This window comes from Protopterus annectens, chromosome 5.part0, assembly GCF_019279795.1.
Source record: "Protopterus annectens isolate FY-2018-M chromosome 5.part0, PAN1.0, whole genome shotgun sequence".
NCBI lineage: Eukaryota > Metazoa > Chordata > Ceratodontiformes > Protopteridae > Protopterus > Protopterus annectens.
Window position 1 is genome coordinate 246,022,746 of NC_056735.1, and position 144,179 is coordinate 246,166,924.

Below are 144,179 nucleotides of genomic sequence, written 5' to 3' on the forward strand. Positions count from 1 at the left end.
TCATTAGGCCAGTCATTGAGTACAATGCCTCATTTGGCATGTACCTCACTAGTCACCTGCAACAACTGGAGAGGTCACATAAGTACCTCACAAAGAGGATCCTAGGCCTTAAACACTTGTCCTATATGGGCAGACTCAATAAACTCCAACTATTCTCTGTCTCATATCACCTACTTAGAGGTGATCTCTACTTGACATACAGAGTGATGTCTGACCCAGCTCTGTTAGAAATGCTACATCTAAATAAATCCCAATCCCTCTGCACCACACGCTCTAGGGACCTCAACCTTATTACCACAATTAACTGAACATGCTGTTGGGACAGGTTCATAACCCGGAGACTGCCCATGCTCTGGAATACATTTCCCATACATGTCAAGCAAAGCACCTCACTGGCCCTCTTCAAGACAAAACTTGATGAGTGGATGGGAAATAGAAAATTCACCCCAGTGATAACTGCAGTGGCTCTACTTGACAGAAGCACTAGGAACTAAGGTATGCTTGCACGATGCCAGGGTAATCCTATGGGTTAGGCTTGTAAAGGCTGTAGGGCCATTAGCCTAGTGCACACCTATGAACCTATGAACTGCAGACTGCTATAACTTTCCATATTAAAGTGAATTCCTTTAGAATTGCAAACATATTTACTCACAGTCTGGTCATCAACAGGCTATGAAACAGGACTAGAAAGTTAACACCTGATTAGGTCTGTACAGATCACCAGATTAAACTGGACAGTGTATGTGTTTTATATGCTTTCTAAGCATACCTCTCAATTTCTTTCCTCTAGAATTATTGGTAAATATAATGGGGGTGGGGGACAAAAATCAGAGAAGTTGTATGTATTTTTTAATTCTCTTCAAAGTTAACAGGGCAACAATTTTTGCATGTTCTAAGCAATAAAAACATGAAACAGTAATGCCTGAAAGTATTGACTGACTAGTCCTCAGCAATTTAAAAGAAAATCAAAAATATTATGAGAGGCCAAAAAATGAGGCAAAGTCAGGGATGCTCTGCAAAATCAGACACAGTTACGAGCTATGTTTTCAAGTGACTAGAACATCACTTGGGAATCTGCTACTGTTAGCTACTGTCATAAACCTACATTTTACCAAAATGGTGGTGAGATATGGAGTTATGATGGAAATGATTGGTAAATTGGAGAAGACACCATGAGGTAACATGATACATTAGATATCAATGTTCATCAGAATTAGGGATTTGTGCTTACATTAAATATTTTGTTTCTGATGAGGTCTGTAAATTGGACAGCTAGACAATAAACAGTATCAGCAAATTTTATAATATCTAGTCATAACTTTGTTTTGGGGCAACCAGTCCTAGTAACATATTTTTAGTAACAATTGTTTGCATGTGAACAATGCTGGTGTGATATAATAAAGTTAAAGTTAGAGTGATAACACCTTGGCTTTGCCTCTGATAATGAGAGCTCATCTTGTATCTTGGACTCTATAGGATTTTGTAGGAGTAGTCACAGGACAGATGCAATGGAGTTGCAAAATGACAACTTGCCTGCCCGGGAGAAAGGGTCCCATGACTGAGCCAGGTTAAGTACTTTAATCTGCAATTGCAGTAGCAGCAAATAACACCGCAGGTAGAAACTGTAAGCATGGGAACATGAATGCATCCCCTGAATTAAGCATGATTTTATACATACTTGTCTTGCATACATACATTCATGCATACATGCATACAAATATTTCAGGCATGGGCAATAATGCCCTTCTAGTCTGTCAAAACAGTCATTCCTATAATAAGTGTCTAAGTTGCTCTTAACTAAACTAGTGCTTACTTTAATATAATTTGAGAGTCTATTCCATGCATCTAGCTACTCTCTCAGAGAACGAATTAGTACGTCTTTCCTTCTTATATAATCTCCAATATAGGTTTCTAATGATTCTCTACTACTTACTGATAAATACCTGAATAAGGTCCTCTCTTAAATATTTATATGAGACACTGTACAAGTTCAGATATTTTAGTCTTTTATAATAACTTAAACGTTCACATCCATGGATGTTCTGGATATATTTCTGCTGTAGTCTTTCCAATTTACTCACAAGTGTTTTCTTATGTTCATTTATTATTATTCATACTCTATTTTGTATCAACTGTAACTTACAATGATTTCATCATTTCTGATTTCCTGAACTTTCTAAAGCTTTTATATAGTTCTTACAGCTTTCATTAACTAATTGGTTGATTTGATTAGAAAAATTCAGAGTTGGATCTGCCTATATACCCAGGTCCTTAAATGGAGCTACACTTTCAATCATTATGCGCTGTATTAGATAGTCACCCTTCAGTCTACGTCTCCCACATGTATATGCTTAGTTTTTGACATATCTATCAACATATCATTATCCAGTATCCAAATGGTTAAATTAGACAAGAGTTTTTGCAGCCATGCCCTGTCTGTAACAGATGTAATCAGGTTACCCATTTTCAAGTCATCTGCAACCAAACTATAGAACATTGCAGTTCAAAAGATTGAGCTGAAATACACAGCCTAAGCAAATATACAGACCTAGGACACAGCCTGATTACAATTTATTTTCAACAGGTTCACTGATAACATCCCTGAAGCATACACACAGTAGATTCATCCAAAAGGCAGTCTGCATCCACTTGATCTACCCACCATTTATTTTGGACAAACGTTGTACCACGTCTGCCCTTGTGCTTTAAGTAAGTGATAGGCAGACAGTCTTTTCTGTGTATATTTTAGCCTACACAGTAACTAGTCTGAAGACAAGTGCTTCATTGCCTTAGTTTGTCAGAATTAGCTTTACAGTGTAAAAATGCTCATCCGCAGAGATCCTGCTGGTCTGCTTTAACTGTCTACTTCTAACAGACACTGACATTTATTCTTACTGCTCTTACTCAAACTATGTTTCTCTTATATTTTCTTCACTTCTTCCTGACTTGCTTCTCTCATTATTTATATCCTCCTGTCTTTCTTCAGTAGAACTGCATGCCTTCAAGGAAGTCACCCTTGATCTCCCTTTCTTTCTTGTTTCCCCTTGCCTGAGAAAGTTATAAACTACTTTAAGGTCAGAAACAGTATTTGCATGCAGTCACCATTGACTCAGTGCACTCAACTGACTCTTTAAGCTAGAAAAGTGAATTTTTATTTTTCTATAAGTGTCCCTGGATCAAATAGATGTGTATTTAACAGTGAATTCTACAGTTTGAACACCAGTCTGTGGGATATGTTTTTATGTAAATGTAAAATGTAAATAATTTGGTAGCCTAGAACAAAGAACTTTGTCAACTATAATAGATCCATTTTCTTAGACCACAGCAATCCCATTTGTACTTTCTCCTTTAACTGTCCTCCATTGATTGCCTTTAGCAGTCCAATGACTCCCTTTTTTGAGTTTATTTCTCCTTTGCCCCAGATACTTGTGTAACCAGTTTTAGTTATGAATTGGTATTTTCCTAAGCTGCAGTCCTGCATTTTGGCTTACTTTTTCTCATTGTTTTATTGATGTTTGGGTTGGAGTAGAAATCAAAGTCCATAGAAACCTTCTCACCATTATGTAGTTGTACAAACGGTCAAGTGCAATGTTTCCTGTTATATATTACCATTAGTTAGGTTAATCTGATATTGGACTGACTCTCCTACTAAAACTGTGCCCTAGAGCAATAAAATTAAGAGTTTCTTCTACTGGCACAGAGGCCTTTTAAACTGCATTGTTCCCTTCACTTATCTCTCTCAGAAGATCTGTGGCTGTTTAAGTTCAATCACTGATTGTTTTTCTTTGTCTCTGCCAAGTTTTCAACTGGCTTCATTCACTGTCAGGCTTACTCTGCTCCCCTACCCTACCCCCAATTCCCACCCACCTGCTCTTACTCTACATTTATACTTCCAAAGCACCACCCACATTTCCCACAAACCAATATCATTGGTTCCCTCTAAAAAAACAATCAATAGAATTTTCGCAGTACTAATACCCACTCTAGTTTAACACCCAAGACTCTCTCTCTCTCTCTCTCTCTCTCTCTCTCACTCAAACTGTCCTACTCCTTGCCCCTATAACTGTTACATTACATTTCTACAACTAACACAGAACACACCTAATGTTTTCTAATCCTAATTTGCAGCAAAGATAAAACAAAAGTTAATAATGCCTTTAATTCAGATTATTCTACTATTCTTTCTAACTTTACTAGCCTTCATCAACAATCATCAAATCTACCTCCTTCAATACATAGGACTTCAATTAATCATCACAAAGAATATCAATGTTAATCAGAATTAGAGATTTGTGCTTACATTAAATATTTAGTTTCTGATGAGGTCTTTCTCTATAGCACCCCATCTCTGCAAACAAACCATATCTGATTTATTCATCTATAAATATCTTAAAACTAAGTATCCAAATTTATGACCAAATACCAAACAAAGAAAAATATAACTGACCACATTCTTCTCCATGTAAAATATTAGTTCAAAAAATTAGTGGAGATATTCACCCCAACCCAGGTCCCTCTGTTCATAAAAACATCACTTCCAACCCCGAAATAAACCAATCACCTAATACCTCTCAACAAAAAACAGAACCCAAACTTACCTTACTAAATATGAACCTAAGAAGTATGTGCAGTAAAATCTATGACATACATGCATAACTACCTTGCCACATACACTTCTGATGTAGTCATTGTTACCAAAACCTGGCTAAAAAAAGAAATAAATGATAATGATATTATCCCACAGGATATAATATACTCAGGCATGATGGACAAAACAAGCATGTAGGTAGTGTAGCAATCATCTATAAAAACTTCCTATCACTTTACTCCCACAGGAAATAACCACATTTAGCAATGCTGAATTTTGAATAACACTCCCAAAAATCAACAATAGTGCAACTACATGCTTAATAGCAATTTATATACCACCAGGGAATAAAGTTGATACTGCTGAAAACATTCTGTATTGGATATTCCAAAAAAATAACCATAGAACTATAAAACTTGGCAACTTATATATAGACTCGCAGCTCATAAATTCCATTAACCCCACTAAATCCATAAACCTGTACAACTTGAAACAATTAATAACCACACCCACTGGAATCAATAAAACTTCAGAGAGACACTCAGCATTAAACCAGATCCTTACAAGCAAATCAAACTGACAAAAGTAGGCTGCCTCTCAGATAGCATAACTGACCACATACCAGCATATTCCATTAGAACTCACCATAACCTAAATAAACATATTGCCTGTAACCAAATACAAAACACAACCAAATTCAGCAAAGATATTTTCAGTGAAACACTAAACCAATATTATTGGAATGTACTTAAACCAATGCAACTAATGCTGCTATAGAACACTTTGATTACAGTACATAATAAAATAATAAAATCTAACCACGCACCACAGCTAACAAAATAAACAAAGAAACTCATGATAAACATGGATAATACCTGGAAAAATTGGTATAAAAAGAGAACTCAAAATGTCTTCCAGAAATTTAGACAACTTAGAAACCTTGCAAACCTCCATGTCAATCAGGACAAGAAAACATACTATACCAACCTACAAGACAAACATCAAAACAATACAAAATATTTTTGGTCATCACTAAATAAATATCTCCACCCTGGCAAGACCACCACTCCCTCTTCAAAAATAGACAATGCAACAGACTCTATCCCTACACAGTTTAATTCCTTCTTTATACAACCAATATTATCTCTTTTAGATACTAATACATCTGCCCCCTCTTTCTAGCCTTGTCCAATCAAAACCACCCACAACTCTTCAGTTTTATTCAGTACCTACCTCATTCATAATGAAGTTGCTCCTTAAATTAGAAACTACTTCTATAGCAGTAGACCAGTTACCATCAGACTACCTAAAAATTGCTGCAGAAGTCATAGCCTTCCTGTGTCCATGCCTATAGGTCTATAGCAGAAAGGTACATCCCATCACTGTGGACAAATCCTACATCATACCAATGCACAAAGGTGGGACATCTTCAGAGTTTAATAACTACATACTAATAGTGATTCTTTCCCCCTCTCCAAAATATTAGAGAAGTGCATCCATATACAGCTGATGCAATACTTAACCTCAAGTAACCTGTTCTCAGAAATACGGCATCGCTTCAGGCCCCAGCACAGCATGACTACTGCTCTACAACATTTTACCAGTGTAATAAACCACATAGAAACAATGGACTGCATTGTCCAGCATGTTCTTAGACTTGTCAAAGGCATTTAATACTGTCTCTTACCAGCAACTACTCATTCAACTCTTCTCAATGGAACTTTCACAAAATCCCTTGTCATGGTTACTTAGTTACCTATCTGGAAGGGAACAAGCCATTAAATTACAACAAACCTACTCACCCTTTCAATCAGTTACTATAGGTGTCCCTCAGGGCTCTATTCTGTGTCGTCTGCTATTTATTATATTTACTAATAACCTTCACACCTGCACTTACCATGCTAATTTAGTTTGGTACACAGACAATGCCACATTAAGTATGCGCAGCCTCAACAATAAATAAACTGCAAGACATTAGGGGTTGGGAGGGTGGCCTAATGGTTAAGGTGTTTGCCTTACAAACACAAGGTGCGGGGTTCGAGTCTCACAAGGGATAATTGGCTAGGCTTAAAATGGCTCGCAAGAGCAGTTAGCTTAGTACAAATCTATGAACCTATGAACCTATGAACCTAAAAATCTTTCTCCTCTGTAGAAACCTGACTCAGAAAATCAAACCTCCTACTCAACTCCAAGAAAACTAATTTAATGACTTTTAATTTAATAAAACAGCTCTACCACCATGGCAAAAACCAGCCACAGCCCAAAAAGTAGGAAGTCCACAGTCCAGTATGTAGTAAAAACACAGTTTTATTCCACAAACGTGTTGCACAAATCAGCAACAAAAGTTAATACGAATGCTAACAAATAGCAGCAATAAATGTTGTTGTATCTTTCAGCTTTTCTCGGTTAGGGGTTGCCACTGCGGAACTCCGGTCCGCTAATGATTGGCAGTAGATTTTTACGTGCTGAGTTGCCAGCTCTGACACACAACCTTCAACAAATGTACGCCCATTCACGCATGTCTCCACACAGAAGACGCTTTAGCTGACAATCAAACAGGACAACATCTTACTGTGAGGCGACAACACTACCGCAGCACCACCACCAATAAATGGCAAATCCAAAATAGCAGCAATTACTTTTAATCTAAAACACTGCCAAAATCAAAAACACTCTTTTATCATAAAGTCAGCAAATAATACTGTCATTTAAACTGTAACTCACATAAACGTCTAGGCATTATTATAGATGACAATCTCAAATATGATCAGTATGTACTGCACATCATTAAATCTACACACCAGAAGCTAGGGTCCCTTTATACAGTCAATGGATTCTTTACAGATACTTGAAGAAAAACTCTAGCCATCATCTTTTTACTGCCAACTCTCTTATATGCTGCTCCTATCCTAACAAACTTACATAATATTCAATGAAAGAAACTCAGCTCCTACTACAATAAAACAGCTAAATTTGCCACTAGACTCCCTCATAGGACCCTCCATTGTCACAGTTTAAAGAAATTAAATTGGCTTGAACTGCACAGCTACCTAATATATTCACAACTAGCTACATCACACAAACTCGTTCATCATCCAGAAAAATGCCCTGCACTAAAGAACATATTACTGCTCTACTGTTCAGCAAGGTACCTCCATTCTATTAACAAATTCTTACTACTCACAAATAAGTCATATAATTTTGCAGGAGACTCATTCTACCCCCAATACATTGCTAAAGTCTGGAATAGTATCCCCACACAATTAAAATTCTCAGACAAACCCAATAGCTTTAAACAACTGCTTAAACGACATCTTAACCAGTTCTGGTCCTGCACATGCTCATCACTAATTTAAGACTTTGTCCTCACTGTACAATACTCTCCTTAAACAGAATACGCTCAACCACTGAAATGACAAAACAATTTTTATATATAACTGCTGCCAGTATAGTCCAATAAGTTGCACATGGGCTTTCTCTTTAGTAACTTCTACCTCTGTAAAATCTTAGAATATATAAATGCAACTGCTGTATGTGTATAGGCATAAATAGAAATATAACTACTCTGTGTTTAACTGGAACTACAAGTAAGTATAATGCAATGTAAACAAATGCAGCTTTTCTTCCCAGCCATCCACAGAAAATAGGTATTACCCAGTCAGACTTTCCTGGTAAACAAAGATAAAAAAAATAAAATAAAATATTAAAAAAATAACCCTACAATTACACCTTTTCAATTTTTGTATGATACTTGCCATGTCCAATTGGTATGCCATGCAGCTATTTATCTTATCAAGAGTACATCAATACCTAGTTGTTCTAATTTATTGATCAGTGTTTTTTGAATGGCCCAATCAAAGAATGAATTTAAGCTTGTATAAATTGCAACACAGCACAAATGTTCATTTATAGCTATTATTGTACTAATATAGAACATAATGCTACATGTAGCTATAGATCAGTTTTCAACACATGCATGGTGATGTATGGTTTCAAGTACCTCCATTCCCATTTCTGACAATAATTTATTCAAAGCAACTTTTCATTATTTTTCCACAACAAGAAAGTAAACTTATGGTCTGTATGACTCTAGATTTGTCCTAGTCCCCTTTCCCTTAAAGTTGGTCTTAATGAGTGCATGTCTCCAGTCTTGAGGAATTGCCCTATACTTAAATGACCTAGGGAATGACTGACAATTATCTCAATAATTCCAGCTCTCAAACTGAGATCAATTAAAGTTTGAAACTCATTAAGTAGTTTCATGAACAGTAGAGGGCACTGTTGTCTGTGCTTCTGTTTTTTATGTACCTATTACAATCACTGTGCACATAAATACAATTATCAGTTTTTAACCAAACAGCTTCATTCTATTGTGGGTTTAGAAACCTAATTAACTACAATATTTTTTAATCAACACCTCTGCTTTTAAATATTGTATTTATTTTAAAGGAAAAATTTTTTACATATTTATTGGATAATTTTAAATCACTTACAATTTTATTATAATGAGTTCCTCAGACTGTCATTATTTTCATTGGTTTTAACTTAGATGCTTGAATTTTATTGGTCTTTTCAATTGTATTTCCTTATATAATGCTCAATTAATTAATTTATTTTGTCTGATGAAGTCTAAGCTACAGGCTGACGAAAACGCATCGCATGTACTGGATGTTTAATAGCGTTTACGGACTCTGTGATTTAGTTTTGGACTTTTTATTCTTTGAATAAAGTGCGGATTGTGTGCGCTGCCTCCGGATTCTTTTTGTTATCAGTTTTGTGTTTTGCTGGCTCCTTTTGGCTGTTTTCTTGGTTGGGAGCACAGCTATGGCAGACAGCTCACACTCATCTTGCCGTGAGGAAGTGGGGCAGACTCGCAAGCTTATCGGACAGCTCACTGAGCTGATAGAGTTACTCACGCCGATGTGCTTTGCTCTGACTGGCAGGAAGTCAACGGACGTATCTAACAAACAGGAAGGGACCGAAAGGTTGAGAGGAACCAAACAGAAGAGGAAAAGGCTGTATCATGATTCCGGCTCTACGTCCGAAGATGGGGCAGAACCGAACGGTGGCACATTTGACCCTGCCAATACACCAGCGATTTTGGGTTCTTTAACCACAGCAGAAATTTCTTCTGGAGCACAAGCCATCAATGGGCGTGTTGGGACTACTCCTAATGCTACGGGCAGCAATGCTCCAGGTACTGTTCCGATTCCATCATCTAATGAGTATCTTAACAATGACAATTTAACTGACTGGCTACATAACCAGCGTGGATTTAATATTTCCACCAATAATGATGATTCACCACAGGATGGTGACTCCTATAGTGTTAAATTAGATAAATTGCACAAATGTATGTATAAATACAAAATGCTATGCATTGAAAATTCGTATCTTACAACTTGCATTAAGCATAATATTGTACCTAAGGGGCTCAGGGTTTGGAAATACCCTAATAATGTTGAAATAGGGACTGCATACCATAAAGACCTTATAGATATTTTTAACAGATGTGGTCTAGAGATTTTGCGACGCATTATCAAAGAAAACACTAAACAGTTAGCTGACCTTGAGGATGAAATTGTTGCTTTAGATAATTTTATCAAACATGATTTGTTCTTCGAAATAAAACAGGAAAAGGACAAATATTTTAATTTAAGGTTAGAAATAGATGCAAAATGTAAAACGCTAGAGCAGAGGAAAATTAATAAACTTAAGAGGGACTTGGATGAATATAAAAACAATGCGAATTACCCATCACCACCATTCAGGGGAAACGCACATAATATCAAAAACCAGACTGATTACATGAGAGGTAATAATTACAAAGGTCAATATAAAAATAAAAACACAGAATGGGTTTTTGAGGACTATGACAATGAATTTCCCCCATTAGAGGACCTAGAGTTACCATATAATGTTCACAGAAAAGGGCAAGGCCCTCAGAATTTTCAGAGGGGGGGAGGAAGAAGGGGAGAGGGAGGTATTAAGGAATACCCTCTATACCCCCACTACTACTGTTCCCCCACTCACTAGTCCTTTAACCCTCTCTGCATCTTTTACTGAGAGCGACACTAATGGGGATACTGAGATCTTACATACAGGTACTACACATTCCCTTAACAACTTTTCCATTTACAATTTTAGCAATATCAACTTAAATAAGGGACACTTTGATCTCCTCAGTAAGGGATTTAAATTCATTCCAAGTACCCGAGGAGACCTAGTTAAAACTATAATTGATATGAAGCTGTTTCTTAGGAAAATTAACTTGAAAGCTACTTTACCTCCTGTATCATCAAACACTGAACAACCACAAGGTGGCCTTACAAGACGTAGCATTTACAACCCCCCGCTTCTCCCACAACTGAAAAATCTTGAGATGGTCTTGGAAAATGGGATTCGAAAAGAATTTAAACAACAACATTTAAAGTATAATTTAACAAAGGAGGAATATGCAACACTAGAAGAATTAAAGAAGAACACATCAATTAGAATTATGAAACCAGATAAGGGAGGTGGAGTAGTTATAATGGAGAACATTATATACGAAGGAAAAATGAACAATATTCTTCGTGAAGAAACTAAGTATAGAAATGTTTCCATGGATGAGGTTGAAGTGGCTTATCAAAAGATAGATATGGCACTTGATCATATGATTATTGAAGGAACAATTAATAACAACATGCATAAGTTTTTATCAGTGCCTAAACCAAAGGTTCCAATTATATTTGGTATTCCGAAGGTCCACAAGAATGTAAGCGACCCACCACTCAGACCGATCGTGTCGGCTGACTGCTCAAAGACGCTGCCTATGGCCAAATTTGTGGATAACAAGATCAAACATATTTGTAACAACTTTGGTCATATACTGAAAGACTCATGGGACCTACTTAGGAACATTACATCTACCCTCTATTCGGAGAATTTAATTTTTGTTACCATTGATGTGGTGGACCTTTTTACTTGTATCCCACACAATGAAGGAATGAGGATCTTTGAGGACATTATCTTTATGGACAATACCTTAACACACATAGAAAAGGTTGCCGTAGTGGGACTTATGGACAACATTTTGAAATATAATTTTCTAACATTTAATGGAGAATTTTTCCAGCAAACAAAAGGGGAAGCAATGGGGGCGGCGTGTGCACCCACTTATGCCAACATTGTTCTTGCAGGTTGGGAATTGAACTACATTTTGAATTCAGAATTTCGACAATATTGGTCCTTATATCGACGTTTTCTTGACGATATTGTTATCTTTTGGACTGGGGGTAGTGACCAACTATCTCTCTTTTTGGAGTATATCAACCACACCACCTCATTTTTGAGCTTTACACACACAAGCTCGGTGGACAGACTTCAATACTTGGATGTGGAGGTCCAAAAGAACAAAATTTCTAAAGATTTTGAGACCAAAATATTCCGGAAAAACACGTTCTGCAATTCCTACCTGCACTTTCTTAGTGCACACCCCCCCCACTGCAAGAGAAATATTGTCAAAGGACAATTTGTTAGAGGTTGTCGAATGACAAGCAAGGACGAAGATTTTTATGTGGAATGCAACACGCTAGAAGCCATGTTCCTTGCCAGAGGATACCCACTCGAGTTCATAAAAAATATTAGAACGGAAGTTGAACAACACAGACAGACCAAATTTAAACCTATAAAAGGCTGTCTAAATGACAAAGCCTTAAGTGAGCACACCACTAAGAGTCAGACAAACATAAACATAAATCATACCCCAGTTGATTCTGACTACCAATCAGCACTTATCTTGGAATTTAATGGCTTCAATTCCAAGATAAAAAGCATGATTCTTACTGAGTGGGAAAAATTCATCTCATTCTCAGATATACCGAACATAAAAGGAAAAACACCAAAAATGGTATATAAAAACGCACGTAGTATAAAAAAAGTTTTAGAGAACAATCTCACAAAAGATCCTCATCACCACTTGGAGAGGGCATGCCTTAATAACACCTCATATGGAACATTTCATTGTAGGCACTGTAAACAATGTCCCTACATTTCCAACAAAAGAGAAATCTACATTGAAGTAAGGGACATTAATATATATAGCACTGGTTCATTCAACTGTGAGTCCCAGGGAGTGGTTTACCTTGCAATGTGTACAAAATGCAGTTCGTACTATGTTGGGAAAACGGAAAGAGTATTGAAGAGGCGGATTTATGAACATTTATATGAGATACAAAAAGCAAAGGACACCAATGCATTGTACAAACACACAAAGAACTGTAAAGAAGCCACATTCTCCTTTTTTGTTTTAGAACAAGTTAAAAAAGAAATAAGAGGAGGTCCCTGGGAAGAATGGCTTGAATACTGGGAACTGTATTGGCAAATTTTATTAGAGGCCAACAAATTACCGGGCTTAAATGAATGTATCTCAATAATTCCAGCTCTCAAACTGAGATCAATTAAAGTTTGAAACTCATTAAGTAGTTTCATGAACAGTAGAGGGCACTGTTGTCTGTGCTTCTGTTTTTTATGTACCTATTACAATCACTGTGCACATAAATACAATTATCAGTTTTTAACCAAACAGCTTCATTCTATTGTGGGTTTAGAAACCTAATTAACTACAATATTTTTTAATCAACACCTCTGCTTTTAAATATTGTATTTATTTTAAAGGAAAATTTTTTTACATATTTATTGGATAATTTTAAATCACTTACAATTTTATTATAATGAGTTCCTCAGACTGTCATTATTTTCATTGGTTTTAACTTAGATGCTTGAATTTTATTGGTCTTTTCAGTTGTATTTCCTTATATAATGCTCAATTAATTAATTTATTTTGTCTGATGAAGTCTAAGCTACAGGCTGACGAAAACGCATGTACTGGATGTTTAATAGCGTTTACGGACTCTGTGATTTAGTTTTGGACTTTTTATTCTTTGAATAAAGTGCGGATTGTGTGCGCTGCCTCCGGATTCTTTTTGTTATTAAAAAAATAACCCTACAATTACACCTTTTCAATTTTTGTATGATACTTGCCATGTCCAATTGGTATGCCATGCAGCTATTTATCTTATCAAGAGTACATCAATACCTAGTTGTTCTAATTTATTGATCAGTGTTTTTTGAATGGCCCAATCAAAGAATGAATTTAAGCTTGTATAAATTGCAACACAGCACAAATGTTCATTTATAGCTATTATTGTACTAATATAGAACATAATGCTACATGTAGCTATAGATCAGTTTTCAACACATGCATGGTGATGTATGGTTTCAAGTACCTCCATTCCCATTTCTGACAATAATTTATTCAAAGCAACTTTTCATTATTTTTCCACAACAAGAAAGTAAACTTATGGTCTGTATGACTCTAGATTTGTCCTAGTCCCCTTTCCCTTAAAGTTGGTCTTAATGAGTGCATGTCTCCAGTCTTGAGGAATTGCCCTATACTTAAATGACCTAGGGAATGACTGAGGGAATGAACTCTAATTCTGTCTCCTCCCTGTTATTTGCTTGAGTCTAGTTTGCATAGTTCTTTTTCAATGTAATCTAATTTAATTTCAGCATCTGCAATTACTTGGATATTAGCAGAATTTGTCTATCCTCTTTGTGGAGCCAAAGTGTTTTGTATAAGGTTTTGTAAATATTTCTATAATCTGTTGTGTTGAAAATAGATTTTAAAATCTACACACAGTTTAACAATTTGATTGTCTTTACTCCTAAAAAATATTATGTATGTATACAATTGTTTCCTGTTATGCTCAATATCTTTATTTAAATTTTCTTCAGAAATTTTCTGATCTTATCTCACACTGTTAAATTTGTCTGTCTAGTTTATTTCAGTTCTCAGTTATAGTTCAACCTTTTTTCCATTTCTTTTATTTTTATCTCTTATGCTAGTTATCTGTTTCTTATTAAAATATATCCTCCTGATCTTATATACTTAGATCCTGTGTTAAACTGTTTTTTTTTTATTTATTTCTCTTGCATTTACATAATTCCCTTTTTAAACTTTGCTGCAATCCTTCTGTGTTTTTTCCACTGAATGTAACACTCCAATTATTTTACATAGTGCCTGCTTTACTTCCATGAAGTCTATTATGTGCATTGGTTTTGATTACAGTTTGGCGGAATTATCTAATAATTGTTTAACCTTGATAACCCAGTGATCACTGAACATCAAAGATGATAAAAACATGACATGAAGTAACAATTATCTTCTTAAGAACACAAACAATGCCCAGTATTGCAGCAAGGCCACAAAAGTAAGAAAAAACAATATTGCTGTCAGTGGCAGCTGGTGACTTTGTATGTGTGTGGGTGGGGGGCTGACTGAAGAAAGCAATGGAGTAGGTGGGAATGACTGGAGTAAGGAAGTGCTATGTCAGGTCAATGACAATTAAACTGTGATAAAAAAAAGAACAGATGAGATCAACTTTCATCCACAGAGTGACTCTGTGCACACTTATTCCAGCTATTCTATTGGCCATAAACACCTCAGATGTTTGGTGGTGATCAACAGGGTCAGCCTTAGGTGAAAGGTAGACCTAGAGAAATGATTCCATGATGCCCTCACCTACTAAATAGTTCCCAATGCAGCATATAGTATCCTTCATTACCCTCCATCCTGGCCTTCCCACACCATACAGACAAATTACTTTTTACTTGTTTTTTCACATTTTGTCCTAGTGGTCATTGTTTCCTCTATTCTTTCAACACAGCTTAAATGGCCAAGACTGCAATGTAGTAACTGTAGAGGAAGTAAATAAAGTAAGCCAGGAGTCTATGTGCTTCTATGACTTCAGAAGCCATGGAGTTATAGATGCTCTAATGTGCATTTAAAGCCCTTTCCATCCTTTTTATCAAATGATGGGCAGAATACCAATAAAAAATAAGGAAAAATATTCAAATTTATATTTAACATTCAAGGAAAAAATAAGTTACATCTAAAGCTTAATGTTCACAGCTAAATAAGCAGCAGTTTCTTATAGGCAGCATGCATTCTCACCATTACTCTGAAAGACAGTCACCTTCTGCTTATCCCACTGATATTAGACTGAGATGAAAGTGGAACAGCAAATGACAAACAGCAATATATTTCAACTAATTCCTGTCAAAAATACATACACAGCATGCCTCTTTAGCCCACCCATAAATTTAACCAACTGCATACATATCTAATGTTCATGAGCAAAATGAAAAATGTTCCCATTAATGTATGCCATCTTGTTGCTCAGAGACAATACAATATCTCTAGACAAGCTATACTGACAGGTTTGATTGAGAAAAGTTCAAGAAATAATGGCCATACTTTCCCCAGTCCCACAGAATGTATAGTGACATTCTATGTATAACTCTTAGCAAGGACACTTTTAGACTAGGTTCAGCCTTGCATAGACATTGTAGATGGTGGCTTCCTACTATGTTTGCATCCAATTATCTTATACAGTCAAAGGTATGGTGACCCCCAAAGTAAGTAAGGTCTAGATGTTCTATTATTCATTTATGCTTTATTTCGGAGCTATAATTACTTGGAAACTGTTTTAATGGCAGCCAAAAGAGTTATGCATGCACCCTCAGTATTGTGAACATGCACAAAACATTGATATTATTTTTTCACACATGCACAAACATACTGACACACTGCCCCTGACAAGTGAGGCCTATCACAACATTCATAGTCACACACATACACACACACACACACGCACACACACTCATACTACATTTATCTACAGATAAATTTAAGAAACATGCCTTTAAGATGTTGGAGTAAGCTACAACAACTGGCTAAAACTCACACTGAGACAGGGACGATATTTGGGTACCACACAAAAGGAATCACAGCCAAGAACTCAGGAAGAGAACCAAGAGCTGTGAGATAATCAAGAATACTTTCAACACCATTCTGGTGATGAACATTTGATAGCAGATACATTCTGTTCAGACCACCAAAGATATTAATTTATTGTATACAGTGCTGATATTTGTTGCAATATAAAGTGAAAGAAATTATAGCCAATTTGCTAATTTTAGAAGCACTGCAACAACCATCCCCACTCACAGAAAGTTTTATCCAAATAAACTCCCGTACACATGAATTAAAACAACTTTATTCACTGAGCACACCTCAAATGTTTGTTTGTGTTTCAAAAATAGCCACAGAAAATCTTACAGCTGTTTCACATAAATGCACATTAGTTATGCAAAGTCAGACCAATTGTTTGAAGTGATGACTGCAGCAGTTCAGTCATTTTCATCTACAGACACCTGCTGTAACCAGCAATCATAACTACTTTGTTGACTGTATACAGCTCAGATGTCTGATTATGATAAAAATAATGATCACAATAATGTATTTCAATTTTATTAAACACAAGCAATAGCTGCAGTAATATATATTCAGACATTCTATACACAAATACACATTACTATTGAACATCCAGAATAATAGCTGCTTACCTTGTGTAAAGAAGATCAGGTTCAGTCAGACCAAGTTTCATCGGTTGACAACCCCTATATTCAGCAGTTATAGCCATGTATCCACTTTGCTAGCTATGTATATCTTAGATATCTGATTGCATTAAAAATAGCCAAAGTAATATATTTCTTCCCTCACACACACACACACACACACACACACACACACACACACACACACATACAAATGTACACATATGCATATACACACATGCACACACACAACTGCACACACACATGCACACAAATACACATGCATGCCCACCTGCATACACATGCACAAATACACACTCACAATCCTTAAGTTACAGTCATTTTATTGTTTGCATATATATGTCACATACCTGATGATCAAATGAATGAATACATTCATAAATATTGGCTGCAGTAACATATTTCAGTTCATTGCTGTTTGAACCATATAGTATAATGTATTGCAGCCACACCAGACATACAGATGAACACACACACATGCACACACACACACACACACACACACACACACACACACACACACACACGCACGCACACACACACACACACACACACACACACACACACAAACATACAATCCTAAACAAATAAATATAATGCAATAAATTGGCTGGCAGTGGCATGCACAGTACTATTTCAAAAATAATACAATATAAGATTCTACTTTACTCACACTGCATTCTGATACTTTTGACACAGGTTACTTGAGGTGCATGTCATGTAATGCAGACTGAGAGAATCAAAAAGGCTGTTTGCCACTTCATCTAGCTGCCTACGTAGCTACCACAGAAAGGTCCATTTCTTCACCTACAAAATGGCAGAATGAACTGTGGGGTTGTACACATAACATATGAGCTGTTTTCAAAATAGTTTATCAAAGTGAGCTAACCTTTTTTCTTAAAAAAAAAAAAATCAGAGATCCTCACATGTGAGTTCCCATAAGGAGAGATCTTTATTTTTTTAATAAAAGCAAACTAGTAATAATAATAATAATAATAATAATAATAATAATAATACAAGTATATAAGAGCATTTTCTTCTTTACATTTGGGAGGGTTGCAGGCTAGTAGTCCAGCACTATGATCTGTCCTGTAGTCTGGTATCAAAACCAAAATCAAACATATTAGATTTTAATACCCTCTTTAAAGCATGAGAGACAGGGGTACCCTAAGCTTACTGACATAAATTTCATAGTGTGAAGCCTGAAAAGAGAAAGTCTGAGTGCCAAGGACTTGGATTGTACCCTTGTAACTAACACAATCCAGTAAAAGCACAGCAATGGGTAAAAGCAAGAATTTTTCATATCATCAATTAAACACAGCTAGGACATATAAAGAACAAAACCTAGAGATTTTTGAAAGATATATAAAAGGAATATGGTCATGGGAAAGAAAGAAGAAATCTCATATGCTGCAATATTTATGCAAAGAAGAAAGCCAAACTAATCAATACAAAAATGCAGTTCCAAAGAGGTTCAAAGAAAAATACAGGTGAAGGCAGCCAGACATGGACAATTTTACAATACAAAAAATAAGATCACAAAGAGGGAATACAGAACAAAAGATTAGTAAAGTAGAAGATAAAAAATAGAAGCTGAAGTTATGGAATACATGCAAAGTGAAAGATTTACCCCGGGATTCATGAAGCTCGGCACAAGAACGGCGTTAGCCTTGTGCCAACTGTGCAGCATAGAGATGGCGCAGCAGCACCACAAGCATATTAATGAAGGTGCGCTGCTGCAATGTCCACATGCATAGGAAACATGCGCGAGTGCAGGGGGTGTGTCTAAGCACTGCACGGAGGCGTGAACATGTCGGCTGCAGGCACACAACCTAAAATGCTGACTAGTACAGCCTGCCTCTAATAATAATCACTCCCGTCAGTGTCCGTGGATACTGAAATGTATGCAAAGCATACAAGACAGTTTTGCAAACACCAAAATAAAAAGTAAACACAAAGGCACGTAGCTGAATATTGAGTCCCCATTCCTCCAACAAATGACATTTAAAACCCTGTGCCCGTATTCCATTGTAGTGTTGATTGTTATAGCAAGTGGAAGCAAAATTCAGAGTGTTTTCACGCTGCTGCCCTTTGCTAAACCCAGCCCAATGGTTAGGGTTACCACCTGTCCCACTTTGTGAGGGACAGTCCTTCTCTGGGCAGTTGTATTCTTACCAAAAATATTAAAAATGTTAAATGTCCTGCGATTGTAGGGCATAATTATGTCCCATATTTTATGCAATAGTTTCATAAAATAGTTATTTCTGTATGTAAAATACCTAAATGTTACAAGAAACAAAATAAGCAACTAAACTGCTACAACAATAAGCTTTAATTTAGGCATAAAACTAAAGTACTATCCTTTGTACTGACCATGGGTATGTATTGGCCTGTAAAATCTGATGTGTGTCCCGAAGATGTCCCACTTTGGCCATTTGAAAAGGTGGCATCCCTACCAAAGTTCAGAGTATTCGCTCAATATCTGCCCATTCGTGGTCCAGGTCATCCCTGTCAGGATGGCCCAAAGATGAATGGGAATTACCAGAGTCTACCTACCATGTAATGAAAGACAGGTATTTGCGTGTACCTATGTGCGTGAAGTACAGCATGTGGAAGATCAAATATGCCAGGGTTGTCCTCACAACCATATTGGTACCAGAGATATGTAGAGTACGCAATGCATTCTGTTGTCTGTGCCATGAGCCATCAACCAGAGAAGGGATGGATGGTGTGTGTGGAATATGGGGGGGTGAGGGGCAATGTAATAATTCGCCAAGGGAAGACTGGGTCGGATGTACAATAGGTGAACTGGAGGTGTACGAGGGAACAGTGGGTGAATCAGAAAGGAAACTAAAGAACATACATTCACATTCGCAATACACCCTGACAGGCCATACTGCAGAACACAATCCCACAAACATATGAACATTAAAATGTGTGATACACTTGTACAGAAACATTACCGGCTCTCACCCACATAATGGTCTGGCCTGAACTGAGCCATCCATCCCAACATACCTGGGTACATAACTGAATACCCCTCATCCCCTCCACAGCACACTCCCCCCCCCTTTCTGAATGTCCACCAAAACCACTCATACTTGAGCTGCTAGCTTGGTGCAGCCATATCTGCACATAGTGCCCCCTACTCACATCTAGTAGACAGTCACACCATAGGCAGTCTCAGGATTGCAAACTAGGTATCCCATGCATGCATAACCCAACCACATTTTCGAATAGCCGGCTGAATGGGGACCGTCGTTTACAATTTTTGGACATGCCTCATGGGATAAGTTTCTGTTCTCAAGATTAGACTTTGTGGCATAACACGATGTCCAACCCCGTTGACATGCGGGCACTCGGGCTACCACCTGTCCCACTTTGCGAGGGACAGTCCCTCTTTGGCCAGTTTTGTCCTGCATAAAAATTGAAAAAATGTCAAATGTCCTGAGATATTAGGACAAACATATTTCCTATATTTAATGTAATAGTTGCATAAAACAGTTATTCTGTTTTTGAAACACCTAAATGATATAAGAAACAGAATAAACAACTGAAATGCCACAAGAATAAGCATTTATATAGACAAAACAGTGAAGTTCTGTCCTATGTACTGGCTGTGGGTATGTTTTGTCTTGCAAAATCTGACATTTGTACAAAACATGTCCCACTTTGGACATTTGAAAAGGTGGCAACCCTACCGGGCACAAGTCAGATTAGCATTACCTGACCACAACCCTGCTCAGCCTCCACCCATTCCTGCAGAACCTATGACCCGGGATTAAACACCTGACTATGATGTACGTCTCCCCACGTGCATTATCGGGAATAAATACCTTTCACATGTTCCCATGAAGCTTCCCCATAGCCATCTTCCAAATAGTACATGTCCACAAATTGTATACCCCGTCCATGTTCCTCATTGTAATGATGCACACAACCCCTGTATACAAATAGTACAGGTACCTCCCGTATGCGGTTGTTCATATACATGGCCAAGTATAATTCCAGATATGTAGTCATATATCTATAAATGTACATACTTACATTTACATAGCTACACATCACAAATACATGCAAATAAGTAGTTGTCAAGTATGTGTCCTATTCATATATATGTATACTTGCAAATGTATACATATGCCTCTGAGAAACATATGAACAGTAACATGTACTATACATATGTACACCAACCAACTGTCACGTATGTTGCCAGTACTGTGGAATGCCTGTAGTATAGTCATATATCCTAATTACCATCCATACAGAATGTATCACTGATGGTTTAGTGGTAGAACCAGTGACTATGCTGTTCATGTTCCCGGGTTCAAGCCATGCAAGGGCTGCTAATTTTAAATGATGCCCACAACAAAGGCAGTCAGAAATAGGGTAATTATGATGCCTCAAAGCAGATGTAAGTGGGTATGTTCAAAGGTAATTGGCGGTCATTCAAAAGTATGGGAAATGTAAAAATGCATGTAGGTGTATATGCATGTGAATGTACACACATATATATCAATATATAGATATAATCCATGAAGAATGAACATGGACACAATAAAGCAGTCATAACGAATGTGAAGGGAAACAGCAGCGGGAAATGTAAAAATGCATGTAGGTGTATCTGCATGTGAATGTACAGACATATATATCAATATATAGATATAATCCATGAAGAATGAACATGGACACAATAAAGCAGTCATAACGAATGTGAAGGGAAACAGCAGCGGGAAATGTAAAAATGCATGTAGGTGTATATGCATGTGAATGTACAGACATATATATCAATATATATATATAATCCATGAAGAATGAACATGGACACAATAAAGCAGTCATAACGAATGTGAAGGGAAACAGCAGCGGGAAATGTAAAAATGCATGTAGGTGTATATGCATGTGAATGTACAGACATATATATCAATATATAGATATAATCCATGAAGAATGAACATGGACACAATAAAGCAGTCATAACGAATGTGAAGGGAAACAGCAGCGGAACCCCCCCCCCATTTGAATAGTAATTAGCAATCAATTGTCATAACAATGAATTATCATGACAACGAGTTGTCATAGCAATGCAGTGAGTAAATATATGTAGTTTGATATGCATCTCAAAAAAGCTCGTATTAATTGTTTGACACACAAAACATAATACATATAATTAAAAACACATAAAAATTACAATAAAGTTAATCAACTTCTGCTAATAAAATATGTATATATATATATATATATATATATATATATATATATATATATATATATGTATGTATGTACAAAGAATTGTATAAGTATGTGTAAAAACATTAGCAACAATGAAATCAATAAATAAATAGTAGTTATTGTTTATTTTATTTTATTTCATTTTATTTTATTTATATTTTAATTTCATAATAATTTTAATTTTAATTTTAAGGAAGGTATAATATAAATTAGACTATCTAAAATATGAGAATATTAGTATAATAGTGTATGTAAAAACATGTAAAAATATGTATATAAATATATAAATACATGTACAATTATGAGTGTAAATATAAATATAAATATAAACATAAAAATAAACAATATAAATGTAAAAATTAATATAAATACATTAAATATGTGCATAAATGTAATAAATGCAAAACATTTCGCAACACAAACATTTCAAGGTGAAAATTAATACAGTCACTTGGGATTCAATGCCAATAATTCCATGGCAGGTTTTAAAGAAATATGATCATTCATACCCGAATAGGAACATAAATCCAATCTAATCTGCCATATCATCTCTCGATATTCTAAAAATGTCTCCCAATCACCACCCCTCTCTCTTTGTTTCACCTCTTCTAGTACCCATAACTTGATATTTATATTTTTACATTTTTGTGTGTGCCTGTAAAGTGCGTTATTATCATTCTTCTTATTGATATCTCTTATATGTTCGTATATTTTAGTTCTTAAATTCCTTTCCGTTTTCCCCACATAATAGCCCCAACAAGTCTTACAATATGCAAGATAAACCACTCCTTTTGTATAACAAGTGGAGTAACTATAACTTTTCAATTTAAACCCAATACTAGGAATAAATAATTCCTTTTCACCAGCTAGGAATGGGCATTGTGCACATCTACCACATTTGTGGGTGCCTTTTTTAGTTTGTGCCCCTTCATCCATAACACCTCTCTTTTTCTCAAAAATGTTTTAAGATTCATGTTCCTCCTAAAACTGAATCTGAGAGGTTGTTGGAAAATTGTTGTTCTATTTGTCATCCTACTGAACATATTCCAAATTCCATTAATGCATTTTTTAATCCATCCTATATCCGCATAATAAGTTAGGATTAATCGTGGCATTTCAATTTTGTTAATTATGGCACCATTAACTTCTATCTGATTGCCCTCAGAATGTCCTATGGTCATATGTACATTCATATCACTATCATTCATCAAAAGTGGACCATATTTTGTATCACGACTCTTAATAATTTCCTTTTTAATATTCTGAATCATCTTATCGGGATATCCTCTCTCCTTAAACATATTGTGAACAACTTCAATCTCTTCCATAAAGTCTATCCTATCAGATGTCATTCTTGAAACTCTTACCATCTGACCTTTTATAACATTCTTTTTTAAAAACAATGGATGGTCACTCTGATAATGCAGATAGGAGTTTGAAAAACATTCCTTCCTATAAATCTTAGATTTATATGTCTTCTTAATGTGGTCTTTGGCTATCGTAACATCTAAATAATGCACCTCATCTTTATTATATTCAAAAGTAAATTGAAGGAACTTAGTACTTCTATTTAAATAATCAATGAATAATTGAATTCTTTCATACGTCCCTTCCCATATAATAAAGATATTGTCTAGAAAACAAAAGTATTTAACTATATGTTGTTGAAACATTGAATCAAAGACATATGTTAGTTCCCAGTACAACATAATATTTGCATAAATTGGGGCACATGCTGAACCCATTGCTACTCCATCAAGCTGATGGTAGATGTCCCCTTGAAAATACATAACATTATACTTGAGAACCAATTCTATGCTCTCCAAAACAAGCCTATACTCATTTACATTAAGCATGTTAAATTCAGTAAGCATTTTTTCAAACCATTCTAGGCCTTGCATGTGGGGAATAACTGAAAATAAATCTTTTACATCTTTGGTTAAGAACAAATAATTATCTTGAATTGGTATGGTATTAAATTTGCTTAAAAAGTCCCAGGAGTCTATTAATATGTGTGGATATTGCAAATAAAAATATTTTAGTTTTGTGTCCACATAAATAGCTAGCAATTGTGTCTTAGACCCCTGGGATGTCACTATTGGTCTCAAGAGGAGGGTCATCAAGCTGTTTGTTTATCTTTGGAATCCCAAAGATTTTGGGTATTATTGGTTTGGGTACCCTCAGAAAATTATATAAATCCACATAAATAAGTCCTACATAAGATTGTCCTCTAATATGAGGTCAGTTCTCCTATATAGTATATTAATTTCATTCCTTGAATTAATACAGTATCTATTTTCCGTATCTAGAATCTTTATCATCCTATTTGTATAGTCCAATTTATCCATGAGGACTACCCCTCCCCCCTTGTCTGGTTTCATGATTCTCAATTTTTCATTATTATTTAATAATTGGAGAATGTTACCTTCTTCCATAGTCAAATTTTTGTTATTAATCGACCTACCTCTTTTCCTATATTCATCCCTCACCATATTCAGGACACACATTACAAAATTCTGGATATCTTGCTGTAGGGGCGGATTGTATATACTTCTTCTCTTCAAAATAACTCGTTTCATTGTGATGTTTATCGTGAAACAAAATTCCTAAGTTCAATTTTCTTGTAAATAGTTTTATATCCAATACCATTTCTTCAATTTTAGGTTTCCTTATTGGTACAAAACTAAATCCCTTTGTAAATAATCCAAAGAATCCTTGTGTTACCTCTACATCTGTATAATTATAAATATTAAAATTATTGTATGTATGTATCGTACACTTGTTATTGCTGTTACTGTTCATATTATTAGCTACATTTTCAAACTGACCGTATAAATTATCTTTATTTCTAAAAAATTCTTCCTGACTAATGTCAAAAGTACAAGTAGTAATAGTATCACGGTCCATCTCCTTTCCATCACCATTCCTACATATATTAATATTAGTATAAAAATTAGTAATGGAATCTATCTCCTGTACCTCCCTCGGCATTATCATCTTACATATTGATTGCCCATCGCCTCTGCATAAGTTTGCTGACGGTTTTGATTCCTGATTCTTTCTGACCTCCTTTGTCCCTGTTCCTCCCCTAAAGGGTCATCAATTTCACAGGTGACTACTTCAAAAAAACTATTGTTGTTATTATTATAGTAAAAGTTGTCATTTAGGTACCTATGTTCTGATCCATTACCAAATGTATAGTCCCCATTTTGTTGTTGTTCTTTATTAAAATGCGGTGCGTACCTATCGTACCTCCTTCTGTTAAAAATAACATAAGCTCTACCTTCCCTATAATCTACAATATCTCATTCTAATTTACTCACTTTACTTTTGTAATTTTTTGAGATGTCATAATCCACATCCTGCAGTGCCCTACAGTAAATGTTCTTACATTCAGTAACTGTGAATAATAAATCGTTGCTAATTTCTTCTTTTAACTTATCGATGGCATTCTTACAACTTTCCATAATTTTAACATTATTTTCAACCATTGGTTTCAAAATTGCTAACACACAATCGTTTAATAAATTCGAAACAATTTTAAAAAACTCATTGTTCCCACCAGTGTTGTTGGAAAATTTGTTAAGTCTTAAACCTTTTGGTGCAATTTTCTGTTCTATACATTTGGTTAAATACCAATTATCCAAAACCAAATTCCTGTACCTGGTTAATTCATTTTTAAATGTCTTGCATTTGCCCTTAAAACAAGCATTGGTTGGCACCCTTCTTTCCGTCTCCCTCGGCATCGATGAAAAAGACTTGTCCAGCCACTCGGCAAAATTGATCTTATTATATGTGTCCAAATGCTTCTGCAGACTTTCAGGAGTTTCACCTGAATACTGTAAAACTCTCGCCCTTCCGTTACCAACAGCGTTCCCATAATCTCATTCACCATTGCCGGCTCGGCTGGCTGTATGTATTCCTCCTTCCCTTACTCCTGACATCACCGCCGATACGTCTAGGTTGACTGGACTACCCTGAGCACAAGGGATGAAAGTGATTGAATCAGATTGCTCAGTTAATGACTGTGGGCACTGTGAATGGGTTTGAATAACCCGAATAAGTTGACTCAATAAAGAGTTGTCATTTTCTATAATCGGGGACTCCTCGTAACCGACCAGCAAAATTAAACTTATAAACTCCAAAAACCACCTTGCAACTCACTCAGGACCAAAAATAAATAATTCTGCTGTCCAGTACAATAAAGGTTGTCCTCCACAAATCTTCCAGTAATATTCCAAAAATAAGACCCACGTGCCACAGCCAAAGAAATTTAATAAATAAAATAACACACCAAACATAAAACAAATAGATTTAGCGCGCTTTTATCTCGTACCCAGAGACTTCCTCAGAATCAACTGTAATTCAATTAGCCCTTGTTTAAATACCAATTAATCCCATTTGAATTGTAATTAGCAATCGATTGTCATAACAATGAATTATCATGGCAACGAGTTGTCATAGCAATGCAGTTAGTAAATATATGTAGTTTGATATGCATCTCAAAAAAGCTTGTATTACTCGTTTGGCACACAAACCATAATACATATAATTAAAAACACATAAAAATTGCAATAAAGTTGTAATTGTAGTAATACGAGCTTTATTGAGATGCATATCAAACTACATATATTTACTCACTGCATTGCTATGACAACTCGTTGCCATGATAATTCATTGCTATGACAATTGATTGCTAATTACAATTCAAATGGGATTAATTGGTATTTAAACAAGGGGTAATTGAATTACAGTTGATTTTGAGGAAGTCTCGGGATACGAGACGAAAGCGCGCTAAATCTGTTTGTTTTATGTTTGGTGTGTTATTTTATTTATTACATTTCTTTGGCTGTGGCTCGTGGGTCTTATTTTTGGAATATTACTGGAAGATTTGTGGAGGACAACCTTTATTGTACTGGTCAGTGGAATTATTTATTTTTGGTCCTGAGTGAGTTGCGAGGTGGTTTTTGGAGTTTACATGTTTAATTTTGTTGGTCGGTTACGAGGAGTCCCCGATTATGGAAAATGACAACTCTTTATTGAGTCAACTTATTTGGGTTATTCAAACCGATTCACAGAGCCCACAGTCATTAACTGAGCAATCTGATTCGAGCACTTTCATCCCTTGTGCTCAGGGTAGTCCAGTGAACCAAGATGTATCGGCGGTGACGTCAGGAGTAAGGGAAGGAGGAATACGTACAGCCAGCCAAGCCAGCAAAGGTGAACGAGATTATGGGAATACTGTTGGTAACGGAAGGGTGAGAGTTTTGCTGTATTCAGGTGAAACTCCTGAAAGTCTGCAGAAGCGTTTGGACACATATAATAACATCAATTTTGCCGAGTGGCTGGACAAGTCTTTTTCATCTATGCCGATGGAGACGGAAAGAAGTGTGCCAACCAATGCTTGTTTTAAGGACAAATGCAAGACATTTAAAAATGAATTAACCAGGTACAGGAATTTGGTTTTGGATAATTGGTATTTAACTAAATGTATAGAACAGAAAATTGTACCAAAAGGTTTAAGACTTAACAAGTTTCCCAACAACACTGGTGGGAACAATGAGTTTTTTAAAATTGTTTCAAATTTATTAAACGATCGTGGGTTAGCAATTTTGAAAGCAATGGTTGAAAATAATGTTAAAATTATGGAAAGTTGTAAGAATGACATTGATAAGTTAAAAGAAGAAATTAGCAATGATTTATTATAAACAGTTACTGAATATAAGAACATTTACTGTAGGTACGTACTGCGTTTTAATAAAGAACAACAACAAAATGGGGACTATACATTTGGTAATGGATCAGAACATAGGTACCTAAATGACAACTTTTGCTATAATAATAACAACAAAAGTTTTGGTGAAGTAGTCACCTGTGATATTGAGGACCCTTTAGGGGAGGGACAGGGACCAAGAAGGTCGGAAAGAATCAGGAATCAGAACCGTCAGCAAACTTATGCAGAGGCGATGGGCAAGAAATATGTAAGACAATCATGCAGAGGGAGGTACAGGAGATAGATTCCATTACTAATTTTTATACTAATATTAATATATGTAGCAATGGTGATGGAAAGGAGATGGACCGTGATACTATTACTACTTGTATTTTTGATACTTTTGACATTAGTCAGGAAGAATTTTTTAGAAATAAGGATAATTTATACGGTCAGTTTGAAAATGTAGCTAATAGTATGAACAGTAACAGCAATAACAAGTGTACGATACATACATACAATCATTTTAATATTTACAATTATACAGATGTAGAAGTAACACAAGGATTCTTTGGATTATTTACAAAGGGATTCAGTTTTGTACCAATAAGGAAACCTAAAATTGAAGAAATGGTATTGGATATAAAACTATTTACAAGAAAATTAAACTTAGGAATTTTGTTTCACGATAAACATCACAATGAAACAAGTGTTTTGAAGGGAAGAAGCATATACAATCCACCCCTACAGCAAGATATCCAGAATTTTGAAATGTGTGTCCTGAATATGGTGAGGGATGAATATAGGAAAAGAGGTTGGTCGATTAATAACAAAAATTTGACTATGGAAGAAGGTAACATTCTCCAGTTATTAAATAATAATGAAAAATTGAGAATCATGAAACCAGACAAGGGAGTAGGGGTACTCCTCATGGATAAATGGAACTATACAAATAGCATGATGAAGATTCTAGATACGGAAAATAGATACCGTATTATTTCAATGAATGAAATTAATATACTATGTAGCAGAATTGACCTCATATTAGAGGACAATCTTATGCAGGGACTTATTGATGTGGATTTATATAATTTCCTGAGGGTACCCAAACCAATAATACCTGAAATCTTTGGGATTCCAAAGATACACAAACAGGTTGATGACCCCCCCCCCCCCTGAGACCAATAGTGACATCCCAGGGGTCTAAGACACAAACGCTAGCTATTTATGTGGACACAAAGCTAAAATATTTTTATTTGCAATATCCACACATATTAATAGACTCCTGGGACTTTTTAAGCAAATTTAATACCATACCATTTCAGGATAATTATTTGTTCTTAACCATAGATGTAAAAGATTTATTTTCAGTTATTCCCCACATGCAAGGCCTAGAATGGTTTGAAAAAATGCTTACTGAATTTAACATGCTTAATGCAGATGAGTATAGGCTTGTTTTGGAGAGCATGGAATTGGCTCTCAAGTATAATTTTATATATTTTCAAGGGGACATCTACCATCAGCTGGATGGAGTAGCAATGAGTTCAGCATGTGCCCCAATTTATGCAAATATTATTATGTTGTACTTAGAACTAACATATGTCTTTGATTCAATGTTTCAACAACATATAGTTAAATACTTTCATTTTCTGGATGATATCTTTATTATATGGGAAGGGACATATGAAAGAATTCAATTATTCATTGATTATTTAAATAGAAGTACTAAGTTCCTTCAATTTACTTTTGAATATAATAAAGATGAGGTGCATTATTCAGATGTTACGATAGCCAAAGACTACATTAAGAAGACATACAAATCTAAGATTTATAGGAAGGAATGTTTTTCAAACTCCTATCTGCATTGTCAGAGTGACCATCCATTGTTTTTAAAAAAGAATGTTATAAAAGGTCAGATGATAAGAGTTTCAAAAATGACATTTGATAGGATAGACTTTACAGAAGAGATTGAAGTTGTTCACAATATGTTTAAGGAGAGAGGGTATCCCGATAAGATGATTCAGAATATTAAAAAGGAAATTATTAAGAGTCATGATACAAAATATGGTTCACTTTTGACGAATGATAGTGATATAAATATACATTTGACCATAGGACATTCTGAGGGCAATCAGATAGAAGTTAATGGTGCCATAATTAACACAATTGAAATGCCACAATTAATCCTAACTTATTATGAGGATATAGGATGGATGAAAAAATGCATTAATGGAATTTGGAATATGTTCAGTAGGATGACAAATAGAACAACAATTTTCCAACAACCTCTTAGATTCAGTTTTAGGTGGAACATGAATTTTAAAAACATTTTTGAGAAAAAGAGAGGTGTTATGGATGAAGGGACACAAACTAAAAAAGGCACCCAGAAATGTGGTCGATGTGCACAATGCCCATTCCTAGCTGGTGAAAAGGAATTATTTATTCCTGGTATTGGGTTTAAATTGAAAAGTTAAAGTTACTCCAGTTGTCATACAAAAGGAGTGGATTATCTTGCATATTGTAAGACTTGTTGGGGCTATTATGTGGGGAAAACTGAAAGGAATTTAAAAACTCGAATATACGTACATATAAGAGATATCAATAAGAAGAATGATAATAACGCACTTTACAGGCACACACAAAAATGTAAAAATATGAATATCAAGTTCTGGGTAGTAGAAGAGGTGAAACAAAGAGAGAGGGGTGGTGATTGGGAGACGTTTTTAGAATATCGAGAGATGATATGGCAGATTAGATTGGATTCATGTTCCTATTCGGGCATGAATGATCATATTTCTTTAAAACCTGCCATGAAATTATTGGCATTGAATCCCAAGTGACTGTATTAATTTTCACCTTGAAATGTTTGTGTTGCGCAATGTTTTGCATTTATTACATTTATGCACATATTTAATATATTTATATTAATTTTTACATTTATATTGTTTATTTTTATGTTTATATTTATATTTACACTCATAATTGTACATGTATTGATATATGTATATACATATTTTTACATGTTTTTACATACACTATTATACTAATATTCTCATATTTTAGTCTAATTTATATTATACCTTCCTTAAAATTAAAATTAAAATTATTATGAAATTAAAATATAAATAAAATAAAATAAAATGAAATAAAATAAAATAAACAATAACTACTATTTATTTATTTATTTAATTGTTGCTAATGTTTTTACACATACTTATACAATCATTTGTACATGCATACATATATATATATATATATATATATATATATATATATATATACACACACACATATTTTATTAGCAGAAGTTGATTAACTTTATTGCAATTTGTATGTGTTTTTAATTATATGTATTATGTTTTGTGTGTCAAACAAGTAATACGAGCTTTTTTGAGATGCCTATTAAACTACATATATTTACTCACTGCATTGCTATGGCAACTCATTGCCATGATAATTCATTGCTATGACAATTGATTGCTAATTACAATTAAAATGGGATTAATTGGTATTTAAACAAGGGCTAATTGAATTACAGTTGATTTTGAGGAAGTCTCGTGATATGAGAGGAAAGCTCGCTAAATCTGTTTGTTTTATGTTTGGTGTGTTATTTTATTTATTAAATTTCTTTGGCTGTGGCTCGTGGGTCTTATTTTTGGAATATTACTGGAAGATTTGTGGAGGACAACCTTTATTGTACTGGTCAACGGAATTATTTATTTTTGGTCCTGAATGTGATTTATCACTAAGCCACGCCAGTTATACCTAACTCCAATGTTATCACAAACATAGCAGACAGCACAGTCATGCAATAGTCTGATCAAAGTAATTAATCATGTCAACGTATATGCATGCATAGGTACACACACACACAAGCACACACACGCACACACATACACGCACACACATACACATATATATATATATATATATATATATATATATATATATATATATATATATATATGGGTCTACCTGAAAACACCAAATGCTGACAATGCCGACAACGAGATAACCGACACCGGAAGATCGACAACAAAGATGACTGATGATTGAAAATCCCGACACCCAGAACACTGACATGTTAAGGTAAGTGTGTGATAGTGACGGACGTTAGGGTCATGGTGTGGGTAAGGTAAGTGTGCTATAGTGACAGACTTTAAGGTTAGGGGCAGGTTAAGTGAGTTAGGGTTAGGGTGTGAGTAAGCTAAGTGTCTGATAGTGACAGACTTTAGGGTTGTGACGGTTAAGTGAGTTAGGGTTAGGGTGCGGGTTAGGTGATTGTGCGATAGTGACGGACCTTAGGGTTAGGGTTTGGGTTAAGGTTAGTACATAGTTAGTTGTGTATGTAAGGTTTAGTGTAGGTTTGTGAAGCTTTTGGTGTGCTTGTGTTGTGTGTGCGTTTTAAGGAAATGGTATTTGTTTTGTTGATTGTCGGGATTTTAGTTTGTCGCGCATGTGAAGTTTTGTGTTTTTGAACATTCGGTTTTGTGGTGTTGGTTATCTCGTTGTCGGTGTTTTTGCGTGTCGGTGTTGTCAGGTAGATCCATATATATATATATATATATATATATATATATATATATATATATATATATATGTGTGTGTGTGTGTGTGTGTGTGTGTGTGTGTATACAGAACGAACATGGGCACAAAAAAGCATTCATAATGAATGCGAAGGAAAACATCAGCGGAACACCTGTATTATCTAGTGCTTGACATATCAAGCTGGCCAGAGTTGAGCAAACCCCCTGCATCTCTAACCACAGGTAGGATGCTAACAGTGGAACCAAGTCTCTCCACATTGTAATTCTGACTTTGAAATGGGTGCAGGCAGTCCCGGTCCCCAGTCGGACAAGCCTAAAACCATATGAACACCCTGACCATCATATGAACGTGTGTGCCAGGACTATAGGCTTGTGGAGTCTGAATATACTTGGAGTGAGTCAACATGTGGGACAGGCCCAGAGCAGTAGGCAATGGTGCATGTGTAGTGGTGCAGTTTTCCTAACTGTAGAATGGATGCCTGCTGTATCTGTGTCATGTTGAGGCATGTGTACGGATAACTATGAACTATGGGTATACATATAAATGAAGCAACATACAAATAGTGTAGTGGTTAGAGCATCCGCTTAATGAACAGGCATTCACAGTTCAAGTTTGACTATAGCACATATTATTTTTCCATATGGAATGAATGTCGTCCTGCTGTAAAACTGACATAATAACATGTAAAAGTGAACTTGAGTATCGCATGGGACTTTTAACCAGATCATTTCAATCAAAGGGGTACTGTCATAATGAATAAGGCACATACATATATGAATACATAAATACATATATATATCTATATGTATGTGTGTGTGTGTGTGTGTGTGTGTGTGTGTGTGTGTGTGTGTGTGTGTGTGTGTGTGTGTGTGTGTGTGTAGATATATAGAGATATACAGCTAAGATAGAAAAAAGCACACAGGAATGATGTATTTTCACAGGCTATGGCAATGGAAGTGAGGAGCCCAGGCAAGACACATGACACACGCAGCATGCCCTTCCACCCCCCCTACAGCCGGGCATGGGAACTATACATGCAATCAATGTAAAGTGTCCATTGCTCCCCAGACCACAGGCAGGATACAACCGGGGGGGACACAGTGCACCCGTGGATTCTAATCATGGAACACATACTGGAGTGTCCCTTGCTGGACACCCCAAAAATTAGCAAAACAATACAAATGTGATAGATCGTCCATCTTGTCTGCAGTGTATACAGACTCGGAATACAAGGGTGGGTAACTCTGATGACCCATGGGCCTAGACAATTTTATGAAATGGGTCCCATGAAGTGGAACGTGGGCAGCATGTAGTGGTGTGTTCAGAACCGACCAGGTCTCAAAGTAATGATGGGTGCTGTCGAGGAGGCGAAGGTGGAGCAACTATGGGTAGCTACTTATGGGTCTAGGTATGCAGGTGTTGGCTGATGTTGGCCAATATGGACAGCCCTAGGGATGCAAGCAAATGTGTTCGTTGGGCAGAGGTGTCGCCCAACGAGCAGCCACACCCTCTGCGAGACCTACTAAAGCAAAGTGTAATCTATATGCCAAGGAATGGAATAACCAGATGTAGAAGTATATATGTAGAGCTATGTGTGTGTGCATATCTACCCATAGAGAGAAAGAGATATGCTTCTCCCTCACCGTAGTATGAATGTATACATACAGAGAAAGAATACAGATACATACCCACTTATGAATATATACATATGCAGATAACCATAGACCCATATGTCGTTAGATTATACACACACACACACACACACACACACATATATATATATATATATAGAGAGAGAGAGAGAGAGAGAGACAGCATGATATGAATATACATGTATGCATACATATGCAGATATATCTGTATATATTAATGTAAATATATATATATATATATATATATATATATATATATATATATATATATATATATATATATATATATATATATATGTTATAGTAAATATACACATGTATATAGCTAGGATATGATACTGCAGTTATGGGTAGTATATGTTCACAGGCTGGGCATATGTTGGTGGGAGGTCCAATAAACAAACATGTAACACGTAGCATCACCCCCTCCCCCCCAGCTAGGCCGATGAGACATACAGACACACAATAAAGGTAAATACACCACTGCTTCCCAGACCACCAGCAGGAAACTACCAGTGGGAGAGATCTGCAATGTCTACACTTGAAACAGACATCAATGTCCCCTGTGGGAGACCAAAAATTAATGATCAGAGCCAGGCCATGTAATGATTTCTCCGACCAGGCTGTAGATGTACACGGACCAGTAGGTTGTGCAAGCCTGATATCACATGGGTTGACACAAAATACGACATGTGTCCCAACACGGGGAGAGTGGGCAGTGTGTAGTGGTGTGTTTATATCCCACCTGAGACACAGTAAGGATGAGTGCTGTAGAGGAGTGGCAGTTAGGGGAACTATGGGTATGCAATTATGGACCTAGGCATGCAGGTGCTGGCTGGCAGATCCATATTAGGACCGCCCCGTGGATGTAAGTAATATTCCTATGTGGGCATAACAGATGCCCATACCTCCCAAACCCTAACAGCACATCCACTGGATAGTCCGTAAACCATTGAGGGAACACATAGGGACCATTCCTTTGAACTGTCCCTGATTACCAGGGACGTCCGTGATTACGACTCAGAATCTAACTCTGTCCCACCAAAACCTTCCTAGAGCTAGTGATATTAGGAGGAAAGGTGGTGGAATACACGTAATGAATAACGACAACATGTAAGAGTCATACACAGCATGTACCTCAGACAATGTGTATGAATACATATGCTCTGGGTCTGTCAATGTATCAGGTTAATAGCACAAAACTTCTAAATGTGTCCCTGATGTTGTTATGCAGTGTCCCTGATTCAGTGTTCATTCTTCCCCATTCGTATGAGAGGTCTGATAGTGACAGAAAGCGCATATTCCGCTGACTACCTTAGAAAGATGATAGAATAATAGGTTACGGTTACCATCTGTCCACCTTTGTGAGGGACAGTCCCCTTTGGGCAGTCGTGTCCTGCAAAATAATTGAAAATATGGCAAATGTCCTGAGATTTTAGGACACAGATTTCCTATATTGTCTGTAGTAGTTGCATAAAACAATTATTTTGTATCTGAAACAACTAAATGTTATAAGAAACAGAATAAGCAACTATAACGCTACAAGAATAAGCTTTTATTTAGGCAAAAGAGTGAAGTTCTTTCCTTTGTACTGGCTGTGGGTATGTTTTGCCCTGCAAAATCTGACATTTCTATATAAAAGTCCCACCTTGGGCAATTGAAAAGGTGGCAACCCTATAATACGTATGCAGTAGCATGACTTGGCCAATGGATGTGGGTCCCAAAACTCAATTACTTGTCTGTATTGAAGAGTCTCGGTTCCCATGTATCAGCCAGATGGGAGTAGATTGTAAGAGGAACACACAAATAATATGAATAAGTCACTGGACAGGCCACTGATTCTGTACAGTCGAACGGTATGACGTTGCCTAATCGGCAGCCATTCCCAATACTGTAGGCATGTAATCCGATGTAATAGGCATCACAAGGTAATATTGTGGTCCTCGCTCTCTCCCAGGGGTGTGAGTGTCAGATGCAAGCACCAATGTTGGTGCATTTGCAAGTGCAGGTGCGAGGGGGTGTAAGCCTGTTTGGCTACCAGTATGCGAGTATTGCACTGGTAAAGCAATGTAGAGGCTAACCGAGTGTAAGAAGCTTAACACTGTGCAAACCCATGCACACCCACTCACAACTGCTTTAATGTGCCTTACTCCCTCTGTATCCAATGGCCTTGTTCTGCCCTGCAACCAAATAAACGTCCTCTGCAAGGCTCGGAACCAAGACCCTGCACACACAGCTAATGTGATTTACCGATACGCCATTGTAGATATACAGACAATGGACAGTACAACAAACATATCATACAGTGCAGTCATTCAACAGTATAGGAATGTATCCCATCATGTAGATGTATATGTGAGTGTTTATGTCCAGCTTATAGGTACATACATATATAGAGATATATCAGGAACATTCCATGTGGCAACAAAGCATTACAAATGAATGAAATGGGAAACACCAGTGATGCCTGTATTGTGTAGTGGTGTTGTTCTATGTAATCTCAAGACTCCCTCAGACAGACATGTGTCATTCATATACGCAAACAGTTGTATGTTGGCCATATACATCACTCTGTGTATGTAATGCACATTAACACAACAGTACCTGTCCAATCATTATGTGTGAACAGTACTCTTGCAAGGTGTTGTGTGCAACATCATCATCATGGTAAAGGTAAATGGGGTAACCATAGAGGGACCAGTATTGTTGTGTGTACAATGGGGTCATCCTCATCACATGTACCTGGACCATTTAGGAGTAATGTGCATACCAGGATCATGTGCCTGAGGAACAGGGGTGAGGATAACAGGAGTATGTTGTGATGCATATTACAAGGTTTACATGTGTCCAGTGGGCATGTGTGTGAAATGAACAGCTATGTATAGGGCAGATGTTGTCCTAGGAGCCGATTAGCCTTATGTTTCCATAGGGTGAGGGTCGGATATGGGGGAAGGAGAGTAGGTATGGCTGTGGAGGATAGGTAGGGTAGGATCACAGACAAGACAGCATACAGGGTTGGTATATGACACATGGGGGAATACACCTCGGATGGGGATGGGTGTTCGGCATTCACAAGCCCATGGGAACAGTGGGATGGAGGTCCCCAGCTTTGTGCAGCTGCCACTGCAACTAAACAGCTGCAAAGGAGGCAGTCTGGTCCTGTTCCTGGGGGGAAATGCCCCATACTCACTGGTGGTACCACCAGAAGGTGGTGCAGAGCCAACAGAGATTGATGTCCAAGGCTGGGCCCCAGATGTGCTGGTGCTCGGTGCCATGGTCAGCTGAAGTGGGACAGGAGGTTCTGCCGGGACCTCCCAACCCATTCAGCCTATGGTGTTGCAGTTTAAACCCACATATGGCTTAGTGATAGACAACAGCATACACGATTACCTGCAACAATATGCATAGATATCACCATCAACCCAACACAACAGATGGTATACGTTTGCAGAGGGAGCACAACACATGCATATATACTGCATGCCATCTGTACAATGTGTAGTAGACGTATGACTGCAGCTATGAACATTTGCCCATTATTGGCTTGTCACTGGGAACCCCAGACAGTGTCTGTCATACCACTGTTTCATGTGACATATGTCCAGTCAGGGATGTGATGGCAGTAACACATCCCTATCATCATGTACTGTCTGCAATCCTCACACTATGCTCCTGCTGTGCATAGATGTGTGTTCAGTGTGTAACACAGGAAACAAATGGTACCACTCACTGACCAGTTCACAGATGGCCCTAAAGATTGGGGTCCCTCATGAACAGAGTACTGCCATGTCTGTATTAAAACATGCAGAATAGCCATCACCACACAAAACATGTTAAACAGGCAGTAGTCTCAATGCAGCATAGCTACTCTTACATGCTGTAGTTATGTGTGGCACATCACTCTCCTGTGTTTAGGCTATTTCCCACTTTGTATGATGTTTGAGGTACATCCAGATATAATCTGTGATGCCATTTCAGAACACCACATCCAGGTACCACTCACAGCGACTGTCATGGCCAAATACCAACATGTTTTTCCTAGATAGTGTACTGTGTTTATCATGCAAATGGCTATAGGAACACCATCGCAGCTGTTCCACATGCAATCAGCTAGAGGAGGACTGCAATAGGTGCAGAGGCCATCACCTGATCATGTCCATCACTTACAATACACATGCTGCTGCTGAGCAGGTGTACAACTCCACATCCACCAGAGAGTATGTGGGTGGGACAGGCAAAGTACACCAGAGAAGGGCTTGGAGACTTATCCCTAAGCATTGTCTGCCACACGCCTAACAGTACAGGGGTCAAACCCCTGACTGACTAGTCATTACTATTACATGTGCATGACATTACTACATGTGCCACAAAGCCGACATGTTGCTGTTCTGTAGGAACATATATGTGTGTAGGTGAGAGACATCTGCAACAGAGATATAGTAGACATACATTAGGTGTGGCACACATGGCTGTCCATGTGAACGGATGCCATTGTCACCACAACCACACTCTCTAATGGACACGCATTGGCGCTCTTTGCCAGGGCCACAAATACACAACCTAACTACTTAGTTTGCCACACTGCAGTAATGCACAGGACTACATGCACCACAGGGAATATCTGGAGGTTCTATAGGCTAGGGCATGTGAAGGTGTTTGACATCTGTTGGTACTGGGAGTGACTGTGGTTGGGAGCATCATAACCCACACGCAGACACAAGGTGTCAGTACTGACATACATGTATGCATTGCTTCATGGGTGTGTAGAGGTTGGCTGTGCAAGATGGCTGTACAAGGCTGGGTGAGGGGTAATCCTTGGCATAGCGTCACCCGACAATGGTGTGCAGTGTGGTACAGGGGTGTAGTATCTGCAATGTCCCACACAGACGGGTACTGCATGATCTGCCCTGATATCCTGGTTACCAATGTGTATGGCCATACTTTGCAATGCATGCCATGTCTGTGTTTTATAGTCCTTCACATGGACATTGCCTGGGATGTGCATGTCCCACAATACTGTACAGTGACATGTACATGTGTACCTGGTTTGGCAGGCACATGTTGTGTACACAGACTGTTATCCCCCGATATGCCAATACTGGCCTGGTATGGCAAAACCTGCATATAGTGAGCAGGTCGACCCTGCACCTGCATTGATAGTATGATACAGGTGTTCCCTGGTGTCAGTGGCATTGGTCCATACAGGGCACATGTGTACGGCATTGTATGGCCTCTGTGGATCACATTTAATGGAACCACATATGTTGCAGGCATCCAGTGAGGAACATAGTGAAGGCACAATGTCCACAAATATGTGCCTAGTGTACCACTGCGCAGGGTGCCATGTCCTCTGCAGCCCACTGCATTCACACCATGTCTACTATCTGTCATCAATGTGCATGGTACTAGCAACATAGCGGGATATCCTAGGCAAGTCTGTTTGTGCATTGCATATGGGTGCAGGACATATACCGGGTACTAGTAGGGTTGCATACTTTGTTCACCAGGCCTTTTGCCAGATGTAGGGGTATGGCTTGCCAACACAGTCCCGTGGCTGACTGACAGCTGTACTCCTCGTGAGGTGGCCAGTGTGTCATAAGGTGGACACCATATAGGAAAACTGCAAAATCCACTCCCCAACATGTCCAGTGGTTATACACTCACAGCCACCTCTACACAGGATCTGACAGCCAAACACACACACTTGCCATATCCTGTATATGAACCCCTACCTACCGTATCACACTGCAGCAATAGGCTATTAGGGCACACGCTATGGCAAATACTGGGTTACAGCACACCTACAGGTGTATACCTAGGGGGGTGACAACAGCAGGATTGACAAAGGTGGTCATGTAATTTGTACAGTGAGTGCATACTCTACAAAGCACTGTACTTGTCTCTCACAGACAGACAGACAGACACACACACACACACACACACACACACACACACACACACTTTGCAAGTCTGGGATTAGAACACCGACCTAACTACTTTATCACACTACAGCATTATGCAGTTACAGAACATGCTACCGAGATTACTGGGTCACAGCACTCCCAGAGGTGTATTTCTAGGTGGGTGACATAATCAGCCTTGCCAAAGGTGTGTATAGGAATTGTATGGAGTGTGAGCAGTCTAAACACATTATTCAGTCCTCAGGCAGACAGGGACAAACACACACACACACACACACACACACACACACACACACACACACACACACACACTTGGCAACTCTGGGATTAGAACACCAACCTAACTACTTTATCACACTATAGCATTACGCAGTTACAGAATGTGCTACCGAGATTACTGGGTCACAGCACTCCCAGAGGTGTATTTCTACGTGGGTGACATCATCAGCTTTGCCAAAGGTGGGTATAGGAATTATATGGAGTGTGAGCAGTCTAAAAACATTATTCAGTCCTCAGGCAGACAGGGACACAAACACACACACTTGGCAAGTCTGGGATTAGAACACTGACCTAACTACTTTATCACACTACTGCATTACATATTTACAGAATATGCTACTGAGATTACTGGGTCACAGCACTCCCAGAGGTGTATTTCTAGGTGGGTGACATAATCAGCCTTGCCAAAGGTGTGTATAGGAACTGTATGGGGTGTGAGCAGTCTAAAAACATTATTCAGTCCTCAGGCAGATGGGGACAAACACACACACACACACACACACACACACACACACACACACACACACACACACACACACACACACACACACACACTTGGCAAGTCTGGGATTAGAACACTGACTTAACTACTTTATCACACTACATCATTACGCAGTTACAGAAAGCACTGCCAAGATTACTTGGTCACAGCACTCCCAGAGGTGTATTTCTAGGTGGGTGACATTATCAGCCTTGCCAAAGGTGGGTATAGGAATTGTATTGAGTGTGAGCAGTCTAAAAGCATTATTCAGTCCTCAGGCAGATGGAGAAAAAAACACACATGCCAGTGGTGGGAACAAAACATCTGCCTATCTACAGACCACTATTACAATACTACATAGTTATGAGTCATGTCACACAGACTACACATTTCAAGGCTGTCATTATGACCTTCTAGGAATGTGGACATCAACAGGGATGCTGGCAGTTAAGATGTACATACCTGTGAACCTGTGTGTTTAAAGTAGGAATCCATCCTGACCTGGAGTATGCCCATCTGTGGAATGGATGACTACTATCACTATACAGGATTACAATGACCATGCCCATACACATAGATGCACATAACCGACACAAGGTGTCACTGGGCATGCTCACACAGGGCTGTTCGGAATGCACTATGTGTCCATCTACACAAGGTTATACTGGGCATGCTCATACACTTAGTAGCAAAGGGCTGTCTGGGATGCACTCTGATTCTAAACATGGAAGGCCACAGCGGCCATGCTATTACAGTTAGACATAAAGAACACATTGTAATAGACTCTGGTGTTACTAGTTATCATTGTTAGCAAGAACGCTGCACTACATATATCTGACACCAGTCTTATACACAACATCTGCTGCTGTCCGTCACCTTAGATGTACCATTCTATACCAAGCACAATACTACCAATCACAGTGAAGTCTTGCTAGGAGTGGCAACTGCTTGACCAACACAATGAGCCAATGTCCTGCTGAAATTATGAGGTTGTCCAGTGTTTGTCATTTTGGGATGACATGACAGAAAGTAGACAGGCCTTTGTTACATATCACATGCGTCCATAATTCAAGGGAGTGGGGGTAATACCTAAGTCACATTCGCCCATATAATGCCATTCCAAGGCAAATGTCCTAAACACAGGATAACACCCTGACACCTAGAGGACAACTGCATTGTATGCTTATGCTAACCAGTGCTAGATGTGTAGCATCCATAATCACAGCAGCTCACTGTAGATCCAACAATGGGGAGTACTGACATCTGTGCAGTGAGGAACACCTAGCTGAAGGCTCTGTAGTGCACAATAGCACTACCACCATATATCTCAGAACCAGACATGTGGGCCATAACACAGGTACGGACCACTCCAGGTGGTGGTGTCCCCACATACATAAAGGCCACTCACATGTACTGACTGGTACTTCCACAAAAGGCATCACAGATGAGTCAGGTGCAGGAAACAGTGTCAAATGCTGCATTCCAGGATGTAACCCTCAGACACCACCATGCCCTCTGACCACCAACACACATTCATACATGTGGTAGGACATATAATAGTACACCACCATGTGACCCTTGACCAGTGGACTGTACCAAGCTCTACATCAACTGTGCAGAGTACCCATGTACTGACACAGTTGCATCATGTGTTATGCAATGCAATGATGCCACTGTTTGTAACCAGGTCAGCTGTACACATACCAGGGGCCCTTGGTTATTTACATCATTAGCAGATGGCTGTTGCTGTACACCAGTAAACACCCTCATGTTTGGATATGACATACATGTACCTGCCCTGGATATGTACATGCCACACACATACAACATGTATGTAAATAGCATAGCTGTTGCTGTCCTTTGTGCAGACAGGTGGCTACAGCCATTAAACACATGCGCATGGAATGTAGGTCCATGGCTGCTGAATGCTAACAGTACATAAGGTGTGATATCAATGTTCACAGAGGTAACATTCCCTCTGTAAGGGTTACCCATTACACCTATCATATCATACAACAGTCCATGTGTCATATATGTCATTGCACATGCCCACCAATTGCAATGCCTACAAACATGCCCAAATGACAGGATTGTAGGACCTACATACATGTACATGTAGTGGTGTGCGTTCAGATACAATGCGTGTGCAGTTGCTGATGTATGCAGGTGATGTGTGTCTTAGTACATCATGCAGCCTCAACATTGCCAACTGTATATGGTGACATGCTGGAAGTATGGAATGATGTATCTCAGGTATGGATAGATGTGTGGACATAACTAAGTGGTGGGGCATCTTTGCAGATGGATGTTTGCTGAGGACAGCTCACAGGTGTGTCACAAGTGGTCCTACAATAACCTGTGTAACCGGTAAGCAATGGTTTTGTTAATTGAAGGGCAACACACACAACATAGACAGCGGTCGGGGCGACAACAATGGTAAATTGCTTGACACCTGTAACAGTTAAGACCTCCCATATGCATATATCAGCATAGTTGCCAAAGGAAGCATCAGTACACTTTGTAATGCGTGCAATACTGCTGTAAGTCTGTCATACATATCATGAGATAGGCAGGTGTTTGATTCACAGTACTGGCATGTGTGGTTGCGTGTGTGTCCATATATGTCATGTATGGTGGGGAATACATCTCAATTGTTACTCACTCTCCTGTACACTGTTGTAGACATCTGTACAGACTGCAATGTAGAAAGCAGGACATAGGCAGTGGTGTGTATCTCACACATGTGAGGTATCTGTATGTGCATGACATAGGTGTATTCAATAGTGAATGCCACAGTGTGTGTATATGTGTGTGTGTGTGTGTGTGTGTGTGTGTGTGTGTGTGTGTGTGTGTGTGTGTGTGTGTGTGTATGTATGGCTATCTGGTCCCTGAAGTGAGGATGTATGTTACCATAGTGAACTGATAAGACCCCTCCCCCCATCCAGGTGATGCAATCTACTATCCGTGTTGATGTCCCCGATATTAGGCCATACTGACTACCTGTACATGTGTATTCCCTGTGGTGCATCATGTAGGTGTGCAGTACTGTAATGATGATTTGCACATAGGCAGGGGTCCTCACCTCAACAGTAGCAACTGTGTGTGTGAGTGTGTGTTACTGTGCCAGTGAATCCATGAGTGTGTGGGTGTGTTACTTTGTCACTGAATACATGTGTGTCAATACCGGAGTGTGTGGGTGCAGTTGTGTGCTCGCATCCTATCATGGGAATGTGTATTACTTCTTCCCAATGAGGCATCACACTTTCCACTGGCCTCTACCCTTGTCATCAGCTAGACTGCTCTCTTACCTTACCACACTGGCCTCTACCCTTGTCATCAGCTAGACTGCTCTCTTACCTTACCACTCCATGTAACTGTACCTGTGATGTCACCCAGTATGGATGGCACGTCTGTAGCCACAATAGTTTAATACACATCTATCGTGCTCTTGGATCAGTAGATGTGTTTGGAATGTGGGACATTCTAACTGTGCTGTGGAAGCTACAAGGTGCATGATGGCATTTTCATACATACCTGTGAGTAGTCCATATTTACATATGGGACACTAACTGCAAACACTGACATCCACTGGCACATGCAATTAGACCTGAAGGAGGAAAGCAGAACATCATGACCAACATGCAGTTACTGTTGTTACACAAGACACATACTGTTAACAGTACGAAATGCATTGTACACCTGTACTACATGGTATGTCTGCTGCCTGTCAATAGTACACAACAATTGTAATCTACATTTATCTTCCTAGACTGTTCACCCTGTGCATCAGACCATATGAGCATGTCCCTGCACTGATGGTATGGATGATAGGGATGCGACACAGGCATCATCATATGCACAGGGTGATAATGTTCACCAGAGGCCTAGGCTGCACTATTGGATGACATCATGAATGTGGGTTAAGGCCTTTGATCTAATTGGGCGTGTGTGGATGTTATGCATGTGTGTGTTGTGGTGCCCTACATATGTTTCCAGTGTGCGTGTATGTATGCACACAGTTCTGGCATGCGTCTGGCCTACACAGGGGTATTATTGACAGCTGCAGTCTGTACAGGCCAGGTTTTACAGTTCACGGTGTCCGGCCATGGCCAAGTGATCTGTGCCTGTCAGGGGTTGCATGGGCACTACCAGGCAGAGGTGCAGATTGTGTACTGTCGGATGACACATGTCCACTGGAACCGTGTCCCTGTTTGGACCATCCAGGGCCACGTGAATGTGGCGTGCTGTGTTGTGGTGTGGACAGCACAGCACCAGCTGCACTGCTGCTGCTACCGCCACTATGGGAGCGGGCATATGAGGTAGCTCGTTCACGTAGACCTGAAACAGGTGATGTTACAGGCCTACATCCAAGTGTCTGATGCCCCACTCCTACCAGATGTTCCAACACAGACAGCTCATGCTCACGGATTGTCATGCCATGATCAAGGACTCCAACCATGTCACCCAATCCTCTATCCAAAGCTTCAGCAATCTGCTGTTGAGCACTTACCATTGCCTGGATGTTGTTTAAAGAACAGACAGCAGCCCTCTGAAGCCTCTGATCTTCTCTGTTGTGCCGTTCAGCACGTGCCTGTGCCTCCATTACAGCCTGAAATATGCGTCTGGTGACACCAGCTACTGCGCTCTGTCTTGCAGGGGCATATTGGCCAGAGGTCCTTTTACGAGCAGCACTGGCCACGTACCTGTGTGGGGCATCACCAGTCAGTTGGCTGACACAATGGTGTGCTGGCACACCTTCCATAGCCCCCACACTTTCCTGTTCCAAGCTACCACATGCCAACTGTCCTTCCTCTATGGCCACTGGTGATTGGGTATGTGTAGGCATGAGAACTGTGTGTGAGGATGGGGGGATATAGGTGGAATGGCAATCAATGGCACAGATTCAACCCCTGACAACCCTGCTTGTGCCTCAATCATACGTTCATCATCACTGCTAGAGTCTGTGGGACACTAACATCAGATGGACCACAGGATGGGAACACACCTACATCACCTGTGAGGGGCAGACAAGAACTGTACATTGCAATCTATACAATAGACACAGACAGACACACACACACACACACACACACACACACACACACACACACACACACACACACACACACACATGCACACACACACACACACACACACATACAGACACACGCTATGGCACCCAACATGCATGTGATATGACAGAAGGCATGCAACATGCATGTGATACTGCAGACGGCATGCAGTGCAGACAATAATAGTGGTAATTATCATACATACCTGGGTTGCACACAACAGCATGCATGTGTCATAGCAGAAGGCATGCACATTACACAATCATTGTAGTAGTTAGCATACATCCCTGTGTTACACCATGTAGACCAGCACAGGTTAACAGTACACCTGTCTGATGTGTGGCATATGACCTTGACATGTAGTATGACATGTGATCTGCTGACGTGTGCAATGACATGCATACATGTTTAACACAATGGTGTCCTGTAAAGTATACAGTGGGGTAATAGTGTCCCAATGCAGTGTTGTCTTTCTGCCCTACAGATATACTGCACATTTAACTGATGTGCATAGCCATTGCAGGGAATCATGAGGCATCTCTATTGCTATACAGTGTGAGTTACAGACACAGTTCATAGTCATGACTGTGTTCAGATACAATATATATATACTGTGGAATGTGACCCACGTCACTGAGGTGTATACACACTAAACCATGATGTAGAATGTGTGACACAGGTCACTGAAAGGTATACTGATGACACTCCTGCAAATCTGCAACCATATTGCTGCTGCCTGGCAACTATGGCCAGACATGGCAAACTCTTTGGTACACCATGTCCCACATGACATCTGTGTACCACACACACACACACACACACACACACACACACACACACACACACACACACACACACACACACACACACACATGAGGAGCAAGTATGACATTGATGTCTGACACCAGCAAGGGGAATGTTCTGTATCTGTGGGCTGATGTGGATACTGTACAGGTGACTGCTATCATGTCGTGACACACTCAAGATGTTCATCACATCATATGTGGTGGATTGATGTCACACCTACACAAGATGTGCACAGGCCTGTAGGATGTCTAGTGTTTCACATCTGCAATATAACCATTACACAAAGGCCATAGTTGGACCATGTGGAGCCAATGTATGACAGGGTGTACACACAAGCACATCACATCTACTGTGTGTGTTGCTTCATGTCTCTGACCATCCTCCATGGCCATGTGTGTACATGTGTTGACCAAATAATTATGACGGGCATCTATTTCACATGTCTGTGTTGTCCCATATGACATACACCCATAGATGTCATATGCTCCACTGATGACATGGTTATGCAGACAAAGGGTGGTATGTTTGGTATGTGGGATATGTTTTTCAGGATAGTTAGGCAGTGTTGCAGCCGGCCCACTAGATGTCATGGACATGTCAGATAGCACATCACATTGTGTGACATTTTTAGCAGGGCTATGATCCACACTTGTGAATCCTGTGGGCTGGCCATACTCAGCTCACTGTATAGTACTATTTGTATTCCCCACATGAATAGTTCTGATCTGTAGTACATGTGCCTACAGTGAACAGCACCTCCACCATTGTATGCACAGCTCTCCGCACATCTGACAATGACAGTTTGTGAGGTTTCATGACAGTGTTTCACATAGTTTGCAAGTATTGCACATAGGTAGCCATTGTGATGCATTGCAGGTCCGACATGTATATTGTGACAGGACCATACATTATGTGTACATGTGGTAAATGGCCACATGGCAGATAGATCTGTGCATTAAGATGCCTGATAAATAATAACAGTCTCACTTGCAATGGGCTGCTGTTGCAGCGGAATGCCAGAGGTACCTAAATAGGAGTAACACAGCAGTATGATCATTATCCACGCCTGTGTGATAGCTACAGGCTGCAATGTGCATGTTAACACATACACCAGTACAATAGACTATACTATGTAGTATACACATGTGTGCATACACAGAGTAGCATACTATAGTATGCAGCATGTGTGTAGACATGCCTTGCATATGATGTTACATTACATATTGTACAGTGACACGTGTCACTATATGGAATATAGTTGATATAGGTGCAGTAGTGACTTACCAGGCAACTCCAGGCTTGGTGGTTGAGAGACACCCACCTCCACAATATCGGCTAAGGCTTGTGGATGTTGTTCTGCAGGTGTCCCCAGGTTGACCAGTAGCTCCTCAGTACATGTGAGTGGGGGCTGGGTTGGTGGCCCACCACCTGTTGCACCTTGTTCCCTGGTGTTTGCATTTGCACGCTGTTTTGCCCATCTAATGAGATCTGTACAGTGTCTACGCACCTGCTGGTATGTGCGGTTTTGGCCATCCACATCATTAACCCTCCTGCGAAGTTCCTTCTACAGGGCATCCCGCTGCTGTGCATCCTGTGCACATGGCTGAACAGGACATCATGGTTGTCATGTAGGTATGGAATGAGGGCCTCATCCTCAAAGTGGGTGTAAGGTGGTAGCCTTGCATGCAACATACCTGGAAGACATAATGATGGAGACAGGTCACAGTAACACACAGAGACATACAGAGCTACAGCTGAAAATACATGTGTATCACATTTATTATGATTAAATAGTTGTCTTTGCAAATCTACATGACACTGACACCACTGACATGTTTGTGTTGCACACATTTGACACTCAATGGTGATTGGATATTATCACCATATATGTGTTTACATTGCTCATACTCCATGTGGATGCTGTCTTGATGTGGGCATGTCTGTTTGTCTGTACTGGTGTTCTTACCTTTCAGCACATGGCTGGATGTGTCCACATTAATGCAGTCGACCTTGATGCTGTGTATATGTCACATATAAAAACGTACACTGCCTTAACGGACATGATCTGTGACCCTGCAGATTTGCTCACGGAAGGTTTTACATGTATGTGTTTTGCCATATACATCTACACGGCACTGTACAGCAGTTCAACATCCTGCCATGTATCACCTGTGTTGCACATGTGATACACATGGGACACTGGCTAGCCAGATGGTATTTACAGGGATGGATATCAACTATAACATGTACAGTCAAAGTCAACTAGTAGGCTATATGCCCTGGGCCATGTATGAATCTAGGATGAAAGGTTACCTAGCTGTAGCTGACAGGCAGGTTTCTGGGGCCAGGTGGAGCAGTGCCACATAACTGATCCACAGGGTTAATGATACATTTACCATGCGGTCATCACACCATGTCTGAGAGGAGGGCAATGTGCAGCTTTGCTGGACAGGAATGCATAGTATGGCAGGAGTATGTAAAGTGTATGGGACAAGGATCTGTCCAGCATGTGGTAATCCTAGTACTAGGAAGGTGGATGTTCGTGAAGTATGTGTTTGAGATTAGGATGTATACGTGTAGCATGTCCAACATCACTGGGTTGGACATGACTTTATTCAGGGTAGGCATCATGCTACATAGTGGAGATGGGGATTGGGAAGGCTGGTGTAGGCCATCTGAACATGGCCAACACCGCTTAAAGGAAATATGTGATCTGATATGGATCACTTGAGGGTTGAGTATGGCTGGACAATGATATCTATATTCATGGATGGCACCCTGTCATGATTAGGGTTGCCACATACGACTACCTGACAGGTGTGGTGACGTAACTATCACAGGAAAGACAACTGCCCAGCTGCATCCCTTACACACAGTTTCCATTATGTTGACTGCTGCCTAGGTGGTAGTTCATGGGTACAGGGTTAGTAACATAGGGGTGACAATGCAATATGTAGCTGTCAGATTGTGCCCATATGTCACACACCTCACCCACAAAGCCCATTCTGTATGTTGTCCACAACACTCTGAGTCAGCCATTGCTCCTAGGTCATAGTCATTCACATACTTAACTAGGCAGATGCCTTCTGTTAGTCTGTGTGATATAGACTACAATGAGGGGTTGTACAATGAATTAACCCTGTCTTACTGTAGCTGGCACTGGTGTGATGTGCACGTATTATTCAGATACCTTCTGTAGTGTTGGTTCTGCCAGCAGTCCCATTGCAAAACACTCCTGTGACATAGGAATGCACATCTAGTATACTGAGTGTCGATGGAACACAGTATGGGTGATGATGTCCTATGACCTGGCAAGGTTATGATATGCAGTGTGAAATCAAACTTACTGTCATCTACATCTGTACTGCTGACATCAAATAAGTTGATCAAGGTTCATGGCCTTTCAGACCAAACTCAGCAGGGTAGTAGTGCACTACTTCCCATTATCACTGGTGTCTCCCCCTTTGTGGGTTGTGATACCTGTTGGTGTGACCATTCAGTGTGTACACAGCCTGACATGAAGCTATGTTTTACATGATGTGTATGTGAAGAGCAACTTGTTTTGCCATATGTGTATGATACAACCTGGGATGTGGACAGGTCTCATGCAGCCTGAGTGCAGCTTGTACCTGCATAGTTGTGGTTACAGGGGCTCTGTAGTGTACATGGATATATGATTGTGTACCTGTCGGGGGGGGGCAGTGTGTTTATGCTATCCAAGACCCTATCTGGATTGCTTATTCATGCTCAGCACTTGTTCAGAACTTGTAAGCACTAAGTAAGCTACTAATTACTATAGCACTCAATCTTCCTCATTACCTAGAGGTAGACAGTTTTTGTATGTACTTTTCTCACTTGCTTAGAGTAAAACAGCTCTTGTACTCACTTTCCTCACTTATCTAGTGGAAAATAGTTTTATATTCAGGCATGTCCAAGGGTCAGCTCCCAGTGTTCTCTCTTGTCTATCTGATGAATCTGGACATCTTGAGGCAATGTAGAAATTGCCTCATGTACACAGACAACCCTCTCCGCCTACCACCCAACACTACAACCTGTGAGAGATGCACTTATCTAGCCAAACTGCAAGTAAAGCTCTCTCCAACCAAGACTGAACCTGACAGTCATGTGGAGAAGGTAAACATTTGCACCACACCACACTCATCACATAGTCTCACTAAATCTACACCACCATAATCCACACATAGTAACACAAAAACATTTGTGGAGGCTCTCAATAATAATCTGTCTAAGCAACAGATACCTCCAAAGAGGAAACGCAAGCAGCCTCCATCCCCCAACACAACCCCAATGGCACATAGCCCACAGACGTAGTGTGCCACCCAACCACAGCCAATAAGGCAAATCAACGTGCCCAACACACTAGTCATAGGTGACTCCATAGTCAGGCACACTGATGTCCCACTCACCAGGCTAAACAAGGAGAAGGTTACTGTCAGCTGCCTGTCGGGTAACAGGATACACCACATAACCCATGCACTCAGGTCACTCCACAACAAGTACAAATATGACTCTGTGATTGCCCATGTTGATGTGAATGACCTGAGATGTACCTCCCTGGACTACATGAAAAGAGACATGGAAGAGCTCTCCAATCTTGTACCCCAGGCAGGTATGACCCTAGCCCTGAGTAGCATTCTGCCATTGCCCAGAATGATACCACAGTACGAGGACAAAATGATTGACTTCAACAATTGGCTAAGCTTCTGGTGTCCTTCTAAAAGGATACAGTATCTGTCTGCTTGGGATGACATGGTCGACAGAACATGATGCTTTTCCACAGATGGCCTGCACCTGTCACCCCTGGGATTCCGGATACTGGCTAAGGCTGTTGCTGCCCCTATAGTGCCTTCTTTAGGCAAGGTTCAAATAACATATTCACCACCATAACAGGAACATGCAAGTACAAACTGAGGGTAATGCTACTCAATGCTGGAATTCTAAATCTCAAAATGCACTCACTCGAGGAACTCCTTGTAATGGAGAACATTGATATCTGTGCAGTGACTGAGACCTGGTTCAAGGCTCCAGAGAGCACCCCTACACTATGAGGCTATAACTCATAGCAAACTTTTCGGCCATGTAACCTTGACTGGAACACCCAAGGCGGAGGTGTGTCCATATTCTTTAAGGATATCCACCCCTCCAGGCTAGTTGCTTAGCACAATGCATCACAATGAGGTTATCCAAGTGCAACTACCTCTGGGCTAAACTGCAATTCAAATCGTAGCTTGCTACAGATCCCCCACCATGCCCCAAGATTCCCACTCCTCTTTTCTTGATGTACTTGAAATTATTAGGGTTCAACCAAACACCCTACTAATGGGCGACTTCACCTATCCCACCATTAATTGGGAAAACTACTCATGTACCAACTCATTAGATCAACACTTTCTGGAATTCATAAACTCCAATGCCCTGGATCAACTTATCCACACACCCACCAGGGGCACCAATATCCTAGACTTAGGCATTACTAACATGAGTGACCGGTGTTCTACACCTGAAGTCAACTCCTCGTTGGTCCGATCCGACTATAAGCTAAACACCCTTGATATCCACATCCTGTACCCACCCCCCATTAAAGAAACCACAGTATAATATTTCTACAAAGCCAACTTCATGCTTCTTAAGGCAGAAGTGGTGAACTTCATGACATCCATGCAGATGGACAATACAGTTAGAATTGCTGAATCCTACACAAATGCACTCTATAAGCACTTACACGAGTGCATGGATCATGCTATCCCAAACAGAACCAAGACGCTATCATCCAAATTAAGGAAGCCAATCTGGTGGTCCCCTGCCATAAACAAACTGTACAACAGAAGGAAGACACTGTTGCAAAACAGAGTACAATCCCATGAGTGGAGGAGCTTCCTGGTCAGCCTCAGTAAGAAGCTGAGATCCCTTATAAGACCCTGTAAATCTAACTATGGAAACAAAACCAACACTAATTCCAAGGACAACCACAAAGCATTCTATAGCTATGTCAAATATCTCAATGTCAACACCAGATCTGCTCTGAGTTACAGCATAAAGGCACAAATATTACAGAACCAACTGATATTGCCAACATCCTGGCAGATAGGTTCAGTGCTACCTTTCCCCCCTCACCCCCTAAAGGGCCCATATCTATACAGAAAGAATGCAGATTCCATGTAATCACAACTACACAGGCAAAAGCTTCACTCTCTAAAGCCAATAGCATAGCATCCATGGGACCGGACAACATCCCAGGCTGCATTTTACATGAACTTCAGAATGAACTAGCTCCCCACCTATGCACCATGTTCAATAATAGCCTCACATCAGGCTTTGTGCCCCCTGAATGGCACACAGCAACAGTTATCCCACTCTCCAAAGGTGGTGCCACAATGGACCATGGGACCTATTGCCCTATAGGCCTGACTAGCCTGGTCTGCAAGGCTATGGAGTCCATCATCATGGATCTCAGTCACAGAGACATTGGGTACCTCCAAATCTTTGACCCCTCCCAGTTTGGCTTTGTTAAGGGCAGACCATGCCTCCTAAACCTGGTGGACTTCTTTGAGACAGTTACCAAGGCACTAGATGAGGGTAAGGAGGTCCATATAGCCTACCTTGATCTCTCAAAGGCTTTCAATACCATTCCCCATTCTGGTATTATCGACATACCCATCCACCTGAACATTAACCCCTACGTCATGAGATGGTTTGCAAAGTGGCTCATGGAAAGAACCCATACAGTGGGAGTTGCATACCCTAGGTCAGACTGTAAACCAGTTACAAGTGGCGTCCCTCAGGGCTCAGTCCTAGGAACCCTTCATGTTCGGTATATACTTCTCTGAGGTACAGGCAAGCACAGGAGGACTTTGGCTGAAAAGGTTTGCAGATGACTGCAAACTAGGGGCCATAATTCTTTCCCCAGCTGATACAGACACCCTCCAGAAGGGTCGCAATGAGACGGATACCTGGTGTCAATATCATGGCCTCAAGCCGAATGCCAAAAAGTGCATAGTCATCCCTTTTGGATAAAACTAATTACCCACAGACTACCACATAGGTGCTAGTCCCCTACATGCAGAAAAGGTAATAAGGGATCTGGGAACCCAAGTAGATAGCAATCTCTCCTTGGATAATCATAATGCCAAGGTGGTTAAAATATCCTTCTATGTGGCCCCCCCTAATCTCAAATAGGTTCACATCCAGAACAAAGGAGGCCAATGTACCTCTCTACTCATGACTTATTAGACCCATTAAAGGATACAACACCCCATTTGGGATGTACCTTACAAGACAACTGCAACAGCTTGGAAGACCACAACAGTACCACACCAAGAGAATTACTGACCTCAAACAGATGACCTATGCAGCCCAACTAAACAAACTCCAACTGTACAGGGTTGAATACCACGTACTCACAGGTGATCTCTGCTTGACATACAAGGCCCATGTCGAACCCAGTATTGCTGGATATGTTCCACCTAAACAAAAGTCCTTGAGAGCTACATGCTCTAGGGATATACACCTAACCACAACGCTAACTAGGACATGCTGGAGGGATAGATGCCTGACCCGGAGACCCCCCATGCTTTGAAACATGATTCCAACGTACATCAGGCAGAGCCCCTCACTAGCACTCTTCAAGAGAAACCTTGACAGGTGGATGGAAGACAGACATGTACCCCGGGGATCACTGCAGTGGCTCTGCTGGACAGAGGCATAGAGTACTAATGGCTCTGCTGTTCAAAGGCACAGGGAACTAACCTAAGGGGGTGGCGGAAGCCAACACACTCTAGCTAGGCTTATAAATATCCTTGGGCAGACAGCCTAGTACCTACCTTTGAACTTATTACATGTCTTATGTGCATGGATAGTTAACTAGCTCTTCCATTTTACTTTGAGATCATGCTGATCAACTGTCGGGTGAGTATAAGTCATATGTATTCTGTTACTGTGTATTGCAAATGCCAATAGACATAACTAATGTTTTCCTAACATAACAGTAATGCTATGCAAAATGTAATACATATCTGCCTACAATACTGTACATTACACAGTTATTTGCACAATATCCCACAATGCAAATCATAATTGCACAGTAGGCCAACCTTCGACATATTATTCTCAGTAATACACCCATACATATGCCTACTGTTACAATATATCAACATATACTATCTCCTGGTATAGCATGTACTTGTTGGACCAACCCTGCCACTGACAGTGGCTGGTGAGGAATTGTTGGGTTCAAAGCCTTTATATAGCTTCCCTTATGGTGAATGTGGTGTTTGCCTTGTGACCTACAGCAGTACACACATAAATACTACAAGTATTACTATGCTCAACAATACATCACTGCAGGATAACTGTTTCCACTATATGCATTGTATACACTTTAAATATTACAGAACAGGTACTGCATACACAGACATACTGAGTGTTCTACATACCTTATTAGTAACCCGAGGTGTTGTTGAGTGTTATTTCAATCCTTTTCAGTTTGTGTTTCAATCTTCTTTGTAATTTTCTGCTGGTATATACAGATGGTTTGAATGTGTGATAAGCCATCCTTTTATAGTTAAATATCGGTAACATGTGCTATCCTGACCACCAATTGCTGTTCCAAAGTAGTTAATTAGATGCACATCAGCTGTGCAGCTACTCCATTAGCCAATACCAAAGCAACAGTGGTGTATAACTGAGTACTCCACTTGGGCATTGTCCCTTTGCCTTACTTTCAAGGAAGACAGCCTGGATGTGTTGTTTGTGATGTATTTCAACATCTATATGGAGACAGACAGAGATATATTAGCTTCATGACTCCCATGGATTGTGTGTAATGGCTAGAAGATGTTGTTCTACATGTGAGTACAGCTGTTATATTTCAGAACATTGCTACTTATGCAGGGTTTGTTTGTACCTGATACTTCTGCAGATGTTTCAGTCTGTCAAGGATGTTTGGGCAGCTCAAGGCTGTATGGCTATGCATGAAATGTTAGGTGGCTTACGGTGTGCTCACCAGACATTTTTGGTTTAGTATACATATGTATCATACTGTGCTGTTAATCAGTAATTGGTAACACTTCCTGGTGTACACACGACCCTCTGAAATGGGATTAGTGCAAACAAACCCTGTAACATCAGCAGCTGTTCCATTGTATAACAGCAACTATTTCACACAGGAACATGTTAGTGTGTCTCTGACAAGGTATGTTACGGCTTCTGCAGATGTCGTACAGTGAGTGAATGATTTGTGATGTTATTACAGTTTGTATTGTAATTGGTTTAGGTGTGGGGGAGATGTTGGTGGGTGTACATAGCAGATGCAGGTGTGTAGGAACTGCTTTTATACATAATTGATATGTGTGTGAGGGTTCCTTCCTTATTTGAACACCTATCCTTTAGTGGACTAATACTATGGTAATTGCAGGCTGATTCATTAAGGCACTGTTAATTGTTTCCTGTATAGCATGCAGGTGATGTTAGTCCTTGAATCCTTTAGGCAATACATCGGAATGTAATAAAGTAATGCTACATGAAAGCTGTCTGTGTATTTCTGTCATAGGTATTTGCAATCATTGGAGTTGTGTTGGTGACTGACCCTCTTTGGCTAGGGTTGCCACCTTTTCAAATGGCCATAGTGGGACATATTTGGGACACACATCATATTTTACAGGCCGACACAAACCCATGGTCAGTACAAAGGATATAACTTTCCTTTTTTCCCTAAGTATAAGCTTATTCTTGTAGCAGTTTAGTTGCTTATCTTGTTTCTTGTAACATGTAGGTATTTTAGATTCAGAAATAACTATTGTATGCAACTATTACATTACATATGGGACATAATTATGTTCTACAATCTCAGGACATTTGCCATGTTTAATATTTTTGGTCAGGACACAACCACCCAAAGAGGGACTGTCCCTCGCAAAGTGGGACAGGTGGTAACCCTATCTTTGGCTCATGTCCATAGCACATATTTGTAATAATGTATAGGCATATACTCTCCATATCCTTTGTTCATAAAGTTTGGTCGTGGTGGAATGTGTGATTGCTATGGTCCATGTTATACTTATATATGAACACTTCAACAGCTGTATACGGGATACCTACGGAATCTGGAACGCACACAATTCCGACGCCCACAGTTCCGGGCCCAGACTCCCATACCCCACATTACCGACAGCGACAGTCGCAAAAGTAACACAAACATAGAACACACACACACACACACACACACACACACACACACACACACACACACACACACACACACACACACACACACACACACACACACACACACACACACACACACACACACACACACACACACACACACACACACACACATGCACTGCTACCCACCACATCCAAACAAACCATCCTACACTACGTATGAGCAGGTTGCTGCACCCCCCACACCCCACCTACTTTAACATTCTACCTCCGAGATCGCACAAACATACGCACAAAGCAAACCCACACATTACAGTCCCCCGGGAACACACACACCACACTCAGAACACACACTTACACACACTACAACCCTCAGAAAGACACTTACACACAGTAACCTACCTGAACCGCAACACCAGAATCACTAACTAAATGTCCCTTAACATCAGGATTTTAAACCTTGCGCTTCTGTTGTTTCGGTACTGTGGTCTTTCAGTCTTTCAGCCTCATGATTACGTGCGTCAGTATGTCAAGCATTCGGTCTTTGGTAGGTATCCCATTTATATGTACCTCCATGGTTATGTAGATGTTGTTAACCTAGCTATACATCTACATATATATGTATATCCCCATATATCGACATATATCTCTCTCTCCCTCCCTCTCTCTCTCTCGCTATATATGTTGATTTATCTATATATATATATATATATATATATATATATATATATATATATATATATGTATGTACATATATATATATATATATATAGAGAGAGAGCCAAAGAAAAAATAGGGAACAACGAAATACAAAAGCATAGGCTAGGCAGACTCCAGGCATATAACCACAACCTTTTATTTGTAAGCGCTTTCGGTAGAGAAATTCTCCCCACCTTCCTCAGACAAAATAATACAAAAATAAGAAGCCATTCAGCATGCTTAAATATCACAATTGATTATGACATCACAACTATTTCTAAACAATTAAGCAATTAAAATATACTCAAAATCAAACTTAATATTCATTTAAAACTAACTAACCTTATATAAATATAATGTAATGTACAAAGTGGGAATTATTTATAATACAAACCCATGTTTTATATTTTATATTTTGTATATTGTGTTTTATATATATATATTCTTTATTATTATTATTATTTATTTTATTTTATATTATATTATAGACAGCACGCAAGCAAGCAAAAATGTATGTTTGACTAAAATGTGTGTATAAATTATCAATGCAATATAAACAGCACACATAAAAATTTTTTATATAATATTAAAAAAAAAAATATATATATATATATATATATATATATATATATATATATATATATATATACCATAAGAAACACACAAAAAACACACAAAAAACATACACTAAAAACCCTAACGCTCCCATTTTTCTAAAATATTTATCTATTTAGAGCCTTTAGCTTCAAAAAACATTTGATAGACAATATCTCATTAAACCTGGGGCCGTATAGGAAGCAGTACGAATTTGCCAGAAAACCTCTTGTTGTTCTAACTTTAACAGCCAAGGACCCCCTCTCAGATGGGGTTGTACCTGTTGTAGGACAGAGAAATGAAAGGAGTGGTCTGAATTCTGACAAATATGTTTTGCCAGTGAGTTATTCAGATCGCTTTTTTCAATGGCATAAAGATGTTCATACATTCTTTTTTTGAGTGGTCTGTCGGTCTTGCCAATATAAAAAGCAGAACACTTTTTACACAATGCCGCATAGACCACTCCTTTAGAGTTGCAATTGAATGAGCCATTGATACAATATTCTCTCCCAGCCATGTTAATGATAGTACCAGCTAAAATGTGTTTACAATATTGACAGGTACCACACCTGTTCATTCCTAAACTCTTCTTATTTGATTTTTTAGTCTGTTCTAAAAGTTCTTTTAAATTCTGACCACGCCTGTAAGTAAATGTAGGCTTATCACCTACCAGTTTTACAAGTTGTAGGTCATCCATAATTATCCTCCAGTTTTTGAAAATAATATTCTTTATACCTTGAGTATCCATGCAATAAGTAAAGAGAAAACTAATGTTAGGTACGCTGTTATTGTTCTTAATCCTACTACCCATGTTTCCCCCTCCAAGTAGTGGTTCAAAATGTCCGGACTCTCTTTTTGTATAAACTTCCTTCCTTATTTCTTCCACAAAGCCAAGAGGATATCCCCGTGCTAGGAACATAGATTGAATGTTCTCGCATTCAATCACAAAATCTGTTAGGTCAGACACCATTCTGGCCACCCGGACAAATTGTCCCTTAACTACACTTCTTTTCTGGTGCGTGGGGTGGGAACTGGTAAAATGTAGGTAAGTATTAGAAAATGTAGTTTTCCTAAAAATAGTTGACCTAAATTTCCTCAAATCATAATCTTTGCTTATTTTTACATCAAGAAAAGATATTTCATCCAAATTAGTGGAGTAAGTGAATTTGAGAAACTGTGTCATTTCGGATACACTCTTGATAAATGCTGGAATACATTCTAAAGAGCCTTTCCATAAAAAGAACATGTCATCTTGGTACCTTGTGTACCAAGTGACATTTTCCTGATATAACTCATTTTGGAAAAGGAATTCATATTCCCAATATGCTAAAACGCTGTTAGCAAAAGTGCATCCGCACGGTGAGCCCATGGCAATCCCAGTGGTTTGAAGATAGTAATTATTTTTGAAAATTAAAAAGTTATTGGAAAGTATGATGTCTAGCAAAGTTTCCACCAGGTACATCTGATCATTGGATGCTCCCTTTCGGAGCATAAAATCAACTGTCCACTGTACTCCTAATTTATGTGGAATAACAGTGTACAGGTCCTTGATGTCCACAACAAGGAAAATTAAAGAAGGGTCATATAAAATTTTACTGACATTTTCAAGGAAACCCCAGGAATCCCTGCATATTTGGGCTTCTTGTTTCAATAAGGGCTTAAGGATGCTGTCAACCAATTTGGCACAAGCATATGTAACAGACCCCCTTCCATCGACTATTGGCCTAAATGGGGGATCTGCTAGGTTTTTGTGAATTTTAGGAGTGCCAAAAAGGGTTGGAATTCTAGGAGCTGGCATGATAAGATATTGTAATAAATCATAATCTATTGTTCCTTCTAAAAACAAATCATCCAACATTTCCTTTTTTCTTTTGTTAGCAATATTAACCTCATTTACACTTGAAAGCACATAAGGACCTGTATTTAAGTACTCCAAAATTTTATTTTCATATTCAAAGTTATCCATAAAAATCAGGCCCCCACCCTTGTCAGGTGCCATAACTCGAACTTGGCATTCATTAAGTAAGTATATATATAGATATAGCATACACCTTTCATTGGGTACATGGCGGTTTGTCCTATTTCCACACATTCCTCCCTTTTGTGTTTTAACCTGTCAGAATACACAGCTGCCATTGGTACATCTCAGGTAGCTTAGTGGTAGGTTATTGTGAAGATTGAGTGCATGGTTGTGTGTTCTAATCCTGGCAGTGGTCATTTTACCTCTCAGAGCAGGCATTGGTAGTGCAAGGGTGAATAATGCACATTTCAGCAGCTGTGTGTTCCAAATGTTTACTATTCTGTGGAATAATACCTATATATGCAAGCTGTGGTTAAGGTATACTATTTAACATGTAAATCATCTCTGACTTTATTGGGATTTGAACCAGGACTGCACAGATATTATGCAAATGCTGCAGCCATTACACTATTAACATTAACATTCCTTCTGCCTATTTCCTATGTCCATGAATCCTATGTGTAAGCTTGGCTACACAACAGGCGGAGCCACCAACACCCAGTGAGCTTCTCGAAATACCGACATAACACATGAATTGAGAGACTATACATTAACATCCTAACTACATTTGGCATAGCCCCTCACTGACACACTTCAGGGGAAACCTTGATGTGTGACTGACCAACAGTATATACACCCCTGGGATCATGTGTCCCAGAAACATACAGCCAGGGTGTGGGGGAGCCAGTCCAGTTTTACAACTGCAAGACCTGTTGGGAAAATTGAATGCTGTTGGGATGTCATGTTAACGTGCCCTTTTGAGATCACTATGTGCCCCTATCAGACTAAAGCACCCCAGTCTTCAGCAGCTTCCAGCAACTCTGCCTGGAATCACTTCATTGGCTATGCTTGACAGAGGCTCAGTTACTTCATCAATGGTGCAGGTAAAGCCTGCACTGTACCTATGCTTCTAAATGCCCTTGGGCAGATAGCCTACTACCTATCTGTGAACCTCTACAGTGCAGGCCATCTTCAACATCATATGTGATTATACAGAGTTTTCTGATCACAATATACAGTGTAAATTCACCATGTAGTCAGACAACAGTTAAGTACAGCAATAGCATACAGACTACTGATACATAATCACTCCAAACGCCTATCATGGAAGCTAGTAGACATGTATAGGTTTCATGCGTTGCATTGCTTACTAGTAGGTTATCTACAGGAAAGATGGGACACAAGCACAGATGGGATACATGCCTGCAACAGTGCCATACCAACTTGCATGTGTCAGCCTAAGGCTTTGGAATGCTGGGCAAGGCTATTGGCACCCCCATGGTGCCATTTTTAGGCAGGTCTCAGTGGTGAATCTCACCTCCATGAACTGCACAATAGCGGAACCAATGAGGGTTAGGCTATTCAAGACCAGGAGTAGTACTCACAACATGCATGCACTCACAGCACCTCTCAGTATGGACAGCATCTACATCTGTTCTGTGACTGGGACCTGTATAAGGCTCCTGTGAGCACACTGGCACTACCAGACTACAACCCATAACACACATTTTAGCCACTGAACATGGACTGGTGCAGACATGGAGGTGGTGTATCCATATTCATCGGGGATACCTACACCTCCAAGTTAGTGGGGCAGCATGATACCTCTGTGATCATCCATGTACAGCTAACATCAGCCACGACTGCAGTGCAAACTGTGAGCTGCTACAGATAACCCTCCATGACCTCGGAGCACCACTTCAACTATCTGTAGACAATGGTAAACATGACAGTCCTACCAGACACCCTGTTATTGGTCAATGTCAACTACCCTACACTTAACTGGATAACCTACTCGAGTATTCACTTCCAGGCCCAGCACTTCCTGGGATTTATTACCTCATATGGCCTGTATCAGTTGGTAGATGGACTAACGAGAGGTGAAAACATATTAGAAGTGGTAATCACTGACATGTGCAACAGGTGCACTACAACAGAGGTAAACCGGTCACTGTTTAGATCTGACCATGAACTATTCACTGATGATTTCCACTCCCAACCATCTCCCCCACTCAAGAAACACACAGTGAATACCTTTCCTACAGCTAAATTCACAGTACTAATGACAGAGGTGGGAGGGTTCACAGCCCCCATGCTCAGGGATGACACTGCTCAAGATACAGACAGAATTACAAATGCACTCTATAAGCATCTACAAGGATGTATGGGTCATGCCATCAATGGTAAACCAGGACTCGCTACTCCTACACAAGAACACCAGTCTGCTGAATCCCTGCTTTATACAGGCTATAGAACAGAAGTTGGATAGTAGTCCAGGACAACAGCAAATCCCAAGACATGCAGATGTCCATGACCAGAATTAACAAGATACTTATGTTACTCATGTAATCATCCAAGGCTGACATCCACAGGTAAATAGACATGGATTTGGAATATGACCACAAAGGTTTCTTTGGCTATGTCAAGGATGTAAGCAGTAACACATAGATTTGCACTGTGCTGGTGCAATATTGCATTGAATATACTGACCCTACTGTTATCACCAACACACTTGATGATACATTCGGAGCAAGCTTCACCCCCTGCTGGGCCCACAACAATACCCAAAACGTACAGTATACCAGACATCTGAGACATACAGGTGGTAACGGCCCTTTCAAATGGCATAACAGAGCATCAGTGGAGGAAGATTGTTTCCCAGACTGCATCCTGCAGACACTACAAGACAAAGTGACCCCCCTCGACTAATATAGCAATTCAACATCAGCCTCTACACAGGCTACATGGCCATTCACTGGCACATGGCAACAGCTATTCTACTCCACCAAGGTGGTGACACAACTGACCATGGTAACTACCACCCCCATAAGCCTGAGAAGCCTGATCTGTACGGCTATGGAGTGCATCCTCATGGCACTCATTAACATAGACAATGGTAACCTCCAGACACTTGACCCAACCCAGGTCAGCTTGACTGAGTGCAGATCATGCCTACTGAACCAGTTTGACATCTTACAGTCACCTAAACTTTAGGTGTGGGGTGTGGTAGTTCACACATACTACCTGGACCACGTCAAGGGTTTTGACACCATTTCTCATTCAGGTATTATTTCTACACTCACCAGCCACTACATACACCAATACATCACAGGTTGGTTTGCCAACAGGCTTACACATACAACCCACATGGTAAGCCTAGCAGCCTCCAGGTCCAACTCTTGACCGGTCACAACTCATGTCCCACAGGACTCAGTCCTGGGACCCTTACTGTTTGCCATATACTTCTCAGAGGTACTGGCCAAGACAGGTGGACTACAGCAGGCCGTGTTTGGTGATTACTGCAGACTGGGAGCCATAACTGACAGTCCAGCTGTCACAGACATCCTTCATGGGGCCTCACATAGACAAACACAGGGTGTCAGAGTGATGGCCTCCAGCTAAAGGCCACATACTGCATGGTCATTCCATTTTGGGAAACTACACAAACACATATTAACACATGAGTGGCAGACACTATAATTCAAATGACATAATGGGTATGTGGGGACTACATTACATAGTGATCTCTCCTTTGACAGTCATATGTGTGAAGTAGTTAGGACATCCATCTATGTAAGCCATCTGATTACTTAAGGGTTCGCATCTAAACAGACTTAGGTTATTGTGCCCCTTTACTCATCAGTCATCAATCCCATTATTGAGTATGATAACCCATTTTGGATGTACCTCAGAAGATGAAGACACATCTGACAGCTGGAAGGGCCACAAACATATCTCTCATAGAGAGATAATGCCATCAGACATGTGTCCTATGCTGCTAGACTGCATAAACTATTGCATTACTCAGTGGCATCTCGTTTACTCAGAGATGATATTTGCTGGCCAACAAAGCCATGTCCAAGTCAGGCTTAATGGATACGCTCCGCCTATGGGAATCCATGTCACAGTGAGCCACACACTGTAATGAGCTAGACCTTGCCACAACCATAACTGGAAGATGCTGGAGCGACAGATTCCTGTCACGGGTACTCCCAATGATTTGGAACTACATCCCTGATTACATTATATGGAACCCCTCACTAACACTCCAGGGAATCCTTGCAGAGTGTGTGGGGAACAGTGGATACACCCCAGGGATCTCGCAATTGGCTCTGCTCCACAGAGGGACAGTTAGTTGATCAATGGGGTGGTGACAGCAGACACATTTTGGCTATGCTTATGAATGGCCTCAGGCAGTTAGGAATGTACCTACCTTTGAACCTATTCATACAGTATCGACACATGCTGATAGCTTAATTTACTGTTCAGGTATTGACTTAACTTTTGCCAGTGGCAGTTGTGTGTACAATAGTTGAGGACTGCCTATGTAGGATGCACACAGTAGACCACCTATACATGACAATTTACAGGTGGTCATGTGTGTGCCATCCATGTTTGCTGTGTGTGCAGGTGGAGAAGGGTGTCAGTCCATAGATGCCTACACTGTCAGTGTGTGTGCTATACATTCCCTCTTTGCCAAGGCATGGGCATACTGGGCATGCCTCCATCTGCCTACTGGGGCTAGCACAGTGTGTTCGTGGTCTGAGTCTCTCTGTGCCTGTGGGGCCCTTGGCAATGGTGGTGGGCTGTGAGGGCCTTCACCATTCTGTCCCTGCTGCAGCTGTTTCTGCAGGATCATATTATCATATTGTGTAGCATGGCGCATACTATGAAGATGTGGGTACACATGCCTGGAGAGTACTGCGAGGCTCCACCAGATATGTCCAAGCAATGGAACCGTGATTTCAGCATCCCAAACACACGCTCTATGATGATTCTGGTTTCTGCGTGTGCCTCATTATGGCATTCTTGCATGACTGTGTGTGCATTTCTGATGGGAGTCATCAACCACGGTTCCAGTGCATAGCCAGCATCCCCCACCAGGTGGCCATATGGGATGTCCCTCCTGTCAAATACCTGATACAGCTGTGAGGCATGTCAGATGTCTGAGTCATGATAGCTTCCAGGGCTGCCAGCACACACATCCATGATAATGCCCTGGGCATTGCACACAACCTGGCAGTTGATGGAGGGGTATCCCTTGCGGTTTATGTAGCGCCTACCCTGCTCACCGGGTCATGTCTTGATGTGTATGTGCATGCAGTCTATTGCACCCAGTACCTCTGGGTAGTCTGCCACACAGTGGAAGAGACGCATATTGCTGGCCAACTCCTCCTGCATTTGGGGGAAGTATATGTGCTCATTGGAATGTGGTAACATGGCATCCAGGAACTGGTGGAGTATCCTGGATGCTGATGCCTGTGAGATTCCCATAATATCCCCAGTTGGCTTTTGAAAGTTACCTGTGGCTAGTATTCTCAAGCTTACACATACCTTCGTGTCCACTGGGATGGGTTCCCCTCTGTTATTTCTGGCTCTGATACGTGGCTGGCACAGCTCAACAAGTTGCTGTATGGTGTCCCTGTCCACCATGTAAAACTCTACTATTTCCAGATCATGTGGCCCCTGGCAAGTTACCCTGGGCCTGAACACTCTTCTCCTCCTCCGGTGCCTGAGATGGTTGTCAGCATCATCCTCCACACCACCGTCAGTCTCCAACAAATGCTGGTGAATCAAAGCTATGGAAGCCCCTAACATGTGCATATTAAAAGTTCCCCATCTGTATACACCAATTCTGCAGAGTGTCCGGGAATAAACAAGTGTGTGTGTGGGGGGCTTTCACACTTTATACTATTGTGTAATGGATGCTGCTGGTGTAATTGGGTGTGCAATTCCAGCTGCAGGGTATTTTAATTATGGGTTTTACAGCAGGTACTGCTATTGTAGGGCCTTTGGTGTTGACTTACGCTTAGCTGCCATGATTCATCTATTGCCCTTTACTTCACTTTTCAGCCCGATTCCCCTCCCATTGTCAGGCATGCATCCAGCTTCCTGCTTTCTTGTTTTGTACTTTCTCAACCAAGGATTGTGTAGCGAAATGTGTTATGTAGCTCACCTACTGCAAGTTTGCTTTGTTCTGCTGTGACAGTTCTCTTTTCTTTGCAGTACGGCACCTCCCCTTTCCTGTTCTGCAGGTAGCTGCTAGCAGCCTTGTTAGCTGTTGACAATGACCCACTGTGAGCTCCTAGGTGTTAATTACTCATTTGTACTCCAATTACCATGCTGCAGCATTTCCTTATTGTCTTCCCATATCCTTCCTATTTCAGCTGTGGTGCACGCCACGCACAGCCATTTACTGGGTTTCAAATGCGTTTTCATCCACGTTCACATGCACTTTCGGTTACCTTGTGTGCTCTCAGCTAAGAAAAAGCTATGACTACTTCAACACCCCTATCCTGCAGCTTTGCTTAGCAACAGGCAACCCAGATTAAAAATGCTCCAATGTGCTTACAGCTAAGGTGGCACACCCCTCTCTTGATGTTATGTTTATCTTCAGACCGCACCTCGGTGTTGTACCGCTATGCTGTGAGGTACATCCTTATACCGGCGGGGATTTTGTGATTCCGTATTACTTGACTCATTTGCATGGCATTGACTACTAATTCCTAGTTACCACATGGAACACTGTCACAGACCCTTAGCAACCCTTGCACCATGGTTGTGGTGTAGCCTGCATGCCATTGACTATTATGGGGAATTCACGAAATGTGTTACATTGCAGTTTTATTACATATAAATATATTTTCATTGTGATCCCATTTGTGCACCGATGCACTGCAATTTTACTTTGCGTTAGTGTGGCCATGACATTAAATGTTATTTTTTATGTGTTGTGCATGTTTTTTATGCCATTGGCTATATATTTAGCCTTTGGCATATATTAACATTATAATATGTATGTTTAGTCTGCTGTCATGGCTCCGATTTTATGTTTGAAAAAATGTAAACCTTTTTTTGGTTTACATTTCTGCATGCTTACGCTATGCCGGCACCATTTCATGAATCACTATATACCTTCATTCGCATGCTACACTGCTGTGCATGGGGTAATTAGCATACAATCACTGGGAGCTGCGCAGCTGTGATGTACGCTGGTAGTGCACGTGGAAACAGCTAATACCTGAATCGCTCAGTGGCCATATTTGGCATTAGATCACTGACGCTGCGCCTGCACCTGGCACAAGCTTCATGAATCCTGGGGTTAGTGTACAAAGTCTAACACAGGTTATATCACAGTGTGATGGAAAAATGAGTCCCCCAAATAAGGAGAAACAGTATGAGCAGGAGACATCTGAAGAAGAAATATGGACATGGGAAAGAAAGAGATTTAATATGGTGCAATATTTATGGAAATGAGAAAACAAAACTAATTAATACAAAAGGAGCAGAATCAAAGATATTTGAAGAAAAATACTTGCAAAGTCATCCAGATATAGAAATGTTTACAATACAAAAATAAGAAAACAAAGAGGAAAAGTAGAAAAAAGGATTAGTAATGGAGAAATTAAAGAAATAGAAACTGAAGTTATGGATTATAGGTGAAGTAAAGGATTTAGTGTAGAAAATCAAACTCTGATAACTCCACAGCAGGACAGAGCAATGGATCCCCAAAGTAAGGACAGGCCAGTGGAGTGGGAAACGTGATCAGTTGCCATATGAAGATACTTTGGAGCTGTCCATAGGAAACCAGTACAAAACGTTCATTTGGAGTTGCACAGCAAGGGTAGAAGCAAGAAACTGTGGCCACTCTGATTCAGTCAATGTTGTGGAGGGACAAGCCAGTGAGTTCCTACATGAAAGAGTAATGGATGACACAGGATGAAACTGAAGAGAATGTGGCACAGGAAGATCCTCTGGAACTTTTTGCAGAATGCCTGCAGGAAATGGAGAACAAAGAATGTGCCTTCAGTTTAGAAGAAAATTATCTAAGAGAGGAGTTGCTTTATTTAATAAAGATGGACAGACATATTAAGATCAATGAAAGAAATAGACTACAGAAAGTCAATAAAACCCAAAATGTCAGACATATGATGAAATAAATGAACACAGTAATTAGGAATGTTTATAGAAATTCATGAAATAGAGCAGAAGTAAATACAATATATTACTGTGCAGCTAAATTAATAACAGAAAAATATTTACCACAAAGACACAGGACAGTAAGGGAAAGGAAGGGGAGAAATCAAATGCCATCATGGAAGTATTGGCTAGAGAAAAATATGAAGCAATTAAGACAAGTGTCACTGTTAGAAGAGTACAGAAGAGGGAACAGATTGACAAAAATACACAGAAAGATAGATTTGATAAAAGCATTGCACAGTATTAGAACAGATCAGGATCTATCATGCATTATTGCAAATAATAAACTAATAATATCAGCACAGGCAGAAAAACTTAGAAGATATGCAGATAAATATAAAAGAAAAGTACAAAATATGCAATTTATGGATGACCCAAAAAGTTTAATAGAGAATTGGAAAACAATGCAAAAGGAATTGAAACAGCACCAAAAAAGATGAAACAGAAACATTTAGGAAAAATATCCATGAAGATCCTGTAGAACATAACAAAGCTGCTGAATGGATAGAAGAAGTAAAAGAAAAAATAACAAGTTCAAATGTGCAGGATATGAAATGAGATGAAGTAATGGCCAGAGAGACTGAAACAAAGTTGAGAAAAGCTCCAAATTGGAAAACCCAGGTCCAGATGCAGTACCTAATGTCAGGCTAAAAGTATTAACAGCTCTGTATGAAGATTTAGCAATGAGTAAAAAAAAAATATATATATATATATATATATATATATATATATATATATATATATATATGCACACACTTTACAGATGCCAACTTGATTAGTAACAGGAAAAACAATACTCCTACTTAAGAGTAAACCTTCAACCTATCCTAAAAGCAATAGACCAGTAACTTTCCTTCCGATGATGTATAAACTATATACTGGATTGATGCCAACAGACTTTATGGTCATTTAGAAGAAAACTCAATCATGGCAATAGAACAGAATGGTAACAAAAGAAAGTCATATGGAATAAAATAATCATTTGTTGTAAAATAAAGTAATAATGGAGAACTTTAAAAAGGGGAAGAATATAAGTATGGCATGGAATGAAGAGATAAAAGAGTGCTTAAAAATGTATAAGATATACCCCACACTGATCGATTACATTACAGCGACCATCATACTAGTAATTCATACATCTATAATCTACACAGGCTAGATCGGGCTAATAGGAAAGGGGGGGGGTAGCTGTCCTTTATAAATCTGAACTGAATGTAGCCACAGAAGTACTTCAACCACCTCAGATCAATAACTCTGAAATATTAGCTACCAAATTTCAACTCAACAAAAATAAAAGCATTAACACTATTTGCAAGTACATTCCCCCAGGTAACAATGTAGCCACACTCAAAGACACTCTTCACTGGCTATCCTCTCAGTACCCCCAAGAAACCCTAGTCCTGGGTGACTTTAATATTGACTGGGGTTCCTGTTCCTCAAAATCCCCCTCCACTCACATCAACCTCCATGCATTCACTCAAACCATAGTCATCCCTACCAGATTAGGCAAACACACCCAAAAAGATAGTATACTGGATTGGATACTTGTAAATAGTAACCCCCAAATGTATACTGCAGGTACCCTCCCAGAGGATCTAAGTGATCATCTCCTTACCTACATAGTTAAACAAAAAGTCATTATCCCACAACAACCGTTGCTCAGGAAAGTTAGAAGCAAAATGGGACCTTGACTCAGACAAACTTCAACTGGAACTTAACTCCTGCAACTGGTCTAAACTAAAGCATCTCACCTTAGAGGAGGCTGTCACCTATTTTAACAATAAATTTCTTGAAATTCTAGACTCACATGCTCCTGCCCGGCTAAAGTGAACAAAAGGTAAAAACGTACCTTGGCTTTCCAAAGAATCAGGACTAAAAATAACCTGTAGAAATAAACTCTGGGCTACCTGGCGCCATACCAAAGACATCCATGATCATAATAAATACAGGCATGCGAGGAATGAAACAAAAAGACTTGTCTTACAAGATAAAAAAACACTAGTATTGTAGGTTACAGATGACTAATCAGAATAATCCTCATAAGTTCTGGGCTGGGATCAACAAGTTACTGTATCCTGGTAAAACATCGACACCTAGCCCTACTGCCACCACCAATAAACCCCCAGAAGAGGTTGCAAATAGTTTTAACCATTTCATCACTGAAACTATTCAAGCTCTTGCCACCCAACTACCTCCAAGTTACCCTGACTATAATACCACTAACTCTAATATCCATAACTTATTCAGCTTTAAGCCTGTGTCATCTTCATTTATTTTCAGACTGATCAAAAAACTAAAACCCACCACACTCTCTGCTGACCAACTCCCAGCTGAATATATGCAAAAGTCAGCAGATGCCATTGCCTATCCAATCTCTATTCTAATCAACCCCACCATATCTGAAGCCATAATTCCTAACATCTGGAAAACATCTTATGTTATTCCATTACATAAAGGAGGTTTCTCTACTGAATACTCTAATTATAGGCCCATAGCCATACTCTCTCCACTTGCTAAGATTATGGAGAAATGTATACATAAACAATTCATGCAATGCCTAATCCAGAATCAACTTATGGCTGATACCCAACATGGCTTTCGCCCACATCATAGTACTACCACAGCCCTATTGTCCTTCACTAACACCATTAACAATAACCGCAACAATAATCGCACTTCATCTGCCCTCTTCCTGGATCTTTCCAAGGCATTTGATATGGTTGATCATCAACTTATGATTAGGACCCTGCAAACCCTCTGCCTTGATCCCAAAGCCCTTATTTGGTTTACATCCTATCTTAATAACAGACAACAGGCTGTCCTCTGGCAGAATAAGCTCTCTAATCTATTACCAGACACTATTGGAGTACCACAAGGCTCCATATTAGGACCACTACTGTTTTCCATCTTTATCATTGACCTGCCTACTATCATACAAACCATCAGCTGTATCCAATACGCTGACAACTCCACTCTGATCTGCTCAGCTGTATCTCCCACTGATCTAAAGAAGGATACCCAGCCCACATTCACAGCCATAGAAAACTGGCTCCCCAAGCATCGCCTGCTACTTAATCCCAAAAAAATTAAAATGCTCGTATTCCCACCAACCCAAAGGTCTGTACCCTTCTCCTTCACCATAAATGCAAAAGATGGGACAGTCATTTCCCCTGACCCCAATAAAAAAATCGCTGGGTGTCACTATAGACAATAACTTAAAATTTGACCTCCATGTAAATCAGACAATCAAGATCATCAATAAAAAATTTGGGTCACTCTATAGAATCAAAGCCTTCCTCACCCCCCTAGCTAAAATAGCCATTGCTCGCTCACACCTACTTTCGACACTCATATATGCCTCCCCCCTTCTAGCCAATATAAGTAAATCTGAACTTAATAGACTAACAACCTGTTATAATCACATTGCCAGGTTTGCTACAGGCCTGCCATTCAGAACCCACCACTGCATCAACCTCAAACAGCTTGGATGGCTGGAATTTCCTAATCTTGTCAAGTACATCCTGCTGATAATGGCTAACAAAATCCTCTATAACCTGGACAATACTCCAGCCCTTAGAAACTCTATCCTTCCCCATAATAACATGAGACTGCTCCGCTCATCTAATAAGCTACAAATACAGACAACTAAAATTAACAATGCTGCTGGCATGGCCCTATTTGCAAATTCTGTAAGTAGAACCTGGAACATACTTCCAGCTGCCATGACCATGCTCTCCTCCATATGCCAATTTAAAGCCACAATTAAACAACATCTGGCATCAAACTGGCTATGCCACTTTGACAAGCCTGGCTAAACCAACAACATGTAATTCATTTACTTATCTATTAGATATTGTTTATTTCTCCTGACTACAACCAGGGTAATTTCTATCATGTATACTTGTCTATTCAATGTGAACCTATGTACCTTATGAAATATCCTACTTATAAAATTGTACTATTTTTAGTCTGATTGTATTTTTATCTGCATTTTTATCTTTTATCTGCATTACTATTTTATATTTTACATTATTTTTATATCTATGTCTTATTTCATTTTCTATTGTTCTTGTATATGTTGCAGCTTATCTCCCCAGGCCTCTGCTGTAAATGGACTTTGGTCCAGTCGGACTATCCCGGTCAACAAATGTAAAATAAATAAATAAAAATAAATAAATACTACAGTTACAAGCCAGCACCTCCTTCTTAAAATTCACATATTCCTTTGAACATGACCAGATTAATTATCCTGACATTGGCATCAGAAAAGGAGTTAATGAAGAATTATCTACCAGGATTTACAGGAAGTCCACTTACTGTAACACATTTCTTTTTTTTCGCCAGTTGCCACCCCTTCCATCAATAGAAGAGGGTGGTAAAAAGTCAATTTATCAGAACCTCTCAGTTGATCACGGATGACGTAGTGTGTCTTGAACAATTTGACATTCTAAGATCCATGTTTTTGGACCATGGCTATCCCCCACCACTTCTGGATTCAACCAGAGATGAGATATGGGCAGAGCGAAACACTAAATATGCCCCATCATCAAGAAAGGGCAGAATCAGCTTGATAAGAAAGACAACCAAACAGGTTATAATGGCAAAACTAATATGGTCCTGCATTACACATTGAATTTCAAGTACATTGAAAAGATTTTGTGGAAGAACTGGTTCATGCTACAATGTGATGAAAGCATCAGAGTTTTTTTCTACACCACCATCTTTTACCTACAAAAATAAATCTAACATAAAATCCTTCTTGAAAACCTATTGATAATCATAAGGGATTTTTATCTACCAGGAAATGTAGGCATTGTCATCAGTGCCTTTACATAAACACTTGTTACAATGGCACCCTTTTAAGTAGATTTGATTCTTCTGTGCATGGTGGAGCTTACAGTTGCTTTTCTCAAAGAGTTATTTAACTGGTAACATGTACATTTTGTCCTGCTTTCTATGTGGCAAAAACTGAGAACGCTTTGAATAAGTCTATCTATCAACATGTTTATAGTATTCAACATAAGGACAGTAAAAGTGCACCGGCCAGGCATTCCATTGTTTGTGCAAATTCACTAAGTTTACATTTCTAGATCTTGAGCAAATACAAAATCCCCCTTATGGAGGGAACTGGCAGAACAAACTGCTTTACTGGGAAATGTCTTGGCAGCTTAAGCTGGATGCTATCAACTTTCCCGGTTTAAATGACAATATTTCTATCAACAGTAAACTAAAAAGGAGAGCCAGCAGATTATAATTTTGTGTTTCATCAAACACTTTTTGTTTAGTTATTTTTTACCTGGTTTGTATTTATATGTTTTGATTCAGGTTTAAAAAATGTTTACTTATATTTAATATTGTTACTTTATTTTTTTCTGTTTCACACTGATTTCAGCTACAACAAGTTGTGACTGGTTTAAATGGCAGGTGTGTCTTCTGCACTTAAGTTTTAAAATGGCTTCCACAAGCAGTACATTTGTAGTTCTGATGATGTCTTAGTTTTACAGATGAAAGCACTAAACTGTGGATGTTTTTAACCTATCTTTGGAATTAAACATATTCTTCGACACATTTTGAGTTCAGTGGCTGATTTGCTGGTTGTTTTGTTGTTATTAGTTACTGTTTTCTTCCAGTACCAGAGCTGCACTCTTGCTTCTTCATTTTATATACTGAAAGGCATAATAATGTGGCAAGGTTGTTGCACTGGGGATTATGCAAACATTATAATACTGAAGTAGCCGAAAAGCTTTGGAAACATGAGCCACAAAGTATTATAGAAAATTATGAAGTTTATATCACATGGGATCACCCATTACTAACAGTTCAAAAAATAGATGTGAGAAAATATATAGTAGCTCATGAAAAGAAGACAAAAGTAGCTTTGATCATTGAAATTGCTAGACCCAGTGACTAGAGTGTGTTATATACAGAGAGACACAAAGTGGTAAAATACCAGGTGGAAATGAGGGAAATGTGGAAGAAAGATACTTAGACAGTTCCAATAGTAGTAGGAGCAACAGGGCTTATAAAAAAGAATTTACAATTGTACTTGGCATGTTACCGATACATGAAAGTCCGTATGAATTTCCGAAGGAGTCAATATTGGTCACATTGCAGGTGCTGAGAAGAGTACTTCTGGCTAACATCAAAGGCTGAAACAATACTAATTTCATGAACTTTAATCATACTTCGACTTGGGAATAGGGCACATTCTCATCATGGTATTAGAAACCCAAACGACTTGGAGAATTTAAAAAAGTAGTACATACAACAGTTAGGGCCAGAAGAAGCAAAACCAGAAATGTGTACTTGTAAAAAATCATGTTCAAAATCAGCTATCTCCAAGTAGAAAAAATTGTACTATTCCAGCTTTGAAGAAACTAGAGCACCACAGTTAAATTCTCAGTTGCAGCAACAGGAACAATATTCCTAAGATGAAACAATAAATACTTACTAACAGCTGCCACTAGTCCAGTTGTATTGGTCTGCTATCAATGATTACTCAAATATTACTTACTTTCAAAACAAGTTAAAAATTGTTGACTTACAAATAGTAATGAAATTAAGAGCCAAAGCATGGGGTGGCATGTATTACAACAGCAACTATCTTAGTTTAAGCTAGCTGAGTATTACACATTGATGAATACACATTATAATGTCTGCTCTTAAGTGACATAGTATCATGAGGAAATGAGATGCATGTCTGTGTTTTGCTTTCCTTATGTTCCTTCAACTCATCCTTAAATGTCTCATGTTTCATTGATTTTACAGACTGAGATGTATAGCTCCAAAACAAATAAACATGCATGCACACACACACACACACACACACACACACACACACACACACACACACACACACACACACACACACACACACAGACACGCGCACACGCGCACACGCACACACGCACACACACATACACACGCACACACACACACACGCACACACGCACACACATATAGATAGATAAATAGATACATTTCTTTGTAGAAAAAGGCTCCACTGCTCCACCACATGAAGGACTACAACCCCATACCCTCCTAATTTATATAAACCAATTCACTGTCACCTTACACTGGGCAATACTGACAAAAGTGCAGTTCTGGCTGTAGAAGTCATTGTGGTTTCAAAAAGAAAACCCCCCCTACACACCTGCACCTTAAGATTTTCGAAGAAAGGGTACAGAACAAAATTAGAAGGATTGGTAAAGAGAAAAGAGATAAATTCCCCTTGAATCTTAGTTATAAAGAATTTCAGTTGATTGACAATTTAAAACAGGAAAAATGTCGGGTGATGAAACCTGACAAGGGAGGGAGTCTAGTGTTGATGTACCAGTTAGACTACGACTGTAGTTTACAGGGGATGTTTCAGGACACAGAACAATATGAATTGGTGTCTTTAAATGAAATTAATTTAGCTTATTCTAAAATGAATTATTATTTGTACGACCATCTTTTGCAAGGTACGATCAACAAGCAGTTATTTAATTATTTTCATGTTGTGAAACCAAAGGTGCCGATAATATTCAGCATTCCGAAAACTCATAAAGGTTTGGAGCCTCTTAGATTTAGGTCTATTGTTTCCGGGGCAGGGAGTATTACAGAGCCCATAGTGAAATTTATTGACAAGATAGCCAAAAGAGTTTTAGCTTCAACTGTGCACTTTTGTAAAGATTCATGGCACTTTTTAAGAGGTATTAACCGGAAGATGTTCACCCCAGACCTTCTTATGGTTACTATTGACATCATTGACTTGTTCCCAAGTATTCCACACTTGGTAGGACTTGAATGGTTCAGGCAGGTGCTCACCGTTGATGCCATGCTGAGTAGTAATATTATAAACTTGGTGGTAGAATTAATGGACACGGTTCTAGAAAATAATTTTATTTATTTTAATGGGGAATTTTACCGCCAAAAGAAAGGCGTGACAATGGGAGCGTGTTATGCCTCACTCTACGCTAACTGTGTACTTTACCACTGGGAGCAACAATTTATTTTTAACACACCATGGAAGGAATTTATAACATATTACACCAGATATCTGGATGACATCTGTCTATTATGGAATGGTTCTACACACGACCTGAATATATTTTTAGAGCATATTAATGGAAGTACTGTGTTTTTAAGATTTACTCATAACATTGACCAAGATACTTTACACTATTTGGATGTAACATTAACCAAGGATTATGTTAATAACTGTTTCCAATCTAAGCTTTTTAGAAAAAACACCTTTTCCAATGCATACCTTCACTTTAGTAGTGGACACCCCTTCTACCAAAAGAAGGGGATAGTTAAGGGTCAGTTGATCAGGGCCTCAAGGATGGGTAGTACCTTGGATTATTTTGAGGAAGAAGTTAATACACTTTGTGCCCTGTTTAAGGAAAAGGGATACCCTGTTAAATTGATAGATGAGTTGACCAAAGAAGTCATGGAGAAAAGGGGATCTAGTTACCATCCCTTATTGGGAACTGGGTTAACCATTCCAGAACAGATAGTAGATAACAACACCTCTAAACATAGGAACAGTTTTGCATACACGTATTCATCTAATTCTCAAATGATAGAACAGGCCATTTTTAAATACTGGCCTATAGTATCAGTTAATGATGACATAAAACAGTTTATTCCCTTGGTACCGAGGTTTGTTAGAAAAAGAGGAATGAATTTAAAAGAATGTTTTGAGAAAAATAAGGATACCAATAATGAACCTGCTAGAGTGAAGATGGGTACTCATAGGTGTGGTTCATGCAACCAATGTACCTTTATGTTGAACCAGGATGTTATTTCTATCCCCTCTAGAAAATTTAGATATAAGTTTAATAAATATTTTAATTGTGGTACCAAAGGTGTGGTATATCTGGGAGTTTGCACATATTGTTATAGTTTTTATGTAGGCAAGACAGAAAGGCATTTTAGAAAAAGAGTTTATAAAGATCATTATGACATCATCAAAGGGAAAGAGACTAATGCCTTTTTTAAGCACTCCCAAGTATGTGAAAATATGCAACTCAAATTTACAATTCTGGAACAAGTGACACCTGACTCATGAGGGGGTAATTGGGAGGCTAGATTGGAGTATCGGGAACTGTTTTGGCAGCTAAGGCTGGGCGCAGTTAGACCGCTTGGAATGAATGAAGCATTGAACATTAACAGTGTGCTTAAATTAAGGAGAGCACGATTATAAATAGATTTACAAGAGGGCTTTTTATTTATAATACCTGTAATTTATATATTTTTATGGTTTGATTAGTTAGTTATTTTATATGTACCTTGCATAGAAATGACTGCTTATTTATTTATGTATTTATACTTATGTACTGTATAAAGGATTTTACATAGCGTACATTTTACAAGTTTTGACACTGGTATTATATTTTGATCTTGGTTTTTAGATTGGAAGTTGTAACACATCAATGAGACATTATATGCACTTTATTCTTTAAAAACTGATTAAGGGTGGTACATTGGAAGGAGGACAGTATGCCATGTGACTTTGTATTTAGTATTTAACATGGCCAATTGTTTTACAAAGTTTTTTAACTCTGAAGAAGCTCGGTAATAACCGAGCGAAAGCGCTTGGTTTATTTATTTTGTGGTTTGGTATTGTGTCAATAAAGGAGCTGTTTTAACCCATCGGACTGGAACTCACATCACTTGGAGAATTGGGTCTTGCAGCCTTGGATTTTGTTTTATTTCAAAAATAAAACACTACAAATAAAATCACAGAAAAGCTGCATGACAAAAGTATCCCACTGTATGTTATATAACAAGTATAATAAATTTCTTCTAATTAATTCTGTTTAGGGTGATACGTACACAATGAACCAAGCAAATCCAAAAAGGAGACTTGTAGGACACCACAACTAAGGGATAAGTGGAGTAAAAATTGATACTCTCTGAAATAAGTCAACCAGAGAGGCAACCCATTTCAGTCATCTCCAGTTTCCAAGTAAACATACTGCTGACATAAATACTCATTTAGGATCCTATCACCCTGTTAATAGAGTCATAGACAAATAATAGATCAAGCAGGACAAAAACAGAGCAGTTGTGATGACCTCATGCATTAAATCATTAATTAATACAGCAAGTTTGAAATACAAACTGAAATGGATTATAACTGTGATGTTCCTCATGGTGGTGTTCTAACTACACATTTGGCATCTTCTTAAATGCATTATTAATAATCAGAATGTTTAAGATTAGGTGATAATTATGTAGGCCTTCAGGATTCAGACTTTGCTTTCTAAGAATCTGTAAAACCAAAGCCTTATTTAAAACATAAGGAAAAAATGTAGCTTCATGAGAAGAAATGCTACTCTGATATAACACAAGACCAATTACTTCAACGTGGAACATAAATAATTTGGTGGGGGTAACGGCCAAGTCCATATGTTTTACTGCATGCCAGAAACAAAGGAGATAAGATCAGAATAATACAGCAGGGTAAATCCATTACAATCACATAAAACCGGACAGCCAAATCAATGCCAGTCCTTTGAAGCACCACGTAAATCCCATCAAGTCTGATTAAGGCCAGTTCCAGATCAAAGAATCAAATAGTTGGCATACGTTGTTCAAATGCAAAGGCAATCTGAGTGGTAGAACAAGTGAGACTTCAAAGTTTGTCAACAACTCGGAATCAGCCTCCGGTCAGTTGGTCACTATGAAAAGATTACAGGACAAATACAAAGCTTTCTTTTGGGAGTCCTTGGACAGGTAGAAGTAGTAATGAACCTTATTTCTCTTTGTGCAATCAGATGCATCACCACTTGCACACATGCCTTCACTGATTCTACTTTAAATAACTGCTTGACTCCCTTGTAAATCCATACATACCAGAGCTTGATCTAACATATTATGGCAAAACATACCATTTCTGTACTGCAACTTCAGAGAACAAGGATGCCATTAGACATCATTAGTAGATATATGCATTTACCGAGCAGTTAAGAATTGATATGAAGTAACCAGATGAGTAGGGTCAATTTTTAAACTACATGCACCTGTATAACCACTGACTGAATACATACAGTTGAAGCTTCAGCATGATGAATTAAAACATAAATTAAACATTTTTGTAGCCCTGCATACCTGTATTGATGGAAAGCTTCTCACATATTCCCACACTTAATCTTAAGAACTCCCCTTGTCCACAGGTGTGGAGAAAATAGAACTATCCAAAAAGCAATGAATCAAAAGTAGTGCTGTTCAATTATTGCTATTGTTCTAATAGAAAAATCACCATTAGCAAGAAATAAAAGCAACATACAAAATTCCACAATAGGTCTGGCTAACTTTGCAGAGTATTCTGTCATATTCTCAAGATTTAAGGAGAATAATTAACAATTTTTCATTTAACAAAATACCTAAATTTACGAAATACATATATGAAATCATATATAATGACTCTGGCATGGGAAACAGTATTTCAAAATTTTACAAAATATTGATAAAATATAAAAACACTCAAAACCTCATATTGGAAATATATAACAAAAGGACACTCTATACAGTTAACTGAGATATTAAAACAAATATCTTATTATCGATAAAAGGTACTTACGTATTATTGCAACCACATTTTTGCAGTTGCGAAATTCAGAAACTTCAAGTGAAACAAGTGCATGTATGAGTCAGAATTGATCTTCCAAGTGTTTTCTACTGTGACATTACAGTGGTTAAGTATCAGGGGCACACTAAGCTGTACACATACAGAACTAGTGTCTATCAGCAGTTACACACACTGGAATCCTAAATGCTGTAGCACTGAGGCGATTACCTGTCCTCACAAGCAGCTTCGAAAGCTGACATTATTCTTCCCGTTCGAAAAGAAACAAATGCCGTTATTTACTGACATACTGACAATGACACGCAGTGATTACTCGAAAACTACACAACTGCAACTTGCAGAGAATAATGTAAAAATATGAGGCAGAAATCTGGACACTGGAGAAGTATCAGTATGGCCAAGTGCATTCAAGGTAATGCAGACACACACGTTTACAAAAAAAAGGCCGGTAAACATGGAATCCATGAACAGTTCTTCATTGTAAAAGTCATTCACCCCTTCTTCTCTGAGTTTTCCTATTACTAAATCACATTTATAAATTCTGACCAACACAATACAGGGACATAATTTAAAGCATGATCTTTTACCCCTTTTACAAACTGGAGAAATTGGTTCTTACAGATTCCATTTGTCAGTAAGATAGCACCCTTTACAATTCACCTATGCTGTTGTAATGCACTCAAATCTGGAAGACAACTTTTTGATTGGTTTCTCCTGATTAAGTTAATCCAAACTTTTCCTGTTAGCACCAAGGACTTTGATCAACCCCTCACACTATTTCATAGCCTCATTTGACTTGAAGCAGGCGACTTTCACAATCGTGAAAATGTGGTTGCGATAATATGTAAGTACCCGATAAAATGTGCATCCTTTACACAATACTGGAAAGTGTTTAATTGGAAATGTTTGCACAGAGCATTCTTAACCCCAGACAGAATCAGTAAAATTAGTTCTTCCATAAAAGGAATATGATGGAGATGTGAGCAAGTACACAATGCAGATTGGAACCACATTTTCTTTGATTGTGTTAAAATTAAGCCATTTTGGAATGGTATTAGCTTTCTACAAGCTTTATTTAATGAATCATTTTATTTAACTAAAGCTCTTGTATTATTAAATGTGAATGAAGGTCCTCATTTGAATAGGTCAAACATGTATCTAGTATGGATTATACTTGCAATTTTTATTTATTTATTTTTATTTTATTTTACATTTGTTGACTGGGATAGTCCGACTGGATATATGTCCATTTTCAGTGAAGGCCCGGGGAGAAAAGTTCCACATACCAAAAAAGAGACAGTGCATACATCACTGAGTGATAAACTCAGGCAGACATGTTTAGAAAAGTATAGATAAAGAATACAGGCAGATATCAATATACACAATGTGCAGACTTACATCTGATTGGCAGAGATGTATCAGAAAATGTGAACATAGTATATAATCAGATTTCATAATTCACATTGCTTAGACATTCAAATGCTATGAGGCATAGATACTTGGCTAAACAGCAGGCTGGGTAGCAAGACATGTATTAGTGAAGTTGTTAGGTTTAGAACAAGAACACAGCCAATGAGATGTGAGATATTTTTTGAGTTCTCTTTTAAATAGGGGTAGTGAGGTTTCCTTGGTAACGGTAGTAGGGAGTAGATTCCAGATTTTACTGGTTGAGTTGGCAAATATAGCATCACCTGCATAGTTGTTGGATTTTTGGGTCAGTATCAATAGTTTATCAGCTGAGCATAATGTCTTGGGGGCACTATGAGGGTGAGAATATTTTTGAGGGCAGGGGTGTTATCAGGTTGACGGAGTATTTTATGCACTACTATAAGCTGGTTGAACAGTAGAAGGGTAGGATACTCTAGCCATCCCAGTGCTTTGAGGTTTTGGCAATGGTGGGTCCTAAAAGCCATGCCAGCATCTAATCTGGCTATATGATTGTAACATCCTGATAGTTTGCTAAGATTGGTTTTGGATAGGTTGGTGAGTACAGGGGAGGCATACATAAGGGTAAAGAGGAGGTGTGATCTTGCCATAGCTACCCTAGCTGGGGGGGGGGGGGTGAGGAAAGGTTTGGCTCTGTACAGGGAGCCAAATTTTTGTTGACGGACGTAATAGTGCGATTTACATGTTTATCAACTTTAAGGTTGTTGTCTATTATTATGCCTAGAAGCTTTGTATGGTCATCAGGGGAGCTAATGGTGTCATTGCTAGATTTGATGTTGAAGAAAGGAGGAGAAATTCTATGGTTAGGGGAGAAAAGTAGTAGCTTGGTTTTGTTAGGATTTAGAAGCAGGCGGTGATTAGCTAGCCATGTTTCTACTGTGCTGAAAGTGGTCTGGGTGAGGGTTAGAAGTTGTGTAGGAGAGGAGGCGGAGCATATTAGCATTGAGTCATCTGCATATTGTATGCAGGTGGCTCCTGGGATGGTGGTGTGCAGATCACTGATAAAGATATAGAAAAGAAGGGGACCTAGTATGGACCCTTGTAGGACACCTAGGATTAGAGGAAGTTGGTATGACAGCTTGCTCTGCCATAAGACAGCCTGCTGTCTACCGTTTAGATAGGAGTGAAACCATTGTATTACGTGTTGGTATAAACTGATGGTTTGTAGGGTATTGTGCAGTAGCTGATGGTTGACCATATCAAAAGCTTTTGAGAGATCTAGGAAGAGTGCTGAAGATAGTGTGTTGTTGTTATGATGAAGACTGATGACATTAGAGAAAGATAGAAGAGCTGTGGTGGTACTGTGGAATGGCCTAAATCTGTGCTGAGAATCGTTAAGCTTTCCATTTTGAATAAGAAAGTGCATGATTTGTTTGTGTATGCATCTTTTCATGACTTTAGCTAGTGGTGAAAGAATGGCTATAGGTCTAAAGTTAGATAGTTCTGTGGAACTTTCTCCTTTATGGAGAGGTATAACGTGATATTTTCCATATTGCTGGGATGGATCCTTCTGAGATGGATCTGTTGATCAGAATAGAAATGGGAAGTGCTATGGCATCTACTGCTTTTTGAAGATATTCAACTGGGAGATGGTTGACAGCTAGTGTAGTAGGTTTTAGCTTTTTGAGTAAGGTCCGGATCAGGTTGGTAGGTATGGTTTGAAAGGTAAAGGTGGGTTGTGTGCTGGCTGGATCAGGGCTAGATGTGCCAGAGCTGGTGTTCGTGTCTGATGGAGTGAGATGGGTAGCTAGAGACTGGATAGTTTCAGTAAAGAAGGAGTTGAAACTGCTTGCAATTTCTACAGGGGATTTATCAAGGGCAACTGATAGGGTAGGAGTGGCGGAATGGCCTGGGTGAAGAAGATTGTTAATACCAGCCCAGAACTTTTGATTGAGGTTTTAGCTGATATTTTTGTTGTAGGAAGGTGTAGTGATTTTTTTTTGTCTAGAATGACAGATTCTTTGGTCTGATTCCTTAGCTGCCGTTATCTTACTTGGTCCATAGGGACTTTGGTAACATGCCACCTGGCCCAGGTGTTGTTTCTTAGTTTAATTTTGTTTTTTGTTTCTTTAGATAGCCATGGTGCAACTGTGGCCTTTACACGGATGGTACGGGTAGGAGCATGGTGGTTAAGGATAGCTGGAAATCTGGTATTGAAGTACTCAACTGTTCTTACAATGGGAGTCATTTCAAGACATTCCAATTACATGCTTTGAGTTCATTTTGGAAGTTGTCAAGGTTAAAGTTCCCGATGTTTCTTATAGTTTAGTAGGTGGGCTGGTTGGGAATGTCGGCTTTGAGCCTAATAATATAGGTAAGGCAGTGATCACTTAGATCATCAGGTAATGTACCTGACTTGTACTTTTGGGGGTGGCTGTTAATAAGTATCCAATCAAGGATACTATCTGTGACTCTATTTCTGCTAAATCTGGTGGGAGTGGCAATGATCTGAGTAAACCCGTGGAGGTTTAAATGGGTGGAGGGAGTTTCAGAGGAACAGGTGTTCCAATCAATGTTTCTTTCCCCCAAGACAATGGTTTCCAGGGAATAGTTAGAAGCTAGCCAATGTAAGATATTTTCTAGAGTATTATCATTCTTGCTGGGTGCAATATAAATGCAGACAGTGTATCTGCATCTATTTTTGTTTATTATTAGTTTGGTGATGAGAATTTCTGCATTGCCAAATTGGGGTGGCTGTTGGGTGTCAATTTCAAAGAAGTGTATAACAAGAAGATAGAATACAAACACAATACCAACTTTGGAAGACTTCTACAGCCTACTGAAAACCACAGCATAATTGGCAACCCTTGGGGAAAAGTCTTATTGCTGATTGACACTATACAATAATTGATCAGACACTCTAATAATGGATTGGACATACTTATAAAGTAACTGTATACATTAAGATATGTTATAGTGTCAGGCTAATGTAAACAGTGTACATAGTTATTTAAGATGTTATGTATAAATACTTTGGAATTCATTCAAATGTAGTTGAAAAATAAAAAAAAAATTGAGAAAAAGCACCATTAGTGATTTCCTATAGGGGATAAACACTAGAGTGAGTTACAACTCAACCCTTTCTAAACTGACAAGTTGCAAATGTCTCCACTTTACATTCAACAACATGCAGTGAAGTTAGAAAGCACCAGACACCTCAAGGTAAAGTATGACTCTTATACTTAGAAAGACAGATATAAATCACAGTAACACATTTCTCAAGAAAGGATGGTAGCAGAGTTATGATTTAATTATTTGCTGGAAAATATTAGCAATGACCCCCCCCCCCTTCTGAATTATCACAGAATCTAGTTGGGATAATAACAGATTGCTATAACTGCTAGAGTTTGCCTAAAGCTCATAATTGGTCAAAAGAATGATTGCTGCCAAGCAGCACTTACCGGGGTGATCCCCTTTGAAAAATGTTCAAGTTTTTTCCTGCTATTAGGGGTATGACATAAAAATCTACAATAAATTTCTGAAATACTAACATTTAGAAGATTGTTAACTCTTAACCAGCACAAATCAGGCATTGATTAAGTTGCATATGTAGCATACTTTAATTAAGTGTTTTATTTGACATGTTGCTTGTTTTGAAGTATAAGAGAGGAGTAGCAGACATACATATGTTTATTTCAAAATCAGCATCTAGTGGGAGTTCCAAAAGTTACAAAAAGTTGAGATACAGAAGAGAGCTTAATCAAAGTAAAAAAAAAACTGAACAAGTAAAATGGAAAACTTTGACAGTGACCAGAACCCCATACAGCAGAAACAATGGGACAATAGGAAAGATAATGTAAAAGCAAGGGTTTAAATGAGGGCGTTTGTTTTACAACAGAAGGGGCTAGGGATGACATATATATATATATATATATATATATATATATATATATATATATATATATATGTGTGTGTGTGTGTGTGTGTGTGTGTGTGTGTGTGTGTGTGTGTGTGTGTGTACTGATGTCTTAGGCACAGGCTCGGTTGTCTGCAAGCTGATATGGAGCACAGTGACAAGCTCCTTGTTGATATTTAGGCTAAGTCACATTGTTGAGCTGCACATTTTATGGTAGTGGCACAAAGGTTTCAACAGTTTATCAGGAGGTCATTGCCATGGAGCCATCTGTCATCCACCATGCAGCTAATTCCTAGTGATGGTTGGTTTTGTATTGGTTTCTGCTAGTAAATAATAATAACATAAAAGGAGGATTATTGTTTCATGCTGAAAGAAGATTGGGTCAGATAGTCTGTTGAACTTTTAGATCATGAATATGCATGGGTTGTGGTGTTATAGCTGAGGTGGTCTTGGGGTTCATTGTGCAGAGGGGTTTCTTTCTTTTAAAGTAAATGATGGTTATCTGGGAGGTTATGAAGTTCTTTTGTTTTTCCAATCAGAGTGGGACATCTCTGGCATGCAGTTGAGCCAGTCACTTTGAGTCTTATCTTGGTGTTGGTGTTTCTATAGTCGGACCAGTACAGCTGTGTTAAGCCTGATAGTGATAAAGCAGTTTGCCGACCCCCCACACTTTTCCACTCTTATGGATCCAAATTCTTTGGGCAATACTATATATAAAAATACATAAATATAAAAAGAGGGGAAGTAGGGAGGCAGTTGTTTAGGGAAGTGACTTGATTTGTAGACCTCCTATGGCTGGAGGAATGAGTTTGGTATCTCCCTTGCTCTGGTAGGTTGATCCATCCTTTAACAGTTCAGATTTTTGCAGTATATCCAGGCTGTTGAATCATACTGAGGCTGTTCCTCATAAAGCTTGTACCTGCCAGGCAGATCATTGAGGCTTGTTGTCACTAAAGAATCACAAGACATTTGACTGTATGAATTCATTTTCTCCAATCAATTCTGCTAACATGAAATCCATCATTCTAGCGACTTTATTCATTTAGCTGGACACAGTTTTAAAACATCTCCCTATTTTGTACCTTTCTTGCTACATTATGGCATGCTTATTCAGATTACTGTCGGTAAGAAGTGATAGGTATGGTTTAACAGATTTGGGAATGTACCTTTTGCTTCGTTCTCATTTTCCATGATTTTAGTGACTGGATTGTTAACATGTACTATTGGCTTTACTTGTTTACAACTTTTCAGGCTAGGGTTACTAGGGCATCCTACTAGTCACAGGGTAAAGTCTTCATTGGTAATTTGGGTTGTTTTAGTCTCGTGTTCTAGAATGCTGCAGCAGTTGCACACCCAGAATGTCCATGGCTCTTTGGCGCCACCTTCTGAACTATTATTTGATTTGGTTAGTCTTCAATTTATTCTGGCACTATGTTAATAACATTCTTTGAAGTTACATTTTAAAGGCAGGCAGTTTAAGTAGTTTATAATAATAGTTCTATATATATATAATAACAATAATACTATTAGAAAATAATATACTTTATAAAGTAACAAATGAACTAATGGAACCAAGGGAAAATCCAAATCAACAAACTAAAAACAAAAAAAAAAATCCCTTTGTGTAGACCGCTTGAGACAAACAACTGGATTTACTGAATAAAATCCACACTTTTTTCATTAAGCACTTTCAGAATCTGATGAAGTTTCTTTATTACAAGAAATGAAAGCGCCCTTGGCTAAACTCATTATGTGCCATTTCCTCATGGGCAGACATTACAGCTTACATCCCGACACACATCAAAGTGAAAAATCCATAAGGGGGACTATGTGGACATATTTGATCTAGCTGATACTGAAGGTATTAGGCATATAATTGACACTGATAATCCTGGGGCTAAAGACCTGATGGCAACACTGGCAGTCATCAGGAAATGAGCCTCCACCAGGATGATATCCAGGAACTGGGACATGTGGTCTTTAGGCTTTGTGGTGTTTATCGGTGTTGTTGCAGAAAAGGATCCTGACCAGATACTGCCTTTGCTTGCATATTTTTTGGCTATCAGGGAGGCTCCCCATGTCAAGGGGGGATTCAGCTTGCTTGTCATACAGTCAGAGATTTAGAAAATTAAAGGCTTCTGACAAATTGCTCAGGTTGGAGCAAAGGCACCCGATCATTTGGTTGAGCACCATGTTGGTTAAGCCTAAAAATCCCTTTAAAGATCAGAGAGAAGGACATTTTTTTTTTTTTGGGGGGGGGGGGCTTTAACAATGGGAACTGTCTCTAGCCCTCTTGTAAGTTTGCCCATTTATGCTCTGCATGCAGTAATGGTGATCCAGCAGTTAGGTGTTGACCTATGTCAGGTCAGGTTACATACAACAAGGCCTCCTTACATTGTGACAGCAGCATGGCTTTGCCACAGAATAACCTGATGAGGAGTAAGTAACCTTTTTATGACCACAAATTTATCGCAGCAAAAGATTAGGGTCATTTGCACTCATTTTCACTCCCCTATCAGGCTAAATAAATCGACTCAATTGCTGGCAGAGTATCCTGACAGAAATGCTGCTACAGTTATTATTGAATGTTCTCATAAAGGTTTTAATATTAGTTCTACAGTTCCATTAGCTTTAGTCCAGTTAGGAATCTCTCTTCTGTTAAGGGATATGAGGACATAGCCTCCATATTAATTAATAAGCAAAGATTAACTGGTAGGGTAATTTGCCCTTTCTCCAACTCTCCCAGGCTTGTGTTCAAAATTTCCTCATAGGTGGTATTCCCAAGAAGAAAGAAGGTGAATATAGACCGATTCACCATTTTTCTCACCCTAAGGGTTTGTCAGTCAATGGCTTCATTGACAAGGAGCAATTTAAAATGCACCATTCCTTTCTGGAACAGGTAAATGAGGTAATTATGAGGTTCTCTAACCCTTGGTTCTATAGACATCCAGTAGGCTTTTTGGCTGCTTCCTATTAGGCGAGAGGACTGGCTTCTGTTAGGTTTTCAATTCCTGGGTAAGCTCTTTTTTGATAATGCAGTACCTATGGGGTTCTCGTTGGCTTGTACTACCTTTGAAGTTTTCAGCACTGCTTTACATTAGTGTTGGCAGCAAACATTACCCCAGCAGTCAGCCTTCATTATCTAGATGATTTCCTGATAGTGGTGGAAGCAAAGAGGGAACAGCAGAAGAGACAACAGTATTCAAGGATTTGTGCACTTCACTGAGGGTTCCTTCGGTGGAGGATAAGTCAGCAGGGGTCAGTCAGGTGTTGACATTCCTATGCTTAGCAGTGGATGTTTCTGTGAGGACTTTCAAACTTCCAGCAAACAAAGTGGAGCAGCTGAAACTCACAATGTTGAGGTTTCTTGGGGTGTGTAAGGCTTGCACATGGTTTATTGAAATTTGTTTTTTGGGGCCATTGTGCCAGGCAGGACTTTTCTTCATTCCATCTCTAATTTACTAAAGGGGAATTAACCCTATGCATTATAGGGTATGCTTAATGCATAGAGTCAAGGGCAACGTTTGCCATTGATACACATTTTTGAACCATGTTAATGGTGTGTCTTTTGTGGCATTCACCTTGTGTCTTCTACACTGATATGCATCTCTTCATGGAGGAAGCAGGGTGGTGGGTATGGGTGGATATTTTCAAGGTAGTTGGTTTGCCACTCAATGACCTAACTCTTGGTCTAGTAAAAGGAGGAGGGACATTACTTCTTGGAGATTTTCTTCATATGAGTGGCTACACTGGTGTGGAATGACCAGCTGCTTAATAGCTGGATTTACTTTTGTTTGGGCAATCTTGCTGTAGTCCATGCCCTGAACAAATTCTCTGCCCAGTCCAAATGGGACCACTCTGTCATTAGACTGCTTGTTTTTTGATCCTACAGATTAACGTAGCATTTTCTAATGTCCATGTACTTGGATGTGACAATGCAGTGGCTGATAGTCTTTCTTATTTTCAGTTCACCAGGTTTCATCAGTTGGCCAGGGATGCAGAGGCACTAGGAACCCCCCATTACCCAAGAAGTCTGAGTAATTGGATAAGGATAGCTGGACCACTTGTAGCAAATTCATGGGCACAGAGCATAAGATTGTCAGTGCACACCTTTAAGGGCTTTTATAATATAGTACCCCCAAAGTCTCAGATCCTGGGTATTCCCTTTCTTCATTAAATTCTCTGTATACAAATGCTGCAGAGGTTATTCTGCTAGTACCATCTATATTCATTTGGCAGCACTAGGCTGGCCAGCACATTTTCTGATTTTTAAGGATTGCTCTGGCCACTGTGTGACAAGCAGAATTCTTAAAGGCTGGGAAAATACCAAAGGACTTTAGGAAGCTGATAGGGCACTACCTCCTTACCATTACTGTTAAGAGCTTGCTTCTTTAATCTGCCAGTCTTCATACCTTTAACATTTGGGCGACTTTGATGATATACCTTTATGCTAGGGCTTTATGTACCAGTGAATTCTTAAACTGTTTATGTCGGGAGGATGTAGTGATGAGATTTTCTCTGGATCTGGGTGGACAAATCCAAAATGGATCATGCAAGTAAGGGGTAGCAAGGCTATTGGGAAAGGTCCAGAATTCTGGTTACTTGCCCAGTCCAATGGTTTACTTTGTTGCAGAATATCACTCCAAGGGAGATACAGGTTGGCCTCATATTTACTTCAGTGGCTGGTAGAGTGTTCAAGCTAGTGAATGATAACTCAACTTTAGTTAAATTCTTTCATATCAAGGTATAGATCCTCATATATATTCTTTTCACTCCTTTAGGATAGGGCATACATCTGATTTAGTTTTGGTGAGTCATTCCTCCGAGGTACTGAAAAGATCAGGTAGGCAATTGTCTGGTACTTTTTTATCCTATATTAGGCAATAGCATAATGATTTTGTGTTACAGGGAAGAAACACATCTGGATCTTGAGATATTTACTTCATTAGCAGAGCAGCTCTTTAAGCCTTGTATTATATGGTTGGGTATAGTGGGTTGTTAGAGCATCACAACTGATTAGTCCCCAGCATTTTTATTTTTCAGGAATGTCATGGTTGTAATTTTGGAAGGTTTGGTGCAAGTTGTCAACACTCAAAATGTTCCTGATGTATTAGTTATTCACCTTGGGGGGAATGATTTGACTTTAACCCCCAGAAAATAATTATTTTAGCCAGAATCTTATCTGATCTTTACAGGCTTCATTTGTTGCACCCTGATTTAGTCTTGTATTACTCTTCAATTGTACTGGAACTACAAAGGAAGGGGGCCAGAAAGAATGCAGCTAATGAGATTTCTATATGCTTTATTAACCACAGAGTGGCTTGAGTGGTCAGCCAAATTGTGTTTCAGGTGATAACATAAAGATCTGGAGTAAAACAAAGACTTTTATAGCAATGATGGAGACCATTTGAACAACCTAGGTTTTGATTTATTCAATGTGGACATTACATTGGCTGTCACTAAATAGTTTAAATGAGTGTCTTTAAATTCATTTGAGTGTGGCAGGTCAGTCTATCTTAAGTAAGAGACATTCAGGAGGGGATATCCATATTGGTTTGCTGTCTGCTTTGTGGCCTGTCCCCATGGATGTGTTTAGTGGCCTCTTCATTCTTGGCAGGCTGGTTTCAGTATTAAGCCTTGGCCATGGCAATTTGTGCTTGAGCTGAGAGGCAAGCCCTAAGGGTCCTTATAAGCAGGTCTGAGACAGCTTGGGTTATGTAGCTGGACTTTAAATATTAGCCAGAATGGGCTTGGTTATGTCAGCTGTCATAAGAAAAAAGGTTACAGATTTTGTTATGATGGTTTTAATAAGCGGTTGATAAGTTAATTTGTTGTGGTATCAATAGTGCTTTCTGTGTTATCCAATAAATGATCATAATGTCAAATATGATGTTGTCACTGACTCAACTTAGAGGACAAATATATATATATATATGTGTGTGTGTGTGTGTGTGTGTGTGTGTGTGTGTGTGTGTGTGTGTGTGTGTGTGTGTGTGTGTGTGTGTGTGTGTGTGTGTGTGTGTGTGTGTGTGTGTGTGTGTGTGTGTGTGTGTGTGTGTGTGTGTGTGTGTGTGTGTGTGTGTGTGTTGGGAGAGGAAATTGTTAGGACATAGTGAAGAAATCAGCTATAATGCCAGTAACTAAAATTATGCTTAGACTGCCAAACTGAGTAAGTAATCTGGGGTCTTCTATGGTAAGAGTGGAAGGGACACTGGGCAGGATTTAGAATGACAGTCTGCAGCAGCTACAGTATATGGAAGGCAGTCTGACATAGTTTCAAACAAATATGCAGGACAGACTGAGTACACTCTGCATAAAAGGCGAAATTACTAAGTCAAACAGATAGAGTGTCCCAGGCTGAGTTATTTCTTGTCAAACTAAAAGCAGCTATGCAATTTCACCATTATAATAGCAAAAATGGACACATACACATGCTACAAGATAAGTATGATGTCCTGGAAGTCCAGTAACAAGATGTTTAGCACCAGAGCTAAGTTAAAATTAAAATGTATGCTATTAATTACAAAAAGCTTAAAGAGGGATATGGGTTGTATCAGTGATTCAGTTTTCAGCAAAACATGCACTAGTAAACTCACTCATATGCACAGGAGACCACTAAAATTCCTTTTCTTCATGAAAGGCAAACTAGATAGATATATGAAGACAGGAATTTGGAGATGTGGAAGACTCAAATGTGTGTAAAGTTTTCCAAGCTAATAACCAATAATGTTATAGTTTTGAGAGAATATTGTAGATTTAGACACTGGACTATCCATTGTAAAATCTGTTTATTATCCAATGTTTTCTCAGCTACCAAACAAATAAGGCAGTTTCATAAGGATTATAGGTAAGGAGAAATAGCATAAAAAAGATGCACCTCAAACATGGCTTGTTTCAAACTGCCATGGATGTTTATGTATTCTTCAAGGTATCTGTCAAACAATCACAGGCTGGCTTTTGTCTATGTGATTGTGTGTGTGTGTGTGTGTGTGTGTGTGTCTGTGTGCACGTGTGTGCGTGTGTGCGTGTGTGCGTGTGAGTGTCTGTGTGCATGTATCTATCTGACTGTATGTACTATCTTGAACTGCGTGTGTGTTTGTGTGCATGCTTGTGTGTGTGTGTGTGTGTGTGTGTGTGTGTGTGTGTGTGTGTGTGTGTGTGTGTGTGTGTGTGTGTGTATGTGTGTGTATGTATCATTGTGTGTGCATAAAGAATTTAAATTAGCCAGTAAACCAGTATGTATGTGAGGTATGAAGAAATGCTATTAACTGGAGAAAACTCATGAAAACAAAGGGTAGGATATAAAAACTCCTCACAGACATATGCTGAATATCAGACCCTAGACTTGAGGATGTGAAAGAAAAATATTACATATATTAAGCACTGCACAACCTTGCTCACACTTTTACACAAGTCCTGCAATTCACACAATAATGCAGCTGGCTATACTTTGTTCTTATTCATATATTTCTGTTACTTAAAGTACACCAGTTACCACACTATAGTAGCACATTATTATCTCACACTTCTAAGATAAGGGAGTTATAAAAGGGACTCCTTTCCTCACATTGTTTTTTATGCATTTGTTAGCCATCTAAGCCCACTGGAAACAGCGGTCTCATTTCTAGGGCAGACCCTGGATCACTGTCTGGTTAAGTGATTCATACAGTAGGGAAATGGAGGTGGAAAAATCAAACTTTGTAACCTGGACTAGAAGAAGCAGCTTGTTAACAGCTGACAGCCTTAACTGTCTGCACTAACTGCTAGACTCTGGCCATTTCTCTGACACCTGCTATACCATTAAAGCCATAGACACCATCACCACAAATGAATACCCTTCTCCCAGTAATTAGACTGCCATTGACTATATGTCATATGATTATATGTAAAATACAAGTCTACCTTTAGAATAAGTCTTTGCTGTAGACAATATTTCACTCCCAAAACGTTCCACCTTAATACACAAAGAACCTTATTTATCAAATCGTATACATTTTATCAACAGTTTGAATGGATTTTTTATGCAGTATTTTAACCAATATTTATACTTATTTAAGAAAATTATACATATTGATACATTTTGAATATGTGAAGGGTTAATGTACTATATCTGAAATATCCTATACTATAGGCGGGCTAAACATATGCTTAATCACAAAATAAATTAAAGTCACGTTTTTTTTTTTTTTTTTTTTTGTGAATGAACTGTCTTGGGCTTTTGTACTATACAACTAAGGTAATTTTCAACACTTCTGTAGTGTCAAGAAACTTGGTGTACTTTTAAGTAGTCAAGTGTGGGATATGTCCAAATATCTAGAATTCTTGTGTAGTTATATTTTCTACGTAGTTTAATTTCATTTAGTTGAGATACTTAAAATTGCATCCAGGCATATTTTGCCAAAAAAGTTATTTTTAGTGGTTTATTGCTGTTGTAATTTTCTTTTATTTTTCATGTTTTTATTATTTATGTGTTGGTCTGACTAATTCACTGCAAATTTAAACCTTCCACCAAACTTGTACAACTTCAGGGGACATAATACTAAGTACGGGAATACAGAGATAAATGTCATTTATGTGGAGAGGTGTGGGAAGCTTGTCCCTCACTTCACTCAATGTAAATAAGTTAAATTTTTTTATTGATGTGGTTTTCACTAAAATAATCTGTCAGTCAATCAGGCCTCAATGAACTAAATCATAAGGCCTTTCAATGTTTATTGAGATGGTTACTGTGCAATCATGCATCCTAGAAAGCAGGTGAAATAATTTGTTTGGTTATATATTGACGAAACAGGGAGGACAGTTATCAAGACTGAAAGAAGAAAGGGTAATGCTAGTAAATCTGGTTGTGATATGCTTTAGCTATTTGAAGTTTTGCAAAAATTATTTAATTGAAATTGTGAAAAAAAGAGCAAAGTCTTGAAACTTTTCTCTAGGTGTAAGCAAACTTCCAACACCTCTTCTACTTTATATGGTTATGGAGTCATTTAGCAATTTCCTTTAATCAGTCAATGGTTTCATCAAATTGAGATTTAAATTAGAAATTGGATTACTGGCCCACTGAAGCATGAGGGTAAGGCCTCCATATATTTCATTTAGCAGGCCTTACCTTGGCACCATTTTACTTAGTGTACCATTCTCTGATGTCAAAAAAACATGGGGGAAATTTACATATTTTGACAAAATTGTCCAGCAATTAAATGTGAATCATTGTATCAATAGATAACATGCTAAAATTTTATTATCACTCCCTTTTCCCATCTGATGGATGAAGTCCACTATTCACTCAGTGCAGTGTTAAAACCTGAGAAATGGATGACACGTGTGAGTTACTGAAAGATCATATGGTACCTGGTATTCCTAAATTACTGAGATCTGTGCAACACATGGTGACTATACTGATTCATTGAAAAACATTACTACTTTCTTGCCCTGGTAAAGTTTCATCTTTGACAAGTAATTACATCCCATTTCTTTAATAAGTGGTAAGGCCAAAATTTTAAAAAAGTAGTAACACTTTGTACTCAACTCTTCTAAATAAGTCAACCACTCCTCATAAGCTCGCTTTGTCAAAATATGATCCAACAGTGTCCATGTAATAGCCCTTCAAATCCTATTTTAAGTAATTCAAGGTGCCCCTCACCTGCAATTGCCATCTCTATAAACACTGAGAAAGCTTTTGATTCCATAAACCAGAATTATTATTATAATTATTATTATTATTTGAAAATGGTGGAACTGTAGAACCCCTCATTCTCTTTGTAATTACAATATTGGCACTTTTCAATTTTCACATACCCTCATTTTTTTACAAATGCAAACATGTTATACCCATTTGTCTTAACAAGAGCACAAGGCAAAGTTTCCCACCGCTCTTTGTTCTGCTCAACCTCAGTTTCCCTTAGCAGTATGGATTAAGTCACTTTATAGTATAAAAGTCTGGGATCATCTAATAAGCACTAGTGTTGGCTAACAGTCATTTGACAAATGACACTGCTGTGTTTCTACAAACTCAAAAACACATTATTTATTTATTTATACTTTCTGTGAAGAATTCTAAAGCTTCTAAAACCAGCATTTTAATAACAAATATCAAAGCTAGAAGTCTGCTGTTACCATTTACACCTCCCCTTATATAGAAACTTTCTCTCTTTCCTTAGTTCAACTCATTATGCAGCAGATGAACTATAAGCCTTTGTGGGGTGACTGATGATATTTGTACCTAGGAGGAGTGATATGTGACATTTGTACCTAGGTGGAACCATCTACAGATTTTTATAACATCACCAGACATAACCCCACCCCTGAAGTACACACAACACTGAAAAAAATTCTGAAAGAAAAGATATACAGGAAATAGCAGCATAATTAATTTGGGGAGGGTTGTATAGAAAAAATAATCACTGCATAAGTAATAAAGCAGGTGTAAGATTCCAAAAACTAAGAGCACATGCTCAAGGTTTTACTATTCACCAGTGATAATGAAGGAGAAGAATAGTGTTACTTTACTAGGGAGATGAGAAGGCATTATCTAAGACACCATAATACATCTGAATCAAACAGTGTACAGAAACCACTCACCTACTCCTCTGAAGAAATGACACGGCCTGTGCTGTGAATATAGGGCACTACTAACTCTAAGAGTAAACAGGGCTTAATAGGGCATAAGGCTCATCTACTTCTTGGAACTACACCAAAGTCAAGCTAGGAGAAGAAGGAGATGTCAGCAGGGGGCACTGGAAGCACTCTGGTGCTGGTTCCTAGACTGAACTGGGTTACAGACTACAACACCCTACTCATTTGAACAATCTGTTTATACAGTATATATTTATTCATATGTATACATCCTTATCAGATAATTCTCATAAATATTTTACACTCCTTTATTTGGTGACATTAGTAGGTAGGTTAGTAAAATAGTGCAGGCTAAGTAACTACAATCTACAGAAAAAATATATGCTTTATGGCATCTGGCTGGAATTTCATTTGTTCTTCTTTTTTGTTGAAGGTCTTGAATTCACCTTCTGAATTGGGTTCAGTGGCTTATGTAAACACAGTCTGTTTTCCAGATTAGACTATTGATCACACTCTTAATAAAGCACAATACACTCATTCTCCTGTTCTGCCTTGTGCAAGACATGGAAAAATGAAACCATATGTACAGTACAGTTAACTACATAGTATATGTAGTTCCAGTTCTGTGAAAGTTCAGGTTTAGAACTGAAGAAATGCTTCCTTACAACATTCCTATATGGGACAAGATCAAGAAAGAAAACAAACATAAATTGCATAGTCTCTAAAATTATCCATCTTCATTGCCAATGAATGCCTGTACTCTTACACTGCCATTAACTTATTACAAGGCAGGCAAAAAATATACTATGTATAAAAGCTATACTCCAATTTATATTTTCTATCTTTCTTATTTTTCCCTTCTATCTTCTTTAGAGTAAACCTCTATCTTACCTGTTTATGTAGCAAAGTGACCAGTAATCCTCTAATTCAAGCCACATGTGATGCATGTTTAACAACAGATTCCATCACAAGATGTTATTTCTAACACTGATCAGTTTGATAATGATTTTCTTGCATTTGTGACTCAGTCACTATCCAAACAAGTTTCATTTTTAACAGCAGAGATTTATTTTTATCTTTTGAAGCTATTTATTATTATTTTAAATGCAGCAGATTTTGTTGTAATGGTCCTCTTGAAAGGTGATAATATATAGATTTTCTCTTGCTTGTTTCAAGCTTCTTCTTGTGCTGTCCTGCAATCCTATGAATGAAAATGAAATTAAACTTTCATTTAAAGGCACAACTGGCCTGCAGTACCTGAAGCTGTTATGAAACTGAATAATGTCTGCACTGATGGGTGGCCTTAGAAATAGAACTTCTGTCAATTGAATTGCAAATGGGAGTCCCAGGCCTGTCTTAGTGGAGGCCCAAATGAGTCTAAGAATTCTAAATACATACTGTTAAGCTAAGTTCAGAAGGGTATTAAAAATAATGTGTGCATTTGATTGTAAATCAGTTGTAAAAAAAAAAAAAAGAATATTCTAAGCAAAACGGTGGTAATTTTAAGTTACTTCAACCATCCCCGGGATTCATGAAGCTTGCGCCAGGTGCAGTCATAGCATTGGTGTTCTAACAACAAATATGGCCACCAAGCGATTCAGGTACAAGCTGTTTCCACATGCACTACCTGCGTACGCTACGCCCGCACAACTCCCGAGCCCTGAATGCTAATTACCCCATGTACAGCAATGTAGCATGCAAATAAAGGCATGTAGCGATTCAGGAAGTTGTGCAGGTGTGGTGTAAGCATGTAGAAATATAAACCATTGAAAACAGTTTACATTTTTGCAAACATAAAATCGGAGCCATGACAGCCGACCAAGCACATGTATTATATTGTTAATATATCGAATGGCTAAATATATAACCATTGGCATAATAATCATGGGCAAAATATAAAATGAACATTTAATACATATAGTCGCACTATCGCGACATGGAAATGCAGGGCAGCGGTGCGCAAAGGGGATCGCAAGGAATATATAAAAATATAGAATAAAACTGCAATGAAACACATATCATAATTTTCCCATAATAGTCAATGGCAGGCATGCTACACCATACTATGGCGTAAGGGTTGCTAAAAGGCAGTGACAGTGTTATGCGCAGTAGCTAGGAATTAGTAGGCAATGCCATGCAAATGAGAGGAGTAATAGTGAATCGCAGATTCCCCGCTGGTGTAAGGATGTGCCTCACAGCATAGCATTATAACACCGAGGTGTGCCCTTGAGATAAAGATGACATCAACAGATGGGTGTGTCACCATTGCTGTAAGCACATTGGAGCATTGCTAAACTGGTTTTCCCTTAGCTAGGCAAAGCTGCAGGATAGGGGTGTGTCGAATTGGTCATAGCTATGCTTAGCTGAGAGTACACAAGGTGACCGAGTATGCATGTGAATGGATATGAATACGCATGTAAACCCAGTAAACGGGTTTGCGCGGCACACACTGCAGCTGAAACAGGAAGGATCTAGGAAAGAAATAAGGAAATGCTGCAGCAGTGAAATTGGAGTAAAAGATGACTAATTAACACCTAGGAGTCTACAGTGGGCCATTGACAACAGCTAACAAGGCTGCAAGCAGCTATCTGCAGAACAGGAAAGGGGAGGTGCTGTACTGCAAAGAAAACAGTAAAGTGTCAAAGCAGAACAAAGCTGATTTGCAGTATATCAGCTACAAGGCACATTTTGCCATGACTGGGTAGGGAAAGTACAAAACAAGAAAGACGGCAGGTGGATGCATGTCTGATAATGAAAGGGGATCCCGGTTTAAAAGTGAATTAAAGGGCAACAGATTAATCAAGGCAGGCAAGTAGATCTCCACAGTAAAGGCCCCACACTTGCAAAACCCATAATTAAGACATACTGCAGCTGGAATAGCTCATACACACACACTGACATAAGCAGCATTCATAACACAATAGTATAAAGTGTGAAAGCACCTCACACACATTTCAGTATTCCCATACACTCTGCACCAGTGGTGTATACAGACGGGGATCTTTTAGTATGTACATGTTAGTGGCTGCCATAGCTTTGATCCACCAGCATCTATTGAAGACTGAAGGTGGTGTGGAGGATGATGCACAGGACCACCTCAGGCACCAGAGGAGGAGGAGAGTGTTCAGATCCAGGGTAAATTACCAGGGGCTACATGATCTGGAGATAGTAGAGCATTACAGGTTGGACAGGGACATCCTACAGCAACTTGGGGAGCTGTGCTGGCCATGCCTCAGAGTCAGAACAAACAGAGGGGAACCCATCCCAGTGGATATGAAGGTATGTGTAAGCCTAAGAATACTAGTTGCATGTACCTTTCAAAGTCCAACTGGGGATATCATGGGGATCTCACAGGCATCAGCATCCAGGGTACTACACCAGTTCCTGGATGCCATGTTACCACTTGCCAATGAGCACATATACTCCCCCCGAACGCAGGAGGAGTTGGCCAGCAATATGCATCTCTTCCACTGTGTAGCAGAATACCCGGAGTTACTGGGTGCAATAGACTGCATGCACATACACATCAAGTCACCACCCGGTGAGCAGGGTAGGTGCTACATAAACTGCAAGGGATACCCCTCCATCAACTGCCAGGTTGTGTGCAATGCCCAGGCCATTATCATGGATGTGTGTGCTGGCAGCCCTGGAAGCTATCACAACTCCCACATCTAGCATGCCTCACAGCTGTATCAGTTATTTGCCAGGGGGGACATCCCAAATGTCCACCTGGTGGGGGATGCTGGCTATGCACTGGAACCGTGGATGATGACTCCCATCAGAAATGCACACACACCCATGCAGGAATGCCATAATGAGGCACACGCACAAACCAGAATCATCATAGAGCATGTGTTTGGGATGCTGAAATCACGATTCCATTGCTTGGAAATATCTGTGGAGCCTTGCAGTACTCTCCAGGCACGTGTGACCACATCTTCATTCTGTGTGCCATGCTGCACAGTATGGTCCTGTGGAAACAGCTGCAGCAGGGACAGAATGGTGAAGGCCCTCACAGCCCACCACCATTGCCAAGGACCCCACAGGCACAGAGGTACTCAGACCGCGAACACCCTGAGCCAGCCCCAGTAGGCAGATGGAGGCATGCCCAGTATGCCCATGCCTTGGCAAAGATGGACTGTATAGCACACACACTGACAGTGTAGGCACCTAGGGACTGACACCTTTCTCCACCTGCACACACAGTAAAAATGGATGGCACACACACAAGACTACCTGTAAATTGTCATGTATAGGCAGTCTACTGTGTGCATTCAACATAGGCAGCCCTCAACTATTGCACATACAACTGTCATTGCCACAAGGTAAGTCAACACCTGATCAGTAAATTAAGCTATCAGCATATGCAGATACTGTATGTATAGATTCATAGGTAGGTACTTGGCCAACTGCCAGAGGCCATTCATAAGCCCAGCCAAAATGTGTCAGCTTTTGCCACCCCATCGATTCATTAACTGTTCCTCTGTGGGGCAGAGCCAATGGCGGGATCCCTGGGGTGCATCTACTGTTCCCCATCCACTCTTCAAGGTTTCTCTTGCACAGTGTTAGTAAGGGGCTCCGTGCTATCGGGCTGCCGGACTGCAGCCCCCTCAACCAAAAAAAAAAGAAAGAAGAAAGAAAAAAAATATTTTTAAAATTCGCGGACTCCGCGCATGCGCAGTAGTCCAGACTACTGCGAGTCTACTGCGCATGCTCGCGGCAGTCCGGCAATCCAGGTAGGGGAACATAGGAGACGTCTGTGCACTTTTAAAGTGCACAGACTCGCTGGGAAAACGCGTCGGGACCGGACTGCAACAGCAGCAGTCAGCGTCGGGACTGAGGAGTAGGGTTTGGATTGCGGGAATCTCGCGGGACTATGGAGTATTGCGCGGGCATTTGGATTAACGTTATGGGGAATGGGCAGCAAGGACAGGTAAGTGTGTTATATATTTTAGTCTAGAATGGTAGGGAAGTGTGTGAATGAATATTTGAATGGCCTAGTGTGTGTGTTTATTGTTTAGTAGGGAAGTGTGTGAATGAATATTTGAATGGCCTAGTGTGTGTGTTTATTGTTTAGTAGGGAAGTGTGTGAATGAATATTTGAATGGCCTGGTGTGTGTGTTTATTGTTTAGTAGGGAAGTGTGTGAATGAATATTTGAATGGCCTGGTGTGTGTGTTTATTGTTTAGTAGGAAAGTGTGTGAATGAATATTTGAATGGCCTGATGTGTGTGTTTATTGTTTAGTAGGGAAGTGTGTGAATGAATATTTGAATGGCCTGGTGTGTGTGTTTATTGTTTAGTAGGGAAGTGTGTGAATGAATATTTGAATGGCCTGGTGTGTGTGTTTATTGTTTAGTAGGGAAGTGTGTGAATGAATATTTGAATGGCCTGGTGTGTGTGTTTATTGTTTAGTAGGGAAGTGTGTGAATGAATATTTGAATGGCCTGGTGTGTGTGTTTATTGTTTAGTAGGGAAGTGTGTGAATGAATATTTGAATGGCCTGGTGTGTGTGTTTATTGTTTAGTATGGAAGTGTGTGAATGAATATTTGAATGGCCTGGTGTGTGTGTTTATTGTTTCGTAAGGAAGTGTGTGAATGAATATTTGAATGGCCTGGTGTGTGTGTTTATTGTTTAGTAGGGTGTGTGTGTGTGTGTGTGTGTGTGTGTGTGTGTGTGTGTGTGTGTGTGTGTGTGTGTGTGTGTGTGTGTGAGAAAATGCCCCAGGTGCTCATGGTGGTGTGGTAGGGAATACCTCAGGCTTGAACCCTGTACCCTGTATGCAGGTGTTAAAGACTTGAGTTCCCTACCCACCACCATTTGTAAAAAAATTGCAGATTTTTGCCTCATATTTGATCTGATCTGTTCCTCATAATATCTGTGGTTTGTAAATGTTTTAATGCTTGATATTTTATGGTGTAGTAGTAGCATTGTTGCCTCACTGCTGCAGGTTCTCAGGTTTGATTCTTGGCTGGGGTTCCTTCTTTGTGGGGTCTGTATCTTCTCCCTGTGTTTGTGTGGGTTTGCTTTTGTGTCCTCCCATGTTACAAAGACATGTCTGCATTATTTCTTCCTGGGCCTCTGATGAAAATTGTTTGTTCCAAGTCAGACTGTCCTGATTAACAAATGTTAAATAAAATTGACAGGCATTTGAATTTCAGACTTCAGGTTTCTGAATGTTTAATTCCTTGCATAATTGATGGTGCAATGGTAGTATTGTTGCCTCACAGCTATAGGTTTTCTGGTTTGATTCTTGGTTGGGGTGGCTTCTGTGTGGAGTCTGCATCTCCTCCCTGTGTTTGTGTGGATTTGCTCTGGTGCCCTGTCATTTTACAAAGACGTGCCTGCAGTATTAATCCCTGCGTCTCTGCTGAAAATTGGTTTTGTTCTGTCCGCAGTAAAATTGACCGGCATTTGAATTTCAAACTTCATGTTCTTCAGAATACATAGTAGCACAACCTTTTTTTTAGCAATTTTCTAAGTTTATAAGATGAATATTTTAAATTTGTCCCTATTTTTGGGACTGTATTCCCCCATTATTGGCTTCGTCCAGGTTTTTGTGCTAAGGTTGACAGCTATGGCAAGAACTGAATATGTTTGAGGGCTGTATTCCCTCATTACTGGGTTTGTCCAGGTGTTTTGTACTAAGAGGTTGACAGCTATGGTGAGAACTGAATTCACTAAATGATAGCCATTTAAGTTTCAGTCTTCCTCTCTTTTACAAAGCAGCTGATGTGACGTAGTGGTATGTTACTCTGACTGTTTTTTGCTCAGGGACCTTGGCAGTAAAATATATGGTGGCAACACAACATTTTATTCTAGCAACTTTCCAAGATTATACAAGCAATGTTTAATGTGTCCTTGGTTTTTGGGCTTTTGACCCCCCCCCCCCATGCAGTTGAGTATTGAGTAGATTTTACAAGGAGCTGAGAGCTGCAGGGGAATAGAAGTTTACTGCTATGCCTAGTTAATACTATAGCACAACAGGTTGTATACTTGCTTTTGATGCAGAAGGCTGTGGGTTCTACTCCCACAAGGGGTGGATGCTGCCATACTCAGAATGTTCTCCTTGGTGAAGATACTAACTATGAGCTCGTTATCAATTTGCCATCCATTTCCTCTTGCAATATTATTACTAGCTTATCATTTTTTAATGTAATATAGGCAATTTATTCCTGAGGGGCAACAGACACTTTATTTTTCGATGAAACCATGAAATATAAAGGTGATTGCTAGCAGCAACCGCTTCATTAGTTACATATTTCTTTAATGTGGAATTATTTAGATGACTTACTTCAGAGATTGTGCATATTTACTGATAATGGACTGTAGAATTGTGCATATTTACTGATAAAGGTGGACTGTAGAATTGTGCATATTTACTGATAATGGTGGACTGTAGAATTGTGCATATTTACTAATAATGGTGGACTGTGGAATTGTGCATATTTACTAATAATGGTGGAATGTAGAATTGTGCATATTTACTAATAATGGTGGACTGTAGAATTGTGTATATTTACTAATAATGGTGGACTGTGGAAGTCTGAGTAGACTTTTTATGATAAATGTTCTCAACAGGGCAGTTTTGCCATTAAGGGTGCATATGGTTTGTTTCACTGCTTACTGGAAAAAATGTTCAAATCAAATTTAAAACACCCTCTAACAAGTGTACTGTATTGTACAAGGAATATAATTTTAGTACAATGAGGAAGGTGTACCAAATAGCACATGTATGTTTCATATGCAAGGGGCCTATGATTCGAAAACAGCCCAAAATTAATCTTTATCTGCCACTGGCAAAATGTATTTTCTTTGAATGTGGGTTTCAATGCTGTTTCAATGAATGTGAGTTTCAAGGGCAGAGAAGTTTTAATGCTAAGTTTTCATTGTGAGACTGCATTGCTTTGTTTAACAGATGACTTGGTGTTTGTGCTGTAAAATACAAAATAAAACTTTCAAATGAAGTCCAACTTATCATAGAAGTAAAGCAGTATGCACATTAGTGTTTATGGTAAATGGAGTGAAATGGCCAAGTAATGGTTCATTGGAATGGCTGCAGAGGCTCCATTCAACCATTATTTTGTCAGGGGGGGAAGGGCAGCAAACTCAGACCGGCCCAGCTGAACTATACCTCCCAACTGTCCAGATTTTCAAAGAATGTATAGATTTTTGCTTCTTATTTTTAGTTTGTTCATAAAATTTGTAGTTTTAATTCCTAAATGATTTGCCAGAAGTCACTAAATAATAAGTTTCAGACTTCATAACCTTCAGAAAAATGCATGTTAAAGTAAGAGCTGTTCTATCAACTGTCTCAATTTATACAAGAGCAATTTTAGTACTGTTTATATGTGCCCCCAATATATTTGGCCTTGTTCAGATTTACTGCATTAACAGGTTGAGAGGTACATGCAAATAAATTGCTTTATAGAATTAGGCATAGCCAACCTCTCAACTGTCCCCAATTTTTGGCTCAAAATGTTGCTCTTCCCCTAATAATCCCTCCATAAAATAGCAATTTTGGAAGAAAACATGGAGGGTTTACAATTAAGAAATAACTGTAATAATCAAAGTTATCGATTACTTGAAATGCATGTAGATTCTTTTATTTTGTCAGCTGCTCAAGGTAGCAGTACTAATATTAAAGTGTCCCTTCTTTGACAGGTAGCAGCTGTATTGTGTGTCTATTTTATATTTTTGCATCACATTTTTGGTCCATTTTTCATAAAATTGTGTTTTTTGGCAAATTAGTGACAAATCACTAAAGACTGAAGTTAGAAAATGACAGACATTTGAGTTTCAGATTTTATACCCTTCAGAAAATTCATACTAATGCAAGACCTATTCTATTATCTTTATAAGTTTATTAGAGCAATATTTAAAAATTGTCCTTATTGTTGGGCCTTTGTCCTACTTCTGTGTATGGCTTTGTCCAGATTTCTTGCTCTTGAGGTTGAGAGGTATGACAAATGAAATGTGTCAGGGCCATCACAGTCAGCCAGAGAGATTTCAAATTGTGACATGCTTGTTGCACCCCACTCCCCCATGTAGTGACTCTGGATGTGTCCAAGCAAGGCAAGGAGTAGTTGTATCTACCTTGGATGGGGAGGACACACTGCATAAGTACTACAGTAGCTTTTCATCTGTTCTTGATTTTGCAGAATGGTCTGGTTTCTGTCATATTTTTGTACTGTTGATTTATGCTTATTACTCAGTGCCTGTTGCTCTGTGTTTAAGTAGCAATGCTTTAATGACCATAAGGTAAGCTTGTCTGACATCGTAAGATGCAAGTAAGCTTTAATAAGCATAATGTTAAAGAATTGCCAACATTGAAAGTCTTTCTGTTGTTGCCATGCAGAAAATACTTGACTAGATAATGTATAAGCCTTGGGTATTAAAGGACAGGATTCCATTATTTTAAAAAGCTCATTACACTTGTTGGAGACTTCCAGTCATCTCTACAGACTTTACCCGTAAACTAAACAGAATGCCAATCATGTGTGGTCCATAACCTGTACAGTAATCTTTTAAGCAATGTATCTTGAGCTTGTTTCTTGCTTGCTTTTCATTTTTTACTTTTATCATGTTTTCCCCATGAAACAAGTTGTCAGGCAGCAGGTCTTTTTTGGATAAGAAACATTTTTACAAGTGGGGGCATCACATAGATTTCTACTTTCAGCATGTTACTTGGTACTTTAATAAAGCTGAATATATTATAATTAGAACTGCAGTGCAAGGAGAAGTGGTTTGAGTTGAGTGCTTCTGGTTTTCTTATACTTGATTTTGACTGGCATTCCAGTAATGTATTTAAAAAGTAATTTATTTTTTCATGCCTCACAGCCTTTTGTTTCCATCTAGATATTAAGTAAGCTGTCATGCAGCCAATGCATTGAAATATTTTTATTCTTCTACACTTATTTTTGTCTTGATTGGACTTTCATAATGATGGTTTGCCACCCAGGGCAGCGTATTTAATTAAAGTTAGTTTTTTGTGGTTTTTCTGCATAGCCCCTCCCCTTTATGGTTGACCACACCCCTTCCCCTTGACCCCACCCATTCAGCTGTCTCCTGCAGCCCCCCTGTGATTTGAAGTCACCAGCCGCCACTGTAGTTAGGGATGTTGTTCCAAAGTATGGGGAGTGTCTGTGACAGGAATCTGTGCCTCCAGCATCTTCCAATTATTGTTGTGGTAAGGTTCAGCTCACTACAGTATGTGGCTCACTGTGACATGGATTCCCCTAGGTGGAACATATCCATCAAGCCTGATTTTGACATGGCTGTGTTGGCCAGCAGAGATCATCTCTGGGTAAACGAGATGCCACTGAGTAAAGCAGGAGTTTATTCAGTCTGGCTGCATAGGCCATATGTTGGGGGCCAGTATTCCTCTTGGCGAGGTACATTCATGTACCCCCCAGTTGTTGGAAGTGACTCCTGAGGTACATCCCACATGGGTTTTTATACCCTATGATGGGACTGATGAGTGATGAGTAAAGGGGCACTATAACCCCAGTATGTCTAGATGGGAATCATTTAGTAATCAGATGGCCTACATAGAAGGATGTCCTAACTACTGTGGAGATATGATTGTCAAAGGGGAGATCACTATCTACTGTAGTCCCCAGATTCCCCATTACCTCATCCATATTAAAGTGGCTGCCACTTATGTGTTAATATGTGGGTGCCAATTCCGCAATGGAATGACCATGCAGTTAGTGGCACTTGGCTGGAGGCTGTGACGTTGACACCCTGTGACGTTCTCTGTGAGGCCCCTTGAGGGATGTCTGTGTCAGCTGGACTATCAATCATGGCTCCCAGTTTGCAGTCATTGTCAAACATGGTGTGCCGTAGTCCACCTGTGTTTGCCTGTACCTCTGAGATGTATATGCCAAACAGAAGGGCTCCCAGGAATGAGTCCTGTGGGACACTAGTCGTGACTGGTCAAGAGTTGGACCTGGAGACTGCTAGTTGTACCATGTGGGTTCTGTGTGTAAGCCCGTTGGCAACCCATCCTGTGATGTATGGGTGTATGTACAGGCTGGTGTGTTTATCAATAATACCTGAGTTGGGTATGGTGTCAAAAGCCTTGATGAGGTCCAGGTAGTATGATCTAATGTAAACGAGATAGTAGCCTCAATAAAGGGCACAAATAACTAGAAATAAAAATAAAAATCCACGGCCACTGCACACCAATAGCTGAAGGATCCTGTAGTATCCAAGATGGAATAAATCAATGCCAGGACATCAAAGTAATCCACAACCACGAAATATAATATATATGTATGTTTTAAAGAAATGTTTTATTCAAGCTTTATATATATGCCTATAATTCTATTAATAAAAACATACAACAATTCTGATATCAAATATCAACACTGATACTAAAAATAAAATAAAATAGAATAAAACATTTCTTTAAAACATACATATATATTATATTAGATATTTCCTGATTTTATAATATGAATTATTGATAATGTGTATTAACTAATTGTTATGCAAAGGCCCATTGGGTGGGTGTATATGTTTAAATGTTTAAATGTTTTAATTGTTCAATTGTTTAATTGTTTTAATTGCTTACAGATTTTAGTATTTAAATGAGGGTTATTGTTATGGCCATTCGACTCTGATGATGCCTTGTAAGGTGAAAGCGCTAAGTCTGTCATTAAATATTTCGTGGTTGTGGATTACTTTGATGTCCTGGCATTGATTTATTCCATCTTGGATACTACAGGATCCTTCAGCTATTGGTGTGCAGTGGCCGTGGATTTTAATTTTTATTTCTAGTATGATCTAATGTCTTGGTCACTGTATGTAAGACATCAAACAGGTTCAGTAGGCATAAACTGCACTCAGCCAAGCTGACCTGGGTTGGGACACGTGCTTGGAGGTTACCAATTTCTTTGTTAATGAGTGCCATGAGGATGAGAACCATACCATTGCAGACCAGGCTAGTCAGGCTTATGGGGTGGTAGTTACCATGGTCAGTTGTGATTACACCTTGATGGAGTGGAATAACCATTGCCATGCACCATTGTATGGGCATGTAGCCTGTGGAGAGGCTAAGGTTGGAAAGCTTAATCAGGTGGGGGATCAGGTTGTCTTGTACAGTTTGCAAGATGCAGTCTGGGACAACATCTGCCTCCATTGATGCTGTATTATGCTGTTAGAGAGGGCCATTTCCACCTGCGTGTCTCTGATGTGTGGGATACTGTACCTTTTGGGTAGTGTTGTGGGCTCTTTAGGGAGTGAAGTATGCACTGAATGTATCTGCAAGGATGTTGGTGATATCAGTAGGGTCAGCATATTTTGTGCTATATTTCACCGGCACAGTGCAAATCTATGTGCCACCACCTAGATCCTTGACATAGCCAAAGAAGACTTTATGGTTATCTTTCGAATCCTTGCGTATTCTCCTGCTGATGTTAGCCTTGGATGATGTCATGAGGGACCTACGTATCATACTAATTGTGGTCAGGGATGTCTGCCCTTCGTGGGATTTGCTGTTTGTCTGGAACACTGTCCTACTTCTTTAGTATAGCCTGTTTATTTTAGAGATTCCCCAGACTGGTATCCTTGTCTAGGAGGAGTGAGTCTTGGTTTACCAGTGATGGTACGATCCATACATCCATGTAGGTGCTTATAGACTGCATTTGTAAATCTGTCTGTATCTTGAGCAGTGTTACCCCTTAGCATGGGGGCTGTGAAACCCCCCACCCCTGTCACTAGTAGTGTAAATTTAGCTGTAGGAAAGGTATACACTGTGGTATCTGAGGGCGAGGGAGATGCTTGGGTGTGGAAACAGTGAATAGTTCATGGTCAGATCTAACCAGTGACCGGTTAACCTCCACTGTGGTGCACCTGTTGCCCATGTTGGTGATGACCACTTCTAGTAGTTTCCACCCCATGTTAGGGAGATTACCACGTGATACAGGGCATATGAGGTGATAAATTCCAGGAAGCGCTGGGCCTGGAAGTGAGTACTAGCGTAAGTTTCCCAGTTAATGGTATGGAAGTTGACATCGACCAATGCCAGGGTGTGCATTAGGACTGTCATGTTCTCCACTGTCTCCAGGTAGGTGGAGTGGTGGTTCTGGGTCATGGAGGGTTATCTGTAGTAGGCCACAATTTACATTGCAGTTGTGGCTGATGTTAGCTGCACATACATGATCTCAGAGGTATCATGCTGCCCCACTAAACTGGAGGTGTAGGTATCCCTGATGAATATGGATACAGCCTTTCTATGTCTGTGTCAGTCCATGTTCTGTGGCTGAAATGTATGGTATGGGTTGTCTGGTAGTGCTGGTGTGCTCTCAGGAACCTTAAGACAGATCTCAGTTACTGCACAGATGTTGATGTTGTCCATCCTGAGGAGTGCTGTGAGTGCATGCATGTTGTGATCACAACCTCTGGTGTTGAATAGCATAACCCTAATTGAATCTGCTATTGTGACATTTATGGAGCTGATATTCACCTTTGAGACTCTCCTAAATAAGGCACCATGGGGGCGCCAATAGCCTTGGCCAGTATTCCAAAGCCTAAGGCTGACACTTAGGCCGGTATGGTATTGTTGCATGCTTATTCCTCATCTGTGCTTGTTTTTCATCTCTCCTGTAGGTAACCTACTTGTAAGCAATAGAAAGCCTTAAACTTATACAAGTCTTCTAGCTTCCAAGATAGGCTTTTGGAGTGACTAAGTATCAGTGTTCCGTATGTTCTTGCTGTAATTAACTGTTTCCTGACTACATGGTGATTTCTCACTGTATATTGTGATCTGAAGGTCTGTTTATTCACATATTATGGCTGTGATGGCCTGCACTTTAGAGGCTCACAGATAGCCTACTACCTATCTGACCAAGGGTAATTAGAAGCATAGCTACAGTGTGTTGGCTTTCCCCGCACCATTGATGAAGTAACTGAGCCTCTGTCAAGCATAGCCAATGAAGCAATTCCAGGCAGAGTTGCTGATAGCTGTTGAAGACTGTGGTTGTGCAGGGTGATAGGGGTACTTAGTGATCTAAAGAGGGCATGTTAATGTGACAATTCAACACCATTCAATTCCCCCAACAGATCTCGCAGCTATTAAACTGGACAGGCTCCCCCACCCCCTGGCTGTATGGTCCTGGGGCACATGATCCCAGGGGTGTATATTTTATTGTCCATTCATACAACAAGGTTTCCCTTGAAGTGTCAGTGAGGGGCTATGCCTAATGTTCTTAGGAATGTAATGTATTGTCTCACAGTACATTTTTTATATGTTGTTATTTCAAGAATACGTGAAGCTCAGTGAGTTTGGGGGCCTCTGCTCTCTGCTTAGCTTAGCTTACACATAGAAATAATCTAAATAGGAAACAGGCAGAACCAAAGTTAATGTCAACAGTGTAATGGCTACAGCATCTGCATAGTATCTGTGCATTCAAGGTTCCAATCCCGATAAAGGCAGGGATGTCTATCATGTTCAAAAGTATACCTTAACCACAGCTTGCATATATAGATAGTAATCGTATGTATAATAAACATTAGAAACACCCATATAAACCCATGTGTGCTGGAGAGTACAATCAACAGAGAATGTAATGCTATGTCAGCACATAGTGAGATGTTACTTCACTGACATGTATATATCCTGAGTGGTTAGCGGATGTGGCTGTGTTTGCATGCACAGGTTATATGTTACAAAGTTTGTTTAACTGTGTTTAACTGCTGCTATAATGTCACACAAACACTTTTAAACATGCTTACAGCTGCTTAAATGAGCCTTATTCTGGAGTAAAAAGGATTTCTAAAGCATCACAGATGTTGAACCCTGGACCATGCACACTATAGTCATGGGACTTACCACTAAGCCATCTGAGCTGTATACATGTTTCGTGGTCTTGAGACTACACCTTATACCATATGCATTTCACTGTAATGATCACAAATGGGACAGTCACTTTGTGTACATATATATATATATATATATATATATATATATATATATATATATATATATATATATATATATATATATATATATATATATATATATATATATATATATATATATATGACACAGTTACATCAATAGCCATATGTATAAACATCTATGAGCACACTTTGTGACACAGAAGCACTCCAAAGGAATTGGAGTGTACACAAAACACATGGAGCTCTGGTATTATAACAATATTAACCTAATTCTCCATAGAAGGGGTGGTTGTTGTGTATGTGAAGATTGGGGTGGGGGAGGAATGATGGGTAATGCAATCATGCATCAAGGAGGGCCTGGGTCGGATGTCTAATAAGTGAACTGGAGGGGTATACATGGAGTATGGGGACAATATAAAAAGGACACAAAACAAGAACCTTTCTCATTCATAATACATCCTGTCATGTCACATTGCAACACCTAATTTCACAAACATATGAACATTAACATGTATCAGACATATGTACACCAACTGACTGTCACGTTTGTTTTCAGTAGTGAGGAATGCCTGTAGTAAAATGTATATTCTAAACACAATAACATTTGCACATATCTCAGATGCCTTAGTGGTAAAGTCAGTAACTGTGGTGTTCATGGTCCCGGGTTCAAGGGCTGTTAGGTTATTTTGAGGGCCAGAATAAGGGCTGCTGGATGCAGGTTGATTAAAGCACTCTTAAGCAGTTATAAGTGGGTTTCCATGGGTTTGCGTGACGGTAAGTGGCGCTGAAACACGGTAAACGGAGAAGCACTTCACAGGTTTAAACTTTGCTTAACATCACGCAGACCATGGGAAAACCTGCTTACAACCGCATAAATGTGCATTTTTCACACTTTCCCTACCAGTGCCTACTCTGAGAGGTAAAATAATATCACCTTCCTAGAGTAGAACCCGCAACCACGTACTCCATCCTCAGAGTAACCCAACACTAAGCTACCTGGGATGTACCTATCCCAGTTGTGAATGCAGACAGGTTAAAACACAAAAGGGAGGAATATGTTGAAATAGGACAACCCGCCATGTACCCAATTAAAGGTGTATGCTCATATATCTATATCTATATATATATATATATATATATATATATATATATATATATATATAGGGTCTATATTATATCCTCGAATGCTTAAAAAAGCGAACGCTGATTGATTTAACTTATTTTTGCAAAACTGCAAAATATTGAAGCAGCAGAAACTCAAATTTTTTCCTAGGGAAAGAATTCAGTTGTCCATTTCGGTTGCTTTGGTATTTTCAGTGTTATGGTGGAAAGTTACCGGTTGGATACAGGTAAGTGTGCGATTGTGTGGATGTGAGTGTTAGGGTGATTTAGTTGAGTTAGGGTTAGGGCTCGGGTTAGGTGTGTGTGCGACTGAGTGGACATGAGGGTTAGGGCAGATTTAAGTGAGTTAGGGTTAGGGAGCGGGTGAGGTGAGTGTGCGATAGTGACGGACCTTAGGGTTAGGGTTTGGGTTAAGGTAAGTGGGTAGTTAGTGGTGTGTGCATAGTTTAGTGTAGGGTTAGGTATCAGATTTTAGGTGTATGTGTGTGGATTTCTGTTTGTTTGGTGTGCTTGTGTTGTGTGTATGTGTTTTGGATCAGCGTTTTTTTCCCCGGGAAAAAAAATCGCTGATCTGACAGTTCGAGATTGTAAGCTTTCGCTTAAATTAGGTCGATCAATCAGCGTTCGCTTTTTTAAGCATTCGATGATATAATATAGACCCTATATATATATATATATATATATATATATATATATATAGAGAGAGAGAGACAGAGAGAGATACATAGAGACATGTCGATATATACAGGTCTACATATATATGTAGATATATAGATAGGTTAAAAACATCTACACATCTATGGAGGTACAGATAAACGTATGCAATAATATATATATATCTATATACATATACACACACACATTTTATATATATATATATATATATATATATATATATATACATATATATATATATATATATATATATATATATATTTGTGTCTTTCGGCTTTTCCTGGTTAGGGGTCACCACAGCTGAACTCTGTTCTGCTAATGATTGGTAGTTAATTTTTACATGCCGTGGTACCAGCCCTGTCGCACAACCTTCAACGAAGGTATGCCCATTCACGCATGTCTCCACGCAGAAGTTGCTCTAGCTGAGAATCAAACCAGACAGCGTCTTACTGTGAGGCGACTACGCTACCGCAGCACCACCACTGTGGGATATATATATGCATATATAATACAAATAAAAATAACTAAAAATAAAATAAAAATATATATATATATATATATATATATATATATATATATATATATATATATATCTGCACACATACATACATGTCTGCCGACAGCATCTGAAGTGTTCATATCTGAGTATAACATGGACCATAGCAATCACACATTCCACCCCCCCAAAACAATATGAACATAACGTATGAAGAGTATATGCCAATGCACTATTACAAATATGTTCTATGGACACAGTCATTAACACAGCTGCAATGACTGCAAATATCCATGACAGAAATACACAGACAGCTTTCATTTTGCAAAACTTTATTACATTCCGATGTATTGCCAAAAGGATTCAAGGACTAACAGTACCTGCATGCTATACAGGAAGCATTTAACAGTGCCTTAATGAATCAGCCTGCAATTACCATAGTATTAGTCCACTAAGGGATAGGTGTTCACATAGGGAAAGAACACCCACACACATATAGATGTTGTATAAAAGGGGGTTCCTACACACCTGCATGTGCTATTTACACCCACCAACATCTACCCCACAACCAAAATAATTACATCAATACATACTGTCATACCATAACCAATTATTCAACTACTGTACAACATCTGCTGAAACCTTAACATATCTGGACACAGACACATTAATGGCCCCATGTGAAATAGTTGCTGTTGTACAACTGAACAGTTGCTGATGCAACAGGGTTTGTATGAACTAATCCCATTTCAGACAGTTGAAAGGTTTGTACACCAGGAAGTGTTACTGAGCACTGATTATCAGCACAGCATGATACACAGTAACACCAAACTAAATATGTCTGATAAGCACACTGTAAACCCCCTAACATTATATGCATAGCTATGCAGCCTTGAGCTGGTCGAACAACCTGGCCAGACTGAAACATATGCAGAAGTATTAGGTACAGACAAAACCCTGCACAAGTAGCAATGTTCAGAAATATAACAGCAGTACTCACATTTAGACCAAATCCTCTAGACATTACACACAATATATTACTGTTTGTCTCCATACAGCTGTTGCAATAGATTTAAAACAACACTTCCACGCATTCTTCCTCACAAGTAAGGCAAAGGGACAATGCTCAAGTGGAGTACTCAGTTATATGCCCCACACATTGTTTGGGATGCAGCTACAGGGGTAAGCTGGAAAGCAGCCCAGTCTACAGCCATGACTGGACTGGACAGTCATGAGGTGTAGGTTAACCCATGCATTTCATCAAGACAACCAACACATACCCTTATCAAAGTAAGTAAGGGCACACACACACACTAACAGAAATCACACACATTCACAGATGCTTCTAAGTATCTTGCCAAATAAGTGACCCCCCTAAGCTGGAAGAGACAGACACCGAAATACACAAACTGTAAGACATAGTTTGCATAATTGTGCCATACCTCAGAACATGTGGCTGGAAACATGCCCAACTGTACTCATTTGTGAATGCAAACTCTAGCACTATGTTACACACCAACCTATATGAGGGCATACATAATATCAGCTGCCTGTCTGCCATGATTAGCCACATACCCATACATTCAGACCACCTTTTGAACTATATACATGGCTCTGGCATATTCCATGTTGTTGTGCAGGACCTGTGATTCAGTAGCCTAGACTGCATGGAAACACATGTAGGAACTGTCAGGTCTTGTAGCCCATGCAGGTATGTCTCAAGGCCTGGGTAGCATTCTGCCATTGGCCAGGATGATACTGCAGTACAGGGACAAAAGGATTGTATTCCATAATTGTCTAGTGCAGTGGTGCAAGTCAAAGGGTATCCAGTATCTGTCTGCCTGGGATAACATGGTTGACAGACCATGATGCTTTGCCAGACATGGCCTGCACCTGTCACCACTGGGAATCTGGATACTGCCTAGGGCTCATGCTTCCCCTATAGTGCCTTCATCATGCACAGTTCAAGTGAAGGTCCACTGCTGTTACAGGAACAGTCAAGCAATAAACTGCGGGTCTCACTACACAATGATACATGCCAGAAACACTATATGGACACATATATGTCAATCCCTAACATGGAGAACATATCTGTGCAGTGGCTGAGACATGTTTCAATGCTCTGGTGAGCACACCTGCATGACCATGTTATAACACATACCTCACCTCTTGCCCATTATCCTTTATTGGAACACAAGTGCTGCAGGCGTGTCCATATCCCTGCAGGATATGTACACCCCCACGCTAGTTGCACTTGCATAACTTCAGATGCATTATGCTGAGCAACTACCTTTGTGCCAAAGTGGAATACAAATTGCACCTTGCGACAGATCACTCACCAGGCCATGGATTTCTCAACTGTCATAATGTGTACCAACACCTGCCCTCAATGCATGTTGGATTCCATCAACCCCAATGGCCTGGAACATAGTAGTCACACAAACAGGGCTAACAGTATGCTACACATAGTCAGTCTCCAATGCCAATGTTATGTTTCCAAAGAGCAGAGTGGTGACTGTCATGGCACCCATGCAGATGGACAATGCATGTGCAAATGCTGAATCCAACACAAATGAACCATAAGCAGTCACATATTTGCAGTGATTGTGCCATTGAAACAGAGACTTATAATATCCAACACTGCTGTTAAATAGAACAATGACCAAAAAAACCAAACGTTGAGAGCAAAAACCTTTATCCAAAAACAAAGCTTTCAGGCCAGAACTCTTTTTCAATGCTTAACAAAAGGTACAATAAAATCACATGTTTAAATACAAGCCCAAGACATCACATGACCCACAGCCATGGTCATATGACCTGAATTAATACAAACTTACAATAAACAGATAAAAAATAGACATGTTATAATAAAACTACATAAAAATATGCTTATTCAATAAAATATCATATCATTCAACATATTCAAAGTATACTTGCTAATATATGTTATTATTTTAATCTTGTATGCTGTATTTTAGTCAAAACAGGCTTTAACGAAACACTTGCATTTAATCCTGGTGCTACATCTGCTGCTAGTCGTACAATCCAATCATATTCTCTATTGTCTAACAAATTACATAGGTCCCCCCCCTTTTTTGACACACTAACAGTGTCTATAACCCTAAACTTAAAAGTGTGAGATATATCATAACTTTTTACATGTTTAGATAATGCATTCGTGTCACTCCCATTCCTTATGTTGGATTTATGTTCTATAATCTTGTCTTTAAGTTTTCTAGTAGTTTTTCCAACATAAAAGGAGGGACAGGTGTCACATGTTGCCAAATAAATAATATTACTTGTTACACAAGTGGCAAAACAGTTAAAGGTATATACTCTTTTTGAAACAGGGTGAACAAATGTGTTTATAGGACTTGATGGATCACACTGTTGTAAAATGTCTACACAGCAACTACAATTATAACAGGAGAAAGTACCCTTCCTTGATACACCAAGGGATGTAGAGTTTACTTTATCAAAGTCCTTATATGCTAACATACTTTTTATTGTCTTCATGTTTCTATATGAGAAACACGCTCTATCCCCCACAACCATTCTGATATCATCCTGTGTAAGAAGGACCTTCCAGTATTTTCTAACTATATCTCTCACCGTGGCAGTCATAGTACTATAAGAAGTTATATACCTTAGACAAACCCTGTCCACACAGTGTATTAGTTATCTGTAGAAATGTAGGTTTGTAAAGGGTATGTCTATTAGATATAATATATTCACTAATGTCTTGTATTATATGCGGTGAATACCCACTATTCTTAAATTCCAAACATGCTTCATTAAGTTGCTTCTTAAAAGCATCATCATCAGTATTGAGTCTACTGATGCGAGCCAATTGCGCCTTGACAATGCCCTTAAACACATGTGGAGCAAGCATACTCGATGCATTTAGGTACCTTCCAGATGATACTTCTTTCTTAAATACTGTGGTGTTAATAACACATTCCCTCTTAATTAATGTAATATCTAGAAAATTAATGGTGCTAGTCGAACATTCATACTTAAACTTTAAAAAACTAGTTGAATTATTCAGAGAACAAATATAATCCTCTAGTTCACTACGAGATCCTTTCCAAAGAAGGAAACAATCATCCACAAATCTTTGATAAAATAACAAATTTTAATTCAGAAACCTCTCACCATCATTTACATACATTCTCTCCCACTGGGAAAGAACCAGGTTGGCATAAGTATTTGCTACTGGTGTGCCCATTGCCACACCAGTTTGCTGTAAATAAAATTTGTTATCAAACAAGAATATATTATTTCTTAGAACTAGATCTAACAACATACAAATGTATTCTATATGTCTGGCTAAAAAAACAGAATATCTCAAAAAAATTCTCTAATGGCATCCAGCCCATAATCATTAGGGATTACAGTAAATAACGATGTGATATCCATTACCACCATATATATATGTTCACAAGTATCTGTAGCTAGACTCATATTCATATGCCAATTCTTGAGCTTAACTAAAACATCACTAGAATCTTTAAGCACTGTGTGACAAAACTTTAATAACGGTTGTAGTTGTCTTTGCAAGTAGAGCGATATGGGTTCAGTAATCCACCCATTTCCAGAGACAATAGGTCTCATCGGGGGATTAACCTGTGACTTATGCAGTTTCGGTATACCATATAATTGCGGCACTACAGGGCACGGTACTGTAAAAAAGTGAAACAGAACCAGGATTCAACCCAACACAAACAAGAAGCCAAACTGCTAGTACCATGCTTTAAACTGTACCACAGAAGGTAGTAACTGTTTCAAGAGTGAACACACATGAGTGTAGGTGATTCCTGGTCAGCCTCAGTAAGATGCAGATACACCATAAAAAAACATACAAAGCTACTGTGAAACTAATCAGCCACATATTATCAGGCCAGGCACAGAGCATTCTATAGCTGTGTCATTAATCGTAATGGCAATGACAAGACCTGCCGTGCACTATGGCATGGGAAGTACTGCACCTACAGAAATAGCACCCATTCATCCAGATAGGGTCTTCAAGAACCCCCCCCCCCCAACAGGTACACTTAGTAATATATCCATGTATACCACAAGGCCCCTGTAATAATGACTATGCAGGTACAAGCTGCTCTCTCTAAAGCCATACATACAGCTTTCATGGGACCTGTCAGCATCCCAGGGTGTATCCTACACAAATGTAAGAACAATCAGCTATCCACATACACATCATGTTCAATCATAGCTCCATGTCAGGCTGTGTACACACCAAATGGTGCACAGCAACAGTTATCACACCCCACAAAGGGGGAGACACCATTGATAATGGTAAATAGTGCACAACTACCCTGCTGAGTCTGGTCTGTAAGGCCATGAACCGTGATCAACATATTTGATGTACTCAGTACAGATGTAGGTGACAGTAGGGTTGATTCACACTGCATATCATGACCTTGCCAGGTCGTAGGACACCATCACCCATACTGTGTTCCAGCTACACTCAGTAAACTAGGTGTATATCCCTATGTCACAGGAGTGGTTGGCAACTGGACTGCTGGCAGAACCAACACTACAGAAGGTGTTTGACTAATACATGCACATCAAAGCAATGCCAGCCACAGTAATACAGGGTTCATTCCTGGTCCTCCCCCTCTTTGTTATCAATATCACACAGACTAACACAGAAGGCATCAGCCTATTGATGTTTGCAAATGACTATGAACTAGGAGCAATAGTTGACTCATTTTGTGCTGCGTTCAACATACAGAAGGGCCTTAGTGTTTCAGATGTGTGGTGTGTGATGTATGGCCACAATCTGACAGCTAAGTATTGCATTGTCATCCCCTATGTTACAAACCCTGTACCCATGAACTACCACCTAGGCAGCGGTCAACATAATGGCAACTGTGTGTATGGGATGCAGCTGGACAGTACTCTTTCCTTATATCGTTACTTCACCATACCAGACAGGTAGTTGTATGGGGCACCCCTAATCATGACAGGGTGCCATCCAGGAATATAGAGATAATTGCTCAGCCATACTCAACAACCATGTGGCCCATAATAAATCGCATATTTCCTTTAAGGGTTATTGTCCATGTGTAGATGGCCTACATTGCCCTTCCCTATCCCTAGCTGCACTATGTAGCATGCAGCCTACCCTGAATAAAGCCATGTCCAACCCAGAGGTGTTTGACATGCTACACTTAACACATCCTGATCCCAAATAAACACATACTTCATGGACATCCACCTTTCTAGCACAAGGATCACAACATGCTTGACAGATCTCTGTCCCATACACTTAACATACTCTTGCCATACTATGCATCCCTGTCCAGTGAAGCTGCACATCGCCCCTCTCTGTGACATGGTGTGATGACCGCATGCCAAATATATCACTAACCCTGTGGATCAGTTCTGTGGCACTACTTGAACTGGCCACTGAAACTTACCTGTCTGTTGCCTACAGCTAGGTAACCTGTCTCCCCATAAATGGCCCAGGGCATATAGCCTACTAGATCACTATGACCATACATGCTATAGTTGATATCAAAGACTGCAAATATCATCAGGCTTGCTATTGTCCTATGTGTTACACATGTGCAACACAGGCAATACATGGCAGGATGCTACACAGCTGTGCAGTGCCATGTAGATCTATATGGCAAAACACATACATGCTTGCAAGTCTACACAGTCACAGATCATGTCCCTAATGGCTATGTATGACTATATATGTGATATATACACAGCATTAAGGTCAATTGCATTAATGTGAACCCACCCAGGCATGTACTGACAGGTAAAGACACCAGTACAGGAAAACAGAATGCCCACGTCAAGACAACATCCACATGGTCATCACATGGTCATCACATGACACACACATATATGGCGATGACATCACATCACCAGTAAGTGTCAAATGTGTGTTACTTATACATGTCAGTGGTGTTAGTGTCATGTAGATTTGCAAAGACATATTTGTAATCTTAATAAATGTGATACACATATGTTCAGCTGTACTTCTGTACTTCTCTGTGAGTTACTGTGACCTGTCTCCATCATTATATCTTCCAGGTATGCTACGTAGTAGGCTGCTGGCATACAGCCACTAAGAGGATGAGGTCTTTGTCCCATACCTTCTCGGCAACCATACAGCACTCTTCAGCTATGTGCCACAGGATGCACTGCAGAGTGATGCCCTGTGGGAGGAACTCTGTAGGAGGGTAAATGATCTTGGCGGTCACAATCGCACCTATCAGCAGGTGCGCCGACACTGCACTGACCTCATAAGATGGGCGAAACAGCGTGCTAATGCAATCGCCAAGGAACAAGGTGCAATAGGTGGGGGGGCCACTTACCCAGCCCCCACTCACACGTGCCAAGGAGCTACTGGCCAACCTGGGGACACCTGCAGACCTCCATCCACAAGCTGTAGCTGGTATTGTGGAGGTGGATGTCTCTCAACCACCGAACCTGGAGTTGCCTGGTAAGCCACTACTGCACATATAACACACCTATATTTCACATAGTTACATGTGTTACTGTACAATATGTAATGTAACATCATATGCAAGACATGTATGCACATATGCTACATACTATAGTCTGCTACTCCGTGTATGCACAGATGTGCATACTCCATAGTATAGTGTATTGTACTGGATTATGTGCTAACATGGACATTGCCCCCTATAGCTATCACACAGTTGTGGATAATGATCTTATTGCTGTGACACTCCTGTTTAGGTACCTCTGGCATTTTGCAGTGACAGCAGCCTGTGTCAGGTGAGATTGTTATTATTTACCAGGCTTGATAATGCACGGAACATATTAATTGCACGCTATCTGCCATAACACACATACATGTAATGTATGGTGGTCCTGTTAACAGACACTGGTCAGACCTGCAATGCATCACAATTGTTACCCATGTGAAACAATTGAAGACTATATGAAACACCTACACTAAACCTTGCAAACTGTCATTGCCAGATGTGTCAACAACAGTGAATACAATGGTGGAGGAGTGTTTCACTGTAGGGACAGGTGCTACATATCAGCATTACACATGTTGGGAATACGAACAGTACTGTACAGAGAGCATATGTGTGTACACACTCTAAATGGGTTGGAACTGGAGTATGACTGGCCCACAGGATACACCCTTGTGGATTATACCCATGCTATGAATGTCACACAATGACATGTGCTATCTGACATGTCCATGACATGTAGTGGGCTGACTGCAGCACTGATCAACTATCCTGCAAAACATGTCTCACATCCCATATATACCACCCTTTGTCTGCATCAGTGGAGCATATGACATCTATGGGTGTATGTCATATGGGATAACACTGACATGTGAAATAAGATGACCATCACAATCATTGGACAGAACATGTGTACACATGGCCATGATAGCCAGAGACATGAAGCAACACACACAGTAGAAGTTATGTACATGTGCGTACACCCTGTTGTACATTGGCTTGACACAATACAACTATGGCCTTTGTGTAATGGTAATATTGCAGATGTGAAACACTAAACATCATACAGGCCTGTGCACAGCTTGTGTAGGAATAACATGAAACCACCACATAACATGTTTAGCCATGTGTGGGCATAGTTGCCAGGCATCAGTAATATGGTTGCAGATGTGCAAGGGTGTCATCCGTATACCCGTCTGTGACCTGTGTCACACATTCCACATTAGGGTTTAGTGTGTATACATTTCAGTGATGTGGGTCACATTCCACATTGGATATGTATTGTATATGAACATAGTCATGGCTATGAACTGTGTCAGTAGCTCACACTGTATGGCAATTGTGAAGCCACATGATGCCCTGCAATGGCTATGCACATCAGCTCAATGTGCAGTATGTCGCTGCATATTTGTAGGGCGGACAGACACCATTGCATCAGCTGAAGGCCCATGTTAGTATAACACGTCCCTGCATTGGGACACCATTACCATACTGTAGATTGGAAAGGACACCATTGTGTTAAACATGTATGCATGTCATTCAACATGTCAGCAGAAGACATGTCATACTACATGTGATTGGCAAGGTCATACACCACACAGCAGGCCGGTGTACTGTAATCCTGTGCTGGTCTGTGGCACCATTGCAAAGGAGGGACAGCCATGTGAAACATGTGTGCACAGCCACATGCACAATGTCTAGACTCAGCTCAGGGGTAGGTGGAATAATGTTAAACAGACATGCACTGCTTTGTGGGAGATATGCAAGCTAGGGCTCAGGCAAACATAGCTTGCAGTTGACATACCCTACTGCTCATGTCCACACACATAGGGGTGGTGGCAAACACAAAGCATCAGTGGCAGATGTACAAAGGTCAGCGATGGTCTGTTAACATGTGGTGTATATTGCACGCACCATGGCAGTGCGGTGCAACAGTGCAAAGTGCATGCATTGTATTGCAGGTATGGGGCATAGGCTACTAACACAAATGGTGCAATACAGGTATGTATGCTAACCACCGCTGTAATTGTGTAAGGTGCATGGCATCTGCTATAACACATGCATGCTGTTGTGTGCAACTCAGGGATGTATGATAGCTACCACTATAATTGTCTAAGCTGAAACTATAATCGTCTAAGCTGAATGCCATCTACCATATCACCTGCATGTAGCATGTGTATCTGTGTGTGTTTGTGTGTGTGTGTGTGTGTGTGTGTGTGTGTGTGTGTGTGTGTGTGTGTGTGTGTCTGTGTGTCTGTCTGTGTGTGTCTGTCTGTGTGTCGTCTGTGTTTGTCTGTGTGTGTGTGTGTGTGTGTGTGTGTGTGTGTGTGTGTGTGTGTGTGTGTGTGTCTGTGTCTCTGTCTATCTGTGTGTGTGTCTCTGTCTGTGTGTGTGTGTCTGTGTGTCTCTGTCTGACTGAGTGTTTCTGTCTGTGTGTGTGTGTGTCTGTCTGCGTGTGTGTCTGTGTGTCTCTGTCTGTGTGTCTCTGTGTGAGTGTGTGTGTGTCTGTGTGTCTCTGCCTGTCTGTGTGTGTGTGTGTGTGTCTGGTACAACTTGTAATGTACAGTTCTTGTATTCCCCCTCACAGGTGTTGATGTAGGTGTGTTGCCCTCCTGCAGTCTACCTGATGTTAGTGACCGCACAGACTCTAGCAGTGATGGATGATAGTATGATTGAGGCACAGGCAGGGTTGTCAGGGGCTGAATCTGTGCCATTGGTTGCCATTCCACCTGTCTCCCACACAGTTCCCCTGCCTACACATACCCCATCACCACTGGCCATAGAGAAATGACAGTTGGCGGGTGGTAGCATGGAACAGGGAAGTCTGGAGACTATGGAAGGTATGCCTGCACACCATGATCCCAGTCAACTGACTGGTGATGTCCCACACAGGCATGTGCCCAATGCTGCTTGTAGGAGGACCACTGGCCAACATGCCCCTGCAAGAAAAAGCACATGAGCTGGAATCGCCAGACGCATGTTTTGGGCTGTAATGGAGGCACAGGCACATGCTGAATGGCACAGCAGAAAATGTCTGAGGCTTCAGAGGGCTGCTGTCCATTCATTAACTGACAACATCCAGGCACTCGCAAATGCTCACCATCATCTTGCAGATGTTTTGTATAGATGATTGGGTGATATGGTGGGAGTCCTTGACCATGGCATGTCAATCCTCGAGCATGGAATGTCTGTGCTGGAACATCTGATGGGAGTGAGGCATCAGGCATGTGGATGTACGTCAGCTACATCACCTGTTGAAGGTCTACGTGAACATGCTACTGCACATGCCCGCTCCCATAGTGGTGGTAGCAGCAGCAGTGCAGCTGGTGCTGTGCAGTCCACACCAGGACAGAGCAGGCCATGTGCACGTGGTCCTGGATAATCCAGACAGGGACACGATTCCAGTGGACATGTGTCATCAGATAGTACCCAATCTGGACCTCTGCCTGGTAGCGCCAATGCAACCCCTGGTAGGCACAGGTCACGTGGCCATGGCCAGACACCGTGAACTGTGAAACCTGCCTTGTACAGTCTGCAGCTGTCAGTAATACCCCTGAGTAGGCCAGCCCCATGCCAGACCTGTGTGCATGCATGCACACACACACACACACACACACACACACACACACACACACACACACACACACACACACACCGGAAACAAATGTAGGGCACCTCAACACACACACACGCATAACATCCACACATGCCCAATGATATCACAGGCCCTAACACTCACACATGATGTCATCCAATGGCACAGACTAGGCCTCTGGCAAACATTATCACCCTGTGCATATGATGATGCCTGTGCCACATCCCTGTCATCCACACCATCGGTACAGGGACATGCTCATATGGTCTGATGCACAGGGTTAACATACTAGGTAAACAATTTTAGATTAATATTGTTGAGTAGTGTTGACAGGCAGCAGACATACAATGTATTACAGTTTTAGAATGCATTTGGTACGTCTGACAGTCTGTATCATGTGTAACAACACTAACAGCATGTTGATCTTGACGTTCTGCCTTCCTCTTCCAGGTGTAGTTGCATGTGCTGAGGGATGTCGGTGTTTGCGGTTAGTGTCCCATATGTACATGTTGACTACCCACAGGTCAGTATGACAATACCTGCATGTATTTTGTAGCTTCCACATCACAGTTATATTCTCCCATGTTTCAATTATGTTTACTGCTTTAATGATTCAAGAGCATGATAGCTGTGTAGTAAGCTACTGTGTTCAGAGCCATTACATCCATAGGGGGTGACATCACAGGTATAATTACCTGGAGCAAGGAGGAGGTAAAAGAGTGGTATGTCAGATGACAAGGGTAAAGGCCAGTGGAAATAGTGGCTTCTCATTGGGAAGCAGTAATACCCACAGCCATGACAGCATGTAAACACAGACATACCCACACACTCAGGGATTCACAGACACAGTAACACACATTCTGACACACACACACAGTTGCCAGTGTTCGTATGAGATCCCCTGCTTATGTGCATGTCATCATTATAGTACTATGCAATTACAAGACGCGCCACAGAGATTACACATGTACAGGTAGTTGGAATGGCCTAAGACCGAGGACATCGACAAGGATACTACAGTGCAGTGAGTGTATGTAGGGAGGGGGGGTCCATCAGTAGACTAAGTAACAACAGGTCACACCCCAGGGTGTACATGTTAGCAAATGGTTAGAATGCCTGTCTATGACTGATATCAACAAGGATGCTAGATTGCATTGAGTGGATGGGGGGAGGGGGCATTAAAATTTCACTATGGTAAAATACAGTCTCATTCCAGGGACCAGACAGCCATACACATGGCAGCCATACACACACACACACACACACACGCGCACACACACACACACACACACACACACACACACACACACACACACACACACACACACACGCACACACACACTGTAGCATTCACAAAGATATACACATATGTCGCACACATACAGACACTTTACATGTGTGAGGTTCAGCCACCTGCCTATGCCTTTCTTTCTACACTTCACTCTGTACTGGTGTCAACAACAGTGTTAAGGAGAGTGAAAACATGTGGGATGTATTCCCAACCATACGTGACATATATGGACACACAGACACCCACACATGCCAGTACTGTGAATCAAACACCTGCCTATCTCATGATAGGTATTACAGTAGTACAGCACTATCGCATTAACTACAAAGCTTACTAACTCTTAACTTTGCCAGCTGTGCTGATATATCCACAATATATGCACAGGGGAGGTATTACTGTTACAGGTGTCATGAGGTCTACCTTCAGTGTCACCCTTACTGCATTCTACATTGTCTGTCTTCCACTTCATTACCTTAGCAGTTACACAGGTTATTGTAGGAATGGTTGTAACACATCAGTGAGCTGTTGTCAGTAATCATTCATCTGCAAAGAAGCCCCACCACTTAGTAGTCATGTCCAGACATCTGTCCATACCTCATGTACGTGTTACTGTACTTAGAGCATATAACCATATACAGTTGCCAATGCTGAGGCTGTATTGCAACAGCATGATATATTAAGGCAACAGTCACCTTCAGACATCAGACACTGCACACACATGGAATCTACACAAAAATCAATACATGTACACATATGCAGTCTACATCAGTAAGTGCACTAGCAGGTCAGGAGGATATATTCAACATCTTCCCAATGCCATGTGTGAAACATAGCTGAGCATTACACCATAATGGATGTCGCATTCATGTACTGGTAGGACACCACCACCTTCACCGAGTAGCCAAGTGTACATATATGACAACAGCACATATCAGCGAGACACACACAGCATTATTCCATGTCATGCTCCTACAAACTGTTACTTGACAGTGCCATGGTGAAGCCAGGGTACTATAATGGTCAACAGTGAGCACATCATATTTGCCACACACACCTCATGTTTACTGGAAGAGTGCCAGCAATGTGCTCTGTTAGAGCTAGGCAGTACACTCATTCAAGCATGTGCAAGGTCTGTGGCTTGTAAACATCTCACCCCACCACGTACTGGATATTGTGGTACTAAGGCTAATGTCCAGACAGCACACAGCATGCATGACTTGCAATTGCTGACATGAGGTATATGTAAGAGCTGTGGCCACACATGGCTGTGCATGTCATGAACATATCACCTGTGACTACGCAGAAACATACAGAGCAGAGCTGGATTTCCCTGAGTCTGTCAATAAAGGCCTTGTGTAGGTCCTATGATCCCGTTATTTGGGTGTGTTTGTAGGCAGTGCATTAGGTGGACATGTCTAATGACATACATGCTACATGGGGCGTTATATGATATGATAGATGTCATGGGTGACCAGTAGATAGGGAATATTACCTCTGCTAACACAGATATAAAACCTTATGTACTGTTAGCATCCTATCTGCCATGTGCATGTGTGTAATGACTGTAGCCACCTGAATGTAGAAAGGATGACGAAAGCTATGGTAATATTATTTATGTTGTATGAGTGAGGGATGTACATATCCAGGGCAGGTACAGTTAGGTCATATCCAACCATGAGGGTGTTGTTTACTGGTGTACAGCAACAGTCGACCATGTTAATGCTGGCAACATCCAAGGGACCCTGGTATGTGTACAACTGAGCTGGTAACAAGCAGTGGTATTATTGCATTGCATAACACATTATACAGTTGTGTCTGTACATGGATACATTGCACAGTTGATGTAGGCTTAGGTACAGTCCACCAATCAAGGGTTATCTGGTGGTCTACCATACTATGTCATACCACATATGGATATGTGTTGGTAGTCTGGGGACAAAGTGGTGGATGTATATGAGGATACAACCTAGAATGCAGCATTTGCCACTTTCACCTGTAGCTGACTCATCTGTGATGAGTTATGTTGGAGTAGTGGCCTTTACATGTGAGTAGCCTTTATGAATATGTGGACACCACCACCTGGAATGGTCCATACCACCATTATGGCCCACATGTCTGGATCTGAGTTATATGGTAGTAGTGCAATTGTGCACTACAGAGCCTTCAGTCAAGTGTTCCTCACTGCATATATGTCAGTATTCCCCATTGCAGGTTCTACATTGAGCAAATGGATTACTAAAGCCACACATCTAGCACTGGTCAGCATAAGCATCCAATGCAGTTGTCTTGTAGGTGTCAGGGTGTTACTTCTGGGTGTAGGACATTTGCCTTGCAATGTGGCCATATGGGTAAATGTGACCTAGGTATTATCCACACACACGTGAAACATGGATGCATGTGCTCTGTGTTGAAGGCTTGTTGTTTAGTCATGACAGCCCGGAATGACCGACACTGGACAACCTCATAATAACAGCAGGACATTGGCTCATTTTTTTGGTCTAGCAGTTGCCACTCATACCATAACCATCACTGCGAGTGGCAGTAATGTGCTTGGTAGCAAATGCCTCATGTAAGGTGACGGACAGCAACAGACATTGTGTATATGACCAATGTGAGATATACTTAGGGTAACAGGCCTGCTAATAATGACAACTACTAACACAGCCAGGAGAGTTCGTCTTGACACCTGCACCTCAGTACCATTAAACAATGTTCTTGCACATACCACTGTTCTACATATAATGCCACTGTCCACAACCTGCTATCAATGTGTGCCTTTCAGGGCAGCAAGGTGTGTGACACATGCTGTAGGTAGCATCTGCCTGTATGTCCCAGGTAATCTATTGTCTGTCACCTCCACACATGCATGAATGTGTATACTTAATATATTTATGTCAGTACTTCATGTACATGTATTCATGTGTATCACTCAGCACAGACACAGATATATCATTTACGGGCCACATGCAGGTATCAGGTATTAAACCAGTATGATGTGCATATATACAACTGGTAAGTTGTACATAGCTGTAAACCTGTGTGTTTACAATAGGAGTCCATTACAACATGTTGTGTACATGTAAGTGTATGAGCATGCACACTGTGGCCTACTCTGGTTAGAATCAGAGTGCATCCCAAACAGCCCTGTGCTACTAAGCTTATGAGTGTACCCACTGCCACCTTGTGTAATTTGAATCAGTGCATCCAACAAGCCCTTTGTTACTAAGGATATGAGCATGCCCAGTATAACCTTGTGTAGTTGTAGCCATAGTGCATCCCAAACGGCCCTGTGCTACCAAGTGTATAAGCATGCCCAATGTAACCATGTATAGTGATAGTAGTTGTCCATTCCACAGATGGCCATACTCCAGTTCAGGTTCCTGTTGTGCTACAACTATACCTCTCAGGCCTACCTATGTACTACCTGCAGATGATGTGTCTTGTTTGTGTATACAGGTTGTAATGGGCAACTACTTTAAACACACAGGTTTACAGCTATGTACTTCATGACTGTCAGTCTCCCTGTTGTTGTCCTCAATCTTAGAAGGGCATTCTGACTGCCTTGGAATGTGTAATCTTTGTGGCGCGTCTTGTAACTGTGTAGTACTGTGATCTGTAGATAGGCAGGAGTTCTGATCCCACTTCTGGTGACTGTGTGTATTTTGTGTGTGACAGCAAATGTCTGAGTGTGTGTGTCAGCAAATGGCTGAGTGTGGTTGTGCATTTATGTCTGCATCCTGTCATGAGAGTGGGTTTTGCTGCATTCCAAAGATATACCACCTTTTGCACTGGCCTTTATCCTTGTCAACTGCCAAACCTCTCTCTTCCCCCCTCCCCACTGCAAGTAATCAGTCCTGTGATGTCACCCAGCTCAGAAGTAGAATCAGAGTAAGTGCTATTGTATGTGTTCTGTGGCACATACCCCAACTGCATACCACTGTACTAGTTACCTTTACATAGGCAAGATGTGTATGCACAATACTGGCAAGTGTGTGCATGTTTGTGTGTGTGACTACCCTGTAGCCAGGCATACACATGTGTAATGTCTTTTAGCACACGATGGTAGCCATCTGTGGTGAACGGTGTCTACAAAGTATTACATAGCTAGGAATGGTAAATAATACACAGTCAAGCACAACTACAGTTGGGTATGTTATTTTCCTGTGCCACTGTCGAGCAGTGACACAGAAGTGGTTGCCGGGGTGTAAGTCCATAGCCATCATTCCCCAACCCTAACTCCACAATCCCTGGGGTAGATTATATTAGCCATCATTCCTCACCCCAGACTCCACATACACAACAACCATCCCTTCTCTGGTGAACTGCTTAAGATTTAAATGTTATAACACAAGAGATACTTCTGTTTTGTGTACAGGTCAGTTCCTTTGGAACCCTTCTGTGTCACAAAAGGTGTTCAGATGTGTGTATACATATATATATATATATATATATATATATATATATATATATATATATATATGTGTGTGTGTATGTATATAGATATGCATGAATGGGCGTTCCTTCGTTGAAGGTTGTGCATTAGGCCCGGCAAGCCAGCACGTAAAAATCTACTACCAATCATTAGCAGACGGAGTTCCGCTCTGGCCCCTAACCGAAAAGCCGAAGAAGACATATATATATATATATATATATATATATATATATATATATATTAATAAATATGTGAGTGTATGTAGTTATGATGGTTTTGTTGTTTCACAGAGTAAAGTACATTCAAGGGTACTGTACATATGTACACAAAGTGACTGGCCCATTTGTTTTCAGTACTGTGGAATACCTGTAGAATGATGTGTATTATAAACTCCATGCAGCATGTATACAACCCAGATGGCTTAGTAGTACATTCAGTGACCTGAGTGTGCATGGTCCAGGGTTCAAGACATGCAAGCCTTGTTGATACTGTCAACTAGGACTGCATAAGACACTTTTAAGCAAGTGTAAATGTGTTTCCATGACAGTAAATGCAGGTAACAGACATGTACAACTTGCAGTACACTTGAAATATCCTTTTTGGCAATCCTGCTGATGTCACCCACCTACAAATACAGCCCTGGGATTACTGCAACCCAGTGATCTCCATGCATGCGTGCTGTAACTGTAATGCTGTAGTGTGTTTGGTAGGTGTTCTTATCCCAAACAGGCCAACAGTGTGTGTGTCTGCCTGAGAAAGTAACAATGCTTTTCAGAGTATGCACTCTCTTTACAATTCACATACTCACCTTTGGCAATCCTGCTGATGTCAGCTACCTAGAAATACACCTCTGTGATTGTTGTAACCTAGTATTTTCCATAACGCATGCTGTAACTGCCTATTGCTGTAGTGTGATAAACTAGTTAGGTAGGAATTCTTTTCCAATACAGACAGACTATGTGTGTCTGTCTGTCTGAGAAGGTAACAATGCTTTTTAGAGTGTGCACACTCTTTACAATTCACATAACCACCTTTGGCATTCCTGCTGATGTCACCCACCTAGAAATACACCTGTGTGACTACTGTAACTCAGTGTTCTCAGTAGATTGTGCTATAACTGCGTATTGCTGTAGTGTGATAAACTAGTTAGGTAGGGGTTCCGTTCCAAGACATGGCAGGTGTGTGTGTGTGTGTTTGACAGATCCTGCATGGAGATGGCTGTGAGTGTCTAATCATTGGACATGTTGAGGAGTGGGTTTTGTAGTTTTCCTATATGGTGTCCCTATTATATGTCACAATGTCCACCTCATGAGGAGTACAGATGTCAGTCAGCCAAGGGACTGTGTTGGCAAGCCATACCCCTACATCTGGCAAAAGGCCTGGTGAACAAAATATGCAACCCTACTATTACCCGGAATACGTTCTGAACCCATGTGTCATACACAAACACACTTGCCTAGAATATCCCGCTATGTTGCTAGTACCCTGCACATTGATGACAGATAGTAGACATGGTGTGATTGCAGTGGGCTGCAGAGGGCATGGTACCCTGTACAGCAGTACAATAGGCACATCATTGCGGACAATGTGCCTTCACTATGTTGCCCACTGGATGCCTGCAACATATGTGGTGCCATCAAATGTGATCCACAGAGGCCATACAATGCCTTACACATGTGCCCTGTATGGACTGATGCCACTGACACCAGGAATACCTGTATCATGCTATCAATGCAGGTGCAGGGTCAACCTGCTGTCTATAAGCAGGTCCTGCCACACCAGGCCAGTATTGGCATATCTGAGGATAATAGTCTGTGTACACAACATGTGCCAGCCAAACCAGGAACACTTGTACATGTCACTGTACATTATAGTGGGATGTGCACATCCCAGGCAATGTCCATGTCAAGGACTATCAAACACAGACATGGCATGCATTGCAAAGCAATGGCCATACACAATGGTAACCAGGATGTCAGGACAATTCATATAATACCCATCTGTGTGGGTCATTGCAGACACTACACCCCTGTACCACACTGCACACCATTGTCGGGTGGCGTGATGCCAAGGATTACCCCTCACCCAGCCTTGTACAGCCATCTTGCACAACCAACCACTACACACCCATGAAGTAATGCACACATGCATGTCAGTACTGGCACCTTGTGTCTGCGTGTGGGGTATGATGCTCCCAACCACAGTCACACCCAGTATAACTCCCATTGGCATACTGACTGATGTCAGACACGTTCACATGCCCTAGCCCATAGAACCTCCGGATATCCCCTGTGGTGCATGTAGTAACTGTGCATTATTGCCGTGTGGCAAACTAAGTAGTTAAGAAGTGCATTTGTGGGCCTGGCAAAGTGTGTCAATGTGAGTCCATTAGAGAGTGTGGTTGTGTTGACAATGACATCCATTCCTGTGGACAGCCATATGTTCTATGTGCTACACCTAATATATGTCTACTATATCTCTGTTGCAGATGTCTCTCATCAGCACACATATATGTTCTTACAGCACACCAACACGTCAGCTTTGTGGCACATGGAGTAACTGCCTGCACTTGTAATAGTAATGACTAGTCAGTTAGGGGTTTGAACCCCTGTACTGGTAGGTGTGTGACAGATGATGCTTAGGTTTTAGTCTCCAAGCCCTTCTCTGATGTACTTTGCCACTGTTCGTCCCTCCCACACACTCACTGGAGGATGTGGAGTTGTACACCTGCTCAGCAGCAGCTTGTATTTTGTAAGTGATGGTCATGATCAGGTGATGGCCTCTGCACCTATTGCAGTCCTCCTCTAGCTGATTGCATGTGGAACAGCTATGATGATGTTCTCATAGCCAATTGCATGGAAACACAGTACAATATCAAGGAACATCATATTGGTGTTTGCCCATGACAGTCACTGTGAGTGGTACCTGGATCTGGTGTTTGGTAAACAGCATCACAGATGATATCAGGATGTTCCTCAAGCAACATACACTGTGCGAAATAGCCTAAAGACAGGAGGGTGATGTGCCAGACATGACTACAGCATGTAAGTAGAGCTATGCTTCATTGAGACTACTGCCAGTTTAACACGTTGTGTGTGGTAATGGCTATTCTGCATGTTTTAAAACTGACAAGTCAGTGCTCTTTTTGTGAGGGAACCTCCATCTGTAGGGCCATCTGTGGACTGGTCAGTGTATGGAACCATTTGTTTCCTGAGTTATTCACTGAACACACATCTGTGCACTGCAGGAGCATAGTGTGAGGACTGCAGTCAGTACATGGTGATAGTGATGAGTTACTGCCATCGCATCCCTGATTGGACATATGTCACATGAAACAGTGGTATGACTGACACTGTCTGGGGTTCTCAGTGACATGCCAATAATGGGCCACTGTTCATAGCTGCAGTCACAAGTCTTCTCCACTTTGTACAGATGTCATGCAGTATATATGCATGTGTTGTGCTCCCTCTGCAAATGTATACCATCTGTTGTGTTGGGTTGATGATCATATCTATGCATGCTGTTATAAGTAATCCTGAATGCTGTTGACTATTAAAAAGCCATATCTGTGTTAGAACTGTAACACCATAGGCTGTATGGGTCTGGAGATCCCGGCTGAACCTCCTGTCCCACTTTAGCTGGCCTTGGCACCGGGCACCAGCACATCTGGGCGCAGCCTTGAACCTCCACCTCTGTTGTCTCTGCACCACCTTTTGGTGGAACTGCCATTGAGGATGGGGCTTGTCTCCCCTGGGAGCAGGTCCAGACAGGAACATGTCTGCTGTCGTACAGTCCCAGACATGGTCCGTAGGGGGCTCAATAAGGGGTTTCGAGGCCAGATACACCAGCTCGAGGGCAGAGTGTCACATTTACAGGGAGAGCCTGCCCTCCTAGACAGCCCCAGCACTGCCACCGTTGCATCTGTTTTGGTGAAGTGTTGGCGGCCCATGGCTGGGGACCTCCGTCCCACTGTTTCTATCTGCAGGCTCATAGGCTTGTGACTGCCGAACACCTCTCCCCGTTCAAGGTGTATCCCTCCATATGTGTCATATACCGACCCTGTATGCTGTCTTGTCTGTCAGCCTACCCATCCTATCCTCCACGAGCATACCTACTCTCCTTCCCCCACATCCCATTCTCACCCTACGGAAACAAAAGGCCAATCAGTTCCTAGAACAACATTTGCCCCATACATTGCTGTCCATTTCACACATGTGTCCGCTGGACACATGTAACCCTTTTAATATGCATCACAACATACTCCAGTTGTCCTCACCCCTGTCTCTCAGGCACACGATCCTGGTATGCACATGATTCCTAAAGGTTCCAGGTACACGACCCCATTGTACACACAACACTACTGGTCCCTCTATGGTTACCCCATTTACCTTTTTCATGATGATGATGTCGCACACAGCAACTTGCAAGAGTACTGTTCTCACATAATGATTGGACAGGAACTGTTGTGTTAATGTAAATAAAATGCACAGAGTATTGGCCAATGTACAAAAGTTTGCGTGTATTAATGAGACATGTCTGTCTGAGGGAGTCTTGATATTACATAGGACAACACCACTACATAATACAGGTGTTGCTGGTGTTTCCCTTTTCATTCCTTTGTAATGCTTTGTTGTCACATGGGATGTTCTTGATATATATATATATATATATATATATATATATATATATATATATATATATATATATATATATATATTTATGTGTGTATGTAGTTATATCTGGACATAAACACACACACATACATCTATATGATGGAATACATTTCCTATACTGTTGAATGACTGTGCTGGATGATATGTTTGTGATAAAATCTGATGTCTGTATACCTGCCATGGCTTAGTGGTAAATCACAATAGTTGTATGTGCAGGGTCCTGGTTTCGAGCCTTGCAGAGGCCATTTATTTTGTTGCTGGGCAGAACAAGGCCATGGGATACAGAGTGATTAAGGCACATTAAAGCAGTTGTGAGTGGGTGTGCATGGGTTTGCATGGAGCTAAGCAATGCTAACCTCTGGTTACAGTTTCTTACACTCAGTTAGCCTCTACATTGATTCACCAGTGTAATGCTCCCATACTGGTGGCCAAACACGCTTACACCTGCTTGCTCCTGCACTTGCAAATGCACTTCATTTGGTGTTTGCATCTGACACTCACACCCTGGGTGGGAGTGAGGACTAAGATATTACCTTGTGATGCCTATTACATCGGATTACATGCATACAGTATCAGGAATGGCTGCCCATTAGGCTAAAGCATGCCGCTCGACTGTAATGGAATCCATGGCCTGTCCAGAGTTTGATTCATATTAATAGTGTGTTCCTTTTACAATCTGCACCTGTCTGGCTAATACAGGGAACGGACACTCTTCAATACAAACAAGTAATTGGGTTTTGGTACCCACATCCTTCAGCCAAGTCATGCTACTGCATACCTAATATTCTATCATCTTTCTAAGGTTGTAAAGTGGAATATGTGCATTCTATCCCTATCAGACCTCTCATAAAATTGGGACAAATATCAAGTGAATCAGGGAAATGTCATAACAACATCAGGGACACATTTAGATTATTAGTGCTTTTAACTTGACCAATGTGAGATATACTTAGGGTAGCAGGCCTGCTAATAATGACAACTACTAACACAGCCAGGAGAGTTCGTCTTGACACCTGCACCTCAGTACCATTAAACAATGTTCTTGCACATACCACTGTTCTACATATAATGCCACTGTCCACAACCTGCTATCAATGTGTGCCTTTCAGGGCAGCAAGGTGTGTGACACATGCTGTAGGTAGCATCTGCCTGTATGTCCCAGGTAATCTATTGTCTGTCACCTCCACACATGCATGAATGTGTATACTTAATATATTTATGTCAGTACTTCATGTACATGTATTCATGTGTATCACTCAGCACAGACACAGATATATCATTTACGGGCCACATGCAGGTATCAGGTATTAAACCAGTATGATGTGCATATATACAACTGGTAAGTTGTACATAGCTGTAAACCTGTGTGTTTACAATAGAGTCCATTACAACATGTTGTGTACATGTAAGTGTATGAGCATGCACACTGTGGCCTACTCTGGTTAGAATCAGAGTGCATCCCAAACAGCCCTGTGCTACTAAGCTTATGAGTGTACCCACTGCCACCTTGTGTAATTTGAATCAGTGCATCCAACAAGCCCTTTGTTACTAAGGATATGAGCATGCCCAGTATAACCTTGTGTAGTTGTAGCCATAGTGCATCCCAAACGGCCCTGTGCTACCAAGTGTATAAGCATGCCCAATGTAACCATGTATAGTGATAGTAGTTGTCCATTCCACAGATGGCCATACTCCAGTTCAGGTTCCTGTTGTGCTACAACTATACCTCTCAGGCCTACCTATGTACTACCTGCAGATGATGTGTCTTGTTTGTGTATACAGGTTGTAATGGGCAACTACTTTAAACACACAGGTTTACAGCTATGTACTTCATGACTGTCAGTCTCCCTGTTGTTGTCCTCAATCTTAGAAGGGCATTCTGACTGCCTTGGAATGTGTAATCTTTGTGGCGCGTCTTGTAACTGTGTAGTACTGTGATCTGTAGATAGGCAGGAGTTCTGATCCCACTTCTGGTGACTGTGTGTATTTTGTGTGTGACAGCAAATGTCTGAGTGTGTGTGTCAGCAAATGGCTGAGTGTGGTTGTGCATTTATGTCTGCATCCTGTCATGAGAGTGGGTTTTGCTGCATTCCAAAGATATACCACCTTTTGCACTGGCCTTTATCCTTGTCAACTGCCAAACCTCTCTCTTCCCCCCTCCCCACTGCAAGTAATCAGTCCAGTGATGTCACCCAGCTCAGAAGTAGAATCAGAGTAAGTGCTATTGTATGTGTTCTGTGGCACATACCCCAACTGCATACCACTGTACTAGTTACCTTTACATAGGCAAGATGTGTATGCACAATACTGGCAAGTGTGTGCATGTTTGTGTGTGTGACTACCCTGTAGCCAGGCATACACATGTGTAATGTCTTTTAGCACACGATGGTAGCCATCTGTGGTGAACGGTGTCTACAAAGTATTACATAGCTAGGAATGGTAAATAATACACAGTCAAGCACAACTACAGTTGGGTATGTTATTTTCCTGTGCCACTGTCGAGCAGTGACACAGAAGTGGTTGCCGGGGTGTAAGTCCATAGCCATCATTCCCCAACCCTAACTCCACAATCCCTGGGGTAGATTATATTAGCCATCATTCCTCACCCCAGACTCCACATACACAACAACCATCCCTTCTCTGGTGAACTGCTTAAGATTTAAATGTTATAACACAAGAGATACTTCTGTTTTGTGTACAGGTCAGTTCCTTTGGAACCCTTCTGTGTCACAAAAGGTGTTCAGATGTGTGTATACATATATATATATATATATATATATATATATATATATATATATATATATGTGTGTGTGTATGTATATAGATATGCATGAATGGGCGTTCCTTCGTTGAAGGTTGTGCATTAGGCCCGGCAAGCCAGCACGTAAAAATCTACTACCAATCATTAGCAGACCGGAGTTCCGCTCTGGCAACCCCTAACCGGGAAAAGCTGAAAGACACAATATATATATATATATATATATATATATATATATATATATATATATTAATAAATATGTGAGTGTATGTAGTTATGATGGTTTTGTTGTTTCACAGAGTAAAGTACATTCAAGGGTACTGTACATATGTACACAAAGTGACTGGCCCATTTGTTTTCAGTACTGTGGAATACCTGTAGAATGATGTGTATTATAAACTCCATGCAGCATGTATACAACCCAGATGGCTTAGTAGTACATTCAGTGACCTGAGTGTGCATGGTCCAGGGTTCAAGACATGCAAGCCTTGTTGATACTGTCAACTAGGACTGCATAAGACACTTTTAAGCAAGTGTAAATGTGTTTCCATGACAGTAAATGCAGGTAACAGACATGTACAACTTGCAGTACACTTGAAATATCCTTTTTTGGCAATCCTGCTGATGTCACCCACCTACAAATACAGCCCTGGGATTACTGCAACCCAGTGATCTCCATGGCGTGTGCTGTAACTGTAATGCTGTAGTGTGTTTGGTAGGTGTTCTTATCCCAAACAGGCCAACAGTGTGTGTGTCTGCCTGAGAAAGTAACAATGCTTTTCAGAGTATGCACTCTCTTTACAATTCACATACTCACCTTTGGCAATCCTGCTGATGTCAGCTACCTAGAAATACACCTCTGTGATTGTTGTAACCTAGTATTTTCCATAACGCATGCTGTAACTGCCTATTGCTGTAGTGTGATAAACTAGTTAGGTAGGAATTCTTTTCCAATACAGACAGACTATGTGTGTCTGTCTGTCTGAGAAGGTAACAATGCTTTTTAGAGTGTGCACACTCTTTACAATTCACATAACCACCTTTGGCATTCCTGCTGATGTCACCCACCTAGAAATACACCTGTGTGACTACTGTAACTCAGTGTTCTCAGTAGATTGTGCTATAACTGCGTATTGCTGTAGTGTGATAAACTAGTTAGGTAGGGGTTCCGTTCCAAGACATGGCAGGTGTGTGTGTGTGTGTTTGACAGATCCTGCATGGAGATGGCTGTGAGTGTCTAATCATTGGACATGTTGAGGAGTGGGTTTTGTAGTTTTCCTATATGGTGTCCCTATTATATGTCACAATGTCCACCTCATGAGGAGTACAGATGTCAGTCAGCCAAGGGACTGTGTTGGCAAGCCATACCCCTACATCTGGCAAAAGGCCTGGTGAACAAAATATGCAACCCTACTATTACCCGGAATACGTTCTGAACCCATGTGTCATACACAAACACACTTGCCTAGAATATCCCGCTATGTTGCTAGTACCCTGCACATTGATGACAGATAGTAGACATGGTGTGATTGCAGTGGGCTGCAGAGGGCATGGTACCCTGTACAGCAGTACAATAGGCACATCATTGCGGACAATGTGCCTTCACTATGTTGCCCACTGGATGCCTGCAACATATGTGGTGCCATCAAATGTGATCCACAGAGGCCATACAATGCCTTACACATGTGCCCTGTATGGACTGATGCCACTGACACCAGGGAATACCTGTATCATGCTATCAATGCAGGTGCAGGGTCAACCTGCTGTCTATAAGCAGGTCCTGCCACACCAGGCCAGTATTGGCATATCTGAGGATAATAGTCTGTGTACACAACATGTGCCAGCCAAACCAGGAACACTTGTACATGTCACTGTACATTATAGTGGGATGTGCACATCCCAGGCAATGTCCATGTCAAGGACTATCAAACACAGACATGGCATGCATTGCAAAGCAATGGCCATACACAATGGTAACCAGGATGTCAGGACAATTCATATAATACCCATCTGTGTGGGTCATTGCAGACACTACACCCCTGTACCACACTGCACACCATTGTCGGGTGGCGTGATGCCAAGGATTACCCCTCACCCAGCCTTGTACAGCCATCTTGCACAACCAACCACTACACACCCATGAAGTAATGCACACATGCATGTCAGTACTGGCACCTTGTGTCTGCGTGTGGGGTATGATGCTCCCAACCACAGTCACACCCAGTATAACTCCCATTGGCATACTGACTGATGTCAGACACGTTCACATGCCCTAGCCCATAGAACCTCCGGATATCCCCTGTGGTGCATGTAGTAACTGTGCATTATTGCCGTGTGGCAAACTAAGTAGTTAAGAAGTGCATTTGTGGGCCTGGCAAAGTGTGTCAATGTGAGTCCATTAGAGAGTGTGGTTGTGTTGACAATGACATCCATTCCTGTGGACAGCCATATGTTCTATGTGCTACACCTAATATATGTCTACTATATCTCTGTTGCAGATGTCTCTCATCAGCACACATATATGTTCTTACAGCACACCAACACGTCAGCTTTGTGGCACATGGAGTAACTGCCTGCACTTGTAATAGTAATGACTAGTCAGTTAGGGGTTTGAACCCCTGTACTGGTAGGTGTGTGACAGATGATGCTTAGGTTTTAGTCTCCAAGCCCTTCTCTGATGTACTTTGCCACTGTCTGTCCCTCCCACACACTCACTGGAGGATGTGGAGTTGTACACCTGCTCAGCAGCAGCTTGTATTTTGTAAGTGATGGTCATGATCAGGTGATGGCCTCTGCACCTATTGCAGTCCTCCTCTAGCTGATTGCATGTGGAACAGCTATGATGATGTTCTCATAGCCAATTGCATGGAAACACAGTACAATATCAAGGAACATCATATTGGTGTTTGCCCATGACAGTCACTGTGAGTGGTACCTGGATCTGGTGTTTGGTAAACAGCATCACAGATGATATCAGGATGTTCCTCAAGCAACATACACTGTGCGAAATAGCCTAAAGACAGGAGGGTGATGTGCCAGACATGACTACAGCATGTAAGTAGAGCTATGCTTCATTGAGACTACTGCCAGTTTAACACGTTGTGTGTGGTAATGGCTATTCTGCATGTTTTAAAACTGACAAGTCAGTGCTCTTTTTGTGAGGGAACCTCCATCTGTAGGGCCATCTGTGGACTGGTCAGTGTATGGAACCATTTGTTTCCTGAGTTATTCACTGAACACACATCTGTGCACTGCAGGAGCATAGTGTGAGGACTGCAGTCAGTACATGGTGATAGTGATGAGTTACTGCCATCGCATCCCTGATTGGACATATGTCACATGAAACAGTGGTATGACTGACACTGTCTGGGGTTCTCAGTGACATGCCAATAATGGGCCACTGTTCATAGCTGCAGTCACAAGTCTTCTCCACTTTGTACAGATGTCATGCAGTATATATGCATGTGTTGTGCTCCCTCTGCAAATGTATACCATCTGTTGTGTTGGGTTGATGATCATATCTATGCATGCTGTTATAAGTAATCCTGAATGCTGTTGACTATTAAAAAGCCATATCTGTGTTAGAACTGTAACACCATAGGCTGTATGGGTCTGGAGATCCCGGCTGAACCTCCTGTCCCACTTTAGCTGGCCTTGGCACCGGGCACCAGCACATCTGGGGCGCAGCCTTGAACCTCCACCTCTGTTGTCTCTGCACCACCTTTTGGTGGAACTGCCATTGAGGATGGGGCTTGTCTCCCCTGGGAGCAGGTCCAGACAGGAACATGTCTGCTGTCGTACAGTCCCAGACATGGTCCGTAGGGGACTCAATAAGGGGTTTCGAGGCCAGATACACCAGCTCGAGGGCAGAGTGTCACATTTACAGGGAGAGCCTGCCCCTCCTAGACAGCCCCCAGCACTGCCACCGTTGCATCTGTTTTGGTGAAGTGTTGGCGGCCCATGGCTGGGGACCTCCGTCCCACTGTTTCTATCTGCAGGCTCATAGGCTTGTGACTGCCGAACACCTCTCCCCGTTCAAGGTGTATCCCTCCATATGTGTCATATACCGACCCTGTATGCTGTCTTGTCTGTCAGCCTACCCATCCTATCCTCCACGAGCATACCTACTCTCCTTCCCCCACATCCCATTCTCACCCTACGGAAACAAAAGGCCAATCAGTTCCTAGAACAACATTTGCCCCATACATTGCTGTCCATTTCACACATGTGTCCGCTGGACACATGTAACCCTTTTAATATGCATCACAACATACTCCAGTTGTCCTCACCCCTGTCTCTCAGGCACACGATCCTGGTATGCACATGATTCCTAAAGGTTCCAGGTACACGACCCCATTGTACACACAACACTACTGGTCCCTCTATGGTTACCCCATTTACCTTTTTCATGATGATGATGTCGCACACAGCAACTTGCAAGAGTACTGTTCTCACATAATGATTGGACAGGAACTGTTGTGTTAATGTAAATAAAATGCACAGAGTATTGGCCAATGTACAAAAGTTTGCGTGTATTAATGAGACATGTCTGTCTGAGGGAGTCTTGATATTACATGGGACAACACCACTGCATAATACAGGTGTTGCTGGTGTTTCCCTTTTCATTCCTTTGTAATGCTTTGTTGTCACATGGGATGTTCTTGATATATATATATATATATATATATATATATATATATATATATATATATATATATATATATTTATGTGTGTATGTAGTTATATCTGGACATAAACACACACACATACATCTATATGATGGAATACATTTCCTATACTGTTGAATGACTGTGCTGGATGATATGTTTGTGATAAAATCTGATGTCTGTATACCTGCCATGGCTTAGTGGTAAATCACAATAGTTGTATGTGCAGGGTCCTGGTTTCGAGCCTTGCAGAGGCCATTTATTTTGTTGCTGGGCAGAACAAGGCCATGGGATACAGAGTGATTAAGGCACATTAAAGCAGTTGTGAGTGGGTGTGCATGGGTTTGCATGGAGCTAAGCAATGCTAACCTCTGGTTACAGTTTCTTACACTCAGTTAGCCTCTACATTGATTCACCAGTGTAATGCTCCCATACTGGTGGCCAAACACGCTTACACCTGCTTGCTCCTGCACTTGCAAATGCACTTCATTTGGTGTTTGCATCTGACACTCACACCCCTGGGTGGGAGTGAGGACTAAGATATTACCTTGTGATGCCTATTACATCGGATTACATGCATACAGTATCAGGAATGGCTGCCCATTAGGCGAAAGCATGCCGTTCGACTGTACGGAATCCATGGCCTGTCCAGAGTTTGATTCATATTAATAGTGTGTTCCTTTTACAATCTGCACCTGTCTGGCTAATACAGGGGAACGGACACTCTTCAATACAAACAAGTAATTGGGTTTTGGTACCCACATCCTTCAGCCAAGTCATGCTACTGCATACCTAATATTCTATCATCTTTCTAAGGTTGTAAGTGGAATATGTGCATTCTATCCCTATCAGACCTCTCATAAAATTGGGGACAAATATCAAGTGAATCAGGGAAATGTCATAACAACATCAGGGACACATTTAGATTATTAGTGCTTTTAACTTGACATTTTGACAGACTCCAAGAATATGAATTCATACACATTTTCTGAGGTAAATGATGTTTATAACTCTTAATTGTTGTCATTATTCATTACGTGTAATTCACCACCTTTCCTCCAAAAGTCACTAGTTTTAGGAGGGATTAAGTGGAACAGAGTTAGAAACTGAGTCAAAATCAGGAATGTCCCTGGAAATCAGGGACAGTTCAGAGTTATGGTCCATATTTGTTCCCCAAATGGTTTATGTCCTGTCCAGTGGATTTGCTGTTAGGGTTTGAGAGGTATGGGTGTCAACTATGCCCATTTCGGAATATTACTTACATCTCCGGGGTGGTCCTAATATGACTGTGCCAGCCAACACTTGCAGGCCTAGGCCCATAATTGTATACCCATAGTTCCCCCCCACCCCTCCTCTACAGACCTCATCCTTACTGTGGGTGTAGGTAGGGTATAAACACACCATAAAACACTGCCTACTCTCCGTGTGTTGGGACATATGTCGTACGTTGTGTCAACCCATGGGTTATCAGGCTTGCACAACCTACTGGCCCATGTACGTCTACAGCCTGGTTTGATGAATCATTACTGGGACTGACTCCAATGATCATTAATTATTGGGTGTCCCACAAGGGACATTGATGTCTATGTTTCAAGATTAGACCTGGCAGGTCTCTCCAACTGGTAGTATCCTGCCTGTGGTCTGGGAAGTAGTGGTGTGTTTACTTTTATTGTGTGTCTGTATGTCTCACCAGCCTAGCTGGGGGGGGGGGTTGATGCTACGTGTTACACGTTTGTTTATTGGACCCCTCACCCCCATATGCATGTTATGTGAACATATGTAACTCGTAACTGCTTTATCATATCCTAGCTATATACATGTGTATATTTACAGTCACACACACACACATATATATATATATATATATATATATATATATATATATATATATATATATATATTTATATATACACATTACTATATACAGATATATCTGTATATCTATGCATACATGTATATATTTATATATTGCTGTCTAAATATATATATATATATATATATATATATACATATAAAAAACAACATATGGGTCTATGGGTTTCTGCATATGTATATATTTATATTTGGGTATGTATATGTATTCTGTCTCTGTATGTATACATTTGTACTACGGAGAGAGAGAGGCTTATCTCTATGTCGCTATGGGTATATATACACACACATACCTCAACATATATACATCTACATCTGGTTATTCAATTCCTTGCCATATAGATTGAACTTTGCTGCAGTGGGACTCATAGTGGGTCTGGCTGCTCGTTGGGCGATGCCTCTGCCCAATGGCTGTCCATATAGGCCCACATCAGCCAACACCTGCACACCTAGACCCATAAGTAGCTAGCCATAGTTCCCCCACCTCCTCTACAGCACCCATCCTTACTCTGGGCCCTGGTCG